Source organism: Varroa jacobsoni, unplaced genomic scaffold (assembly GCF_002532875.2).
Source record: "Varroa jacobsoni isolate VJ856 unplaced genomic scaffold, vjacob_1.0 scaffold_563, whole genome shotgun sequence".
Lineage (NCBI taxonomy): Eukaryota > Metazoa > Arthropoda > Arachnida > Mesostigmata > Varroidae > Varroa > Varroa jacobsoni.
In genome coordinates, this window is record NW_019213465.1 from 1 (window position 1) to 128,915 (window position 128,915).

General features: G+C 39.7%; 1 protein-coding gene, 5 long non-coding RNA genes and 1 pseudogene across 25 annotated transcripts in view; 5 read left to right on the forward strand and 2 right to left on the reverse strand.

Moving 5' to 3' along the window:
- Positions 1-9,555: 9,555 nt before the first annotated feature.
- LOC147753324 (uncharacterized) lies at positions 9,556-10,474 on the forward strand. Its single transcript, XR_015311535.1, has 2 exons — positions 9,556-9,730; positions 10,282-10,474. It is a non-coding gene; the product is annotated as an uncharacterized LOC147753324 (long non-coding RNA).
- Positions 10,475-36,144: 25,670 nt separating this feature from the next.
- LOC111261517 (uncharacterized) lies at positions 36,145-69,616 on the forward strand. 2 transcript variants are annotated; one of them, XR_002681035.2, is made up of 3 exons: positions 36,145-36,496; positions 57,539-57,680; positions 68,585-69,616. It is a non-coding gene; the product is annotated as an uncharacterized LOC111261517 (long non-coding RNA). The 2 variants fall into 2 exon arrangements; XR_015311537.1 differs by having other exon boundaries at positions 68,597-69,616.
- Positions 69,617-94,251: 24,635 nt separating this feature from the next.
- On the forward strand, positions 94,252-95,492 carry LOC111261502 (glutathione S-transferase Mu 4 pseudogene; annotated as a pseudogene).
- Positions 95,493-97,736: 2,244 nt separating this feature from the next.
- Positions 97,737-101,627, forward strand: LOC111261506 (uncharacterized). Of its 4 annotated transcripts, XR_015311536.1 has the most exons (3): positions 97,762-99,519; positions 99,720-100,553; positions 101,471-101,627. It is a non-coding gene; the product is annotated as an uncharacterized LOC111261506 (long non-coding RNA). The 4 variants fall into 4 exon arrangements; XR_002681022.2 differs by having other exon boundaries at positions 97,737-101,018; XR_002681024.2 differs by having other exon boundaries at positions 97,737-100,864.
- A 4,731-nt stretch (positions 101,628-106,358) lies between these two features.
- LOC111261505 (uncharacterized) lies at positions 106,359-118,870 on the reverse strand. 16 transcript variants are annotated; one of them, XR_015311523.1, is made up of 6 exons: positions 118,465-118,870; positions 118,271-118,308; positions 116,386-116,488; positions 112,335-112,820; positions 106,898-107,061; positions 106,359-106,561 (listed from the first exon to the last, which is right to left on the reverse strand). It is a non-coding gene; the product is annotated as an uncharacterized LOC111261505 (long non-coding RNA). The 16 variants fall into 16 exon arrangements; XR_002681013.2 differs by lacking the exon at positions 118,271-118,308; XR_015311525.1 differs by lacking the exons at positions 116,386-116,488; positions 118,271-118,308 and having other exon boundaries at positions 112,335-112,468; positions 112,629-112,820; positions 118,465-118,772.
- Positions 118,871-118,969: 99 nt separating this feature from the next.
- Positions 118,970-121,471, forward strand: LOC111261503 (glutathione S-transferase 2). Its single transcript, XM_022835056.2, has 2 exons — positions 118,970-119,570; positions 121,316-121,471. The coding sequence occupies exons 1-2, from the start codon at positions 119,089-119,091 to the stop codon at positions 121,377-121,379; spliced, it is 546 nt and encodes a 181-aa protein (XP_022690791.1). The 5' UTR covers positions 118,970-119,088; the 3' UTR covers positions 121,380-121,471.
- Positions 121,472-123,393: 1,922 nt separating this feature from the next.
- The window catches only part of LOC111261510 (uncharacterized), a 37,287-nt gene continuing 31,765 nt past the window's right edge, over positions 123,394-128,915 (reverse strand). Inside the window, exon 3 of the long non-coding RNA XR_002681029.2 lies at positions 123,394-123,527. This is a non-coding gene — a long non-coding RNA (uncharacterized LOC111261510). The remainder of the gene's footprint in view (positions 123,528-128,915) is intronic.

The window sequence follows — 128,915 nt, forward strand, 5'->3', positions numbered from 1 at the left end:
ACTTTCAGTGTATTCATACAATTTATCTAACATGTAATAAAAAAAGTCAACGCAAAAGAGAAAAAAAAAAAAAAAAAAAAAAAAAAAAAAAAAAAAAACTATGGTTTCTGTACGATGATGAATCAGTAATATATAATTTAGTCCAGTCACATAACTAAAACAAAAAAAAAAAAAATGTTACCATTGTTCGTCACTCAGCATAATGTTTTATGCTTTAAATTTAGACCTTTTTTTTTTTTTTTTTTGTCATTCATCTTTAAAACCCGAAATGTACATGAACTATAATACAATAGCAGCCGATATAAATCTAATTACAGTCACCGTCGGCAGAAATAAATCGGGTAAGGTAAGCTTCGTGTTACTACTTTGCTTCGCTACCTAACCAGCTCCTCTGTTTGCGCCCTGACAGAGGAACTGGCTAGACCGATGCAGGTTAAGGACTATAGCAGTATTTAGGCACATACGCGTAGATGATGAGCCGCAGCTCCTAGTTTCAGCAAATATCTTCCTTACTGTGGATGAGACAATGTTTAGTGAGCTTATTCTGTTTCGACTGTATGAAATGACGAAGGCAGAATGCGTTTTCTCTCTTATTGTGCATTTTAGGGAGCTAGGCCTGCCTGCCTCCCTCCACCTATTGATCCCTCACCTAGGATTTCAATGGGTTCTGATTTTTGCATGCTTATGTTTTAGGGTAAACTTAACGAACTCACCCCAGCAATCAAATGTACCTGGTTTATGTAAATTGCGTTAATTATATTTATGACGAACGCCCTACATCCAAATAGACTGAAGATCTGATTGCTTGGATGGCGTTGGTCTTCAGGCGTAACGTGCGAGTTAAAGACAGTGTACTCTTTCGAAACGCAGAAGTACCTGAAAGGTAAAATGATACGCAACAAAATGACCTGATACCGCAATAGTCATATGATCTTTTTGTTAATATGGCCATGAGCCGCTGAAATTTTATGAATTTATCGTGAGATAATGGTGACCTTAATTTTTCCAACCCTATACGTGGTTTAATGATCGCGCAGAAAATCCTACGTATCTATCAAGATAGATGAGACTAAGTGAACGGTTTCAAACCAAATATCTATCGTTCCTCTCTGTCTACTGTGCAATCTTTTCGTCTGTAACTTCTCGCTGGTCAGAAAGTATAATGAAATTAGTCTCTCTTTTTTTTTTTTTTTTTCGCCGGCCGTTCACAGAGCTCGTTAAAAGCTAAGCCCAAGCGACTGGCGCCGCTTAACATCGAATTTAGCGATACTATTCGCGCACTTATTTCTACGAACCTAATCCAAATCGATAGATCCTTTCCTTTCCTTTTCATAATTGAACGTTCGATAGCGACACGATAACGTCTAAGTACGTAAACTTGTAAACACGTTTTGCGGTTGGTCAAATTAATCCGTAGTGGTAGATTTTGCATATCCTACACTTTTGGATGCATTTTATCAACACTTAGAGCGCATGTGACTCCTTACGCAGCTCCTTCAGCCACTGAAGGACAAGCACCTTTTTGGTGGAATACGAACAGAGATATTTCCACTGGCACAGCGTTGATGTGTGTTTTATCATTCTGTATATTTTAGGCCTATTTCTCCACGTTATATATCTCTGCAAAGTTTATGGCGGAAAGTACTATATATACCCTCACATCAGCCGAACTGATTCCAAGTAACTTGTGTACGGAAAATTTTTTCCCTCAAATATTTATTCATTGGCAATAAGCGTTAACTTGATAGCAGTTCTCCAGTTTTGAGCCGTGTCGTCTAATTTTTGTCTGATTTCTCGATCTTCCCTTGCCAACGGGCTTCACTAGCCCAGTCCATGAGCAACAGTAACGTATAAACACTACATTGTTAAATAGCTTTGTTTTGTAGAATCAAGCGGCTTTCATCGCCGCTGTTAAGTTTATTATAACAACTTATTTATTATTAAAAAGGCTTAATATCTTACTTAATTTATTGATATTTTATTAGCAATAGATAAAATAAAATTTTTATATTGTTTTAAATGATTGCTGCAACTCGAATGGCTAACAGTAATTTCATGAAGTTTTCACACGTGTTTCTAAAGCTTGATGTACTAATTCTTTTCCTGCATAAGGTACCTTTTTTGAGTATTATGTATACAACTATACTTCCAAATTGAAGATCGCGTTAACGTTTGCTTCTACTGGTTCTAAGTCACAAAAGCATCCAAATTCTTAGATGCAGATCAATTTATAATAGCATACAATTACTGCCAATTCGAGGAGTATAGTACATTGATGCATGATCAACAACCCTTTCAGAGAACGTTGTTAACAGGGAAGGTGTCGCGTACTGCAAACCGGCCAAAGGCTGAACAGAATGACCACTGTCTGCTTAGTCGCAGGCATCCATATTCGTCCCCTTACTTAACACTATACGAATTTTTTTCTTTGCACATCCCACACCTTGCATGTTCCATTTTGGGTCCAGCTGACATGAAACCATTAACAGCAACAGCGATGGTGGGCCGACGGAAGATGCGGCGAGCCGCAATGGTAGTGGCGGCCGCATAACGAACGAAGCAAAAAGAGGTCCGTTATTGCGCGGTTCCATGATTAAGCGCGTAACAAGGATACGCACTAGTTCGACGTCAACTTCGATCCGAAAAGCTTCACCTCGATCGCGCTGCCCCGTCGCCGGTTGCTTCTGCCGTGCAGTGAGGATACCGTTAGTAACTGAACTTTTTTTATGAGGTACGTGATGGAAGTTATGGCTGAAGGAGACCAAGACCAAGTTTTCCTTTCACCTACAACTTCCTCCTCATTCGAGGGAAAAGGAGTCTCTAATGCTCATGGCAAAGTCAGTCCCTTTTCTTCTTAGCTTTCCCTAGCACCATAGTGTTGAATCACTATCCTTTCTGCACAGTTATGCTGCGTAGATACTATTTCGTCCCTGCTTCTTCCTGATAGGAAAAGAGTAGCCCCGGGCTCGCCGTTGCTGTCGATTAGTAAGCTCAGCCTGTTACTTACGCAGAAAAACCATCTTCTTCAAAAAAAAAAGTCTTCTTTTACGAAGAGAAGCAGCAGCAGAGGCAACAGTAGCCTTTTAAATTGAGTGTTTGCACTTGATGACACCGCATCTTATCAGGATTCAGGCAAAAAAAGGAGACAAAATTATATCTGGCTGAGTACCAAGTGAAACCCAATTTTGGAGTGGAGCTTTGAGCAGCACGTACGAGCCCTGTTTGCCGGAAGCTGCATGCACTGACTACTCAAGAGCCACACACACCAATTCAGCTGGCTATCGCCAAATTTGTCTGTACTTTGCGCACGGAACAGGTCTGTAGGGAGATAGAGATAGTCTGAAAAGCTGTGTTCTCTTCGAAGAAATCAGCCTGTCGAGGCAAGCAACAGGATTCGAGAACCAGCTTAGCGTTTAAGTTAAGTGACTTAATTTCATTAATACCCTAGCGGATGGATGACGGCTACCACGTAGAGAACATAGCTCTAGCTCCACGTTTGCCGTTACGGGTGTTATACTAAATTGCAATTTTCTTGATATCACCAGCCAAAACAGTAGTTTGCTACAAGTTGTTGGAAAAAAACGTGATAGCTTAGTGGGTAGTGAATTTACCTGCTAACCTTTGGGACACGCTGTGAGTCAGGTTTGAGCCGGGGCATAGGCAGATTTCGTTTCGATGTGAAAGCCAGCCTTCTGATGAAACTATGCCTAACAGCGATATCGGACGTAAAACTCAAAACATAGAGGTGTCGGAAAGAAAATGGCCTTGGCTAGGACTGATTGATAAGGCATAATTGTAGGCGGTTTAAAGTATTAGAGCGAACGACTAAATTGTTTTTTTTTTTCGAGAACCTGCTAATGACGCTTTAAAACTGAACAGTCCTCTTTTTTGAAAGAGTTCGTGCGATTGTCGGAGTCAACTTTGGAACAAAAATTACGTTGTTTCTTACTTATCGGCTCAAGTCAATATAGTTCCTCGTAGATATTTACTCGTTACATCCCTTTCGGAGATTCATAACCTTCGTTCACACGAAGAGTAAGTTTCAGCTCACCCCTGAAATATTAATAGAACTTACTTTGAGCTACCAAGTTAAATTTATGTTGCCTTGATTTCTAGTTCGTAGTTAGTAATCAAAGGAATTACAGCGATAATACTTTTTTAAAGATCGGCTAGGAATAGTTTTTGTTCACTAACGTAAACGCTCTACGATTACGGGACTATACTGATTGTTAACACGCACAAACACAGCATAAACAACTGCGCTGATTCCTTTTACTTTCTTGAATTTTTACATTTTCTCAGTTGTTTTATGACCCCGGTTGGGCTTCACACTACTTAGTTGTCCGAGGAACTTCTACGTGTTTAATTAACATCGCTTATGGAACTTTTACTCAGCTTTAATAAAGAAAATATGAAACAATACGCGTATTTTTTGTCTCGAAGCCTAAAAAAAAGGTTCAAAAATACTAAATCGCATTATGCATGTCACAGTATGCCAGTTGAGGCATAAATATTTACGAAGAACACCACCATGGAGAAATTATAGGTTCATGCTTTCCTCTCTTGAAAAAAACCTTCAAAAGACCGGAGATATCCAGAGGGGGCAGCACCGACACGGATTTTTACAAGAAAGACCATTAAAGAATACACAAATATGAGACGTATTTTAATAGCAGCTCATCACCCTGGCTAAGACATCGACCATGTAGATTAATAGGCCGCTTACTCATGCGCATGTCTGTGGATCTAAGTGGTGGTGGTGCTAATGGTAGTTCTCAAAAAATTTTACGGCGCGTTAATACGGAAAAAACAAAAAAGCCATAATAGCAGTGAATCGTCTTCAAGGTTGAATTAATGAAGTTTCATTTGATGGTGCATATTGTTGCTAGGAACGTGTTCATTTTCAAGCAGAAGATCACATCATCGTCTGGCTTACTACTGGCGACATGCTCCGTGTGAAGGAAGTCCATGCTTATCTAGATTGAAGTTTCGAGTAGGTTTTAGATTTTTTGGTTTACATAGGTAATAGCTAAGCCTAATATTAGATTTGCATTGAAAGGAAAGCCTTACATCTTATCGTTTTGTCGAACGCCTTACAAGGATTTACAGCGAAGCACGATCGTGGCAGCATTGTAGAAAGACCATCACTGGCCGGTGTTTGCTAGTTTCTTTTTGGTTAAACTATGTTGCTCTTCGTGCAACAATCGTTATTTTTTATAGGATTTCCGATTAATTAATCATAGCCTATGAAATTACCCCGTAAATTATCAAACACAACTGCATTCCAAGAACGTGCATCAGAAGGACTAGTACAAGCCGACCAAAATTTGTGTCTGCCTAAATAGAACTATATTTATGTAGATGTAAAATTAGATGAGCAACAAATACTTTTTATTTACTTGTATAATATATCGTTGAATTCGATAGAATTAGAAGAAAGTAAAGTTAAATTTTTGTTTCCTTAGTTAATAAATATTCTCCATTAAGTGCCATTTTGTCACGATATACTATTGTGAATAGTGCTGCACGATCTATGGTCGTACAAATACAAGCGCACGTAAATGCAGATAGATACATGCATCATATTCACACTTGCACGCAACGACAGCGGTAGTCAATGTTGAGGCTGTTCACCTACGCCCACCATGGCAAGTGAATAATAGGGGATAAAAATCATTATGCTCTCCCCCGACTTCGGATCCAGTCTGGGTTGTCCCTGCCCCTGCCTTTGCGCGGTTGCTTCTGCCCCTGCTATAGTGGAGAATAACGCAGTAGTAAAGCACATTGAATTCTGCTCTTTCAAACCCCTGAGGCGTCTGTGTCTGCCACCTATCCTTTCAACCTTTTCCTACCACATTCTCATGTCTACCTTTATGTTCGCTGTAACAACATAAACCGCAAAAATCATCGGTTCCTTGATGGCTGACTACTAACTAACAAAGGGAAAATATGGAAGAAGAACGAGGTGAGTGCCGTAGCGTTATCATAGCTAGGAAGGGGCCCCGGAGAAGTCGGGTCCGTTCTAACAATTGCCTTAAACCCTGCCCCCCACCCTCTTCCAAACTAAGCGCCACTAACGTCCCTCAAGGACATTAGAGTACGATGGGCTTGTCGGGGAGTGTTGTGGATCAGCTCGTAGCACTGCGCAGGGCTCTAACACTGCGGTTTGAGGGGCCGTGGTGGCAATAGAGGGCAGTGTTGTATCTAGCAAAGTCTAGCTGAGCGACTATCGCCGCTACAAAAGAAGAAACCATTGACGACTCAGCACCTCGCATTCATTAAATACGAATAACCCACACGGCTTTTCGCGTGTGGTAGTAGTGATGACGACCCGAGCGAGACTTTGTTCCTGTGACTCCGCAAGGCCTTCCTGGCCCACATTCATTCCCATTAGTCCATATTGTCGGCCACAGAACAAATAGAACAAAAGCCTCAGACATGAACGAGCCTACGTCGCTCCGTTGTCCCTCAGTTCGACTCAAGACCATCCTCTCTCCGACCTAAAAACCCAGAGTCCTTGATCAAACCAAGAAGCCCTACTGCTGCCTACGCCGTTGCCACCGTTGAGCCTCGCTACTTTCGCTAAAACAAAAGAGGAAAAGCCCACTCGGCTTCTCGACCAGAATGTGCATGAAAGCCCGGTCGGTTTTCGTAACAGCAACCAAAAATCTCTCAGCTATTCTTAGCTGTTTGCCAGATGCCGACCTTGGTAGTCGGTAACGCTCTAGCGTGTATAGGTAATAACGGCCGGTGTAATGAAAGGAGCAAAAGGCAAAAAATGACCGAGTTGGTTAGATAAAAATACGTGAGAAAGCGAGAAAAAGACCGACGAAGAAACAAGCACTGCTTACGATCGCACGCACGCACAGGCGGGCATACACAGTGGGGAAAAACGGGCGGGGAAGCTCACTACAAGCGGGCAACCCATTTACTATGACCTTAAGGTTCACCTGACTATTCCGACCTCTTAAGGAAAGAAAGCGACAGCAACCTGTCCGCGATGGCAACGAACTCATAGACAACTGAAAGAAGTGTCGAGAATGGTACTCAGGAAATGGAGAAAGTAAGCAGAACCAGGGGGCATTACTGACAGATCTAGGAATAGTGCATAATATTAAAACTACATTACTGGTAGGTATTTTTGTTGCAGGTATGTGACAGTAAGCGGGTTTAGACTGTCGAAAGATAAGGAATGTATTTTTCCTCATTAACACGTCAATTCAGCTGCACTTAATGAAAACATTGCTGTTACTTTTAAGATCTTTCTATCATTGCTGTAGTGAAAAAAAAACATGGAAAGTATTTATACATGTATACATATAAATGTACTGTAACAAGCCAAAGTGCTGGCGATAGGATATATCATGAACTTGCGAGCGTCATATGGGACTGGAGTTTGAGGCCTTATGGTTCTGAGTTCTTGGCATATGGACTTCATATCTAACTTTGTTAAGCAGCAGCAAAGTAAAATTGTATTTAATATTTTTTGGCCTTGACTTTTAAAGGCAATAGGTTTGACTGAATTCAGTATAGAGGGACGAACCTCGTATCGTTAGGCAGCTCCGAACAGTCAGTGAATGAGAACAATAACCAATAAATAACCAATAAATTTGAGTATAATATTAAAAATATCATTATACACTTAAATCATAGTTTAGCAGATATTTGGCTCAGCCATGAGCCTCGTAAACATATTCACTGGTTTTTAGCGATATAAATCGCGTCCTTAAGAGCGATTGCTAAACTGTACATTTACACTGCTTAGAACTACTCGAGAAGACCGATGGTAGACGCCGTACATAACTATCGTGCGATCTCAAGACGCTTTGAGAAGACTTTGAGGGTTCTTTTCAGCGAATGCTCACATTTACGGTGGCGGTCGTGCTGAAAGCAGCTTACGCCATTGGTGTGTTCCATATTACCAAGCCAAATATTACCTAACCTGGGAACGGTGAGTATTACGTGGCGTCGGACAATGCAGATATGATGAAACTATTCTAACGATTGCAAGCCTCACCAATTCCCGTAGTATTCAGAACGCAGGCGAAAGTCAGCAAAAAATCATTGGTTTTTTTTTTTTAGTGTTTTATGAATGTTTATAGCATATTAAAACGCTGTATTATAGGTCATAATGAGCTTAGCTTCTGTTATTTGTCGTATAGCGATACCGTTATCCAATAGAGAAGCCACATCGGTCTTTCGCCCACGTAATCCTAACTCTAGTGTCACCCAATGAACGCGTTAGTCCGTCTCCAAGGCCTGTTAGGAAATCCGGAATTAGGTTCCAAGGCTACCTAGTGTCTCATATGTCAGTAGGCAGAAAATGGTTCATTTCTTTTAATACGGGTTCTGAAACGAACATTTTATTTAAGTTTGAACTATTGTAGTAATACACAGCGACATACTGCTGGATTGCTGCATAGATATATAAGGCCAGAATCCTCAGAGCTAAAGAACTTTTAACGAAACCGCGTGTATACACACCTCGTTGCTTAACGGCATAAAAACGTTACACGTGAAACTTAAAACATTTGTTTGTTAGATATTTGCTACCCTAGGAAGTTGAACTGTTCCTCCTATATGAGATTGTATAGACATAGGAACTTGCTTTGGCTTCCATGGCCATACAAAGATTTCCCAAAAAATGAAAATGACTAAAATAGTAAAAATGGGGTAGTTGGTCATTAGAGAAAAGCAATGCCTCAAGGGCGTTTCGCCTACCCAATGGAAGTTCTAGTCATTAAGGATGGGTACGCAACTTGATAGTGGATGGGTCTAGAGGAAAAGCAATAGCTAGCTCTCAGCAGACTTTCGCGCTTGAATCCTAGTTGTTTACATTCCTCTTGTGTTCTCTAACTTTCTTAGATATACATAACTTATTACGCTTACATAACTCGTAGGACCAGATGAGAAATTTTGTTTAGAAATCATATAGATAGACAGGGTCGCAAACAAGAGTCGATTTTTGCCGTTATGACAAAGTTGAATCATTTCCCTCATCGTTTAAATTCATCCCATTGTAAATTTTATAATAACTTGTTGAATGTTTGCACAATGAGTAGTTTGCTTGGAGAGAAAAGAAGCACTAGATAGCTTGCTGTAGAGATAGACGAGACTCGTACAGAGTCACAGAAAATGCACAAAACGTATGTGTCTATTATGAAAATTCAGTGAGAAAAAAAAAAAGAATAAGAACTCGTACGTTACGCTAATCCTATGTTGCATATGGTGTATTATAGTAAGTAATTAATATGGACACACTTATTTATTTCTACTCTGTCCGTAAAAAGCCACACCACAAATAGAAGGTTTTATTCGCAATTGATTACTTTAAATAAAAATCGTCTTCATTTACATATTTGGAACTAATAAAGCTTTCAAGGTACATAAGAAGGCATAAACGTTTGCCAGATTCGAAGCTCACCAACATTTCCCCTATCGACCGATGAGGCCCAAACTCACAGAAGTCAAATATCGGGTGAGACTATATGGACGATTGTGGCGAGAGATGATTGGAAGACTGATCACTCAATCGTACCGACCACCGTGGTTTTCTTCCAGTCGGGACATTTATACTATATCATGTTGCAAAAGAATATATTAGATCTTTATCCGAGAATCCTGCTGAAGAACTTTTCGAGCTACCTGATTGTTCAATGTCAGCTTACCGTAAAAATGAGTTTCGATTTAATCCGTACAACCCTTGTCGTTGGCTTCCACGATGGAGCAGGTAATATTACTTAATAATGGTATCTAGATATTATAGTCTATTTAAAAAAGAAAAGCAATACAATGACGTTATTGTTTTTGAAACATATTAAAACAGAATACCTATTGCATGTGTATGAAATCCGCCACGTGAAATCTTAGCCTTTCGTTGATTTCTACATCTTGTTTTTACAGTGTTGACTTGACATTTAAAATCCTGTTTAGATTGATTCCATATGGCTATTACTTTAGAGCAGCTTATGAGATCAATATGTTCTGTATGGAAAGGGCCACACCCTAGTCGGTTAGACGGCAAGATTTTACCGGATCGGCTTTCGAAAGGGTCGCAGAAACAGCTTGTCGTAGTTCCATCGATTAAGCACAAACGTGTCGTGGAGGCCAATGTATTAAGAATTCTAAAGTAGGGTGGCAATCTTTTACCGTAAGGCTTTCGCTGCCATTTATTCTGGCACAACAGCAACAACGCATGATGGTCTTCAACCACGAGACATTCTATTATGAGGGTTACGTTTGTTTTTGAATGAAATGGCTCATGCATTTTCCTTCTTTCAGGCCAAAGGCGAATTGAGCGGCAGAGTGATTCGCTCTTAGGATCCATTACGCGTAACGGCACTGCATACAGAAAAGAGTCGTGCTCCTTCAAAAAACTGACGTGAGCAGTTTAGACACCGAAGTAAGAATGGCACCTTAGCATACGCCGACTCGTTTCGTGTTCATTAATAAAATATTGTTTATTTAGAACGAAGCGGACGCACGTTTTCGCTCGTGCATGTATTGTCTAGCGCTTTGTTTCACGTCCGGTTACCATTACGGAAGGCGGAAGATAGCTCGCAATGGTTATTTTGTATCTAGCTAAATTAGCTCACTTTTTGAGTCCTGCACAATTGTTTAGACAGCACATAGGCACATTGTAATGGCAGTTGTCTTGACTTGCTGTTCGCTGACTCTCCAACACCCGCAAGCAACATTTGTTTACTCATCACTCACTTCGTGGCCTGTTAACAACAGATCGGATACTAAAATCTATAGTTAGCAACTTCTAAGGAGGTAAGTCTAAGGAAGGTATAGTACTAGCTAACACTGACAAAAACAATAATAAATATAGTCCCTTTGCAAGTATTCGAATGACGCAAATATGGCTCTATCGGCATTGAAGGTGACCCTGAGTTCTTAGTTGGTTTTAAAAGCGTTCAACTAGCTAAGACATTGCTTAGTACTAAAACAACGAACACCGTCGAAATATAGTTACTAAGCTGTGCCCATCTTTCGGTGTCTCGTTAATGGGAAATCATCGAAATTTTGCCGAAATTTTGAAATCTAAAGTACCGAATCGACATAGTTCGGTTCGTTTATGGATCGTTAAGATAGGTGAAGAATTGCTCGCTGCAAAGATTCGTTTTCGTAGAGATTTAAAGCCTCTAAGCCACTCTGGTTTTTCGAACAGATGTATAAGCGCCGAGACAAATAAGGCTCTTTTTTTCTAGACTCTGCCAGATCATCATTACGCGGCATAGCTATTCCCATAGGGAAAAAATTAGCTGATAGCATGGCTATACTTCGTCTATAACTGGCAAGCCACTGCTTGCATGATGATTCTGTTTCGGACAGAACAAAAGCGTCTGTTGAAACGGAAACGGAGAAAAGCGCACGATTTGTGGCATCCATATTAAGATGATGACGATGTCCACTAGAGGACGTTTGAGAAACGTTTTCGCCACCCATCGCCGTTGTCTTTTGCGTGACAACTCAAAAACAGAATGTAGGACGCGACTGAACCCAATTTGACCTTTTCTCTCTTCTTGAACGTCGTAATGTCGCGGCAACGAGCAATAACTCTGTAGACTGAACGGCGGTAACAAAAGCAGCAGTAACTGTAACCCAACGGCTATAGAGGGCAAATATCAAGCCACACACAATAGAAACGACGGCGACCACACTTCTGCCATTAGGTCAATAGAAGGGTCCGTCCGACAGGCGTCGCAGCAGAGCTAGGTTGAGGTTCAAAGGATCTAAGGAAGGAAAGACCTGAAAGAAAGGGCATCTGACTCTTACTTTCCACTTCGTATGTTGCCAACAGCTCTGAAATATTGCAAGCGTTACGGCGGTGGTCAGCCATACATCGTATAGCATATACCCAAGTTCCCGCGCTGGGTTACGGTAAGTGTTACAGGACAATAACGACGATGCAGTGCTTCATTTGAAAAGAGAGAATAGTAATAAGGAAGTCGTTACAATAACACTGCAACACAAACGGCATGTTGCCTTTAAAGCTGGTACTGATAGCCATACTAAGCAATTCACTTGCCTTATCAGGCGGGGGTCGGGAACGCGGGGGGAGGGGGAGGGAAGAGCCGGTGTCTTTCATGACCATCGATAGTAGTAGTAAGCTGTGTAAGTACATTTGCGGCATATCTGAGACAATTTACCGAAAATAACCTCCTGAAATATTGTGGAGTTATATTGGGTGCAGATTGTCGGGAACTGTCTTGCAACCTGGGGACATTTGGAACCTTGCAACAATGAGGGGATCCGAAGAATTCTCTAGTGATGTTTTCATTTGCCACCGGTTTTGGGATCCGAAGAATTCTCTAGTGATGTTTTCATTTGCCACCGGTTTTCGGCACCATCGCCGAAGTCTCATGTTGCTCTGCATAAGACTGTACAATTCTTAAAAAGTCTACTATATTTTCGTAGATTTAGATGTGATCACATGCCTTTGCACGTTCTCTTAATGTGAACAGAAATGTTAAGTTTTAAGAAACTATTTTGTATTGTAGAAAGCACAGCAGATATTGCATTTACACTGTTGTTCTGATCTTTGTGGGTTGATTGTCAAACCGGCAGTCGCTTTCCCCATACTCTGGTCATCGTATTAATTATACTGATAAAACACGGTTTTCCGGTGGGAGTACCTTTAAGCCAGTAGTCGTCTTCTAAAAGTCGACCAATATGTATACGCATATATGATTTGTACTCCTAAACTTTGTTCTTTCTCTAGCTAACTTGCAGAAAAAGGCATGCAGCAGTACATCGCCTTACCGCGTCAAGCTCTGAACCCGAATAATCATTTAAAGGAACGCGCCTAAATTCAAATTCCTGACATATTTTTTCCTCTGCTTATATTCGCCCACATGTTCAATAACAGTAATACCGCATGAATTTTCATTGCTATCTTTAAGAGAGGAGCAAGTTACTACACTGGTGTTGAAACATGTAGGCATTGTGATGTTTGCGAAAAACTTCTTAATTGTAAAATGATTGAGCTGTCCTTAAACCTAATGGCACGAGCAAAGTGAAGCACAACCTATAGGAATAACAAGACTAATCAACAAAGCGAAATATATTTAAGAAATAATCTTATGCCAATAAAGGCTGATAATGTGGTCTAAAGGGCCGACGCGTTTTGTGTTTGTCAGGTGTGTGTCCTGTCTCGAAGCCAGTGTTAGGTTTGCCTTTAGTAGGCGTCAGCTATAGAGAATTTTCTTTGGTAGAATTCATTATCTATGCACGATATGTGGTTGCTGATCCGTGAGGTTATTCTACGTCCGCACCCCTGCAAATATTTTCCTGCTGTTCAAACGACAGGAAGCTATAAAATATACGTGTTCCTAACGAAGTCCTAATTAGGGCTGTGCAAGCGCCAGCGCGCTGTACGGGTAAAGAGTAAACGCAAGTGTACGTGGGCAACTTTTGAAGTTGCCTTTAAGACAATTTTTATACTGCCCTAAGGCATTTCCTCGAGAATCTTTTATGCTAGTTTTCACCCTCTAGGGCGCAAATGTTACGAATATTCATGCGATTATCTGCTAAATGACATAAAATTAAAATTAACATTCTTTGAGGCTTCTATTCTTTTCAGAATCACCTTGAGGGCCTGTCAGGCAAACCATCGGGGGGCAATTTCGCCCCTTGTCTGAGTCATATAACTAATTCCTCGTTCTGTCATATTGACAATCCCAAGCTAAGTAACGTTACCAGAAGAACTAAATCAACTTATGAGCACGGGTTTAGTGTAAATATACGGCTACGCAAATGAGGGTCGTTTACATCGCTGAATTAAGATTATTCGTCAACAGAATGAGATTAACGAAGTAATTTACGCTTACTAGATATTTAAAATTGACTTCATTGGGAACCCGGGCCGCATGTATTAATCTTCAATGATCATATCAGGCATTTTAAAGGCAGCATAAAATGGCCGTATCAGCTATATGTTTTAATTATCTACAATATTTTACTGCCTATCCTACTTTCCCAAGCAAGAAAGCATTCAAACATATTTCACACGTTTGCCACGCCGTATATTCAGTAGCATCAAAGACTGAACTCGGAAGGGTCACGATTTAATCAGCATCGAGAAATGCTTACATCTTCTTCTATTCATTAATCTTCTCCCTTAAAATGATCCCCCACTATAGGCTTACGTTGTTTGAAATGATTTAGTAGCAAAGTTTAATGTTTTCTAATTGATTGATTTTTCTATGCTACAGTCCGAGCAGCAGCTCTCAATCAAGGGCCAACCGTTGCTATCGTACAGCCGAAGGTTGCATATGAAGGGTCTGTACACATTTTACCCGATTCATAACCTTCAACTTTAGGCTAAGGTTTTGAGGAGGAGCGCCAACTCAATTTCTATCCCACCAGGTGACGAGTCCGCAAAAGTCGCACTAGCGAACTGCAGACTTTGCTCTCATCATGGAAGTAATCTTTCTGTAACCGCCTCGAGACTTATTTTGTCATTCGAAACTAGCTCCTTCTCAACACAAAGGCTATTTCTTGTTTTCTAAAGACTGCCGGTCACAGTTGAAGCTTATGGCAGAAGCTTATGGCCTCAAGGATACGCGATGCCGGTGTGATCGTACGTGAAATATATGCTTTATGCTGTGTTGTAATTCTGTGGACAAAGTTAATATACATGCCTTTAAAAAAAAATTCTAGGAAAAAATACGGGAAGACTTACAAAAAACACTTAGGAACATGTAAGCTATGTTAGTAGCACATATCATTGTTGTATACTGACCAAAATATTGGTAAGCTTCGTTCAATCGGTGTTTTTACAATCAGCAATATACGCACATGTGTTGTCTTAGATAATTAGGGAATCACTTCATTAAACTTGGTGTATAACCTAAGCATCGATTTTCATGTTTTCGGTGTTTTAAATAGTGCTGCTAAACGACTGCAGTTAGGGTTACCTTGGTCCCCAAGCAAAGTTTTCTCGTTCCGTTGGGCGTCATGGCTGAAAACTATAGTGCTCCTTAAGGTAAAAACTATAGATTCTTACAGAGTTATATAAGAATCCTATATGTAGTGCTATAGGAGCCTACGTGTATACATGTAGTGGGTTATAGAGAAAACTCATCTTACCTATCCAAAAAGCTCAGGTGGAACCTGCGACTTCTATCCTTGCTTCTGAGTCATTCCAAAAAAATGGGCGGGTCAAGGACGGCGAGACTAAGATCGCTTGAAAAATTTACATCTGTTTTAGATTCCCTTTGCACACTGTTGCGTATTCAAGTCGGTATGAGAAAGAGACGGATCTAGACTCAGAGAGCTGTACTACCAACAACAGTAAACGTCTTGAAGCTTACAACGTTTCAAGCTGCATCCCCGTCCAAGCATGGCCACTTAACGGTATTATGGATGGTAAGCTCAATACAATATTCATTAAACATCAATTATTACATCATTATATGCCTACACTGGCAGCTGAATGTTTATAGTACCACTCAAATCATTTGTGATGTTTTGCCTAACTTGTACAGCTTTTTTTTAATTTAAAATGCAGTGTACCATACCATCCAGTCTCTACACAGATAAATAGGAAAGTATGAAGAATGTATATACATTTTTATTAAATAGATATCACACCCATACCGTGCTGTGAGGTCTGTTTGTTTCGGACATACATATATGGTTTCAGGATTGCATCGAAAGTGTCACACATTAAATTTCATGGTGGGTATGTTCTTTGGCTTTTCTCTAGATTTGTTGCCGCATTTTATGAAGGTCTACTGTAAATGGCCTCCAATTCATCTGACTACAGTATCTGTAGGGGGCGCCAGGGGAAGGTTTTCATGCATTCATTTATGCTTCCTGATAGACGAGTTTGCACTACTATACGTCTTCAAGGTTTTTCTAAGAAATGTCAAAAATGCTTGTGAGAGTGATGATGTCATCAAGTATCGCACCGGGGTTGTTGCGGCGAATTTCGAAGATTTTCCCGTAAGTATTGAAGCTTAAAAACGTCGAGTAAAAACGAGTCTGAATCCGTGAGTCGTAGTGAGCGTGGTACGGCCGGGAGGCCCAATGAACGTTCAACAACACGCTAGAGAAGGCTTGACCCGAGCTTACAACGTGCGTCTGGGAGTTGCTGATCTGGTTCGAGGTCTGCCAGCGGCGTAACCGAGACCCAGAGTGGCACGATACTCTCCATCTAATTCCGGCTCAATGACGCTCCTTTGAAAAAATGAAGGAGCGATCTTATAAGGCCTTTTAAAGTTCTCAAGCGTTAAGGCTTTTCCAGTTTTGGTGTGGTCGATTATCGTATCTCGTGTCAGTCCGGAGGGCGACATCGGGTATCGTGATCCAAGCGCTAGAAGCTACGCAGTGTTTCTTCAGGAGCTTTGGCGCTATCTTGACCAACAAAGCGATATGCTTCCCATCATGGCCGATTGCAGACTACCTACAGCAGAAATACAGCGGGCCTGAGCAGGACGCTGTTCGAACTGTCTTTCCGCTCTTGGGCCGTACTGCTCGGAAAGCTTTGTGGCTGTGGAAATGCCAGAAGACAGAGTGTCGCGAAACAGCGCGCATAAACTACTGCGGAACCGGCGACAGCACATAAAAGCGTGCTTTGAATATCGCTTCGAATTCTCTGCCCCGCGGAAATCTCCAAGAAGTTGCAGCCACTTTACCATATGCCACTTACTCTTGGGGGTCCATGTCATAAAGCTATCGGGTTTAGGTACCCCCGCTGGCTAGGGAACATACTCCGACATCGACATAAGAAAATTAGTTATATCATAATTTATCGATGAATTTTAGGTGAGTACGATCCGAATCGGTATACAAAGGGCTGTCTGAGGCCAAAGAAATCATAGTTTGCCGGTAGCAATTTGCAGCAATATATGTACTTATTCTTTTTGACCTTTTTTTGGGGCGCACTTACATAAATATAATAAGCGGATAGAGGTTAACATTGCCCAAGAAAGATTTATTTTTGAATGTTATTGAAAGTATGGGCATATAGCAGAAATACGAAGATAGTATCGGATGAAAGGTTGGTATAAAACTGACGGAACGGTTAAGGATGTCCATTAACTTTTTCTTAATTATTAATGAAGTTCCCAATCCATAGAGTTCAACCGAAGAATAATCAATTCATGAGCGTAGCATGGGGTAAATCAAGCGTCTATCGTATTGTACGGCGTTCTTTATGAAAATATGACCTTCAAACAATAACACATGCCATCAGTGAAGATGATCCGGACTAAAAAATTCTGCTTGTGGTAATAGAAAAAAATATGAACAAGGTGCGCTGTTTCCAGACAGCATTGTTTTAAATTATAAAATTGCATTTTAATTAATTAAACAGCATAATTATTCCACACAATTTTAATTACTAGATAATATAGCAACGTTGTGAAAATTTACCAGAAGAACAAAGAGTTAATCCAATCATTCGCCTTTGAGGGTATAGTCACTGGTGTCAATTCCTTGAGTTTACAGCAAGAATCTCTTTTAGCACGAATTTTTGGGAGAATTGTGGTAAAAATGGCAAACTTTACTTCCAACAATAATCGTGATATATCTTGGCGAGTCGTTGCACGTTTTCCAGACCCGACACCGATGGATTTTTCTGATGGATGTATCTCAAAGATGAGGTCTACGCTGACAGACCGAAGACACTGGAAAATTTCAAAGCCACAATTGATCAATACTGCGGCCAAACACCAAATTAAAAAAATGTCTGTTTGTAAATTTATGGCTTACCATTATCAGCCCTAAACTAATTAGAAGGACAATAATTTAGAACACCTGTAAGAGCCTGTTGATACTGTTTGGACAAACAAAAACGGGCCTCCTTCAAGTAAGCTTCTTACATAAGCCCTTATATATATATATATATATAAGGGCTTAAAGTAGGCCCGTTCTTGTTTAATTCAATAGCTTCAGTTTACCGGAATAATAAAAAAAAAAAAAAGAAAAAAAGGTATCTCAATTTCAGGCGAAGCCGCTGCGGTTAGATTGTACTAACTGTTTTTTGTGTTCGAACAGTGCGGTACTAAGTGGCCAACACGAAAAGAAACACTAACTTATTTGAAAACCTATTTTCGCTACTGCGTGGAAAAAAACTTGTGATTTTGGCCGATAGCGCCGTAGCATTCGCCATTTGAGAAACTTGTTCAATAACTGCCAGCGACACCACGAAAGGTCCTGTGATGACCAACTATGAAAAAGCAGGACGCTGATCTCTTTAACGCGCGGGAAGGCCAGGCTGTAGTAATAAGACGTCTCATTATCTTAGTGCTTCTATGTCTATGTGTTATAATAAACTCAATGTGAATGAACTTCTAAACAATATATGTTTACAAGAAGTTTTTTACATTTTTCAATAGTCGACCAAAAAGAGCAACACATCCTTGTTTAAAACCGATGTACAACGGCTTGGCACCAGCTCAACCATCGCTCAGGGGCAGCGTATAGAGAATCATTGATCCGGCAAACAACTATGGTATTATACGGTTAGCGCTATAGTTAAAGGTGTTCATTGGTAGGTCTTCGTCTGTCCGAATACGTTCGTATGACGTAATCTCTATATGAACGGCAACGATGATGCCAATCAAACGATAGGTGACGACAGATAAGCTTTTAGAATTGGCATCATCTTGAATCCTTACTCTGATTATTTTCAATAGGGGGTCCTAGCACGAGCTGTGCATAATCAGACCCAATGGGACGACAATTTATTTACATTTTACCAATGCTTCAGTAGGGCTTCCACCCTCTAGGAATGGTACTTTTACACTTCATGCACTTTAGTTTCTTATCAATGAACATTAATTGTCTTTCTTATTGAGATTCAATTCGCCATTTTGGAGAAATTATAAAAAATAAATTTCCTTTTCTGTCAACCTTACGGTGAAGTAGTTGAGAATGCGATACAGCTTTATTAAGATTCAAATAAATAGAGGTTATAGCAACAAAATCATATCAATCATTGCAGTAGACGGAAAAGGTTTAGCTTACTAGTGGTGCACCTGTTTCGGACCACGAAGTTACAGGTGCTGGAAGTGGTTTTCTAGTGCAATTCTACCAGAGACCATCAGGGGACTCAGTTATTATCCCAAGTACAGAGCTGGGTTCGTCTGCATTAGCTTCAGGCTACTTCGAGATGAATAGAGCCATCGTAAACATTTTATAGCGTGCCAACCCGTCATTCTGTCCTGTCTTGCTGCTCGGACCCTACCTTTACGGTTCGTCGCTGTCGAAGCGCTTTTAGTTTTGGCCTGCTACCATCAACAGTAGCAAGAGAACATTATCGTCACGGAAGCAAGCGCATCTAGAGCTTAGCGGACGATCCCCAGTAACGCCGCCAGCGGCTTCCGTGAAGCGAAGGTCCCGTTTTGTTACACAATCTATCTAATTAATATTAGTCTATAACTATCATGTATACGTACACATAGACACGTCTCTACTGTTGCGGCACACCTCTTTTAGAGGCAGCTATCAAGGGGGCAAACCATCTTTTTCTGTCTACGGACAAACGACCCCTTATTCAATATCAAATATCAGAATGTACATTCAACTCCCCCTCCATGGTTTTTTGGCGATCTACAAATATCATAGACTATTAATAATGTATGTATTTGCCAGCAAAGTTTTACATGTCCTTATGGCTCCTACTCTACAGGATAAAATTATGGAGAAACTGCATCAAATGCATTGAGCATCAATTGAGTGAATGAAACTTTAATGAACTTCCAATTGAGTTTGCTGTTTGCATTGGCCATTTGTCAATTGTTATAAAGTGAGATATAACAGCCATGTTATAAAGCAGTGCGTCGGGCCGTTTCGTCTCAAATGAAGGAGTCACATACATACTAAAAGAAATTAACTGTTATAGGGCCAGCCCAGACCCAATGACGCGGCAGACAGGGAGGGAGAGAAGGTACGCGGAAGCTGAATGATTATGCGCGCTGCTTCATGGGTCACAATAGATGTAAGTATTAATTGAAATTGCTACACAATAAATGATATACTGTATTCTATGAAATAGGTTCGCACTTATGTACAACGACCCTGTGAACAGTCTGCGTTGTGACGCTCTCGTCGTAGAGTAACAAGTAAAAAGATAGTAATCACCGTTCACAGATCTCGGCCATGATTGTAACTTAAACTAAATGTATGGTTTACTAATACGTATCGTGATAAACATCCTGGTGTTAGTTGACGTTTTTGAAGATGAATTTTACATCATATTGGGCTAATTCGGAGTGTTGTTTTACCACGATACCACGCATCCGTTAGAAATCGCTTTTAAGCGCAGTGGACCTGGCCGGGATTTGCAGGTACGAAAAGAGTCACTAAGCAGACGTGGGCCGTTGTGGAAGAGGTCAGCACTCCGTATTCTGGACGGCACTGATGAGAAGACTGAGCTTCTTGTCCCGTAGTCAGGACTGAGGATAATATCTGTTCAGCAAAAGTAGCTATTCTAGAAGGGGCAAACGGGACTTAAACGGTGGACATACATAGAAACACTTTGGACAAGATGGCAGTCACAAGAGATATCTTGACGGCTGTCGCTATGAGTTCGGGGACTTGATTAGCAGTCAATAGAATTATGTATATATACACTATAGTTACATACATATATATATATATATATATACTCTAGTTGCTCGCAGTTAGCTTCATTAACAATCTTACGTATTGGAACAACTTGTACGTTTAATAAGAGATGATATTGCTTATGCCGCTGTGATTTCTACTGGTGGCAATGTATATCAAGTATATGTAATTTCGAGTATGCACGGGCACCGTCTTACTATATTTACTCCTATAATGCGCTCAACGGTGGCCGCATTTTGTTTGATGCACCTTGACGCACCGTCAAGGGATATTCTTATATATACTCGGAAATGAAACCATTGACGTAATCGCTTCTATGAGTAGAGTTTGCATCAAAAAGCGCACCAGGTTTTACTCTACCAAGATTGGACATTTTAAGTCCTTCAAGAGACGCTGCACATTGAACATGGGTTTTAGTTGCGGCGAAATAAAATTCAAGCTCATTCTAATACATAAAAAATTATGCCCCTTTATTTACACTTGTTCATCATAGTGGGGCAGTAACAACGTGCGATTGTAATTTTGATAGTGGCAAATGTCTACGTACGAATCTAGGATAGCTAATTGTGTATGTATCCACGAATATCGACGGGCTATAGTTCCTACTGTTTAACTACTGTCTTATTATAATAAACGTATCAGTAGTTTCTTCACACCGTAACGCTAAGGAATTGTACCGTATTACATAATATTTTTCCGCTTTGCTGGGCTACATAGTATACGTTTCCGTCAGTTCGATAGTGGCGATTGAATCGTTATGAGTAAACCGCTTAGCGGGCAATGGCGAAAAAGTATCAACTTCCAAAACCGGCTGTAACCTCTAACTTGCTATTAAGTATAACTCCTCTGATCTATTAATACATTTCAGTGATGGCTGACGCGGCAGAAACTATCATACGCCAGCTTTGTGTAAATTACGCGTTTGACTGAACGTCCTCAAAATATTCTTTTAATAGGATTTTTATCGCAAGGAAGCGTTTCTGCAGTAAGAATAACCTGCGGCATCAGATCGTCAGAGGGACGGATGTTTCCTACGAAACGCAAAGTCCTATTAGGAGACCAGGCATGCCGAAAGGACACGTATAGGCGCCACGAGGACATCTTGCCTTGTAGTGACGTCTCAAAAAACTTCCGAGTTGTAATTCCGAACTGAGAGTTAGAAATTTTAAGTTAATAATATATTTCCTTTTTGTTGCATTGGAAACAGTACATAATATAGCCTATATTTATTATTGATGAGACATTTTCTAAAGATCCAAATGCTGCTCATCAGGCTCAAAAGTTGCTACTCAGTAAACTACCCGATATAAAGCAGTCGATACGTGTTTTGTGTATAATGGAAAAATGATCGATTGATCGATCAATCTAAGTGTTAGTTGCACAACCGCTTCTTTGCCGCTTTGCTTATCAAAACGAAAAGTTTTTTTTTTTTTTTAAATACAGGACATCATTTTTGTCAGAGCTTCTGCATCTCGCATGGGGCCGCCGCTTCTATTGCATAACATATTTTTATCTAAATTTCGTAAGGTATAATAACAGGTAAAATAAAGTACGTTTAGTCTGATAGTGATTTGGGTAGTAACAGAGATTCAGAAGCTACATTTCTCTGCTCGCCATATATTCATTCAGACACAAAGTAGCTTAGAAGGTAAAAAAACGTAGACCACATATCTCGAACAAATCACTACCCGTATTTGTTTCACTCACGATATCGTGTTCACTCGTGATAAAATATGCACTGTCAATCAAGATCATCTAGGATGCTCTGGCGGTCTGAAAAACCTACAGCCACCTGCGGACGATCCTTGTAATACCGTGCCTTACCGCATAGTGCGAAACTAGCTAATGATTATTCTACTATTATTCGATTGTTCCTTTGTGTCAACAACGGATTCCGCCTCAATGTATGTCTGCGAATTCTAATGTGGCTTAGCGCAGTTTACGATTGGCTCTAAAAACCCAAAACCCTCCCAATGAGCACGTCCTAGCTTAGTCACTTGCGTCCTACAGTCGTGTCTCACGCCAGTAACAGGACCCGCCAGAATTCGATAGTTGGTGCTTGGCACGCCATGCACGTTTTAAGGCCTCATCCCAAAATCCAACCTACCGAATTCCTTCTCGTGCTGTATCAGGAGCACTAGAAGCTTTTTTGGTCCGCCGTGGCGCCGCGCGCCTCGAAAACCCGCATGGGATCCTTCTGTATTCGGTAGCAGTTGACCAGACAGGAGGTTGGCAAAAGCCCGAAGGATCCATCCGTGGTTCGGGTCTGCTCTGGTTCGCTTTTTCTCAGTCTCAAACACAGGAGGTAAGTCTGCTTGTCAGACTTTACTTGCCCACGAAGCTTTTAGCAGATTGCTTGCCTCTTCTCTGAAGATTTGTTTTGCCTGCCTTCGATTGGCAGACAAGCAAAGGAAGATCCATCAGCCTCTTTCTCCTACCCTAAGGCCACCACATGAACTCTTGGAGTTCGTCACAGGCGCTTCGAGAACGAGAGGGGGCTAGAAGACAAACCTATAGAAAAGGATTCGCCAGATCATAGTACGCTCTAGAGCTATAGCTTTTATGCCGTTCCAACTTTACACACCTGCTTACTGAGCTTACTGGCGAGTTCGAAAAGGCGCTACACTATTAATACTACTCCAATAAATATTTGCCGGTGTACGTTTATTTGGAGCTCTTTTGCCTAATTATGCCCTTGCGTGTATGGGCGAAGGGGCAGGCATGTCTTTAGCCGAACGTTTCCGTATACTTTTCTTTTATATATTCTGTTTTTTTATTTTGATGTAATCTTTTTCTTATAATTTCGTCGAATGTCCACTTGCTTTATTTAGTTTTTACCAGTTTACCAGTTTATTTACTGTTTCGTATAAGGCTGGAGCGATACATTTACGAGAACACTTAAGAGGATACGATAGCATGTCATAACGATACTAAATCTCAAAAGCGGGTTTTCATTTCAGGCTGATGTATTGTTTGTTTGATTCCTGGATTATAAAATGCATTTCAGATGAGTTTCGATCTGTGCTGTGCTATTTCAGCCAAACCATAGCTTTTTGTATAAAGAACATGCTTTGTTATACTCTTCAAATGGGCATACTTACTTAATATAACTACTTGATTATTTCTCTCCTCGCAATAATTAAATCACATCGATATACTTGAAGAATTTACTGAGAAATCCAGGGTCATCGTGGTTGAACACATTTTTTGAAATCCCACAATCCTATAAAAATACTCAACATTAAATAAATATGGCGATCTTATAGTTGAAAGGTAGATGACGCTGGTCATTGAGTTCAAAGAGGATTCATACAGTTGAATATTTACCAGTTCAGGCCACCCATATCCTTACATTTAAATAATTTTTCCAAGTGACTCCTCATATAAGATCTGATACTGAGACTGTTCTAGAGCGGGCTTCAGGGAGCGAATTGACTGCATTCCAAAAAACCTGGGAATATCTTTCCCATGGCAAAAAATAACGCTGTTAGCAATTATTCCTAAGCTATATACAAGGAGGGGCAAGATTTTATCGACATTTTGAAAATTTTACTTGGCAGACTTTTTTGTATATATATGAGTATGAGATTTACTTCTATTTATATACACCTCGAAGGCAATCATGCTGCTATTCGGTACACACAAATTAGCTTGCTTTCAATTAAAGTTGTTTATACTTTCAGTAGAAAACTTTAATTCCTTGAGTGTATACACTTGGATATCATTGTGGTTAATGCTGCATCACTACTGTATATCGGCCACGTCATTTGCCACAGTGGTAAGGGCCAGTAGAACTATGGACGACAAGTTAGGGATAAGCGAAAAACTCATTCACGGAGCTCTCTGCTGCCGATGACAACATTTATCAGCAGGAGTTCTAAGGGTGTTTAGAAATCTAGGCCTAGCGTTGTTCCCTCAAGGAACAGACATCGAAGCGATCGGTGCTATGGAATGAACAATCCTTGAACAGAACGGCCCAATCTACTCCAGTTTTGTGTCGGTTCATATTCGAGGCTTAGGCGTTACTCGTTAGTTTTTTTTAACCCTGCCAGCGTTTGACGGACGTAATTGTCAGCCGTCGCCAGAGCAGGCTGACGACAACGTATAAAAAAGGTTATTCGATAGATTTGATTCGCGGAAACTGCGAAAAGCAGAGGAATGGAACTGTGGATTGAAGATTTTGAGGTTAAGAGGATGTTGGCGTAATACTGCGTCTGCAGACGACGACAAAAGGCCGCAAATGAAGGACAACGCACAATTCATCCACGAATTAGGAAAACGTAGAGGATCAAACTATTGCCCTTATTTGTCGCAATATTAAAGGTGAGACTCCTTCTTTGCTTTAGGGTAGAACGACAAAAGCTTGATCGATTAAGGTCATAGATGACTGGCGAAAGTGTCACACAACAGGAAAAAATGAATGAACTCAATACAGGGAAAAATAAAAAGCTATGAAATCACTAATAATCGGACGCTATCAAATCGGAGGTGCAAACTGCAAAACTGTGAAGACGGGAAAGCGGTGATATTGAACGATGACATCGTACAGGCGCCTTTGTAATGTTCTGAGAAAATACAAAAAAAAAAAAGGCTGTACAGGTTTGTCGTACCAAGACCTCTCAACTCCTTTCCCTCTTCAGGGCCGGCAGAGGAAGAGGCAGGCAGATATCTTCATTCGCTTTGTGTTAGTACTGGCTAATATGTTACTTATGTTGTGGCTGTTATCTGCGCCGAATGTGGAGCCGTGCTTCAGAGCTCTTTCGGGTAACTAGTTATTTATATGCAACGAGTCTACTCCTCTGGCGATCTGCGCCAGCCCTCAACATCAGTACGTAACGTTGCAGTCGTTGTTTTATGGAAGAAAAGTGCAACTCATTCCACCTTTAGTGTTCAAGCTATATGCAAGCGCCTCGTTAGTGTGTGTGTAACAATGCACACTGGCGTCTGTAGGTAGCAAGTGAAGCCTGAACGGTCAGTCATTTGGTAGTCAGACAAAATACCGGTCTTTACGGCGGCTGGCCTCGAGGGCCTGTCCCGATTCACAGTCCTTCCTTTTTCTTGTGTCGTCCCTAAAGCCCACAGGCCACCACGGAGGCATTCCGTAACAAAGGGTCTAGACAGTCTCTTACATACTTTATATCCTCACTGAGTGACAGTGCCGTCTCTTTGCTTCATTGTAACAATGTCAAAACGAGAGGTCTCCCTTTTTCGCACCGCTATAGTTACAATTGCATGTAGAATCCACCACTTCACCTCCCAACGAAACGCATTTTCGCATAGACATATGCGACAGCCGCCTTCTTCTGCCAACTTTCTCTAACTTTGCACTAGCTCTCTGTCGCTCAGCCTTAAGCGGCAGCTTTCTAATAATACGAGCAAATCTCCCAATTACGCTCTTCGTATGAGCGCCATTTCCGCCTACGAGGTGTGCATACCACGTGCGCGTATATTATTACATTGGTTCTTCACACACCCTCTGTTGAATAGGGACTTCGTTTTCCCAGCACTGGTGTTTCGGGACCGCAGGCCGTCAACAGGCGCCCAGGTGAGCAAGTTATGTTCAGCGAAGGGACTAAACTTTACTAAGGAGACGAGCCGTGGGGAGGAGGATGCTACCTCGCGCTGAAGCAGCAGTGGGATGATGTAGCTGTACCCATGGTCGTATCCCTTCGTGGCGACCAGTCAGCAAATGATGCATGTCCGACTTGAGTTACAGTATGCAACGAGCCCAAAGTTTCATTCACAGTTATAGCTCGTCGGCGAAAGCTTCCCCGAAGCTTCGGACACGTAATGCAACTTCTAATCATGGAATTACCATTAAACGTTATTGTTGATGAATCGGCGTAACCTCTACACATATGGAGGCTACACTAAGCGTCGGTTCATAGTCGGATGCTGAGATACGATAAGGTAGTGGGTAAATTACGTCAAATCAACGGTGGAACGGGTGAATGACGATGACGGTGGAAGTATAATCGATTGCTACTGGAAACCATCGCTTCTCCGTGGGTTCGGTGTTGCGGTTTGTAGATTAATAAAGAAATTACACTGCATTTATTTATTATATTGTGTTGTGCTTGTTGATATTGGTCGCCCGTAGAACTTAAGATGGCATAAAGCGACCCAGTAGTATATATGCTCTGTTAACAACGATCATTGTCTTTGTCGACGTGAAAAAGTATCGCTGGTAATTTCGGCAATGCCAGACACTGTAATTTCCACCGATTTGATTTTAAAATAACTGCTTTTATGACGTCTGCATAGTTGTTTCTGACGTTCAGAATTTCTTGTACTATCCGGAAGATACGGCCTTCTCTATAGTTCAGGTTGGTACAATACAGTGTAGAAAGTAGAATTCAAGCAAGATGAACTTGACCCTTAGCACGTCATTGCATTCCCCCAGAGTCTCAAAAAAAATCCATAGTTTATGGCTCCGTAAATATCTAGCAGATCAAAAGCACAGGTGACTCGCCGTAACATTCGTAATAACAAAAGTCAATGTTAACTGAATTCAAAGAAATAACTAGAAAACACATATTTTCACACCCGCATGTTGCATATCTTCATAGAGAATTAATCAAGAAATGGCCACAGAGCATGATATACCCTATACCGAAAGTTCCCTCTTACCTCTGTATGATATATTAGAGATTCGTCGTAAATGAAAAGTAAAATATACAATGTCGCAATTGCCTCAAAAGGTTTTCTCGGTGTAAGGTGAAAAGGTTTAATCATTCTAAAAGTAACATCATCGTTAAGTTGGAACAATCGTCTGTGACACATTTAGGTAGAAATAACTTAAAAAGCTAAATAAGCTATTGTTAACGAATCATTTTCACGTAAAACATCCGTACTGTGCAATTGAACAACAAAAGTGTTTTCGGAAACCGGCATAACTATTACAAGGTGTTATTAGACGGAGTGGTGGCAATGAATGAGTTGATTGGCAGCCTATCAACCGACCATTTCCAGTGAACGTTAATGAGCGCTGTGTTGGCCTCATCACATCAACTACTTTCGGCGTCAACTACAACTCACGCATTTCAGGGATTTACCCACCACATCGAAACGAAAAAAGGCCCCCCAAAGGGTCGTCCCATTTTTGATGGCCTGTTCCCCGCAAATGACAGAAGCATGTCGTCAGTATGTATTGTTGCTTTCTTGGAAGTTCGGCGTTTCACTACGAGTTTCACTCGAGAGAATGAAATGAGAAAGAGGATGGAAAGAAAGAGACACTTTCCTTTTTTAAGAGAAGTTTTCTTTAAATAAGTTGCCTGATTATACGAAGCAAGTAACACCGCTTAGTATGCGGAATCAGCTTCGTAGTGTTTGCCCATGATCCGACTTTGGAAATGACCATTGTGGTCATGCACGGGCAGATGATGACCTCGTCAAAAAGTGGAAATAATTAAAATGTTGTTTTGAATGTAGTAGCTACGTTTTCATGGATGTTTTTTGCTTGATAAAATTCTGAGCATGGTCTGCACTTATTCTATGCCTGGCAAGATTAGGGCCGAAATAGCTGGCCAGATCTCTAATATCGATGAATAAGTATAAGGTTTCATTATCAACCTAAATGAAATTTAAAGGCGAGAACGTAGCTTAGGTTACCCCAATATACGCCCTGTAAGGCTCGCGATAACCTAAGATATGAAGTACGAGTGTATCTGCCGCCAATGTCTGTAATATTGTTAAATGATGAAAAATGACCTGGACGTAATGTCTGTGGTTGGAAAATAATATCGTCAGTATGTACCGCAATTGTACGAATACTTCGACTGAAAAGATGCTTGTAGAACCTAGTAATTCCTTACACGCTCTTTATAAGGGATTTTAGTTATTTTCAGTCTGCTGTCTTGCATGAGCGCTAACCTGAGGAAGAGGATGCTTATTCAGCGGAATTTCAGACGCTGATGATGCTAAACAATCAGCCATTTCATTTAGCTGATACATCACCAAGCCTCAAACCAGGACAATGTACAGGCCATTTAATGTTAAGTTCGTACATCACGCTCGAATCAAACAGGATAGAGCCAGAGTGTTGCTTTGTCTCCTTGAACTATAGAGGATAGACAGAATTAACATCTCATTCTGAAATTTTCTATTTCATCGTATAACAAGCATTAAGGAGGCATACAATTGAATGTTAATGGCAAACTGGCTCCATTGTTTTCTCCTCAAAATGATACATTGTATATTTAACTAAAGGCTGTACCAGAAACTCGGAATATAGTAGAATGTTTAAAAAATCATCGAGTTCCCTTCCCTTGTTTCCTTTAGCATGCCTGGACACGACACACAGAAAAAATTGCTTCGTATCGTGGAGTATTCTGTTTTAGAATTCCAGTGGTTAGGCCCATCAGCAAAGGGGTAACTTAAAAGTTAAAATTAATGACATACCTCTCACATACCTAATCTAATATACCCCCTTTGCCTTACATTGGCTGCTTGGTTACACTGAGTTGGTCGGAAATGTTATTAAAAAAACCTCACTATAACCGATTATGAGTAGTATGATTAAAGTAGAAGATCAAGTACGAGAAATTACACAATCAAAGATAGGCATCAATAACCTTTTAAAAAATACACATCTTTTAAATACGGCCTTATTTACCTACTCAGCAAAGGTGGACTCTTTCTATATGTTTTTCTACTGTTAAAATTCATCTTCAAAGGGATCATTTACCAACTCCCAGATAACAAATGACATCTTAAATGATGTGCCAAGCTCCGTACTCGCAGTTAATAATTCTAATATTAAACAAATGCAAATGTCGCATATAGTTTCATTATTCTAGAACAGATTTTACTTATATTTTAAGTTACCCAAAAAAATGAGTTTTCTGCACATATTTTACTTAGGTAGGTCTTTAAGAATGACAACGTCAATATTGTGACACCGCATCCAAGTTTCGACTCAACACTTAGAAAGGCCTTACTTTCCGCAATACACTCGGTCTGTCCTAGACAGTTGAGATCTAAATAACCTTGAAACGGTATCAAGGCTGGGACCTGTAACTATTTTCTCTTCCAATATAGTTATTTATATAGGTGCATATCTGTCGGAAATATATCGTAATATAATTTTGCGGTGTACGAACTATCCATTCTTGAAGAATGGACCTTTGTTTCGATTTGTGTTTAGGGCGCCAAAGTGATCTGCGCTATTCCGACATCATTTCTGATAATATAATGCTATTTACATGAACTCTAGCGAACTGCCTAGGTGTGCATGGGAAAGGACCACGTTTTTGCCCTGACTGTCTCGAGCCATACATGTTCTATTTACGTGATATACAGCTGGAACTAAATGTTATCATTTGTACACCACTGAACTTTCTCACACGGTGGCTAAAATGCACGATAAAGCCGAAGGACATCGTTAACGTTATCACCTATTAGCTCGACCTACAATCTGTACATCAAGCTTGATTCATTAGATTTCAAAAAAAGTTATATTTTGAATGAAATATTATTAGCAGTACTTTATTTGTTTATGCAGTGAGAGTATCCATGCCACACAATCCTTCCTTTATTTTCGATCTAATTCAAGACATTAATGTTTGACTTCATAGAAGTGGTATTTTACTTGTTCATCCTGTCTGTCGGTGCGTTTGTGGAACACGTGTTATTACTTAGGGTAGCTCTTCGGATCACCGCTTAGCTCTAGGATCCACAATAGCATGTGGAGTAGTCGTCACGACTTCGCCGTACTGCTTTGTATCAAAAGACATCTTTTATCTTGTCTGTCACCATACGAAACTTTTCTGTTTTCGTTAACAGTGCTCGTCGCGCATTATATTGGCTCGTTAGCGTGCATCGTATATGTTGTCTACTGGAGGATCATTTGGTGCCCTTTAGGGCAATCTTCTTTTTCAGTCTAGGGCCTCCCGTTGGAACCATTTATTTGCATCTAACATGAAATATTGCACAACCATTGCCAGCACATATTGTTTTTGAGCTACCATCTGCCTCGTTTATTCGTTAAGCTGTCAATACATGATTTTGTTTCCTTTAGAAGCGGCACATATTTCTTGGCTAGTCATCTATTTCTGCTTACGTTTCCGCCATATGATAGCTGCTCAGCCTCGTAAACAAGGTGGACTGGGTAATTCCGGAGTTACCAAACTACTTTACCGAGTCGGGGCAAAAAAAATTCTCTAAATAATGTTTAGAAACCTTGACTATATCTGTCGTCTATAGGCCACCTGAATATACTGGTAGCATATATTTGTCCAGCATCGTTTTATGGATATAATAAAGATAATATGTTATTTCTAAGGAAACGAACTGTTATTATAGCCGTGTACGCTCAGATATTGACCAAGTTGCTTTGAACACTATCACAAAACTCTGGCATGCCATGCAATGTAGAAGTACTGCTTGTGCTTTTTTGGACGCTGTTGCTATTACTATATAACGCTGTAGATTCTACACGCATCGTCTGATATAATAAAGCACGCGATAAATATAAGCGAGAGAATACACTAAGTATGTTCTAAGTGTACATAGTGGAGCTAGTAATAACGCTGGCCAAATAGTTTGCAGACGCCGAAACAGATTAGTCTAAACTAATTATCGCGCAAAGACATTTCATATTGAAAAAACATTTCAGAGAAAACAACATCTAAGAAGAAGAACTACAGTTGATCTTGGCCAAAGGCTATTATAGTTTAAAAAAAGAATAGAAGTTATGTTGAAGGAAAAGGAAAAAGAAAATTATGTTACCTGTTACGGTTAGCTAGACACCTTATCTCCTACTAGCACAGTAAGTCTGTCGTGAGCAACGTTTACTGTCATTTGAAATTGAGTTACTTTTTAAGTAAGCTTTATAAAGTTAAGCACTATAAAAAGTAAAATAAACAACTATAAAGTAAGCCACTATGTTGGAACCATGATATTGTGCGTAAGCAACATTAAATTGATGTACAAGCAATACACTATGTTTCGAATACACTTCGAAGAATCACAGACGCCCAGTTTACAATCTTCTATACCAGCATACGAATATCTGAAACCGCTGAGCCCAATAAAAATATGCATATCGTGCAGACGAGGTAAAACTTTTATAGGAGACTGTTGCAAAAATTTTTATATCATAGAGCCTGAAACTGAAGAAGCCAAATCATGGCGGGTTGAAACTCGATTTTTACAATGAGGGATTAGGCCTGTCGAGGACACTTTAATAAGACCTGTTCAAGACAGTGGCGTCTGAGCCTATTTGGAATGGATCAGTGCTGTTGTTCAATGCTCAATCAGATTAATGCTGGTGTTTTAAGCCCTTCGCAGTTTTTGCCTAATGCTCACGCTCCACTTCGAGCTTTTCTCGAACTTTGAGGTGAACGAAGGTTAACACGTTCCAGTAACGTGTGTTACTTGCGTTATTTTTAATATTGCGGGTCTATTTCAAAACTATACTCGTTCGGATGCTTTTTTGCAGTAAAAAAAAAAGCTCTTGTAAAATTTTCACACAGAGTGTATCTAAGAGGGTACGTGAGGCGTATGAAAATGTTCTACACTATTTTATTTGATAGAATCAGGAAACTTTGTGATTTACTGTTTGTCATATAAAGCGCCAGCATTATTCAGGTATGGACAAGACGTCGTAAAAGATTAATTATTATGCTGTTGTTTTTAAATTTTTTTTTGTTATTCATCTTTCAACAGCTCGTTCCTCCATATCCTTGCTGTCGATTGGGAGACGAGCTGGACACGGAGATTCTTAACATCTTCGCCGGGATCATGTGAGCTTGCTTTGATGCCTCTAGCTCGTTTGGATCGTTCCACAATGGCCATATTCGTACTCGTGTCTGTATATGAACTTTACTCATACATAGAGGCTAGTGAACTGTTAGCCATTCGGTCATTAGGGGTTCCAAATCGAAGATCATCTGCAGCGACTCGAGCTTTTCCTTGGACGTAAGGTTTCAACAGAGAAACAAAGCAGACCGTTCTTGCTGCAGCCATTACTGTTCCGAGGGCAACTGCTTCTTTGCATTATTAATTATTCCACTTCTGCGGCTGCTGACGGCAGAAGAGAGTGCCAGGATGTAATAACAATATGTGTTTAATTCGTAGCGCGGCGGCGGCGGCGGCGGCATAATCTGCCTGAGGTATCAAAGCACCCTCAATACCCGTGGTCCTTTCTATTGTCCTCGATTTCGTTCTCCTGATTTGTCTGCGTATACAACGTGAGTAGGGGAGGAACGGAAATGAGAAAAAAGAGCAAGGCGATTCATTTTTTCACCGCTTTGCCTATTCCCAATTCTCGGCCCACTTCTCTCGGCGTAAGCGACGCGCAAACTTTAGTTGTTCAATAGACTGAAAAGATTCGTCTGCTACTAAGCAAACTGACAGTGCGAAACATATGGCGGGGGTTAGAGGTTCCATACTGCGAGTTTCTATGACAGCTAGGAGAACTGTACAAGATATAGAATCGTATAATTAAATGGGGATGCATAACAATACGATGGCAGCAGCGGTGAGGGCACCGCTTTTGCCATTGCTTCACTTCGACGCTGTTATAGAAAACATTATCTATGTTTGTAAACTGATTCAACACTGAAAAGTAGAAGCACCTATTGGCAGTGTCACGCTTGCGTCAAACAAGCCAAGTTTACGAACAAGTGGCTCTTTGCCGAGAGAATAGGTTCATCCTTCGTGACCATATTGAAAATGTTAGTTGTAAAAACTAACCGGGTCAATTGCAAGATCGCGTATGTAATGCTCTAGGATCCATCGTGATCGTTAAGAGGATAGCGATATATGAATGTGCCAAAAGTAAAAAAAATTTTGGTTTAGCAAACCTGTCGCACATGTTGCATGTGTCACACATACACATGCATGTGCCGATAGGTGTACGTGTGACTACTTTTACACATGTTCTGGTTGATTTGAGAAATGTGACCTGTTTGCATGGGCGCAATAACATCGATAGGGTAAACGGCCTTTTCCATGAGCGAAATATCGTTTAGGTTCAATTTACAAACAGTTACAAGTGACCACTACACGTTTGCCCCTATCGGGCAAATCCGTTCCGAGTGTATCGGTTATGGTTACGGTTATTCGTGTCGTTTTTCGTTTCGCGCTGGCTTAAAGGTTTGGCAACGTGGCGTTCGGACTTAGAGATATCTGAATCCAATATGACCGAATTCAGGTAAATTACTTGAAACCGAAGATCCATCAGCGCTAGTTTGCGATAAAAACAGTTAATACTGGACACGCTATAACACACAAAGGAAACAATTGACGTCACAGGGTGTCGACTACTGAAGCTTTTTTTACTCCGTACTATGGGAAAACTAGATGCGATACACTGTTGATAGCATAAATACGTTTATTATTACGTACGACGATCTGAAGTTCTCTAGTAGTTTATTTATTTGATTACTGTGCACAATGGCACGTTTCCTTCCCAACATTACGCATACACAGCACGAGGTACAATGGTCAGATGCTATTTCCCAACTATGTAATTCGCTTGCCCGCCTGCACGGATCTTTTCACATCCATGCTTCAGAGAATTTTGGTTGAGTCGTTAGGGGTAAGGCTGAAGCCTTGCACTGCACATTAACTCGCACGGCGACAACGGCCGGCGCTTCATAGTTCTTCCGTCCCACCGTTCACTGAAGGTCAGTATGCCAGTGTCCGTATTCGTGTACCGTAGCTATGGTTACATAACAAATATATACTTGTTAGTACGTGGAGAAGGTAGCAGTACGGAGAGGAACGCAGTTTTCCACGAGCACAAGAAGATTGTTCGCACCAACATGCTGTCAAACACTTAATTATGATCGAATACTTCAGGTCATTGATTTGCATATTGATATGATAAGAAGAGCTTCTGAATTGAATTAACAGATATACTTTATAAAGCTATTGGTTACTAACCCTCGAACATGGCCCAACAGGGTACGTCGAAGGCGCAGGCGACACTAAGGTGCGGACCCATTGCGACAAATATAAGGAACAAAAAGGAGTCGTTAGAACAGCGCTGAGGTACCGTGGTGCCAGCTGGAAGCCTAGAGAACAAAAACAGTATGCTCTAAAATAACTGAATTTAGCTTATCGTATTTAATCTGTGGTCGATTTAATTTGAATGCCTGTTTAGGCCTGTCATTATTAATTTGGGCTCACATATGTCTGTTTATTTAGGCCCAATATCATACGCACCGTTCGATTATCACTATTGTTTTTTTACATAGACGTGGCTTTAATTTCTTCATGTTGGACAGGACTAGCAAGTTAAAAGATTCAAAACACCGACAGTGTGAAGGTTAAAATGGGGTCAAACGAATTTACACTGCAGTTTTCATTTGTTTTTCAACAATAATTACAAGCGGAATTCTTACATTTGTTTTTTTCCAGCTTTAAAACCCTACCTTATATTAGGTGTGAATGGCTGATTTTACGCCACACTCACGGAGCGTTCGATGCCATCGGATTTCATTCACCCACCGTTTGCCATCAATCTTATCAATTCGACGAGGCTAGAGAAAGAATGACTCATGTGCTCCATATACACATATCCGTACACAACAAAACTATAACTCTCGCACGATCTTATTTCTCTTTTCCAAACAAGACATATTGTCGTCTTTACTGTAAACGATAATTACGCAGCAAAACTGCATTGATCCCTTTTGTTATTACTAAACCATTCGAATATACTTCGCAAAGCGATCAGCCATGAACAAAACCTGCCTCAGAGATAGGGAGAGGAAATGCCGTCTCCGTAACGGATCCGTAAGAAAAAGCCTCTGGGGAACACACATGATAGTTGCTTATTGATGATTCATTCGGAAACTTCTCAGGAACGATTCGGGCGGGACGTTTTCTAAGGAGGGAGTGACTTTCGAAAACCTAAGGATTCCAGACCTGGTCAAATTCCAGCTAGGCTATCTGAGTGCAGATTTCACTGTTACTACTCAATGTTTTTATTTAAAAGACCGTTGTGTTCACACTTCGCGGCTTCCACTATATACGTTAGGACGTATCTGGTCAGCTTTTCACCGCGTGTATATTATATTACAAATTATACTGTTGTAATGGAAGAAGTCATCGACTATCTATATATTGCTTCAAAGAAAAATAGACAACAGCGTCGCTTGTCCACCTATGATAAACAACGTTCCGTATACATTAGACGTGATCATCTCTATCATATCGGACTATCATATCGGTAATTCATATTAGGGCGCCGATAAAGCTAAAAACAGTGGAACGTTTCCCTTTCACTTCTATCGAATCATTCGCTGCACGGTGATGAAATCATGCATTGAAAGATAGAGCAAAATTTGGAGTTTCAGTTACGACATTGTATGTAATTCGTTGCTTTTATCCCTCGTTCAAGTGGGGACGTTAATTTAAAATGAAACTGGGAGAAGAATCGTTTAGAATTGTTGTCGTGGAAGACGTTTGGCATTGCCTAAAAGTTCATTGGCTATCTAGGGTTTTTGCATTTCAATTTGGCGCCTTTTCAGACGATCGTTTTTGTTTCAATACACGCGTTACTATTCGAATTGACACAGTGAATAATATCTTACTCAGGGACCTCCCCGATCAAATAAAAGAGTTGAAAAAAGATCAGTCTTTGCTAGTTTCCAAAGGGTTTCAAGTGCAGCAGGCCTTAGCTCGGTTCCATCTGGAAGAACGAAATTTGTGACCTACCGTAAACCTGACCCGATGAGTTTGGGGCAAGACAGCGGCGACTGTCACTTGCGCCTCGCCAAGTCGCCTTCCACCTATGTAAACCACTGGGGTCGCTTTTCTTCGCAAGCAGCCGAAGCTTCACTGTGCACTTCACCGAAAGCTGCAAGAAAGCAGAGGGACGGTCAAATCGCCTCATCGCTTCTCCCTCGCAACCGCTTTTAGATTGTTCGTCCTCAAGGTATCTCCGATTGCACCGTATAAGGTATGCGTCATTTAGGGAGATCTTACAAACAAGCCTTACAATAGTAGAAAAGCTCGAAGAATCAAATGGTGTCGAAATTTTCTTCTTCAAGAGAACACATATAAATGCTTCGGGTGCGGAAGGCAGTTACTTAGGGCATTTGGCAAATCTCTTAAATGGTTTAAAATGTTTCTATATACTCTTTCTGATATTGGGACATTGTATCGTTGCCACGCATGTGACTACAATCAACGTAAGCGGCAAACCTATCTTGTAAAATCAGACAATTTAATTAGACATTACCTACTTGAGAATTGATATTAATTTGCGAGTTTGTACATTTTCCTGTATGGGCAGGTTCGATGAGTCAAACGCTTTTCCGAACTGCTTTCAGACTACTGCCTTTGGGTATCTTTGGGTCGCGATATTCATCGCCGGGGTCTGATTAACGAAATGAATAAGTCACAATTTTTCCTATCACTCATCTGAGCTCACTCATCTGAGTGATGTGCAGTTTGCAGATACTGCATTTTGTACACACTGCTCTTAATACTGTTTAAGATGATCTGCGTGTACAGCCCAAACTCTAGTTTTAAGGAATGGCTAATAAGATCAAAACGAATTTGGTTATTGCGGGTTGCTATTAATTCTAAATATTATGTATAACCGATACTCTTGAGGTGTTTGGGCCAAAAAGTCTCAACCGAGGAGTAAAGTGTGACTGCGAGTACTCCGCACGTCGAAATAGATACTGGTCGCTTAAAATCGATAACTCAGCGGAGTTGGAACTACAGTTTGTTTTAACTTAAATTTTATCGAGAACTTTGAATTATTTTCGAGATATGCTACTATTTTATTGCTGTTTTACAATAAAGCAAAAATTTCACTTTCATATATATTCGATAAACATCTTTCCAGAGATTTTCGTCATTTTATGTGTTTGACAGCTTTCGTCTGTGCCAGCTCATACGCACAAATCACCGCCCATATCGAACCGTTGATGAATTCTTATTAAATTTCTAAATTGCCAAGACTTATACAATATACGCATATCAAGGATTCAATTGCATCGATAACATTGGGGTAACTTCATAACGGGACTAGTTTCTCAATATAATACGTGCAGTACCGCTCTTCTGTTGTGAGCCGGTTTTATATCTTTACCAATAAGAAGATCTATTAAAATCATGAGCATGACTGTAAGTATATTCAGCACCTTCTAATACTACAACCTAAATAGGTATGGCAGTTGTTTTGCTTTAGAACATATGACACAGTTAGATTTGGAAGGAGCGGACATTGCAATAAAGGTCGTGCCATGGATCATTACCATTATACTGTTTATATTCTGCTATTACTTCTGATGTGTTCTGATCAACCGAAGCAGACGAAACACGAACGATTCAAGAGTTGTTCGTGTTTCGCCTCGGTAGTTCGTTCATTTCCAGGTCGCATCTGCCATTGTGACGACGGCATTTCTAGATTCGGCCAGTGGCTGAATTTGCAATGCATACGACCCTGTGCAAATCCTTGTCATTTTTCTTTGTTCCGGGTACAACGTTCTATCTTATGTCGATGCCAGGGACCTGCTTCGGCCTCGGGGGCACTGCTACGACTGTCACCAATATTTACGTCTCTTCACCTATATCCTGTGGATATAGGTGGGAGCAAGGCACTAAAAGGGGACACAGGTGTACCGGGTGTACATGCCCTCAAAACGCAAGGACAATAAACAGAAGCTGGATGATTCCTCTTTCGTGTACCTATTCTTATTTGTTTTTGTGTCTCTCATACATCCCCAATCAGCCGACTGGCTTTTTCTTCTCCTGCCATCTTTGTTCATATGCTCATGCTGCTTGCTCGTTCTGAACTCCGTTGGGTGGACCTAAACCTCCCGACAGCAGCCTTCGGTATCAGGTCGACTTGATTGGATGGGATATTGTTCGGTGAATTTGTAGCACTCCCTAAGCCTATTGTCTTTGTCGTTGCCTTTCTTAAACAACGTATTTCGAGAGTACAATGTTGCGTTGCACGGTAAAATATGGTGCGCAGTGTATACTATTTAAGCGGAAGAAGTATCAATGAAAAGAGGTCTTTGAAAAGTCTGTCAAGAAATGCCATAACTGGATGTATTGAAGGGTGTATGAGCTGTCAATCAGGAATATTTAAAGGAAAACTTCGCCATTCTGAAAAAAAATAACCGGAGTCGAAGGCAAAAGCAAGAAAGGAACTTACTTTTACGAGGAACACTAAGATATTTCGAATCCATAGTGACGAAAATAGTTTTGTCATAACTTGGTATACTAGTTTGCTAGCCAGTAAATTTTCTAAAGTTGCATTAGTATGCTCAAGTTCTTTCTTCGTGGTGAAAAAGATCAGCAAATGAAATCAGAGAGTCACGCAGGTCAAAACTATAACCTATCACGTTCTTCGCCATTATTATGGCAAACAAACCACAGAAGTAAGTATATAAACGTAGAAAATTGTTTATCTAGGACTTAGGGTACGCAATCTTGTCTGATGTACATTCTGATCGTCATGAAAATTGTTGTTCGAACCTGTTTCGCTGTCAAAGAGTGTGGGTACGTCGTCGGACGTGGCCGCTTCACAGTGTTGCGTTATAAGTACCGTTGATTGTATAGGAGTATATAGGTTATTCATATCATAACCAGTGCGTGGGTGCTACAATTTTTTCTATCTGCCAATCTCTACGATGACAATTTATGCGCGGTTGTTTTCTTCAAAGGGCCGATCGTTTATAATGCCATTACTATTTGTAATTGAGTAACAAACGATAAATTTCAGCGGCGCACTTAGATACCGGTACTACGGTCGCCTTAATCAATGCTATAAGGCTATACAGCACACCACGACAGCCGAAAATTTCCGAACAAGCTACCATATTTCTACAGCGTCTACGAACATCTATCATTTGAATGCATTCAAAGGAAGCCCCGAACTTCTGGCAAATATCATTTCACGTTTGCCGGCATGATTGAAAAGCTGAGCTAAATGTTCTGTGTTTACAGAGAAAAGTTAAAAAAAGAAAAAGTCGTGTCCTAAACAGTTGATACTTGTATAGATGATATAACACAGTGATGTAGGACCCTACAATGCAAATATTGCAATTGCATAATTTTACTGGAACGTTCTGTTAAGTGCAGTAGTTGTATTGTTTTAAAAGCGGCTCAAGCGAAGCGTGGCCGTCGCACGGGGCCACTGGGGTGGCAGTGTTAACAGCAGCTGCCAAAGTTAAGCGACACGATACGATGTCGTGAACGGGGCATCATGACTTTCCAAACGATGGACGAACAGCCAGTCTCCCGGACCTGTGTATTCCTATATTCACAGAAATTCAAGTCTTTGCCTCTTGCAGTTCTAGTGCTGATGACGCTGACTCAACAAGCCAAATGTCAATTAACCTGCTCGACGCACCTGATGTAAGGGCAACGAATTGCAATACAGCCTAACCATCAACGATTAACAAACGTATGCGTAAAGTCGATAAGAACTGAACAAGTTTAGGGGCTTTTAATGGTTGAGGCGGCCATCAGATTGTGGTCTCGATTAATTATGAACTCCGGATCGAAGATGTAAGTGCTAAGAGTAGCGGTACAGGCGAGGGCCAAGATGGACACGAAAGCCGCCGATGGTCGCTAAAATTGATCCACATACGGTTGAGCAGACGAACCAACCTTAGTAAGTTACTATACTCAATTGCTGGCAACGCGATAAGCCTCGGCAAGTTTTCCACGTGTGCCTACGGCCCCCACCGCAACGCTCAAAGAACCCATTTCAGAGCTTACTCTTCTCAGACCGCCCCGTAGGTTGCCTGGCATCGCTCAAGTGGAACGAAAGATGATCGAACCCTTAGGGGATATATGGGAATAGCAGATCGGATAGTATCGTGTATATATGTATATATACACTAGATATTTTGAACGTGAATGTAGTGAATGCTATGAGAAAACATCAAACTGAATGCCATTGAGTGGTTTTCTCATTACCTGACTGGTGATTTACCACTGGCCTAAATTGGCTTTCTGAAGTATAAAGCATTTTCCTTTAGCTTCCTTCATGCCGTCCACAGAGAGCTGAGACACGAACTATTTATTGCCACAGATATTGTGGTGATTAAGTATTTCAATAATTTTAAAATGTATAATTATGACCTAGTTTGTCCAAGGATGATCGATCGCACTGATGTTTCACTGCAAATCGATCATTCGCGATGGGCCATGGTAATATTTGGCCTGCCGAATCCCTTTCTTTAGCAGAGTCAGTTTGCGTACGCACATACTTCATTGATTGTCTCTTGACAACGGTATTATGTATGCGCAGAACTTAGCCGCGGTGAACGGCCTGGGTGAGAGGACTATTTTTACCATTGGCCCACTTCACGAGATCCGTCTCAGTCTCGGGCACACTTTTAATATGGCTATTTCAAATTCCATTAGGTCCAATGTTTAAGAATACCTTCTTGTGGCAAATACTTCCACTTAATACAACAGTGTATCTATCTCCTCATGTCTATTCCAACTGAGAAGACATTTAAGGACCGGATAAACTTTTACTCCAAAGTTTTCACTTTTGTTGATAAAAGTAAATTAAAAAATGAAAATATAAGTAGATGTTCTGTAATAGCGTTTATCTACTTGTGCGAAAATCATACTTGGCATGTGCAATCCTGTTTGTCATAGCGGGTTTGTGCCCATCCGCCATCTTTGATAACCCAATTCGTTATAGAATAATACAGCAAACCCATCATGGCGAAAAACAACGCATCGTGTTTAGAATTTGAACGAGAATTAACTACTGTTTAATATGCTAACATAAAATGAACTCCATCGAATTTCCTGTTACGGCTTCATGGTTAGTTTTCATATGGATTTAAAAAAAAGCCTTCTAAGAAAAATCTGCATGAGCCTAATTGGAACCCATCAATAGAGCGTAGGCCTAAAAACCTTGAAAATACACCAGAAGAACTTTCTTCTATCTCTTGAAATCCTTTTAATTTTTTTTTGTATTTTTTGTTATTTTAAGCTTTTTTTTTTACCTCTAGGATTTTTAGCCTACTATCAGGCCAGAATCAATTCCCGCCGGAACATTTTGCATGTAGCGTATTTGAATGGAAATTTAATAATTTTACGCCTACTAATATCGCTCGGCGCCGGACGGTTATCATTAAAAAAAAAAAACCTGTTTGCTGATTAACAAAGGAATAGTTCGACAACCTCTGCTAAATGGTTCCAATCTCGAATTGAAAAAATCAGCGCGGTAAGTGATGACTGTGTGTACTAAACATGACAACCAAAAATGCCCCTTGTAGTACCTGCAAAAAAATCATAAAAACATCCACGTAGGTCTAAATACAACTTACAAAAAGAAGGCCCGAATTTAGATGTTTTACTTTATACATTCTGTAAATGTGGAACAGTAGTTAAAAATCAAAATTTTAATTACTAACTAAAAGGTCATCTGGTGTCGTTCGGGTGAAGAAAAAGAAACAAAATAAGTAATAAAACCAGTACACTTTACGATATTAGCAGATGCATATAGAGGTCTGCGAAATACAAATCAATTAGTTAGCCAATCGAACGATTCTAAATACCTCACTCGAAGTATGAAGATGGATTCTTCTAGATATTCTCAATCTATTGAAACGCCTTAATATTAAAAGTATCGAGGCTTCTGTTATTCAAGTAGGACTAGATTGGCTTTTACCGAAATTAAGGGCACTATCGACTACTTTTGCCAGTATTCTTCTGGCCATAAGAAATATTTAACTTTTTTTTAACTAGCAGAAGAAAAATTTTAATAACCACCGAGCGGAATCGTAAGTTCGATATCATTCATTAATATATCGTTGTAGTTTTTTAGGTAAACGTGGCATAGAAGGAAGACAGTGCAGGTGAGCTCTAAACCTTCATTATGCCAATCCGGGAATTTGTTAACTTGTTCATCCAGTAAAACATTTTTTATCAAGGCTGTAATAAAATAGATTTGAAATTTGTTTATGTTCTTTTAGTCAGTGGGAGCTATCTAAAGCATTATTCATTGGAAATGAAACGTGTAAAAAATTGTGCAGAATACAATAGGTGGCTCCGAAAGCGTGTATGTTTCGGATATACATTCGGACCGTTTGCATATATTAGTGTAACATATGCGCTACTTGAGACAACTTTTGGAGATGGGAAGTCCTTTCTAATTGAGTGGTTTTTCTTCCCTAGCAAAAACATACAGCGGCGCACCAAGGGAAAAAAAAGTCTGGTGTGTACTACGTCATACGCGGACAAGATGTTCATATTTTGCAAATTTAACAAGCAGATGCATTGTAATTATTGTTAAACATATTAGCCGGGGGCATGGATGATGAACGTAACGTGAACAGATCCTTGTTGCTGAGCAAAAACTATCCGATGGGTCTACTTTCCGTTTCCGTACGTCTCTCTTCCGTCTTAATTACATATATAGTTATTAGAATTGAAAAGTTCTGATACACGGTGCATGACGTGGGTACTATAGCATGCAACATATAGTTAACCTAAATTTCATAACTCGAATATAAATTGTGCACCCTTCATAATAACCTCAATAAGTATGACAAGGTCACCTTTTAGATCGATAGAAAGGTCTCGAATTGGTTAGATAGGTCTGTAAGGTTCATTCTCCATGTGCCTACCATTGAGTTCATACTATTATTTACTTTAAATGGTTTAGCAGTTATGACGGCTTCGTCGGAAACATGTTAAACGTAGTAAATCGTTGAAAGAAATTTCCCCCTGTAGCTTGTGATGATTTCCGTTAAATTTCTTTCCGTTTTAAATCGCATATTGTCTACTTGCGATTAATATAAGTATGTTTATATTATTTCTAAGGTTTCCTTCAAATTCTTGAAGCGACCATCAAAGTTTGCAATGCCCAACCTTACATGGTGGCAAATGCCGCACTCAAACACAGAACGGAAAAAGCCTTACTATAGCACAGCTTTTATACTATCTCGATGTAACTAAATCGATTCTCTGTGCGCTAAATAGTCGGAGATGAAACGCTAACAAAAAAAAATAACATCCTTTTCGTCTTTCTGCTGTCAGATAGGCATGCGTTGTCTGCCGCAGGATGACTTGGTTTGATGGCGAAACGCATTTTCTGGATAAATTGTCATAAAATTTATTGTTGATAAACGAAGTCGGAACAAGAGTGCCATACAATACTTTCGCTAATTATTCGGCCAAGTTCTACTTAACAATGTGTTAACAAGTTACTTGAACTTAAAATCGTTGTGACAAATTTCCATGCAAAACTTTAAAGCGTTCAGATTTATTGCGCAACGCCGGAACAGGCAACTGCATGCCACCGCAGATCACCGAGCTATCCTATCTACTTATCCTTACCATACCTCTCATAATGGGGTCTGGTTCGAGCAGGTCAATTGGGAATTGCAATTGGTATTTTAACGGATAAAAAGCGTGTACTATTATTAAAGTTCTATTTTACGACCAATTAATAGATAAGCGTGTTTGATTAGCTGACTAATATATTATATGTCCAGCGGCCAACAGTACAGCCAGTACAAACACGCGAAATGCGGCGTACTCTATAGGCTTTACGTAAAAGTAGGTTGTTATTGTACCTGAACACCTGAAACAACTTTTCACTATACCCGCATTTAGAAAACGAACCGAGCCAAGTCCTAAATCACCCATAAAATATTCGAAAATTTATTACTTTTCAGAATTTTTAGGGCGAAGGGCAGCATGGCTTTGTCGAAAATGGAATCTGCAATTAGATGGTGGATACCATTCGAATGTACCCTGTATACCAATGTATAATCATAGGCGGAATTGATTTTATTTTTATCAAACCTACGCCATTTGTAAAATATATTAGGTACATTCAATCTGATCGTGCGCACGGTGTATTCATAATTAATCGATCAGAGTTTTCCAGATCACTGTTATCTTTGTATCGAATTATTGTTCAAAGCCCTGCGAAACCCTAACAAACGTTTGAGTCAAAATAAAAATATACATGACCTAGAAAAATTCATAACAACCTAGATCCAGATCGATTAAGGTATCCATTGGAGGTTCCGTTGTGTTTTCATGCAATTCACAAACGTTAGGCGTGCACATAAACAATGCGGCTCCAAAACATAAGCCGACACATATTTGGCTCCATTCGGACTACTATCGTCAATGTTGGGATCGCAACAAGGACCAGCAAAACTTTACCGTTACATTATTTACTATGACTTAGATTCACTATGGCTACTTAGGTTATTTTTTAATGTCAAAGCCAGCTTATTGTATTCCGCTATACTTAAGCGCGCATCCTCGCGTTGACCTACTTTCAGAGAAATTCTGTTATCGAAGCCTTTATCCTACCGTTGCCTAATTCCAAGTGCAGTGAAATCGCCAAACGATTAGCTATACAAACAAAAAAGCGTACTACAAAAATTAGGTATATGACTGACCGATAAATTGCTACACGATTGGACACCGCGACGCTTGAACCTTGTTGTGAGCCTTTTATTTTTTTTTTTCTTTTACAAAGGAACAACGGAGTTCTCTGATAGTTCACCATTGCCTAAAGGATACAGTAGCAGTTGTAACAATACCGCTTACTTCTGGGTCCGTCCCATCAGTACCGCTGCAAGCGAATTCCACTAGCAAACTGCAGAACCTCCGCAGAGAATACGATGAGAACCTAATGGCAACATGGGTCCCGAGTGCCCATTTAATACACCTAACATGGCCAGGTCAGCGTGGTGAGTAGGACCAAAATAGGCTCGCACAGAGTCTTACTGTTACAGCGGTTCCGTGCTTTCCAGTTCAGCCACCTGAAGTTAGTGCAGGCTAGATTTACATTACAGTGGATTACAATGGTTGCTCTAGAACGTCCTATTCTGACCCAGGATCATCGTCAAAACCTAGCAGGACAGCTTCTAAGGATTTTTTAATGCTCTATCGATACCGAGTGCCAGTCGAATCGGCTCTAGGGGGTACTATATACATATAAATGAGAAGATGATGGCATAGGTAATAATCGTAAAAAGCACTAAAATTGTATGCTCTTTTAATTTACGATATAGTATTTACAGTATGTATTCGTACAAGTTGTATAACATATGAGTGGACGTTACCGTTTTATAGGAGGTTCTATCTGTCATTAATAACTTATGCTCGTGTCACCTAAGTGTTATTGAGTTGACAACTGATTAATGGAAGGAGGATTAGACATATCACTTCCTATTTTTTTTTTTTTTGGGTTTTGAAGGGTCTACATTAAAGTATATTTGGAGATGCGGGTCCCTCGTGAAGAACGCTTGCTGAAAAAGCTTATATTTTGCTAGTGGACACTTGACAGCTTTTTAGGAGGAAACCTTGCATTACAATAAAGCTCCTCGGCTACATTGCACGAAACGGAATGAAAGCTACAATAGTCAGAAAGCTGAGTAGAGTCATCTTATAAAGCAGCTTTGTTGTAATCATGGGCAGGTATGGACTGGTCAACAACACTTTTGATATCAACTTAGGAAAAACTATCACTGAATGAATAAGTAAAACCCATGCGTTTGCTGAGTTAATTGATTTTTTGGTATTTTTTGCAAGCTCCAAAGTTTAATGTTTTAAAACGTTAACGGAAACCGTATATTAAAACTTTAACCTTAAACCGTAAAACCACCCAAAAATATCGATCTAAGAACAAAAATGAAAATATTGTTTTTTAACGAAAGTTTTAGCTGGTAGATAGAAAAAAAAATTCAGTAAGTTACAGAAAAAATTATCAAGAAAACTTGTTTTGCGTTGCAGATTACGGCATTTCCAACAAGCATGCCCACTAATCTGCTGAATTGATTAAAAAAATGTTAAATTTAACACCCAGGCAATATATCGGCTATTTCAGAAGTAGGCCATATTAAGATATACACAGATATCTGCCTGTTATTGAGTACCGGTTTTATCTATTGATTTTTATCCTGCAGTGCTACATATGTACTCATGTACGTTATGTGGGTGAGGAAGGTAACATTTTATTCGTCCATTTCTAAACAGCTCCTTAATGGTCATTACATTACTGCACGGGCCGCGGGGTGTTCTGTCGGCAAAGGTCGCTTTCCTCGCGCCATTGCAGCGCTGCTTTTTCTTACAGTTTTCTCTCTGACGATTGGCGTCCGTCTGATAGAACCTTCTAACAACAACATTCCGACAAATGACACCCCTTTGATGACCACCTGCAATTTACAGTATGGCTTCCAGTTCAGTGAGCACGACCATCTCTGCGTACTCCAAGATATAGTTGTACGTGCTAGCTATAATTTTACCACTGTAATTTCTCTTGGATGCGCTATGTTGCAGAGTCTCAAGCCAACTGCAAAGAGATCCTTCAAATGCACTAAGTCATGGGCTAAATAAATTTCGATGGTGTTTTTCTGCTTTTCCCGTATGATCGCAGAACGTAATAAATGCTATAATCACATTCACGTTTTAAAAAGTGGACCAATTTCATACACACGTTAGAGACTTCGTCTGCCTGACTGACAAGTCTACCGCACCCGTAAAGATCCATCTTTTCATAATCTTTAAAGAAGAAAACTAGCAGGGTTTGTAATAATAGAGGTAAATACGCGGGAGCAATACTTGCATTCAGCTGTCTAGGAGAATGACATTACTTAATATATATATATATATATAAGTATATATACAAGTTATATATAACTTGTGTGCGCATCCCAGGCGTCTCATAAAAGTGTTTCCAACTCTCAAAAGTCGCCAACGTAAAGCAACGCGCTGTGTCGTTGTCAACGTACCGCGAGTACTTCGATGCTTTTGATTATTGCGGTGTTGACACGGTATTTTGTCACGCGCAACATGACGGCATAACTTGCACGAACCTCTCACTCTTATACTTTAATCTGCCCAGACAGAGGGAAAATTATCCGAGATCGATGTAACCTGCATGCCGTGATAACTACTACGGTTTGCCAATGTCTTGCAAACTACCCAAAAGAATATTGACTTCATTGGTGTTCTGCAAAAAACTTCATGTTACTGTTCACTCGTAGCACTTTTCCGTGTATCGGTCAGTATAGCTATGTCGAAATCAATTAATTTCCCGACTCGTAAAGCCATCGATACACGCACTGGGCCTGACGGCAAGCAATGCAACAAATCGCTGAATCATCGAAACTCGTTTTCCAGCACCGCTTCTATCCAAAGCATCACCCCTACGCGTAAGCATCCGGCTTCGGTCGGTTGCACAGGCTTCTCGATCTACACTTTGGTCTTCCCGCCTGCCATGATGACGACGATCGCTCAGTGCCTTCGACGTTTCGTTCTCTTAGACTGTCCTCGTCGTTGCTCCACTATCGAAACAGTAAGCAATACGATGTAGCATTAAGGTATGAAGCGGGTCAGAACCTCTGGCTTGCTCTTCACAAACTCTGTCGGCCGCTTACAGATCCCTGCAATGTCAGTGATCTCTAGTTTGGTTCGCTTGGCGCTAAAGAGAGCGGCCCAATCGAGCCGAAAGCGGAGTAGAGTAACTAGCGAGGTCGGGAAAAACCTTTAAGAATATCTTAAAAAAGGGAAAGAACCGTAGTGGTTTGGAAAGTAGTCGACTACTGTAGTAGATAGTAGATGGTGGATGAAGTCGGGCAACCGAACACAGCGGGAAACAGAGACGGAAAGCGAACAGGGGAGCTCGAGAAGGAAAGAAAGACAGACAGACAGACAGACCGGCCAGTGCAACCAATAGCGGATGACCGGTTGAGTCCAGGCAACGCTGGTTCCGTTTTTGTAGTTTTTTTAGCCTTTAGTTCGGTGATTTCCAGGCTTTAAGGATTTCGGTATTATGGTCCGGGCTATGGTGGAGAGGAGAAAAATCACTGTCAATCGATCTGGCAGAAAAGAGGCGGTTAAAACACAAGACGAGCAATAAGGGAAAGCCTACTATTTCTGAAAAGGGAAAAGACTCAAGTTTTTTTCTATCCTGACCTCACTTCGTAAGCGTCGTCGGTAGTATCAACGCGAATGAGGCCAAAGTTGGTTATTTCTGGCTGGCGGTGTTAAACATATACTTTACGTATAAAAAGGAAAGACTTTTCCACAAGCTAAAATCTACTAATAATGACCATAGCGGAAGGTCATAATTGGCTTGTAACGCTGATGACGTCAGTGGCCAAGTATCACAAAATAGCTCATACCCCTGTTTGCACTAAATAAGCATATGTACTATGTACAAAGGCGTAAATCGTAAAATCAATATCGTTACGAAATAATAACATAACATTATCCCTGCGATTAGTAGAAAACAGCGAGGACTCGAAGCAATATATTAACGTATCTTCTTTAAATAGACCTTGGTGTTATTTTCATCATCTATGAGTGGCCTTATTTTAATGACACCTCTAGTATTTCACAAAGCTCATTTTCACCAGTGCGGAGCGCCTATATTAACTGATCCATTATCAAGTAGGCACCCCTTAAGGTCACTTATTTTAAGGCAAAAATTCCTTGTCTTCCTTAATTCCCTCAGAAATGTTTCGTCAGAAAACACCCATGCAGAGCATACGAAAATTCTTAGACGAATTCCCTATGCCACGCGACGATCGTATTTAGTGACCTTGTGCTTGGTCTAATGTTTGTACTTCAAAAGCTGAAATTAGTAATACCCCGCTTATCGGTAACTTTGTCACGAGCAATCTAACGAACATCATTTGAGTTCGCAAGCCTGCCTACAGCAAGGCAAAGTAGCAGGAAACTCTCATTATGAAGCTATGAGATGACCTCTAAATTCAAAACGCAGTGGTTAACTTCTGTTCATTTCGACGTTTTATATTTAACTTACCTAAAACCCCAACAATCTTTATTATCGGTCTGGATATAGGGTAGTGAACAGTCGAACCCTTCAAATCGGACTCACCAATTTTAACGGCGGAAGGCATCGACTAACAAAAACTTGGAGAAAAACAATTTAATATAATATTATTAAATAAAATCTTTCCTTGGAGCCACTCCTATTACATTTTAAATTTCTTGTTTATACCATGATATGCAAAATTTACATAGAATCGCAAATATATCTTTCTAAACGAAGAGACCGTAAGCTTACAACCGTGCTCTAAAAAGTTTCAGTCGTACCAATATGTATTTATTACCTATTTATTTATCAATACAACGTTAGACCACTGTTTAGCAAGGCTTACGACCGTGTTTTTATATATTACACGAACCACTTCCAAGACGATATTTATCAATGTATTCACGAAATACCGTATCAATGGTACTGGCCAATATAGGTAGATATGAAATAAAAGAGACTAGACGCTAGAAAGAAAGCTAGATGATGGTTAAGTGTTATCAGTTGACCATCTTAATATTTCAAAAAACATTTCGTCATCTTCCAGTGGTAACTGCAGGTGCACCTTCTCTTTGAGAGCTAATATTTAATAAGATATGATATATTACGAAGAGACGTTTATATAAAACTATGCTATGCACGGGAGCTGCAAAACGGTACGATATGAAGCTTCAAGTCTCGAGGGAGGTGTCCCATACAAACGCACTCAGCTACAGATTTTAGGGTCAGGCAAACGGCCTACTCCTAGCTATACGTTCCTCGACACCTCATCTCGAGGAAGGCTTAGACTCTGGCATGGACACGCCTGTAGTGACAAGCCCTACAATTTACATGCAGCCTTAATGGATATACAAATAATCCATGTCAATTTTTCAAATAGGTATAATGCCTAATTAGACGTTTCTTACATCCTAGGTTGACGTCTAAGCATGATTTCGAATTATGCAGCTATATATACTAGAAGGGTATACTTATGGGCACAAGGTCCTTTGTGCAAGACTAAGCGAATGCATGATCTAGTTACAGTCAAATGATATCTCTAGAATTCACTTCAATGAGCAAAACTAAACGTTAATCTATCCTATCCAGCTACATAAATTTTGGCAAAGGGTAAACACTGCTTCAGGCAGGCAAATTGTTTTAACGGATAACAGAAAACAAGAGACTTTACTGTATAATTCTAACCTTGAATAAGAAAAGCCGCCGTTACCATTATGTAAACAACAAGCTTCGTAGCTTCTGAAGGCCTTTATTCTTTTAGGCACGTAACCTCCTCGTCCGGAAATACCTGCATATTCTAATAAAACAACTCCTAAAGAATTAACCGTTGCTATGGACAATATCTTCGTTTTCTGTTTTTATCTCTAGAACTTACGATAAGCCGCGAGCTCATCTATGTGGGTATCTGAAATGAATGTATTAGAGTATTGTCTATTCGGGAATGGAGCGAGGATCTAGCTTAAATCCCACATGTGAAGCCAGCGGCTAAAACGGCAACCTTGACTTTTCTTCGGCAGACTGCTGCCGAAGTCAGGACACAGGGCGAAACTATGCGTCCTAGTGGCGAACTCTATTGTTCTCTACGCGGCTTCCGCCGTTGCAAAAGTTAGGAAATCTAAGAGAAGGATGTGTTCTCTGGAAAGTGCAGCTGGTGCTCTCCTCTTTATAAGTGGGGTATTTCGAACAACCTCACCCCATGCCGCCCTAGTCTTGAATAGTACGGTTTCATGGGCATCATGGTCGAGGAACGGGAAGAAACATATTAGGACCAGACGTTTACCCGAGTGAAGGGTAGGGATACCAGTCTCGAAAAGTTGCAATATGGAAGGAAAGGGTACTACTAGACTAGAGTAAACTAAAAGATTGATACCGTTCATGCTGTAGGCCTTTCGGGCTACCATTTGACACACGTAACCATTAGAAACGCGTGTTTCTAGGAGTATTCTCACAAAAGGGACATGTGTCAAGTGACATGCGCATCACATAAAAGACTAGAACATAGAATTCTATGCTTTATACGCTGAAACACACTGGAGTAGAGAAGCCGCACATCTCGCAAGAGAAACGGTAGGAGCTGAAAAACTCGGTGCCTATTTAGGACTGACGTGTGGTGAACTCGATGTTTCAAGGTGTAGAGGGGTAAGAGGCAACCTACGTGTATAAACGAAACTCAATGTAAAAAAGAACGAAAAGAGCGTTTTAATAGGGTCTAAATGGAATCAAAGCAAGTTCAGAAATAAAACAAGGTATGAATTCTATGGATGCGACAGGCAAAAGGCGCTTGCTGGAGCACCACACTAGCGTACCAGACATGTAGAAGTGTGGTCCTGTATGCGATCGACGGAAGCCACACATTAACCTCTTGTTAAAGAATTTCAACGCTGACACATAAGCGGTTTTGTTGATGTATGACAGTTAACCATAACTTACTCAAAAATTTTACGCTTCCGAATGCAAGTTCATAGACCATGTTTTCAACTTATGCTCTTATACAAGTTTCGAATGAAGCAAGTGTTTATCATACTGTGCTTAGAGTGTTATCAGTAATTAAGGAATTACGTTAAACATTATATTTTAGCATTTAACTTGGAATAGAATATATTTACAAAATAAAAACTAAAGGATCGCTAACTATTAAAGGTTATCGATTACAAATAAGCCATTTCAATGCAAATCACGCGCAAGAACATTGTCAATTGTTGTTAGCCACCCTACGCATTTCTATAAATGCTCATGTCAATCATAATGAAGATTCTTTTAGAGCTACCGATTTTCTCATTTCCAGTATATTCAGATTATTCATTCGTTCAGGATTTCAAAGATATAGGATCTGGAAAAAAATCGTCAGTGGATTATCACCTAAGCTTAGGCATTCTTTAATAAAGACATTTATCCTATTACCAGGAAGTGGGGGAAAGCCCTTCTCGGCTTTAGTGAAATCGTCACGCTATTCTCAGATCAAAAGCTCAAAGAATAGAAAAATAAACCGAAGTTCATAGAATCTACTCATAGGGTCCAATAGTTTCGCATGGCCCTAACTTGGAGCCGTCATTAATTTAAATTGATGGCCTCAAATATAATTGTCTACATAAGGGCTATGGCTTCAATGTGGCAGATATGACAGAAGATTTAGTACATTAATGGGATTTGTACTTTTGGGTCACTTTATTAAAGCATAAAAGCACACATTAACGTCGCCTTCTAACCTAAGCCTAAGCTCAACAGTACTACATTGTTACAAATTGAAAAGAGAGACTGTGATACTTCATAACAAAGATATTAACGGCTTCAAAAATGTATTTCATACTATTAACACATCATCAGAGGGCAAAATCCTTTAATAGAGAAATACCAAACGCGTCGACTTGTCTCAGCTATTCTTTCTATGACCAGCCTTAGTGCGCTATTTACGCGCTGTCTGGAGGACCAGTCAGGATACGGTAACTTTGTAGTACTGTCTAGTTCATCTTGTCGGCATGCAGCGCGAGTAGCTGCGTTATCAACTGTTTTATACTGTGTTGGAGTCAGTCCACAGAATGTGATATTTTAAAAGCAGATAGTCGTCTTACATGAGCAGACTTCCTTTTTGTTCAATACATATGTACATTTCAACTAATAGTTTATTTGTAGATGCATCGTTATTGCTAATTCTATAATTTAGGCGTTGAAAGTTTCTTTGCTTAGATTTCCGGAGGGCTCAGCTATATGTGTTCTTCATAGACTACTAAGGGGCTACTTCTAAGAGGTCTAACATGAACACCAACTTTGAAATAACGACATTGTTATGACTGCTTTGACGATTTGTACGCCTTCATAATCCAGGCAGCTCGTCCTGTCGACGTAGTTGCCTTTGCTCATAAGTCAATAAACAATAGCTTCATGAATAATCAATGAAAAAAGATAGCTACGCAACTGTCTATACGTACATGATTCTACATACGGCATACGCGGTGCACGATGTATTTATGAATGGTCACTAAAAGCTAGAGGGCCCCCGGTTGACGTGTCTATGTTCGTGTATGTATCGTCGTCGCCAAGGAAGAGGTTAATAAAGGAGTTCAACATTCACCCTAAGGCGGAGTTGAATAGAATAAGTCGAAGCTCTTTTCTGTCGTGGTGGGCTAAATTCAGGGTGTCGAGGATCGTTCCGAGAACGTCGAGTGCACGGAGGCGAAACGCTTGCTAAGACTCGCTGATTTGGCAAGCCAGGCCGACCAGCCGCTAACGTATACATCGATGCAGGCAGCGGCCACAACGGCTACAGCGACAAGCGAAGACTACTCCAGAGGGACAGCACTTCCGTTCCTTGATAGGACGCCCTTCCTTCCGGATTAATGTCGAGCCAACGAGGACTCAACCGGAAGTCGGGAGACGGGCCAGTTGCCGCGACAATCCTTTGTATTACACGAAATCGGCACTAGCTGGGCTTTGTGAAGTCAGCCTGTTAGTTCGGCTTTGTACGGGTTACAGTGGTCGCCATAATAGTTATAGTGATCGTCATGCTAATGATAACGTCCGACGAGTGCAGGCTAACACAAAACCACTGAGTAACCCCTTTGCCAGTCGAGCAAGTCTTGTTCAATCCCGTCTGAATAAATCCCGTATTATGCCGTCTTACGTTCTCCTCTGAGACAAACCCTCGTAGCCAGTAGTTGCCTGCATGGAATGCCGTTTGCAGAAACGTTCCCACGGCCTTGTCTCTGCCATCGTTGCTGTCATAGTATCTGCCTGAAAAGTTTGAGTGCTCACTTTCAAAGAAGTGCTGCCAGCTCGCCGGCGAAAACGCAAGGTAAAGGTGAAAAAAGGCTGAGAGTTTCGTCTGTGTGCTGTTCAATACAGTGTGTACGTAAACAAGAACCAGGACCTAAAGGAAAAGTATTTTTCGTCAGTCCATGAATGGCGCATCAGAAAAGCGAGGACGCGTGTAAAGCAGAGATAGTAGGAAGACGAACGAGAGGACGCGATGCTGCGGCCACGTCAGCATCAACCACAGCAGCTGCAGCACCAGCGGCGACATAGTCCGAGTAGCTCGATCGGAAGCGTGACCTGCTATACAAGAAGATACTTCCATAGATATACTATCTGCGTGCTACAAGCTGCCTCTTTATAAAAGTCGTTATTCATTGTGGCAGCCAATTGGTTCGCTAGCTAGCTGTGTCGTGGTCGCCTCTACCTCTCACATCCCATCCTATCGAAGTTCATATCAATCCCGGGTCCATACATACATATGTCCGCTGGGCTTTGCATCGCTTGCCACGAATATCCGCAGCCGACGCTCTTCACCACGACACACTGACGTACAGAATAAACAGAGGCCCAGAGCAGTGGCCTGTTCCCCGATCAGAATTATTCTTAGCTTTAGTGCTCCTTAGGCTGAGCTACTATTAGTGGCCATGGTTTCTTTTCCCGTTTTTGGTCGCCTATATCCTTTGACTTTTCACTTGAGCAACCATGAATCGCGTCTACCGGCGTCAGCGACTGCCAGGCATCCCGCTGTGTACCGCATATGAACTGATATTCTGGCATGAAGGCCACTCGATGTACTTTTTATTATATTACGTTTATCAAGTAGCTAGTATAGTTGGCTTGAAGGCAAAGGACAAGGACAGGCAAAAGAGGCCCGCCAGAGAAAAAAAAAACTAGAGCAGGAGTAGGCCGATTCATGCAGCACAGCCAGCAGTATGCAGTGCTTGAGTGACGCACAGGACCATAACGCCAAATCGCTTTTACTCGATTCCTCTTAGGCCCCCTTTTTCTTCGCTATTCTCTTGCCTTGATTTTTCTTATTTTTCCATTTTTTCTATTCCTTTTTCCATTTAGTCTTCTACGTAGATAGTTAAAGCTCGATAATGAAACCGGTACAGAAAACCTGCGAATACGACTGCACTCGGTTGCACTGCTGGTATGCCCTGTCTGTGGACTGCCATCCGGCTGTCCAGGACGCCCCGGTCATGATTTAGTAAATGGAGTTACGAGCCGCGTTCAATCACTTTTTGTCGTATAACTTTCACGCTCCTATATCGGTGTATACGACTGTTGCCATCGGCTGCATGACGGCCATCCAGATCGCGATAAATATCGTTATGGCTACTCGCTCTGCCGCAAACGGCTGAGTGTTGTGACCGAAGTTCGTGTTAGTCACCGCCGTTGTCCTAGTAAAGGTATGGAAGAGCATGTTTTCATTCTTCATCCATTACACGAAATAGGAACGCATGTTAGAACTGCTTTGCCGTCCCGATAGTTTTGCGGTAGCAGTGTGGAAACATCGCTGACTGATATTGCTATTGTTTTTGACATATTTTTCATTGTAATTGGTTCCGTTATGCTACTAGCGAATTAAATTCATATTGATTGTTCTATTCGTATTTTTATCAACTTCTCTGAACAACAACTTACTCAAGATTCTCGTGCAATTAATCTTCTTTTTGCGAGACGATTGCATAAATGTTTTACCTACTGTTTGTACTGTTAAAACGTTTTACGTTGTTTTAAACACCGTGGTTGTATGTTTAGGATAATGAAAACCGCCTTTTCAGATAAAACAGGTTTGCTGGACCGGTTTAAAGGCTCTAGATAAACGCCAGCTGCCTTTTCCTCCAAATCGTAGTTGCGCAACGGAAAAAAATAAAAAAACAATCGCTTATATTGACTTAAGTTAAAAACATACTTTACTAAAAGGCGTGGGGTAAAGGATAGAGACTACTACATCTATACTTAAAATACCTAATATTCTGTGGTTGAGAACAATTCGTAATGTTAGAGGAGCTCAAAAGAAGACCGTCAAGTTGATCTTCTCAGGAAGGGGAAGCCGGAAATAAGAGTTTACATTGAGGTACTATGTAGTGGGTATTCGATAGTCAAAAACTGGAGTACTTGTGATTTGCTGCGTATACCAAAATTCTCAGACAATTAATTTTGTATATAAGTTAATTACTGAAATTATGATTAATTGTTGTCGCCAATCGACTCTAGGCGACGTATTACTGGTGCTCATTATTGCGTTAGCTTTATTGAATTAGGCTTTTGGGAAACCCGAACTCAATATGTCCCGGCGGCTGATCACTGTTAGGTGATAAACTTTCTTATAATAACCTTTGTTCTCCTTATAACTGTGGTTGTAACCAACCATCTGATCACAAGTGAGAGCCCTTTATATAGAAAAAAGAATACCCCTCCCTATATATATATATATATATATAGGGAAACATGTAGAGTACTGTTAGTAAGAGTAATACTGAAAAAAAAAAAGCCCAAGTATAACATTCGCATAACTCTAACATTGAAGAACGAAGCCCAAAAACTCATCTTAGATGAATATCAAGACACTGTGTCATTTCATTGTCAGCAGTCGAGAAACAGCGTTACTTCCTATAGGAGTGAAGGCCATTATCGAGAGGCCATCTTGCTCCCGATAAGGACTAATAATAATAGTGATTCAAATTGTTAATGTTTTGTCGAAGGCCTAAGAATATGGCTCATTTAAAGTGTTGTTTCTCATTTCGCTTTTGTCCTTTAGTGCGTATTGGCTATTTCGAACTGGAAAAAAATATGTTTGAAATGTACTACAATGTGTGGGGTAATACATGGTATGGTAGCAGGTTTCGTTGTGCTATTCAAAGTAAATGTACAAATACTTGTTAACGAACTATTCATATATAACCATGACACACGGTCTCAAAGCCCTCATATGCTCGTAGTTTAAAACTGCCGTACACCGTTCACGTTATGTAATAGCAGGTAGGCGTTCTGAATAAACTTGAAATAGATATTTTGTCTTATAATCCAGGATTATATCTAAAATTATTTCTTTGTTAATACACAATAGTAACTTGTAGGGCAATGCATTTTTAAGAATAAAAAATAATAGGGAATTTTCGTTCGATGACGTAGCCACACAGAAATGACTAAGTGTTTGTAAAGAACTTTTCCCAGGTGTTGTGAACGACTACAATATTACATGCTTACCTATACGGGGTTTAAAACGCTGGCATAGTGTGAATTTGCATCATGTCCTGCAACAAAACAGGTCATAGGGACATGCAGCTCTGACAACGGCAGTAAAACGGTTCTTTCTTGTTTTGCGTTTAATATTAACAAACAGTAATAGATAACTCCAAAAAGTCTGCCTAAGCTTTTAGATTTGATCTTTAGAAAATGCCGATTAATTTGCTGTTTTTTTTTTGTTTTAATTTCCGGCAGGTGTTTGATAATCGACGTACGTTGGGATCGACCTTTAAGTATGACCGTCACCAAAACTTTGTTTAAGAACCCTGGCCGTATTTCCACTTACGTTCTCTGGAGATGTTTTTGTTTCAATAATCGGATGTCGCGTTTAGTAACGGTGAGTATGGCTCCCTCGTCTAGCCCTGGACCGTTTGAGAAGCGTTGGTTACGTTCCAACATGTCTTCTACGAATGGTCTAAGCACTAAGATTAATGATAACTCATGGTGTATATTGATTGTTGACAAATCATTGATCGTTTTTAGTGCTAGAAAAGCTTTTTTAATATTTTAAAATGAAATTACTGAATAGGTTATATGCCATTTTGATTCATGACTTTCTGCCGTTTTCTGGTATCGCCGCAATCCTATTACTGTGTAACTCCTTGACTTCTGGATGATTCTGGGTAAGAAACTGAAGAACTCCACTGAAACTAAATTAGCATGATTAAGGGAATTCTGCAGGGATCAAAATGAATGATGGTCTGATGGTGCAAGATTCGGACAATATAACGGATGCGTTACAACTTTCCACCTAAGTCCTTTCGATGTTTGCCGGGTAGCTAAATATATATTCAGCCTGGCATTGTGGTCATGGAAGACAACGCCTTTTATTCATTACTTCCGGTAGATTCTTTCAATAGTTTATTACAATCATGTTAGCTGCCAGTAAGAGGTCCGGGTCAATCGGTTTGCTAGATGGCAGCAAGCCATTACGGATAATTCCTTTACAAATCCACCAAACACATTCCGTTACTTCCTTTGCCGTTACAGGTTATGGAGCGTATTTTTTGTTTTTATCTGCGCATTATTGTGTTAGCTCATCTATTTTTCATGAGCCGTGCTGAAGCGCTTTAAAGTGGGATTGATTTCACTGTGTTTACACAGAATTTTTTTTTTTTTATAACCATTCTTTTTCTAACGATGATTGTAGTGTATGTTTAGCATCTTCTCATCTCAGAGCTACTCATGCGCCGGTTTTGCTTAAGTTTCGCAATAATTTTAGTAGTTTTTTCTACAATTACAAAAAGTACCTTTGAGAAACTCAACTATCTTTAAGCCGTTCCATCCGTTAACGCATCCTAACCATAAGACAAACTTGTTTAATGATCCTGGGCAGCGTTTGTGATTTTATCAACATGAAATTGTAAGGTATCCATTCGTGTGCAGGACAGTTTACCTCAGTCCCCAACAAGCGCACCCAGATAACGTTAGAAAATCTACTAACATCTTTTAAGTAACACCAACGCTGACGGCGAGTCATTACCTCTTACTTAGTTAGCCCAATGTAGAAGGATTTGACTACTTAGAGCTTCGCACTTTCTAAATAACTAAGTAGATTTTTCTTTTATCTAGATTTCATATCTAGATAGAAGGCCAGCCTTGGGTTGTATTTGTTTAAGGTCACTTGACATCCAACAACTTGATGGAAATTTATTGGACCGGTAGAGTCTGGCCAAAAAAAAATACTTATCCCAGCACAACAGTCGGACGCCGACGCAGTATTTTACCGCTGAAATATGAAATTGATACAAATATCGATATGACAGATATCGTCTGAGAAAATAAAAGATTATGTTTCAGTTCAGGAAGTGAGGAGACATATTGTTCTCACCAATCGCATCATAGATAAATAAATTAAAAATAACATATAACCTATTGGTATGATAAGTTAAGTATAATAAACACTGAATTAGTTACTTTGGACTTCTTCGCCGTGGTTCAAAGTTACTCAGACGTTTCCCATTATATCGGAAGGGCTTATAGCAGCATCTTGGCCAAGCTAAGGCTCCGATCATTCAGTTGATATATGCCAAAGAACAAACATGAGCTACAACACATCGATACTATAGGTTACCTGTACTTATATGAAATCAAGTATCTTGCCAGAATTTAAACTTGATTTGCCGTTCTTTCAGTGCAATTAACCCTATGAGATTGCATTGGACGGCGCTCATCTGACGACCCGTCATGCTTGAGATCTTGAACGAAGAGCGGCAAGTAAAAGTTTTCTACCCTGAATTTACATCCGTTGAAAATAGCTAATGCAATTTTCTGAAATACATATTCTGACATATACACCCGCCTTTGATCAACGGCCTTTCTTTATCGTTTCCTCGAAATCAGATGCATCAAAAAACATAACAACTTCTCAACATACAGATTATAGATATAGTTTAGTACACGTTTTGCCAGGGAACAATGCGATCCTATTGAAAGTTGCAGCATTTACATTTTAACGTGTGTCCACTGGCACGCGCGCGTGCACAACGGCAAATAGTCAAAACTGTTAGGTCAGCTAAGAAGAAGATGTTGCCAAGAGGACCGCAACTAGTGTGACATGGAGAACATAATCGTTTTTAGAAGTCAAAACCCTAAAGGTAAGGAGAAACGCAAATCCTGAAGTTAGAGGCGTTCTATTGAGACACGCCTTCGAGCGTTTATCGACTCGGAGCGAGATTGCCCCCAGAACCACAAGCCGCGACACCTCCGAGTAAATTTTACGAAATTACCGTCTGACCGTCGTCAATGCCCATTCTAATGTTAGAAAGTCATCGCAGAAAATAGGACCACTTCGAGAAAACGCTTTAAAGGCAAGAGGACGTCTCCGGCGCTTCCAAATCTAGCAGCCTTCTTCGTGCAGCTACTAGCGGGTTTATGAACTTAAACGGCGTCTTGTTGCAAAGAACAGCGATTCAAAAAAATTCTAGTCGTTCTTAAAGCCGGTCATAGTCCAGAAACCGAGGAAAACAATGAAAAATCGCGCATTCGGATCGCAATGGGTGCGGAAAGAGATATTTACGCCATGTCATGTAAACTCCATAGGACTAATAAAGCATTCCGAAGGCGTGTACGTGGCAGCAAATGCCGCCTCACAAATAGTGCTTTTGTATGCTGGTCCGAATGATAAGCAAACATCTATGATGCGTAACAAGCTTGGAACTAAGCTCCTCGTGTTTGAGGTACTGCTCTTCTTGCAACAGCTTTAATCAAATAAGATAGTTGAAGCGTGTTTGATCCGCAATGGGCGTTTGGAAAGTGTATCTTACATGCTCCCTTATTTAACGCTTATTTACGATATGGACAGTTACCGACAAGCCAGAGTGAAACTTCCCCGAGCGTCAAAGGAAAAGACAACCAAGAGACCTCATATTCATGGTAAGCCATCATGAGGAAGAGTTGCTGCAACAAGCTCCTGGCTCATCCTATCACAGGTTTCGGGAAACTTATTTATATATCTCGGTTGAACGGCATGGATTTCATACAAGCCGTTCCACCACGTACTGCTGCAGGGAGTATACCGTGTCTGTCATAGACCAAAACAGGCACTTTTTGCTATGTTCGCGGATTTAGGTCGGCGTTTGATATGGTTCGGAGAGATTTTTCCATAAAGATTCATTCAACATTTTCATAAAGCATATAGGACATAGTGTCCTACAGAATATGCTGTCCTTAATCAAGACGATATAGAAAGAAAACTCGGTGAGCGTAGATTATGGAGTAGCCCGGCTGCAACCCTACATCTAATCAACTGGCATTGTCCAAGATAACAACATGACTTTTCTATTCCTTACTGCTAAATGGCTTGCCATGTCGCGTTCTAGATCAGATGCCGACGATTTGCCATCTTAGGAAGAAGCCTTAGAAGTATCATGCTTAGCAAATGAAGTTACGGTGTTAGGTGGATCACGATAAGCCGTTGGTGAACATGGACTAGGCAGGGTCCATGAAGCCTCGGCGTTGAGGCCGGACACGGTTCACATAGACAGAACGATCTTAAAGCACGTGAGTAACTTCAAACACCTGGAGTGATCTTGCCTATGAACAAGCGAATCTTTGTCGAGTACACCTCAGACAGACAACGGCGAGCGATGGCTACGAGTGTGACAATGCGTAAGCCTTAGACACTCTTCACTAACTCTGCTACAAATACCAGTACTTCTTATTACCTGGGAACACCTCTTATTAAATCAGCTTAAAATACTTAACCGAGTCAATACTCCGCTTTCAAAGTGCGCCATGAGCCAGCATCCTTTATCGTTAAAGCTTGCGCTTTCTAAACCATATACTGGAACTTGTAGAAGAATTGGGATGCAAATTCAAGCTCCTCATCACCTCTACTTATTCGAAATTAATTCACCCATGAGAAAGAAAGGTGATGGAAACTGATCTTAATTTTCACAATACGGGAGCGATAACTAACGAAGCCTGGACGAACCAGCACGTAGTTACACGTTTTGCAACACATAAGCCTCACGACATTATATGTAAGGCAATGGCTTTTCAGGAGCTACGCATATCCGCGCGGGATGCGGCGCAATATGTCTCAGGTACCATGCGGCGTTATACGCCGCCGTATTTCGTAGAGCATTCGTTCTAATCGGGCACCCCGAACTTTGAAATTCTGTAGCCTATATCGTTTTGCTGAAACTGCTTTCATCTGTAGCTTTTTTGTTGGTTTTAGCTTAAACTCATTCAGTGGACGTTGCTGGCAAATCACAATACAACAACAGACAGAACAATTGGGTATGTATGCTAATGTAAAAATAAGCGGTATGCCTGAATTCATATTTATATGCCGTAAGTTTTATCTGCAAAAAGATTGTGATATAGCACTTCAGTTGAGGATTTCAGGCATTTGTCATTCGCAATCAAGATACTTAGCCCGACCGTCCTTACTTCTGCGTTGCCCCTAAATCTTTGCCCAGCTGATTTTTATCATAAAATTTTACCAGCACGGTAAGTTACCGTATCGTATTATATATGCTATGCACGTATAATAAGAGGTGAGAATAGGGGATCACGCTTGCCGCTCATTACCAAGTTCCTAGCAGGCTAGAAGGGAAGGAGCCTTCGAGTTTATCATTCATTTTCACGTCGAACAAGTGAGATGCCTTTGAACAAGAACTAGGCGAATGCTTTCTTTCGGATGACGTTAGCCCGCTCACGAAAACCTTCGAATGTGTGAGAACGAAAAAAGAGCCTTTCGAGGACTTTATCAAGATTAACCGGGTCCTCATGGACTATTTGAATTTCGATAACGATTACACTATTTTTTTGTCTGATATCTAGAAAACAGTAAAATCAGATATCTTCGCAAACTTTATCGCAGCGGTACATCCGATGTCGAACGGTACCTTAATTAAGGCGGTTCGACGCTACACATCAGAAGATAACGACGTGAATAAAAAACGTTTTCCATCTTTTACGTCCAATATTTAAGCTCTCAGGACTTGTTTCAGTTTCTGGTATACCTACTTGCTTGTGTACTACCCTAGTTTTTCCTTGAAGAAAGGTAACGTGGCCCTTACTTAAGCTGTTTGGTGTAACTTCTGAGTAGCAAATTCTTGCATCTCGTCACCCATGCGCTGCCGGCCCAGCCCCCACTTTATACACATTCTTGTCAGATCACGAGGTAGCAGGGTTGCGTTGCGAAAGAAGTACAGAAAATGCTGGACGACGACGTACGACAAATACTGAGCCCTTTTCTAGCCCCTAAGTTTCATTTTTCTCTTCGGAAACAAGCCGAAAACTTGATTCGATTTTGTACGAATTATCGCAGGTTTATAGGTTAAATACGCTTTTAATGAGCAGGCTTCAGAATAAGTTGTAACACCGAATGGCTCCGGTTCCTTTAAATGATGTTATAGTGTCCTTGCAAAGAGTTAAAGAACATTTGTATCACCTTCGTTAAGTATTTTCTCCTTTCGACACTATGGGTCTACGCCCCAAGACGTTGAATCTTTGTCATAGGGTTTCTGCATAGGGCATCTCCTTTGATTTAATAATCGCTATAGACGCCCTGAAGTCTCATGCCGTCAGCTGCAAGGTTTCCTAAGGCTTGCGTTATATTATTGTCTATTTGTACGGATTTCGCCAGTATAACTAAGCTGCTGTACGTTTTGGTTAGAAGCGAACCGTCAGGTCTTCGAGGCCACTTTGCACCATAAAGCGTCTCTTGCTGTGAAAAAGGCTCTTACAGACAGGAGAGATTTGCAGCACTTCAAAGAGAGTTTAACGATCAAAATGCACGCCGATTTAAGTGGCGCCGGGCTAGGCGCGTTTCTCGCCAATGCAAAGGAAATGAAGAACTTATGGTACTGTACGCTAATAAACGAGTTTCGGCTCAGGGTACATAAGGGGTTCTGAGGACGAATGCTTGGTTATCATCAAGGCGATAAAGAAATTTTATTTCTGTAAACGTAGCCATGTGCGCAGGCCACTGTGTGTAGTTGGCTGAAGTATCTGCAAAGTGAAAGAAACGCCGGTTAGCTCGTGAGATCTTGGTGTTGCTTAAATACACTTTCGTGTTCGAGACCGGAGCGATACAGCGAAACGTAGCGCCGACGCCCTACAATATTTGCACGCTCTAATACACTGTAGCAAGACCATGAACCGGAGCGGTCTTCGGATCTATTACAATGCGGCAAGTGGCAAGCCCGCCTTGGGCTCCGGTGCCGAGCACGCAGGCAGCAAGGTTGCTCTGGCATAAAAGGATGGCAAGCTCATCGAACCTGATATTGCGTGAAACTATGCTTCACCATTTCGGGTTTCGAGGTCCTTAATCAGATATTCGCCGACCCAGCAGTGTTCGTTTTCTGATGCTCAAGTCATCGGGACCTGAAAGAAACCGTTCACCAATTTTTGCTACCTTCCGGAGCGCGGAGTATGTTCACAGCTACAGAGTTTCCCGAAAGAAAATGCCGAGCCGTAAGCGTTAGCTGTCTTCGACGCCGATCTGCGATACGGCCTTTCATCAAAGTCGGTCTGGATTTAATGAAGTCGCTACGTGTCACGGGACGTGATTTCTCGTCCGTTTTAAGGATAGACTACTGTACTTGCTTCGTTTACTTTTTTCCAGCTCGTCAAGTAACAGCCTGAGTCCTGCAAAAGGTACTGGCTGCCCCTCAAGATCGTTACAAGACCATAGACGAAGTCACGATGGACTACACAAGCTGCCTCTGGGGTGGGTAAAATGAGTAGTATTTAATAAGTTTCGACATTTTCCATGTGAGGCTACAGGTCGTTTACAAGCATAAAGGCTGCTGGAGCTGACAATCCGCATAACTACGGAGATGCTATATGTGCGATTGATAGAGCTGCCCGGCTTCTCCATTTCCCAACGTCTGCACGAATCGCCTTCATGATGAGCACTACCAGCAAGGCCATAGGTACAATCAGTTTGAATTGCTTCATGCGGCCGAAGAAGTATTGCGCGATGAGTTTCATAATCATGGTTAGTCCAACTGCCTGGTCTGTCTTTATCCGAGCTTTATGAGGCGGTCCACATTACGCCTTGCCAGCAAAGACTAGTCCCTAAAATAATATTCCTTTGGTAGCGGCCGCTTTGGCCTGGAAGGCCCTTCCTCCTACGCTGCCTTCGCCAACGCATCCTTAAACCTTGCTCATATGGAGTGGCGAGAAGCGGGTCGCGCGGTGCACTCACTTATCAATGAAGCGGGTTAGGGCAGCGACATGTTTTCTACTTACATAGAATATATAAAAAAAAATTCGGCCCACTATGGCAGTCGTCTGCTATGGCAGGCTATCGTCTGATATCGTAGTTAAGTGAAACGGAGCCGTTATTATTATTACGATTCCGACCAGCTATGGATATATAATGCTCTCCAGCCGGTCGGGTTATCGCTAATCATTACCACGGTAACTAGCAATTATATATACCTATATATAACATAGTCCAGTTTTAGCGTTTGTCTTTCGAAACATAGTCTGATATTTTAGAACGGTTATCTCTAGTGTTATTTGCTGGCGATTATAAATTATGCGAAGCAATCCATTGGGTTGACGCATCCCATAGCGTAGGAAATTAAAAAGTTCAGTGCTCCTAGTAAATATTTAACAACAAGCAGTACCACTAAATCAACGATGCAATCACGATTAGGATTTACCCAGTACCCAGACTAATTCGCGCTATTATATATCTAATACTATTATTAGACAACTCTGCAGTTTATCCAACCCCTACATAATGACTGCGTATAGGCCCATAAGTGTTGGGGGCAGCATTTCTGCTAAAATTTAGGGAGATACGGTCCAGATCTCAGAATTGATCAGGCGCCATGGTACCTTGTTTTCTGGGGGAACACATACGCATTCGTACGATAGATTACTACTCACTTCTAGTGAGTACCTTCCACTTTGTCTTTTATACGTTTAGCCTATACAGCATCTTTCGTCAGAATTGCTTATTGTGCGTCTTTCGGCTATAGACATTAACTTTACATACAGCCTTAGATATCAGATCACAAGAAATCTTTCGCTTCGTCAGCGTCAAAGGACCTCAAATAATCTCGCTATACTTTTACACATTTATCTTCTTTCTTTTTTTTTTCTTCGAAACGGGTTCGTTCACGGCCATCACTACCAAGGCCAGATATTAGGAGCCTGCTGTTCCTACATTAGGGAAGCATGCGTAAGGAATATCTGAAACTATAGAAAGAAGAGAATTAGGCCGCTCCTTCCGCTTAGTTTCCACGTAGTCGTTTCTACTTCACGTCGACATCGACAGACGCGAATAGTCGAACCATTTTCGATGTGTGCAAGACATGGACCTTGGTGTGCAGCGTACTTTTCCATCTTCCTTTTAGTGTCTCTACCGCTACAATAGCCGCCGGCGCTGCTGACGCAACTACGTTCTTTGCTAATAGTGTTTATGCGCGAATGGTAACTCCCTTCAATCCTACTGTCTTGTCACTCTTTCTCATTTTTGTTATTTTCTGCCTCCTCGTTGTACGCCATCGTACCGCACCGAATGTCTAAGCTTTCTGTTTTAGTCGTCTCAGTTGCAACGAGCTTCGTCGCGGTTCGCTGTTCTGCGACTGCTGTTTCTAATTGGTGGCATGATGGTTTTTCCGCTACCTGGGCCTCTAACGCCAATTGTTGGTCCATTGTGCCACAACGATTAGGTGTTGCAACGAACCTTGATCGCTCCAAGAAGAAGCGATGGACATGGAAAACTGTTGCGCTGCTGCTCGCGTACTGCTGTCAATATCAACCACGGCGGTCACAATGGAAAAGAACCGACAGCAATAATGGAGACCATTTTCTGGATTGGACCGATTGAAACGAAGCGGCTACGGGCTTGTTACTGTTGGTGACGCGGCTAAGTTCAAATTTTTCTGTCCTATTCCTTCTTCTAACCACACACTGCGTTATTACTCTTTTCTCTGTAGTTCTCTGCCAAATAACTAGAAAAATCAACATTATAATCATTGTCATGAACGCTCGTACTGCCTCTGACCACGATGCCACAATGTACATAGATGGTAAAGTTCGCTTATTTATTTAAGTAAACTCATCGTAATGTATCTGTCGCAGGCGAGGCTTGAAGTAGCGATTTTTGTCGTTTCCAGCTAACGGTTTAAGCGTCGCCTTGTGACGCGCGCAGCGAGGAAAGCCGCAGATGTACGCAAGTACACATAAAAAAAAGTCGCAAACCTGAACCGAAAAAAATACTAATAATATACTATATAATTGTGCACGTGTTCATGTGTGCAGTGCGCATCTACGCTTATCGCGTGTAGAACATTTTCGTCTACAGCCATAAATTGTACCATACTGCCACAGTTGCGGTAGAACAGCACGTACTTACGCTGCTATAAGCCAAACCATCAAATCTCCTGCGAAAAAGCATTGCACATCGTCAAGTGACCTATAAACAAATTAACTTATATAGTGACTTCATGATGATTTCAAGCAACGATCAATGTTTTTCCATGCACCTCATCTGATTTTAGTTTTCTAATATCGTCACTAGTATATCTTAGGACGTACGAGGAACTGAGCGACAAATGGTTCGTTTGATCATAATCAAGCACAGGAACGCAAATATACGTTTATTAAAATGAAGCTTCGTAATTTTATTGTTCATTTTTTTTGTATCTACACGTCGTTTGTGGCTAGTCATCATATATTCTCAAAGTTTAGAATACCTCCATAATTTGTATGCTCATAGATATAGACCTGTGTATTATATAATCATACAAGCAGTCATCATTTTTTTCTTTTCCAATATCAACTATTACACATATATTTTGAACAGGTTATATATTCTGATGCTCTTCTGTGTTAGTCACTAGTGCGGGATGTTACAATATCATTAACACCTAGCTAGAAAAAAAAAAAATCTCATTTATCGACGATTCACGTCCATCTTCTCTCTGATGGTAAGTACCACTTTGTAGGTTTTTCATCGAAACATAGTACACAAATAGATTTTATTTCTGTTGTTATTACTATTGCTTCGTGAAAATCTATCGGAAAGTGAGATTTTCCCATCCGAGCAATCCAAGACTTGTCAAAAAGATTCCATGTCACCTTGCGTTTGATCGACAGATCATCATTGATGAAACGAGTAGTAGGTACCTAGATTTCTTTACGGTGCTTTAAGATCTGTGCCATTGTAAACAGCGAAGAAAAACTATATTTATATTCGCTCAACTTTCTGCACATACACTGAAGTGTTTAAGGAGTAAACTCGATCAACAAGTTCTTAATGCCCTAAACGAACTGTTTAGACCGTGTCGTAAACGGGCAAAATTATTATTTTTTGCTTAAGTTTAATAGCTATTTTTGATGTTTTTTTTTTTTTAGATCTGTACAACAAGCTAAATCTATTTTGGTATTGTCAGTTAAAGAAAATTGGTCGAACATTATCTAACTAACAGTGTTATTTCAACCATAAATGCGATGGTATCATTTAAAATAATTACGTTTATTGAGCCGTTCGCGTCATTGTTAGTGTTAGTCTGATAGCCAGGCGAATGAAGCAACCTAAATACACTTGATGAAATATTTACATTTATTATATTAAAGAAAAAGACAAATGGCACTTGCCAGTGTTGGTACGTTCAAATTATGTGTAGTAAATGTGAAAAGTCTGACAAACCGTAGAAGTTATGGAATTAGATCTGGATTATGGAACAGGTTACCATTGCTTTTCTTGCAGTTCAATGAAGCACTACTATAAAACCTTACTATATATAAAGGGTAATATACATATAGTGAAAGTTTCAGGTAAAGAAGAAAAAACGCGAAGATTGGCATGGTGGATAACAACTCAGATGATACTAGCATAGTTGGGGAACATTGTTTTGTACACGTTCATAATTCCAACGATTCGGATCGAGCAATTTCGAAACCGCGAGGCTAACCGGTAATACACTGGTTGAATTTTCTGAATTAAGCTTAATTGAAGATCAACAAGAAAGGATCAGGCCACGTAGGTAAGGAGTGATGAGAAAAAAAAATGCCCAAAGACTAAAAAAAAAATGGTAACTAAAACTAAAGCGAATTCTATGGAGCTAATCAATTGGATGCAGAATCCAGAGAACATCAGATGATTTCTCTGGTACGTGGGCCACAAGGGAAAACAACTCATGCAGAAGATATCTTTCTTAGGTTGCATAGAACATCGTAATAACAAACAAAATGATCAAAGGTGCATATAATTTTCACGATCAATACTCGAATATCAAAAATACATCCACTGTTTCAGGAAGCAATATAATGATTTTGAGACAAAGATCAAATCTGTTAATGTCAAAGTACAGACATGAATGACGCAAAGCTGCCCACGAAATGCTCGAGACCAAACGTCATTTCAAAGTTCATTTGACTGAATCTATTAATAGGATCAATGATTCTTCAATAGAAAGCTACGATAGAGTAATGAACCTAATCATAATCAGAATACTCTTTGACGATATCTGTAAAAAAAACCCCAATATTGAACAGAACAATTTTCCCGAGGCGTTTTACGGTCTGACCTTTGACAACCTTCGCTTGTCTTGATTTCTAAAGAATTGCAAGACTGTTAACAAAAACTAGTAGAGATTTAGAATGGGTAAACACAATGCTAGGCTTTAACTCTTTTAGATTTGAGAACGTCGTTCGACAGCATCAACGGAAAACGCTCAGTCATTGCGCTATCCAACATCGGCCAATATGATAACACAATTATAAAACTCGTCGACTCAGATTTGGTTAATAGAGACTGAATAATAACCGAATAAACACCGAAACTTGATTATGAAATTTGTTCTTTGTTTTTTTTTTTAACATATCTATGCAATTAATTTGCATGGGTTGTGTACGAGCATTAAAATGCCAGTTACTCAGCAAAAGAAATTAACTTAGAGACAATATCATTCCACAGATAACAGAATTGACTGAGTGTAAACAATTTCAGTATAGGTAAAACTAAAATACTGGACGCTGAAATTAGGCAGAGCAATCAAACGAACTACTGAAAGCATTTTCGTAATTGTTTTACTGCTCAATTGCACCAGTCACCTTTGCAACAATAAGTGACTGTGATTGCCCACACGTACAACAAATGACTCAGCAAACCGATCTCAAATGAAACATACAAAAGTACGAATTAAAAAATATATCAACCAACCTTTTTTCTCGTTAATGCAATTTAATTTGTCATCTGAAATAGTCCTATGCGGTCTTAACTTAGGTCTTAGGACGAATACACAACTTGGAAAAGGGCTTTGAAAATATCATTAGGATGGATGCACCATTTACAAAGCGCTGACACAGTCTGAAAAGTGTTAATTTTTATAGTTTTTACGTGTATACGATGGCCAGAAGCTTCTCTAAATACCCATAAAACTCGCTATGAGCTTTATACATAAGTTAAGAAGTTTAGCCATCACCTAGCCCAACTATCATCGGAATCTGTACAGCTTCGAGGCGGCTTGTAAACATAAAACGAGTTGATGCCTATTTAACCTTCCAACCTCCCAAAATTACTTCAATAACCATTAGATGTACATATAGACGGCACTTAATATTCAGTTAAAAATGAGCTTTGTCAGAGTAGATCATGTAAAGACAGGGTAGGCCTTCTTACTTCAATGGTAAACTTTTACGGAAAACTAACGGCATCTCAAGCTGTAGCATTTCATCAGCACAAACCGTCCACGATGCTATATCTATTTGCTGCAATCTATTTACACCGTGAACTCGGCCATAATAACAACAACTCGGAGATAAGCCAGCGATATAACGCGTCATGTATTGAGCATATAGCTAAAGGATGACATGATTCAAAAACATATGTTTGTAAGACGCGATTAAGTTCACGTAACAAGTTAACACACAAAAGCGTGTCGTGTAATAGTCTTTGTCGTCGTTGTTCATTGAGACGCTTAAGTTTCGCTAAATTCACGAAAAAAAAAAAAGAGATTCTAATAACATACATTCATACATGATAATCATGGTGTACCGTCGAGACGCCTTATATAGGCCTTTTATTCTACTTCTAGCGTCTAGCAGCAGCTGTAAGCGAAGTCCTTTCGCTTCATCCGAATCATGAATTAAAGGTGTAGCTCTTGTACGTCTATTTGAGAGACCATACTATTGAAAATACGAAATCATCAAATTTAATAATTGTTTCAACCATAAATAGGAGGCTTATTCGAATTTCTTATTTGTAGAACTGGCAGAAAACTTCACGACCTCATCAAAAGGGAGCTCTGTTAGTATGCAATATGAAATAGGTCCATCTGTATACATAATAACTATATTTTAGAATAAATAGCTTTGTACAAACGTTTCATCGAGTCTGGTAATTTGGGCCAGATTATAGCGCTGCCTTAGGCTAGGCTCAAGGTGACAAAAAAAAAAAAACAAATTATTGTTAAACGATCTTTAAACTTAATAAGCCCACATTCGAGCGAGTACATAGAGCCTTGCCGGCAGTGAAAATTGGTTTGAAAAATAGCCTGAAGCACAACTTCTATGGCCGTTAAATGACCCATCTGAAATCTTCTAGGAAGCCCATCTACGATTTCCTCCCCACTTCCAACAGTGCTTTTCCAGGACAAAATGTCGAATAGCATATCGAAACCTTACGCACAAGACTGTCATGGAACAGGCAAACAATGCAGTTTAAAGTGACTTAAGTTGAGCATCCCAAATCTAAGTTTTAGAGAACATGAAAACGGACTCGGAAATCGCGAATTATCATTAAGTTGAATGATACTGGTAAAATGGTGGAGTTATCTATAGTGCTGCAAAACAATCCACGACGGTATTTATGTACATTATGCTTCTGTATTCTTAAACTGAAATGCTACGTTTTTCTTAATAATAACAGGCCATTTTTTCAAGCAAGATACATTTCTGTGAACGGTGGCCCAGTATATTCTGCGCAGTGGAGTCCTTAATATTATAGATTACCCCGTGTGTTGGCCCGTTGTTGACATAAACAAGAAGCTTAAAAAATTGAAGAACACACGTTCATAATCAGGTCGTGCTGCGCAAGCAAGTACTTTATTATCTATGGTTTTAAAAAGGTTCAAGTGATTTTCGATCTGATGGTTTTGAATAAAGCGTAGAAAATTCTTAATTGATAAGGGAAAGCATTACATTGGTAGGTTACGCTACGCACAACATGCTCGTAATGTATATAAAAACAGTGGGCAACATTTTTTGGCCAGATAATTAAAGCCCAACTTAACGATTTTAGAGAGTTCCCAACTTTGTCATTTAACCGTTAGCATTTCTAAAATATCCTCCGTCCTATATTACAATAACAGCATACGAAATATGTATGATATATTTAGTCTTTGGAAGAAAAGCTCACCGTTTCACACTGAGTTGCAATTTAAGTTTGCAAAGATTTTCGCGGCTAACCACTTAACGTGTCAACATGTTTTTGAATGACCCCACATTTTTACATAGAAAGCTGTGTTTATGGAGTATCGTTGTAGAATGCTTATATTTCAGTATAACATAAGCATAAATATGTAATATTATATCCGCAATGTCATTTGGAGACCAAAAAACAGCGTTAATAAACATACATACATACATACATAATAATTTTATCAAATTGTAACTTTTTGTAAGTTATATATACCCTATCCTCTCTAAACTAATAGAACAATCAAAATCTAACGTTAAATTATAAGATTTACTGTTAAATTTAATGTTGTGATCGAATAACGTAGTTTTGCAGTAACAGGATCGTTTGCTAAATTAGATTACTCTTAAATCTTAAAATGATACAGTCAAGTGGAGCCTATATTTTGTATGACATATTAGCTTTCAGGATTTTCTAAATGGGTTAAGGCCTGTCAAAATGGGCCTTCTCTATTTTGGGCCAGGAGATGCCATTGGGCTTTTTGGCTGAGCTACTCTTCGTATTCCTTTCACAGCCTGTGTGAAAGTGACGCAAACTAGTAATAGATCAAGTGAGTTTTCGAATGAGCAGATAAATAAGGCTTAATCATAGCAACTGATCCTTGTCTTCCGGCTGGATTACGTATAAATTTTCTGGACAATATCTCATAACGGGTCCATGGAACTAGCCTTCGAGTTGCTCACTTATACACCTAAATATTAGGTCGGTAAAAAGGTTACTTTGTTTATTCAGTTTTAAACACTGCTGATTTTTGCAGAAGCTTAATATCTAAGAAGCTCTATTTGTCTTTCTCGTTACCCTTCTTCTATACATAGCTTACTCAAGCGACAGTTCACCGAGCGTACACCTACCATTATCACTTTATGCATGATTATTCGTTGGGCATTAAATATAGAAGAAGTGTTTTAAAAATGACTAGTAAATGGTTTAAATCCCGAACTGACGATGCAATTCAATGACGATGAAAATGAATGGTGGTTATACTGAATAAACGTGACAGTGAGGAGTGACGCTTTCGGCGCATGCGGAATAAAGGCAGAAGCGATTTATGAGAAAAATTCCCAGCGTAAATGCTTTACCTTGTAATTCGGATGCAAACGATTCTCGATATCACCAAAAACAGATGAAATTAAATCCCAAATGTCAAATAACAGCAGTAGCTTAAAACGCTCTTTTACGTATATATGAGCGTTTTATATTGTAAATTTTCGACTAACTTCATTGTATTTAGTACATTGGAAGTATGAGTTCATAATATGAATCTTTATACGGACTTTATAATCATTTAAATCACACAGAATTGTCGGAGATGTACAAAGTCGTTCGTGACTAGGCAGACTTTTTCCTGAAGCTGATAGTAAAATTTCATGCTTGTTCCGATTTCGATGAGGTCCAGAAGCAACATACATTTCTGCCTTCCAAGCAATGCCAATCTTTCTCATTTTAGGCAATTCAGGGCAGTACGGTCGTTTTTTAGTTGTACAAAAAGCTCTTGAGGTCAGTGGTCATACGAATATGCTCGGAATAAAGGTTACAGTTCATAGTGATTTGTAGTTTGAATCCATGTGATCAAAGGCTAAAATCACTTCTGCAAAAAGTGATCAAATGGCGCTTGCTTCTTTCCGAGTTCACACGTAATCCTTGCGCTCTCAGCTGCGTTAGGTACTAATCAGGGTGGTACCGAGTATTCAGCTTATCGGCACTAATATAAGCAGAATGTAAGCGCGCTTTTTTTCAAATTAGGCAGTAGCGTTAACTAATTGCCTAAACCAGTTCTTCATTGACTTAATATGTATTGAGGGGTTATAGATGCATATATAGGGTGTTTACGGATAGCTGTTTGCCGTCACTGAGTAGAGTCTTTCACACCATTCCAATAGTCAGATCGAGCAGACTAAATGTTGATAAAAACACGAAAATGTAACTTCTTAACAGTGTTTTACCTTGAAAAACATCGAAAATAATTTTCGGCGAAATTATGTTGATAATAACAGTTTTAGAAAGGAGTTTTTAGACTGCAGTCCGAAATAGCATATGTCCAATGGCGGTCTAGCAGACGAATTTTTTCTCTATATTCAACAAGATATTCACTCCTTCTCCATAAACTGTTTGCAGCATTGTCTGCCATGTGGGATAACATGATGTAATATAGAATTCCTGCACAGAAAGCAATTTAATGAAGCTAGTAGATGCACTCATCTAGTGACTCTGATTTCTCAATGTCAAAGAAGTTTATTAATCTATCCTGTTTATAAGGCTTGCAACTTACAATCCGTCATTTACATGAAATTTCGGAAGCAGCATTTAGAAATTGGATGAAGAAATTAGTGTCAAGCAAAGCAAAGGGCGTGTATTTTCCAACCATCATATGTTTCTCTAGGTTTAATAAATAGCCACTAACAGGTTTCGAATCACGATCTGCCCTTGAAATAGATTCTAAATTAGGACGGCCTATTAAATCTTAACCCAAATAGCAGAAAGGTCTAGCGAGCTCAGCAGAAAATCCAGTTTACGTATATGGCTGCCAAACACTGGGAGATTGGTTAGCCTTTTGAGACTTTATATTGTATTAGATGATACTTTTCGAGTACACACGGCTGCTTACATTGAAAGCTCCAAACCGCGTATCGTAGGCTGTTTTTATGAAGATTTTGCCGGTGTTGCGCGTATTTCGGATCCAATACAAGCTGAATGGATGAGAAAATTTAAAATATCGTATTGCGACACTGCGTTAAATTTGTGGTCTACCGTATTTATTACCTTCATGTAGCGATCGCTTGGCATTCAACTACCCCATATTCGGCGGTACATGATCCTAAGCCTCGCTAGCTATATTATCTAGTGCTTAGTTCACACTAATTCTACGATCTTTGATCTGATTGAAGCTTGACTAGTTAACCCAATCCTTACTTAACGACACCCGATTGAATACAACTGCCCATTAATTAGCTGCCCATTACGAGAGCTCTTTACATTTATCCTTTTCATAGATATATGGCACAAGTGCGTTGGGCAGAACATAAGTGCTGAGTCTATATGGTTTTGTGAGTTAGGTACGTTTGTAGATTATGCACCAGGGAGCGATTACGTTAGTGAGAAAAAACAAGATTGTGATCTTTTGTACGGTGAATACTTTAGGAAGATTTATTATTACGGCACGTACAAAAGTCCTTTCTCGATATTCATTCGAGTCAATTCATAAAAGATATAATAGAGATTAAATGCTATAATAATTATTATTTCATCCAGTTCGTATCTAACTAGTAAAGCACTCTAAGCATACCTCCTGAAGACAAGGACACACCTTAAATCATGCACGGTCATTTTATAGAGCTGCTGTCTCTTTAGAAGCTACAACGGATATAGTAGAAGTTGTGGGCCTAAAAGCCATACTAGGTTTATTTAAATCGCAATCAGAATTAAAGAGGAAGGAAGTCGTTGAAGAAGCGTATGAATAACCTGTGTCAATAAAAGCCACTCATTTCTTAAAGATGATTAACTAATAAATCGGTTATATCTAAAATAATCAAAATCAAGTAAGTAATTGTGACTCGAAGACTTTTCATTTAAAGGAATCAAGCTTCTCTCACTTTGTACGCGCGATGTATAATGCGCATTGCGGGTTCGAACCAGCGCCTCATAACCTTAACTCTAGAGGCATGCACTTAACTAGGACCCAATTTCTATATAAACATCGCTCAAGAAAGACTGAGCATCCAAATGAGCTACACGTTGGCTAAGCCTCTTTATAAAAGCAGAATTTCTACATTGTCAGCCTATAGGATAAAGTGTAATGCTCACATAAGACACGCGTTTTATTGATAGAGCCGATAACAGTCACTTATCTGCCTACTGTGAATATACTTGTCCGCTGTGCGTGCCGCACACAATAATACCTCTTCACCTAATATTCGACTGGAAGGCGAGACAGTTAGCTTGAAAACATATGTATAATAGAATTCACTGATGCTTCAAGTAGGACATGACCTATCGACTTCTAATTAGTTATGGGTCTGCAGGAAAAAACTGATTTTATCGACACTTGACAAAATGGAATATCGTTATTTCTCTATTAGCTTTAATATACGCTGATTTAGTCTTCTTTTCCTTGCTGTGTCCAATTCGTAGCCCTTTTCCGGCGTTGCGGCTGCCTGTGTACGTTGTTCGCTCCGTTGAACCCACTTGATTCATGAGTTGGTTATTTGACCTTCTTTTCCAGCTTCCCCCTGCGTTTGTTGCCTTCTTGTTTTCCCCGCAACTCTACTGTGTGGTGCAGACGACGTCGACCCTAGTCATTTATGTTGAGCGTGACTCGGCAGCGACTTCCGTCTTCTAAGACCATGCTTTAATCTCGTTCTATGTCATCGTTGCTGCCTTCAACCTAGACCCTCACTGTTTCTTTTTCATGGCTATCCAACTTATTAGTCCAACTACGTTTTTTCCTCTTGTTCTACTGTCGCATCTACTCTGCCACTGTGAAAGGTTGTTTAGACCACAAACTGCCTCTCCAGCACTTCCGACATGATCATCTTGATAAATATTCAAGCCTTAAAAAGTAATTTTTCCTGCAGTCAATGCAGGCTGTGAGTGAAACCTACGACAATCGGGCAGAACTAGCCGCCACTCAACTTACAGCCTGAACGGTTAGAAGTTTTGAAGTTGATTTTCCCTGAATAATCGTTTTGGTAAAAAAAATCTTTCCCTACAGCTAATATGAACTTTTTTTTCGCACTGACCACTTTCTGCCTTTAGCTAAGAATTTCTTGATTTTGGATCAGTTGACTTTCCATTGACCCCGGTTACACTGCCATATGAAATGGCTACCTAACCCTCTGTTTAACTCAAACTAGTCGTTTCAGACAGCACACAAACCGATCGCAAGTATATTTTATACGTAATCAAATAGTCAAGCTAATCTACTTGAATAGAACAGCTTCTTTAGTCAATAAAATGATTATCTTCCTAACTAAACTATCTCCTTTTTTTCTGTCTTTCTACTATATGAATCTTAACAGAATGACTAAAAAGAAAAGGAAAGAAAAGAGTCAAGAGCCATTTTCTCAACACCAAATATCAGCATTTAAACATCTACTATTTTGACTGAAGGAATAGATCAAGAACATCGAAGCGTATAAGACAATAGGCCGGCTCGATTTACCACCAAACCATGTTAATGTTTGCTAGCTTTCAAATGGCATGTTATCTAGACGTATGAGCCTATTAAGTTATGCTTTGTTGTTATTATTATTTATTTAGATAAAGGCAAATTGGTATTTACTTCATCTGCCTCTTAACAATTGCCCGCATTGTTCCCTGAAATCAACACAGATTGTCTAACGAATTTTAATTGTTAAAAACAAGTCTTGCTTTTTGCGGTGTTGTTAAATGCTGAAAGACATCATCATTTTCAATGTTCAGATATATTAGGACGCCATCTCCGCTTGCCACATGAAAAATATAGGGAAGGGTGGCTTATGGAAACCGAGCTGCGCTAAGGTACCAGGTGTCCTGGAATATCAACACTCGTGCTAAAACCGTTCGGTTGTTTAGAAGACGGGCCAGTAGCGAAATTTGATGTATAAATGAGAAAATGCCGTCCCAAGCAAGATGGCTTAGCACCTAAATTAGATCTTTTGCAGAGCTGTGGATTGGCTTTGTTTTTAAATGGCTGTAGTATTACGGTATTGAATGAATATTAAATGTACTTTTAATCAGAATTTCACTGAGATTATTTACGTAAGCTCTAGATCTGCTCCATATCAGCTAAAGCGTATTACATTTAAAATTGTTTTGATGCAAACAATGATTTGAACACTGTTCCATCTAATGTTATGTAGAACAGCCAATTATACTACATATTTTGGATGTGAGGACACTTTAAATGAAATTTTAGGCTCATCAGAGAACGGGTTTAGTAACTTAATCCGGGTCCTTCTTATTTTGTTCGCTCCAAAATAAATCTAGTTAATTTCCTTTTATGTAAGTACAGCACTATTCTAATTACAACAAAATTTCAGTGAAGTTAACGTTCAAATAAAGTAATCCGGGTTGTATCGTTCCTGGAGACCTTTGAACTGCTGCTGATTGTCGGGCCTTATTTATAAGCCGATTCTCGATTAAACTCTATGCGAGTAAGAACCTTAAGGCATAAACTGCGCGTACATCCGGCAAAGTGAACGAGGTATTGCTTCAACTTTAAGACGATTACGAAAACGAGAGCCTAGTATTACCTAAATCATGCAAATGTTCCGTAGTCCATTCAACTCCAATTGGCTACATTCCTTTTTTCGCTTCTCTGAAAGGTCGAGTATAGGACGAAGTAACAGTAGGCGCGTTCAGAACTATCTTCTTTGTACGTTTCTGAAAGGTCTAAAACTAGGTTGAACTATAGCATACAATAGTTATGTGTATGCACCTTAAACATAAGTCATTTGACCTTCATGTACACCCCATAATCATGTACAAAATCTATACGAAGCTAGATATCGAATCAATCATCCAAGCCTCTGCTTGAATGAATCCAGAGGTCGCTTCGTCAAAATCTACAAACAGCTTAGAATTATGTATGACGTACGTAGAGAACGAGTTATCATCTATTTTAAATCAATACTACTTATGACTATTGTAACACAGAGGAGATAGCACGCCCTTCTGTGGACGTCTTGTCCAGTCAAACTATGCAGCATATTTATTTTCATTGTATTCCAAGAATCGTTGCCACGGAGTGAATCCTTACATACACAGGTCAAGCATCGTACGAACATTTTATACTAGAGAGTTTATTACACCTATTTGAAGATTTTTATAAAAAGTAACCAATCCTCCTTAATGGACGTTTTTAGTAGCACTGATATTATATTCGTGTACGTAGAGCTTTCTTCAATGATGTTTCGGATCATGGAACTCCAAAGAAAATTGCCAATTTGTATGGGCAACCGTGTTTGTTCCAACCGTTAATGCCATAAAATAGGTACGAGTTTACTACTGAGCTTACGCGTGAAGTCATCTTTATGACCAACAACTTTTCCATTGGAATTCGATAATAGTGGCTACCATTTAGCTGCTCGATTCGCTGGCAGACCTGCGTGGATACGCACACAGCTCAGCCTAATATGACTGGGAAACAAAGCTGTTTGTTCATGCTTTTTCATTGTCCTAGGACGAACCTGTACAAACTGTGATTGTGTCCTGGTCAACTTTATCGCAAGAAATAATTTAGCTATACACTGGAGTACATGATTGCCAGGGTAAAAAAGATTCAAGCGTGTACCGCGCGTCCTTTGACTCACTTGCTCGAGGACGAGTCTATTGTTGTGTCCTGAATTAGTCCCAGGTTTATTCACGCACTCAGTATGCGTGAACACAAACGTCCGGAGGCTGCTGTGACGCAATAACCAATAAACAAACGAAGGAAGAAGGAGAGAACGAGCTAGCGGAAGGCACATGAAACGACACTATTGTTGTTGTTAATGGTGCAACGGCCCTCAACAGCGTAGAAGTCCCTTGCGTTCATCATTGCTGTTGTACTGCAAGGTAAATTGTCACGAGGGCAACTGCTTAATAAAGCTTCGAAAGCTGCGATAAATCTTAAGGCGAAATTAATATTAATGCGGAAAAAAGGGTCCTCGTTGGATGGGCATTGGACGGGTGCTATAACTCTAATAATACATTTTGGTATAGGGTTCTTCTAACGGGCCTTAAGAACTTAAACAAAATGTGCATCGCTGCGGAAAAACTATTAAATTTAAGCTCTGTTTTGATGTGAGGTATTGTTATTTCTATAGGATCTGTCATAAAAAGTGGTTAGTTTATTTCAACACAGCCTAAACTCTGCGCGAAAAAGCGAAGCTTCGTGATATTTTTTAAAACTGAGAAGTTTTTTTTTTAAATATTAATCGAGCATAAAAGAAAGTTGATACTTTGAAGTTTCTGCTATCTCTACTTTGAACAGAAGTTGTAGCCAGCACATCGCCTTAACAAGCTGTCTACTATTTCTGCTGCCACTTATTATGGCACTATAGCAATAATCTCTCACTTATCAGTATAAAGTAGAACAACAATTACTAGTCACTGGATTGAAGACATACGCCTGGCTATATGATAACGCTACATGTACTTATTACATAGGTGGCTTACTTTGCTTGATAGTGCTATTACGATTGATGGTGGATTATATCCGTACGGGTCGTATGTTAACCCCTCCTATTATTCAATTCATAATATAGTTACGTGATTTTTATATCAGTAATATAATTAATTCCATACATCGAAAATAGAACCGTCATAATTATTGGCGAACGAGAACTACAGCAGTCTGTGGCTAATAACTTCGTAACCCATCACCCTAAACGGTGAGACCCCAGAAAGATAACAAAAAATAATGTTGGGGTTCTGTATTTGTTCTTTATATTATACGCTCAACTGTACCGCTTTTCGCCACCCCTGTTCCACTTGATTTCCTCACGAGCAATGAATGCGTGATTCTTCTGGCGCCAGCACGACGACAAGATAAAAAGGGTGGTTTCATTTTTTCTATCGGGCACAGTGTACGTCTTAACAGCATATTCGTGGACGCGACAGCTTGGGAATGTTTATATTTAGCAAAAGGCTGCGATCAGGATCCCTTTGTGCACATCTACCTACATAGGCAGACAGTCTGGATCCGGCTTATCAATTGTAACACACGAACTTGGGTAATTTCGCTAAATTATTAGCAAACAAAATTCTAAATCTGAACAGGTTTTATCGTGAAGAGGTTCTATAGTCGCAGACTCATCTTTTGACATTTACCGTTTTGATATTAGAGGCACATGTATAATGCAGGGTGATCAGAATCCTCTAGGGGTGACAGGGCTGAGTAAAAAAGGCATTTCCTTGACGATACTGGGGGATGCTGATATATTATTTTACTATTATAAGTCGGGGTGTGCAAAAAAGAGATTTGACGTGCACGATAAGATGCGTCATCAAAAAGAAATTCTCCCCGTTAAAGACCCATGCCAGTGAGTGGATTAAAAGTAAATACAGGTAACTAATAAGTAAGTAAGTAAGTAATAAGTCAAACAACAAAGACTTTCAATCGGCCCCACTCGATTCTCCATGCTTGAAGCGAAATTACTCGGTAAGATAATACTTAATAGCGCACAATAAATATTACATTCGGACACTCTGCTTTTTCATCGGATACCCGCTAAACGCCGATGGGCTTAGCAACGCGTCGATGAAGTTTCAGTCGTAGAAGCTGTAGGGTACTAATACTATCAGGTCATTTCTTAGAGTTCGAGAAGTAGCCTTTTAGTTACAGTTATCAGATATTACATCAATGCTAGAAATCCTGACACCGGATGCACTTATGACAGACAATTGCCAATTGTAACACAAGTTTGATAAAGGCAAACAAAATTATAAAAATGTCTTCAAAGATATCGAATGTGAAAATATTTTCAGCGAAAATAAAGCCTATCCTTAAAAAAATACCCGCTCATTTTTGTGAGGCGGCGATTGTGGTGTTGAGCACCGTTCTGTCCCTTAATGAACCTGAAATATTATGTTACAACAGGTGAAAACATAGCAACATTCAATCAGGTGGCCGCATCAGCTAACGCTTATTTGGTAGACGCAATCACGAGAATAACTTCAAAAAGTAATAAATATTTTCGTAAATATGCGTCAAGCTTTTTCCGTTTCTTTTTTCGTTGATATATTCGTGCTATAAGTTCGCGGTCAGTCTCTTGAGCAGTGGTTGTGTTGTAGACACCACAGTCGATTCTATTGGATACATAATAAATGATCGCCTTCTACAAATGAGAAGGCAAGTTGCCAGCTTTACGCAAATACTGCTACGTCTCTAGCCATAATGAGAAGTTTTTAAGTACATTAGTTTTAAAGTTAAAAGTAAGCATGGTAAATTGGTAAAATGGTAAAAACATGATAATTTCGCTCAATAGTACTAGTTACTAATGGCAATTAACTGGCTTGAAATTGATGTCAGACGAGACACTGAACTCCTCTCTACGCACATATGGGCTCCCACGACCATGTACTTCGCTAGAAAAAATATCTGCCCATTTTTATTATGACTTTCAGTTCTGGGTTATAAAATCATGAATCGACGCTCCGTAGCACCGTTGGGGGAAGTGCTCTGCCTGGACAGCTCTGTCGTCATCTGAAAAGCTTATCTATCTCGAATTGTGAGGTGCGCGGGATACATGCACATTTTACTATTGGTAACCAACAAGATTTTAATGACAATAAACAAATAACTAGTTGGAAGAACGTTTTAAACTTCCCGTTAGTAACGATTCCTTGTTATATTAGCTTATCTCCAAGTTTTTGAGATTATCAAACTACGCGCAGTTGCATGAAATACCACTCCCATGAGACTTATTAGGACGCTTCTCAATAGATTCAATAATGGACAAAACATTTAATTTGTCTTTGATTGCAGTGGTGCAACGTCATCAGTTGTTTTTCGTATGTCGACCAAACTGGCAAACGGCTCGCTCGAACGTAGCTAATTATGAGATACTGCAACGGAGAAGCATGTCACCGAAATTAGGAAAGATCAGCTCGTTCTGCCCTTACGGCAGCGATAAGAGTGGGGCCATTTCAAAGAAGCACAAGATTTAGTTTTTATTATAACTTGGAGCATTATGGATGGAGCCCAGCTTAGCTCGGCAACGAAGGCGTCAATACGTTTGTAGGTGCGGACACAAATGTGTACTTCAGGGGCTCGATCGGCGTGTTTATCGGACCTCACAGCGAGACACTAATCAGCAGAATGTACGCGAATCAAACGAAGTGTTTCGTTCGTCCTCGAACGCGCCACACATGCATCAGCATCAGCCTGTTGTCCCCATTTCGACTTATGCGCTATTTTCTACTGCCGCCTATCGCTGTCTTGTTTTCGCATTTGTTGCTGGCAGAATAGAAATACATTTATTTGAAAACGTATTCTCATATATTGGCAAGCGTCTTTCATCGGAGGGCACATTCAAATTTGTTTACTTTGACTCCCTGCTCGGACCCGAACCATTTCGTCTGCTAATCTGAACAGGTGTCGTATGTAACTAGCGGAATCCTCGAATAACACAGGGTATGATGTAACGGGTTTGAAATACTGATTTGGCGTTTTCGAATTCCGTCTTCAGCTGTCCATAGTGTCGGCAACAATACTGCCTACTTATTGTCTTCTATAATGGACATTTCACATGTTCTAGAAAACTTTTACAATTCATATCTAACCTGGGATACGATGTGGTACAAACAACTATCTACTTAAGTTTTCGTACTAAAGCAGAAGGAGAAACTCGGCCTTCTTCTATTGATCCAGCTTGGCCTGTGGCGGCACATATAACGACGCTGGCTGTCTTTACATTTAAGCCCATGCTTTCGAACAACCACCAAGAAGTTTTGCTGTTTTATCTCCAAAAAGAAATTGAACGCTACCGCAACCGAAGCAAGGGCAAAGTTTAGGACGAAAAAAGATTATACTGTATGGGACGCTAAACAGCGTAAATTAAAATCCGAGCTGTGAAATATAATATGTTGCAAAAACGGGCTAATCGAATGAAGGGAGTAATGTGACAGAGAGGTAACTAGTTTCTATGCTTTTGAAACATATATAGATCTATAATGACTAATTTATCTTATTGTAAAAATAAATAATAAGAATAAATTATTTATGACTAATTATTATTAATCAGACAGTTACTACGTAACGGCAACGAATCAGTTCATAGATCCTCAAAACATGAATGTGACTTTTTCCAACTTAGCAATATGTCTATTATGTCGTCAGACCAGGCTAGTGCATGCAACTTGTAGAAATTCTGTATTTCAATAGGCAATCTCTTAAGTCAGACTAGTTTAAAAACAATTATTTGCTTTTGATTAGATCTCATTTATGAGCACTGGAGAGTACTGAAGTAATTAGCGGTGTGGCTCCCGTAATAAATAAAGTAATTATTATGTATGTTTGTATGTGGCATTTTTTTCGCAGATTTTAACAAAATATGAACATTGACTATAAAATTTTTCTATTATTAAAAATGCTTACATTCTGTTTTTATGCTTGTTTAATCAGTCCCGCTTGAGTATCTTTTTTTTTTTTTTTCGAAAAAAAACTATCGATGGAGGCTATTCATGTGAAAAAATTAGGGATGGCAACAATAACGCTAGATGTATGCTTCGATTTCTTTTTCTTGCGTTAGTAGTCAGGTTTCTGGTTGAGGGACTGAGATCACCATGCTAGCTGAATTATACCGTTCGGTGTACAGAACGGCGGACTGGAAATCGCCTCAGTCAGGCCACGTGCTTCTTAACCTATTGTTTATTATAAATATATATTATATTTTTTATTAGTTATTTAATAATATTATATATAGATATTATAAATTATTAGACAGACAACCCACTTATGCCAACTACGCTTAAGGAAATATGATTTTAAAATACGAAAAAGATTCGGATTCTGAAATTATCCATCCACTGAAATTTCAGGATGCCTAATACAATACCAGATCAAAATGACTGATAGCTTACAGACAAATCAAATTTGCGTACCTGCACAAAAAGATCATCCCTATTCATTCGAGTTAACCTTTTAAGCTGCACTCTTTATATTGCATACATACTTTTCCCAATATTTGTAACGTCTGCAAAGCAGGACACAGCCGTTATTACAGAAGTGTTTCATGCTTCCTTCTGTGACGACCACGACGCTATGATCTCCTAAATTTCTGGCTGTCATGATTTATTGTGAAGTTTTTATCTAGTATCATACAAATACTGATAGCGATGCTATTGGCCCATAGAACAGCAGAGACACGATGACTAGCATATGTCACAATCAGACCAGATAAGCGTTAAGCGCTATATCATTGTTTGCATATTTAAAACTGTATAATTTGTGTTTGCCATTCAATAGAAACTGCTGCACTATCCTAAATCTCTACTTTATATCACTCTATATCTCATTTTATTATTGGTGTAATCATTATTGTTACTTTTAGAAAACGATAAAAAGCTAGTATACACGTTCCCATTAATTGCTTATGGACTACGAAATAGTACATTTGCTTATTAAATTTGTAAATATATAATATATAAATAAAATTATTAAATTTTATCAAAATTATTAAGATATCGAGCACACAAAAGTAGCTGACAACACTGAGGCCTCTTTCACACTCCACAATTGACATGAAAAGCTAAGAAAGGTGACCAGTAAGACGTTTGTAAGCGATGGGCTTAAATTGCCATTTGTCCGTACTATCACTATATCAGTGTTAGTCTGCTAATTTCAGCCTCGACAACTATAATCACTTGGTACTGCTACCCCGCCATAAATTCGGTCTCTTTGAAAGGGATGTTAATGTCCTCGTAATTTCCGTGCTTCTGAATGCCTCTCCGGGGACACATCAGTCTAAACAGTCTTTGTCTAAATACCCGGACACTCGCTCACTGCCACGCTTCAGAATCGATCCCAGCACTCTTGACAAATCTGAAACTCTAGGCCAGTTCTACGCGGCGTTTCCTAAAGAACCGATGTTGAAAATCTCTTGTTAGACCTAGGTTAGTCTCTTGTTAGACCTAAATTATAGTAATCGAATCATCTTTACGAAAAACCGCGCGCTACATTGCAGTGGAGCTCAGACGTCTAATGATAGGTGAAGTCCGCTTCTATCTGTTTTAGTTTACTTTGATGATCACTGTTTGTTAGGGATGATGAGCAGCTTTTGGTAAAATTCATTTTCTTCGACAGTTAAATATTGTATAAAATACAGTAGTTAAGTTCGTCTAGTTGCGGGCCCATTACATCGCGGCGCGCTGTTGTAGGTACCCGTAGTCAAAGCAGCCATACTACTACACCGTATAATATTATAATATAATCAAAATTAGGTCCTTTTACCCGAGATCTAAATCATGACAGGACCGCAAATATCTTAGGATTAACTTCTTTATAGCTTTTATGTTGGTACGCCCTCTGGATATAATAGCGATTCGCGATATATGGAAAGATCATCGTTCCTAATGAGCTTGATCTAAGCTTTACTGCGGCTGACTGAACATGGTGTTAGTAAGCGTATCCTTGAATGTGGCTCATGGGCTAGAATTAGATCTATACGCCACGACGAGGCTTCCGTGATAGAGGCCTCGTCTGTATTGGCATTATATTAGACGTCAGGGGTATACCGTAGTAGCCCATAACGACCCCAACCGTTTCCTGTCGCTCGTTCGCAATTCCTCCAATCATCAAATCGGGCCAAATCAATCAAAACCGATCAAAAGATCGGGATAAACATTTTTTTGTTAAGGAAACTAAAATTGGCAACTTCGTTCATCCGTTGACGACAGGACAAAGCTTATTGACTACGAGTTGACTTCCGTAAAGATAAATTCTGTGATAACTTCATCGAAAATTTTCAGTTGCAAAGACACCGATTAAATTACAGAATCAAATAGATAACTAGATTCGGTTTTAAAAGGCGCAATGTCTACATATGCCTACTCTTTGGCTGCTATTCTGAAATAATCAAAACAGTAGACGGACTTCATGTTGAAATGTTTGCCAGCAGATTGCTGTTTACCAAAACCCCTACTTATTGTTTTTTTTTTATTACCGGTATGCTACATGATGCATCCCGTTACGTACACAGAGAAGCCACTATCCTTACGGAGCTCCTTTTATTAAATTGACGATGTTCGAACTATTGTTATGTTTTCTACCACGTCATATTGTTGTAAATGTTTAGTCAGCTTGATCGAAAAGTCTGTATTGTCTTTTTTTTTTTTCGTTGACAGCCTGCTTAACAGCTAAGTTTATTGCTGGATTTTTATCAGCGGTGTTTAACTGCTCAGAAGGTTGTAATTAATAATATAAGTGTCGTTCAAATCGAACTTGTTCAAAAAATGCCTGCCAGGGATTGCCATCATTCTAAATTATTTGGTTTAGAAATTTACATAGTAACCTTATTAGGATAAACAAAACTGGTGACCCAAAAATAAATCCTTGATGATCGAGTTTTGCCCTATTTTGGAGGCTGAACATGCTTGTAACAAAATGGCATCGCGCTAGCCATTTCTAGATGACAGAGTACAAGCGCAAGGAAGAGCTCTGAGAAACTGGAATTAGCATACGTCAATGTACGTCTAGATATGGATGCAACGTTGCGTGACATGAAGTCGGTACGTCAGTTATTGCCCTCAATTTTCCGATATCAGCGCTTAAATGTAACTTTCGATGTTTATCCAAGATACAAGAAATTTACATACTTGTTAAGTGAGCAGCAGCTGGCAATTATCGAAGAAGCTTGCCAAAACCTGCATGTTTCCTCTGCTTTAATGTAATGTCGACGGTTAACCTTTTTGTTAACTGACCTGTATCGGAAAGCCAGAAACGGACGGACTAATTTTGAAAGTCGGTGTTCGTGTTTTAGCAAGCAGCCCGTTCTGCCTCGCTCAATCGAACGACTAACCCCTTGCTAGCATAACTGTAAGACTTTTTCTAAATAGTTTGGAACAAACAAAGAGTAAGATCTCTGATAACTATTGCTTGTGGGTGGGCAAACGGGCCCCAGGGAGACATTTACAATGCGCACTCTTCGTTCTATTTTGTAATTCAATTCGCGCAGATCCAGGTGCATAGGCCCACATTGAAGAACACAGTCTTTTGTGCATGATGCCTACCTTCTCAACGAGTCGAACTAAGAGACCTTACCAGTTAATTTGGGAGGAATTCAAACAGAGGTAACCTACAAAGCAAGAAAGACTCACCCAGCTTCCGCTTCACAAAACCGTCGTTTGAATTTAAAGTATAGTGCACCAAGGGATTTGTTTAATAAATATCGAAATAGACAAACATAGACAAAACAAATATTAGCATCATACACTTTCAAAACATACATATTTGTGTACTTTGTGATTTGTCTGAGTAGAGTGATAGAATTATTTCCTAAATCATTTTTAGTATGAGATTTTTCCAAAATCAAACTCGTTAGAATCCTTGCATGACTGTCCAGATATTTGGCGTTACGAATGGCCATATAAAACTGAGACCGCTCACGTTACTTCTGAATGTTGGTCGGCGTCTAATTTATCAAGCCTTGGTGGCTATTATAAGCATTTTCAAAATGGCTACATTAAAAACAGCTATCTTACAGCTCAGTCTAGGCGAAAAAATCACCAAAATCGCCGTTGCATACTGTTTACGTTCCTTCGCGTATCGGAATGAATACCATTACTAACCAATAAAGTACACCGAACAAGCATGGGGATCACGCCTACAAAACGAAGCTAATTGTGAACAGCTTGAAATGAAGCAGCGACAGGCAAACGATTATGACCCACCTAAGACAACATGTATAGATAGCGACCCACTTGACGGCATGGCCCGAAAAAGGATTGCTTGCTCGCCCACTATCTTTCTGTTGGGGTTGTTATTATTTTTCTTGTCACCGTTGTTGTAATCAGTCTTCTTTCTCGGGTTTGCCCAGATCTTACAACGCTTTTCCGTCCCTATACAGTGTGCATCTTTCTGTTCTTCGGTGTTTGCCGCTGCAGTGAACGGTGTTGCTTTTTCTAGTATCTCCTGAAGCTTAGTTTGAAGGCTGTGCCAGCTCCCCCGACTTGCAGGTCCTCGTGTTCCCGGTAGATAAACAGCGGCAACGACGAACACTGAGCGCGAGCAAGAGCAGCAGGATACCCATGAAGCCGAATATGACCACGACTACGACCGTCATCTACGTAGGTATATGCCGACGTCCGATTAGCGACATGCCGAAGGTAACACAGATGAGGAGAACGCTACTGAAAAAAGAAGTGAGGCGGAAAGCGACTGAAAAAGAGGGCATGAGTTGGCCGGTCGATCGGTCGGTTAAGTGTGTGCGCGTGCGTGCCTGTTGTTTGGAAGAGGGAAGCTACTTCTAATGAATGGTTATCACCTTGTGGCAGAACGCAGACGCTTTGTTAGAGCTACAAGCATGCGACGCTAACACTGTGTACAGTCGGAAAGCCAAAGAGCGCAGAGAGGTACTCCAATCATCCGACGTGCTTTGACTGAAACAGCCTTTGCCAACGCACAGCGTAGTCAAGTGAACAAGCAGGCGTGCGTCTGTCTCGCGCGCAATAGTCCTCTATAACAGCAAGGTAACCAGAGCGAAAAGCATATCGAAGGATTCGGACCGACCAGGTTAAATTCACCTCTCTAAATTCCTACCAATCTACTTTTGCTTGCTTCAACTTCATCCTCTTGCCTTTATCGCAGTACCACCTAACATAAATATCTATGCGCAGGGATATCCGTTCGGGTTGCTCTCGCTGCACTGTTCGCGTACTTACTTGGTTGCCGCCAGCTGTACGCTTTTCTAAGATCAGAGAATAAAACATTGACTAGTACCTCGGGGGTAGGTGGGGGTGCTTTGCCAGTGGTTAGGAGAGTTTCTGAACTTGCTGGAGGAACTTACAGTAAAAGAAAGAGCAGCCAGAAGGGTTACCATACATAGAAGTGAAATAGGCTTCGCGGCCGTGCCGTTGCACCGCGAAAACACAAAATGAAGGGGGGACATATGTTCGAAAAAGACTACTTACTAACACAAACGAACTAATTGTACCTCACAAAACGCATCCGTAACCTGTTTGTTCGAAACGTTAAAAGTTGTCCATCTTTAGCGAGATCTTCTAGTAGCCGGAATCCACAAGTTAGTCTTTGAGCATTGAAGCTGCATGACTTAATAAAACGCAGCTATGAATTAGTATGAAACATCTGTCAGATCCAATGGCTTTTCAAATGTAAAAAAATAAATAGTATACATATGTAGAGAGCAGAAAGCAAAAACACTTCGTGTCGTGTTGATGTCCGAACTCATATGCTGAATTAGATCAAGAACTATAACAGTCGATTCTTCTTAAGCAAACAACAAACTTTAAAACCTGTTTTCCTTTTCTATAATACATACGTGCTTTCGCCTTTTCTCTTAAATTGCTAAATTAATCCTTCAGTGGGATCAACAACAGTACTAGGTTATATAAGGTGGGCTAATCCATAAACAGTAAACAATAAAACAACTAGGCAGACCAAAAATTTTAACTGGAAAAGAAGGTTTTACATATGTGAGAATGAGGACAGTTTTCTACGCAATACGGATAACATGGCACATGCTTTTTTCTTCTATTCATCTATTTCTCCCAAACATAAATAATTCAATAATAAGTACATATAAAACATAAACAATGCTTGTCTTATATTAATATTGTAACAGATCCAGACGGTGTCTATTCGAACTTGTGTTTTATACCGTGTCCGCAGATCATTTACTCATAATGCGTTTGTGTGTACATAAAAATTACTGATTGAGAGCTAACAAACCATAGGCTATTGCCTAGCGGTTCTAAGATAAAGGAGACGCTTGATCTGCCATGGAATCATGCATGTCCCAAGTTTCGGAGGATACCACCACAGTTACAGCACACTAAAGCAAGATGGACCAGAAAAAGTATAGCTACATAGGAACTACATGATTAGTTTGCTTGTTACTATGCTATCAGCAAAAGTAATTCCAATAAACAGTAACATAATAGGCTTACTGCCAAAATCAACTTCATCATCCATGGACAGATAATAACAGCTGCATCCGGCTGGTACGGCTCTTTATATTGCATGGCTGAACCTTATCATTGGTTTGAATCTAGCAAGAACAGACAGTTTGTCGTCTATTTGAGTTTATGAAGGAATCATGCATGCTGAATTATTAATGCTATTCTAATCTGGCACTTACATGAAACTCTATGTATGAAAGTGTCTCAAGCAAACGCTTGATACACTGCAAGGGAACTGTAGGAATCCACAATCCATTATTTGCTGACTGTTAAAATCCTTTTCTCCTCTTTGTAAAAGCTACTCATCACTCTATCGTCAAAATTCATTGCCAATCGAACCTAACCTCATCCATGCAATCTCGAACGCTCCACACGCTTGCGAAACATGTTATAGGACTGTCATCTTTGTGGGAAAAAGCGACTGAATAGTAAATAGTAATCAAGATGGTCTGCCTCGAATGTTTCACTCACTGATTAATGCCAGCTTGGATACATGTCATAGCGACTGATGTCATCTAAGTCAATTTGTATTTATATCCGTTTCATTAGTAGCTCTTGTTCCGCAGGCAGAACCATGGTAGGTCTTACGGGCGTGTACGCAGCAGATGTCTAGTGCGTGACTATGATAGGCAGGCTCAATTGGATATAACTAAAAGCACAATTCTGTTATCCTAGACTTGGCGTTGACTCGATCTCGCTGCGTCTGGCCACCCGCATCTTTTTAAGTTCCCTTTAGTTTATAGTACGTCTATGTGATTATTTTATATCCAGAAAATCTGTTATAGAGCGCTACAGTACTTTAAAGGTTAGAACCGCAGAAAATTAGAAATATACGGCGTGAAACATATTCTAGGCTGGTCCGTGCTGGTATTTGCCAAAGACAGGTTTGCAAGGATACCACTACTTGGAGGGCCGACAATCTAAATCTTTCCAGACACCCTAGTGAGAATAAGGCCCATTTAGGTCGTAGATTAGTCCTACAGAGTGTGCCTCATCCGTTATTTACATTTTGTGTACGTCACCGCTGTAAACACAATGACGCGCTCGTTGTTAATGACGCCTGACAACAGGAACCACTTGAACGTTGTCAATGTAAAAATGAAGGATATAGAAAGTTGCTCAAAGAGCAATTTGATAGGAATGACTAACCATTTATCGGTTTCCCGTTTTGCAACAAGATAGAGGAATCCTTGGCAAAGCACTTATCTTATCCTTTCGTAGTGTTTAATAAATTTTGGCTCACGTAATCGCGTCTCCCCCCTCCCCCCTATATGACTGTCTCCGTTAAAGGACTGTTCGAGGCGTACGAGCCACTGTTATGTACAATGTCCTGTTTATGCAATAAACCATTAGGTTTATAGCGCTTTAGGCTATAATGAGAGAAGCTTTACTGTACATTTTGAATTGACATCCGCTACCTTGCTTTGGAAAAAGGCATATAAGTATGACGAATGGGTGAAGCGATAGTGCCATCAAAGCCATTTACTATAATTATGCCATTATATCAACATAAAGCATTTTAGGATAATTTGAAAACTCAACGAGAATTCTATGTATAGCGAATAACAGTTTCACGGCAGGCTAGCATCGTTAAATTTAAAAGCTAAACATTAGTTTAGGCCTGCGATACCTAGACTGAATTGTATGAGGGCAAAGTGCCTATTTATATGAAGCATCCCTTTAGTGGACCATTCGTATAAGGGCATGTGCGACAGGATTGAGAACACCAATACAAGTGGCAAATAATAAGCGACGTCCACAAAAACAGCTTGCCCTTATCGGATTCCCAGAGAACCATTAGCCGTTTATAAATAAAATTTGAAGCAAATACTTCTATATTTTCAAACAATATCGGTAAACTAATACGCGCTATTTTGATGAATGACCTTCTGCCAATTTTATAGTGTTACGTGAATTTCATCACTGGATACCTTTTGAGGTTTTCGGACAAAAAATCATTTCGCATACTTCTATTGAAAATGAACACCACTACGGGATGTTTGCAGATATCGAAGCAGAGAATAGTTTAACAGCAAATGTTAAAGTTCTCGATCCAAGCTGACTAGCTAACTGTTTCTGTGGTCTGGCACTTTTATAGTGGAAGGTGGCTTGTAGCAATCTTGCCAGTGGTTTGACAATAGAGGCATGAATGAATCATTTTTCCAGACGGCAGCAGTCTATAATGCACGATGCCTTTCAATTCCCACCGAACCCCAGTGTCAGTATGAGCTTCGCCACAGATTTTACGACACATGTGTATGTGATCTATTTTTCATCGGCTGTAATCGAAGGCTGGATTTCGTTGCATTTTTGTAGAGTTTCGCAGATACGATACAGTAAATTACTTTAATTAACATCATCAAACTTCTTGTTGCAACATTTTTTCCTGATGATTTGAAACTGTTTCATCTAGTTCCTATACTTAGCTTCTGCAATAATTTCCTATACATTAATTAATTGTTCTAATTAATTAATTAATTAAGTAATTGTTCGATCGTTGCGGGGAGCATCTTTCATAACGATTGTTCCAGATCGTTCCATTGACGATGAAGCCATTTTTGAGCCATCTCTCCGATAACGTATCTTGACCATAAACAGAACATATTTTGTATGAGCCTGGGCAACATATGCACCTTGATCGTAGTAAAATTGTAAAGTATAATAAAATTCCATTCATTTTCAAGTCATTTTATCCTAAGTCTGAACAAATGTCCTCGAACAGTTCTACTGCTGAATTTCTATTTGTAAATGAAGCGATGACACGACTCATTATTCAAGGTATGTGACTTGCACGCCATCTAGCTGGAAAAACGGCCAGTGCCCTTTCTACAGCCCAATATATCGATATTGGTCGTTTACTTATTTACGGTTTAATGCTACATATAAGGCAAGCCAATCACGTCTGTGAGCTTTATCTAAATATACACAACATGCCCGCTCCGCATTAACCCGGTTTCACTACGTTACGTTAAAGGCCGGCTATATGGGGTTCAAGCATCGGGGAAAAGCATTTTACGTAACTTTTCATGTCATTTTGTAGAATGCAGCGACTAAACGTGGCAATAACGGGTTGGCTAACTTTCTTAAAAATTCAATTATTGTATAAATATTTAGTGCAATATATGAAATGGCGATGCTGGAGGGCATAATAATGATAAGGTGACGGAGAACAATATATATTTTTAAATATACGGACGATCCCGGTAAATTTGGTAACATCACTCTTTAGATTTAGATTTGTCGCTACCTTTATAGATACTTCGTATGTTCCGCATCGTTCCTTCGCTCGTAATCAGATCGTAACGTTCGGTAAAATTTGTTCCGTGACGCATGCGCGGAGGCCCCTCTTTTTTGGCGCTTGTTCGGCCGCTGTGTCTTCTGCTGACGATCATCATCGTTGTTTTGCATCTGTTGTTTATACAGTCACATTTAAAAAAAAACAAAGAAAAATCTATTTTTGTGAGCGGAATAATTTTGGTGTTAGATCAAGCTGTTATTCGTTCGGAGAACAAGTTAGAAGCCATATCGCGAAATAAAATTTCGCATTATGTCGTCATCGAAATCTAAGATTCTGCTGGGCTATTGGGACATTCGAGGTCTGGCCCAGCCAATCCGTTTGTTGCTAGCTTACGCTGGCGCTGATTTTGAAGAACGGCGTTACACTACTATTGCCGCTTCTGATTTCGATAAATCAGAATGGGCCCTAGAGAAGGCAAATAACAAGTTAAATCTTGCGTTTCCCAACTTACCGTATCTAGTCGATGGCAGTGTCAAACTAAGTCAGAGTCATGCTATTATGAGATACTTGGGACGTAAGTTCAATCTAATTGGCACAACCGAGATTGAGCTAGCTCACTGTGAGCTCGTTGAACAACAGATTGCTGACTTACGCACAGCCTTCATGAAATTGTGTTACAGTCCAAGTTTCGAGCGACTTCAGGAGGGTACATGCTCAAAGGCGGACTGCCTTGGAGTTCTCAATGGCGGATTTATCGATCGCTTTGCACATATGCTTCAAGAGATTTCGGCATTTCTCGGCGAAAGGAAATGGTTCCTAAATGAAAAGTTAACTTACGTTGACTTTCTTGCTTACGAACTTCTTTTTCAAATGTATGTCTGGAATTCATCAGTATTCAAAAATGTGACGAATCTAACAGATTTTATCACCCGGTTCGAGGCACTTCCGCAAATATCAGCATACATGAAGACGGACAGCTATATTAAGTGGCCGTTCAACAATATTATGGCATCATATGGTTCCCGAAATCAAGTGTGCCCCTTCTAATCTACTACGTTCTAAGACATAATAGGCTGCATATCAAGCCTATGATGAACTAAGGCTGTTGGGCGGGTCAGAGTTGCTCTTGCATCAAATTAGTATGTCAATCATTATACACGAAGCCTATATATATATATATATATATATATATATATATATAGAGAGATAAAAAGTCATGATCATGTATACAAGATATAGTACATCTTGAACAAGCCAAATTTGTTAAGACTGCATATGAATACCGCTAATTCTATTCTTAATTAAAAACTCATGTCATTCTTACTCTTGTCGCTTAATTAGTAATTATTGAAATCGAATTTTCACAGTAGGATAGGTATAGGCTACCTATAATAAAGATAAGATATAGCATGAAACAATGTTATGATGTTATTATTTTTATAGTCATTGTCTGCTTAAGTATGTTCTATACAAATTTTTCTCTCGACTGCATCAATTTTAGACCTAATTCACTTACAGGTCGATAGATAATCCGCTCAGAAGTTAAAAAGGCATGCACTATATCCTGATAAATATGTGTAGAAGTACATCCTTCTCATATAATCTGACTTATGTTACTGCGTTTTGTAAAGGATACTACAATGGACTAAGCCACCCTATATCGTATTGGCGGCTTACGGAGCCTCGAATTCTATAAATCTGTTTATCTACCTATCAATCAGTTGGTTATTTGCTTTAGCGTAATGGTTTTCGATATCGTACCTACGGCCCTTTTTACGCCTTAACTACCCCTGAAGGGTTCCTCTTTCCTGACAGACAATCATAGAATATCTAACGCCAGATCCAATATACGTGTACAATATATGAATAAAGAAAGCTGTGATTTGTCGCCCAAAGTGACCAATCGATTACAATATTCAATCGGCGCTGTGTATAACTTTCCGTTCCAGAAAACGGTAGGACGTCCACAGCAGCATCCCTTTAACCTATTCTAGATAAAAAAAACAAAATATTTAGAATATAAAAATGGCGTAATGAGTAGTTGTTTAGTATCATGACTCTGTTTAATTTACGGAGCATTGATTCTAAATTCGAACCCGGAATAATTTATCACTGAACTACCAATAGAGCACACTCTATGCCATTGCTTTAAAGAAACTTCTATTATATTACGTAGGAATGGAACAAGGTTCTAGTGCATACCTTTTCACAGAGAGTGTTAACGACTGGCCTTTGTGTGTTTTCGGTATACTGATACTAGTACTAGATCTAAAATTATTGTAGTCCCTGGTGGTGCCGGCAAACAATGTCTGCAGATCATAGATGAGTCCAGATGATCCTACTTCATGCGCGAAGACCCTCTAGTACCATCTTGGCTGACAAACCTGATCTCTGATAAAGGTACGCTGCATAATACAGAATGATGTAATTGCCTGTTTGTGCCCATTCACTTATTAAAGTTCATATACGCGTGCGTTCTATGTTCAAGTCGATTTGTCTCGTGATAATTATTGGTCTTCTTGTTATTATTACATGTTTATTGCAATAGCAAACTTAGTTAGACAAGTTGTTCGAAAATCCGATTTCCGTCGTAATAAAGTTTATTTGTTGCCAGTTATTATAATCTCACCGCCAGAAACCTGACGAATTAAATCGTAAACGGCAGGTCGGGCGGAGAAGAACGACAGTCACCAGAGCTCACAGCTTGGATCTCTGTTTTTATATCTGTCCAAGTTTCAGTATGATATCACTCTGCTAAATATAAAAAAACGTCCTAAGCGGCCCTTAGGCCTCCCATGGCTATTGCTCCTCTATTCGGATTCGGCCTTACAGTACGACCTGTTTTTAATCTTCGCAGACAAATGCATTACCCACCACGACGCAACTACGTCAGCTAATTCAAGAAGTTATCCATCTCGCCAACCGAGTCGGAAATCCGCGGAGTAACTCTCAGGTTTCTTTACTTACTTTACAAATACTTTAAGTCAAAATGCATAATTTCATCTGCTATGCATGTTCACCCACATTTTCCTTTTTATGATGAAATAGCACCAACGGTACACACTCACAACCCAATCATAGTTAGTTGATATGGTCGTCCCATCTTTCGGTATTTTTTCTTGTTCGACTTCATGTACACATTTCGATACCTATAAAGAGACTAACATATGTCTTTATGGCATAAGTTCTTTTTGTTCCTCAAAACATGTTCAACGACATCAACTTCTAAGCTCCTTAATTTACATGCACATATTGTATCTGTCTTGGCAAGACAATACCTAATTAATTGTAATGTAGAATATCTATTTAAGTATAGAAATCTAATAATCCTATCTCCAATACGTGGTACAACCTGGTAGTAAACACTTATGAGGTAAACAGCCAGCTTCATGCTTTGGTGCACAAACTGTTCAATTCAAAACATCGATTCGTGTCTATCATTTGTAAAGTATTAACTGTGCTTCCCTAATTACCATGTTGTCTTGTTTAAATAGTTTGAGTCTTGTCAAGGCACATCTATAAGGGCACCGTCTGAATTGGCACATATGTATTATCTTGGAGTTCTGCATGCAGAAGCTTTCAAAATATAAAGTTACAGAGGACGTCAAGAAAACAACGCGCCTCAGCGAGAGGACTCCACTCCTTGGTAAAAATCGTTTATCCTATAATGATGTGCTACCGCATGGACATAATTGCCATTACATGGAAGCTATTAATCGGTAACTGACTGAAGAGACTTATCATTCATCAGGAAGCCCACAGTTTACCTTCGGAACGGAGAAAAATTTTTCAAGAAAGTAATCCATTTTTATTATTTAACACTCAATTACTTTAGTCTATCAGCGTATCCACGTATTAAAAATTTTGACAAAATTTATTTTTTTGCGCTACATATGCTGCCTCTCAAGTTCTAATTTCTGTGAACTTTCGAACATAAATTTCAACTCAATTCGAATGTACTCAAATTCTACATTTGTAAAGCTTCTCTGACTGAAACAGTCATTTACTTCAATTATGTTCAACAGCACAATTTACAAATGGTAACTTTTTTCTTAGTTTCGCCTTCAGTTATAGAACTAAGTGACTGTATAGCTGTAGGGTCTTACATCCAAGCAAAATTGAGAGTTATGGTAAAACAAGTTCTGTAAGGCTACAGAACGCCTCGTCGATTGAAAATAATTATATATTCTATTTCATTTATAGCGTTCTTATCTGATCATAAGAATCATAAAGTGTCACGCCGTAGTAAAGGGTATGTATGTAGCCTGCTCCAACGACGCTTTTTGTAACCTGTACACATAGTAAAAATGTCACCAGAATATAGATATCGACAGCAATCATATTCGACTCGAATTCAACGATCTTTTAGTATGGTCAGCCTACACTGCTTTTAGTAAATTTAGGTACTTTTTTTTTTGCTTACTGTACCGCTCAAAAGCTTCTGTATTTGTTACCCCTGTGTGACCGATGGCTTGATTAACCGTTAGTAAAGATATTGCACTTATACAATAGGTATTAAAGATACGTGTGTTTCGCCGCGTTCGTATTACAAAGTAGTATAGGAAACATTATGACACGTTGAAGATATTTACATATATATGTCCATGGTGTTTACATGGTAAAGTTTGTAAGCTAGCCGTGGTCCACAAGAATTGATCCTCCCAGATCCTGCTACTTATTGCGGTTTAGTTGCGTGATAAAGTGGACCGGTTTTAAATTAAAACCAGAGATAAAGTCAAGAGACACAGCTATCACCGCTGAGATTTCCATTTCGATGGTTGTCCTTTCATTATCGCAAAGATAAAATGGGCAATTTTCCAAGAAAAATACACTTTCATTCAGAGTTTCCCATGCCGTATCTTCGCAGTGCAGCCACGCATTGAGTATTGCAGTTTTCTGTATGATTGGGTTCATAAAGGGATCTCAACGGTATTATCTATGATATTCGCTAGCCAGAAAAGTAGAAGTCAAACTGGTCATAACAGGCCCGAATGAAATTTCCGGAAGCTGAGTAATGTTGGCAGATAATGAGCTGATCAACTTTTGAAATCTGAGATTTTGAGTTAGAAGGCTTTTGGCTTCTCGACCCAACTATTCTACGGTGTACTCGCTTTCGCAATGAGGATCTGAGTAAATATTCATACACGTGCGTGCGCAAAGCTCCCAGGCATCGACTGGACAATCTACTACAACAACTCTTAGACGGTAGACGATGGTTGAGGGTATCTTTATAGTATTATCATTAGTTCGTTTAACGAGCATTATTCATCAGATAGCGTCATGTAGAGACTACGCGATAGATCATAGCTAGCTAAGACCAAAAAGCTTAAGTATATATACATATATATAAACTCTCAAAGACTTTATATATTTTTGAAGTAGCTTTCTGGTTAAAACCGTTGACTCAGTCTGCCAGGATATTATTTGACGCCGACTTTACAAAAGGTAAGTAAAATAGGGAAAATAGGTTCCATCTTTATTTTCCTTACTTTACTTACCCCTTGCCCTCATCCTATTACTCTCTTCTTTATAATTTATTAGCCTTTGTTACGCTCCATTGCTTACAATATACATTCAATTAAGCACATTCTCTGCCAAGTGTAATGCGTAGTGGCTCCTACGTAATTCGTTTGATGTGTTTTCAGACTTCGGGGCTGGAAGCGACCAGGTCAAACGGAACGAAAGGCATAGTTCAATGCAGAAACGAACATCGGAAAAATCTAGCTCGTGCTACTGTTAGCTGGCTACTCTGGCGCTGATCGATTTCGTTCGCGCTCAGTCGTACCACTCAACCGCTTCTAGTTGCTCTGCTGCTCTCGTCTATGTTGGCTGCCTCCCATCTTTGAGGAAAAGTTTTTTCCAAGCATCCCTTTTTCTCCTTCTTTTCCTACTACTCCCTTCCACCACCGCCTATGCCTTTCTATCCGCCGCGTTGCGTGCCTCTGCATCCACCACATGTCGTGACGTGAAGATTGGTGTCTGTGTGTGCGAGTGTGAAAGGACGGCTGGGCGTAATCCGCGCCGGTTTGGTTTACCCAGTTGTGCTCACGAATGCACTATTAATGCCGTTCCCGCCTAGACTGTGCTGTACGTTTGTCTCCTTTGCAGCTCTGCAACTTCCCTCTTTCGCGCTCGCTATATCGCTTGTCGTCGTCGTCGTCATCGGTTAAAACGATGGGACTCTCATACGAAGCGGTGTTTACGCATCTGCATTACGCTCATGCCGTTGGTGTTGGGTTCCGCGGCTGTGACATTATCAACATTATGCAATTCTTTTCGGTTCTGTCGCAACGTTCTTCTGGTCCATTTCATTCGGTTCACTGCGCCGCCATTTAGTGGTTATGGATGTGTTGAGGTTATATTGGTCGTGTTCGTTAGTCCAACTAGTGCTCGCCAAGCTGGAATCCCCCAATCAGTTCTGCTGCTGACGACGCTCCCTTGCATTAGCAACCGGATAGTACAGTGCAAAGGGACACGGGGTAATGAGTCGCTCTCACTCTCTTTTTTTTTTAATTCATTCATTTTTTCAGCCCTCAGGGATCACCTGGATCGCCCTTTCAGGAACGCTCGGTCGCCAACCATTTCGCCAGTCGTTTCATTTTTTGATTTTTGTACGCAACAAAGCTGACGTCTTTCGCCTATGTTTTTATGGGCTGCATGGCTTGATGAAGCTTGGCGTATAGTAAACGCCTGCTGCATGTGTGAAGTTCAAATTAATCGGCGGCTATGCAAATCAAGCTTCTATGCGTCGAAAATGTCAAAATGTACTGTAAACAGGAATTGTTGCCATGTAAGCGTAATGCAGAATATATATCCTGTCATAAATCCAATATTATAGGTGAAATAAATATAAGTCTACGGCTATATAGGCACAGAGCGAGTAACTGTGAAGTGGTTACCCTTGCCAGCCAACGACAAAGCTAATCCAGGCCATTACTTATATAGTATAACATTCAATATTTATTCAAACATATCAAAATTTTGTCAAGCGTTTCTTAGAATGAAGAAGAAACATACCTTTGCCAGTTCAGATCCCTGTTTATATAGAACATGTAATTTTCCTTTTAAAAAGAATATGAAGCCAGGTAAATTGCCGCGCTTGTCAGTTCAGGACCCAAGATTGAACGCTTATTTCGGCGTCCGAGGTCTAAGAGTTGTACAATATAGTCTAAAAAACAGGGTAGCGATTAGTTCGAAATAGCTGACCCAGAAATGTGTATAGACCACGCGCTTCGATTGAACAGAAAATGAAGTGCCATAACGATCTTTTCATATGCTCAAGTTTTCGTCATAATTACTAATAAACTTGCACCTTGTAAACTATTATAAATTGCTGCAGGTACTTCCGAGCTATATATTTTGAGTATGGTAACATGCGAAACTTTATTGTTTACAGCGTATATTCATCGAACGAGGCTTCCAACAACGACATATATATATATATATATATTTTGTTTGTTGTGACATGTGCTAAAATACTGTGAGCAAATATACGAGTGTAGGAAGAGTCTTCGGGACGACTGTAATAAAGGAATGATTAGAAATCAACTCAATTTATAGCCCGTAGAATTATTGTGAAGAATTGAGACTTCATAGTTAGGCTTACAATCTTGACTGTAATACTCATTGTATGCTTACCATAGAAGTATGCAAACATTGGATCTCGCTTTTTGTTTAAATAACGTGTAAACGCTAAATAAATTTATTTAACTTGTCATAGCCAAGGTACATTTACCAATGACTTCGATATTTCGTATGTATATATGTATATATATATATATATATATATATATATATATATATATATATACGTAAAATTCCGTGCCCTTTGCAATAAGGATCGTGCTATTTTTCATCGAAGGATCTTTTGTGGCGGCCTATTCTAAAGCTTGTTTTGCTCTTACGTAAGTTTTGACTTGAAAGCTGACTTGAACTGGTCCCTAATAACATATAGTCCAACATCGTGACCCCGTGTGTATATTTGAAGTCTTTAAAGTACCTTTCTCCAGATAAGGTTCTTCAAGTGTTATTTTCCGAGCTAAAAACAACTATAGACCTCGTCACGAAAGCGTTTGCTTTTGAGCCGGATGATAGAAGGGCTACTGCGATGAGAACACGAAGTCCCGCTGCTGCAGAACGATCTGTCTGTTTGGACAATGTAGGCTCTTTTAACTACTTTCTGCTGAAGCTTACGTCACTCATGAGGGGAACAACGCGGAAGACAATTTTTTGTAAAAGCAAAGAATCCTACGAGTTGCCGTTGTTGCTTATACCGCGACGCCATCGCAGCAGTTACTTGAAGGTGCAAGCTCCTGCCCATAAAGCGGCGTGGACTGGTCTGCGTATGGGCTTGTGTGCGTGTGTGTGTGTGTGTGTGTGTGTGTGTGAATGGACAGGTGTGTCCTATCGTATGGTTACCACCTCATTTCGCTTTCTCGGTCCCGCAGGACATCATCAGGCATCAGCGTTAACCTGATCACACGAGGAGTTGCACTACCTTTCCCGGTTGCCACGTCGGTCATTCACAACCATCGCATACATAAGCAATTCCTTTCCGTCCCCCATAGGCCCCATGTGCATTACTCCTGCCTCATTCCTAGGAGCTTGGCAGTTTTTCCCCTTTCTTCAACGCTTTCTTTTCGCTTCTATGGGACGTGCTAGCTGACGACTCTTCCATTGTCTTAGGCGAATACACACACATACGCATGGGCAGACGCTCGAACAAATGGATGAACTCGCAAGCTCACAAGTATTTGGGCGCTCCAGACAAAAAACGAAGCGAGAAAAGAATGACCGAAAAGATTCAAGCTGTCACAGCTTAGAGGCCAAGGTATTTGAGTTTCTTGTGGCAAAGAAGGCCTTTAGACAGAAAAAAACGGATAACGCTCGCGTAATATCTTTCTGCACATTGAGCCTTTTTTTCCGTTTCTCTAAAACCGGGCACCAGTTTCTTCCGTTTCGTTGGGCATCGAGGTCCGAAGGTCACGCGCGCCATGGGGCAGACAGCAGCAGCATCAGTAACAGCAGCAGGGATGAGCGAAAGCGGTCTTATGTGCGTATCCTCAACTTTCTTGCGTGTCGTCGTTGTCCTTCTCCACCACCGCAGCTTTATCTTTTCTAGCGCTGCCGGAAAGAGACCACCACCGGTCTCTTTGAAGTTTGCCGACAAATACCCTCCTAAGACTCTTATTCTCGAAGTCTTTTAATGATGGTGGCTGTTCCATATGCTTCGAGGCAGCTGAATCAGCCGCGGCAGAGTTCGAGAACTGGCCAGGGCGCCTTCCGATGTAAGGCGTTAAACTGAGGTAGATTGACACGAGTGGATACTGTTAAACAAGTACGATCACTAAACTGCTTCTGTGTGTGCTGTAGTAAAGATTACTATATTTGAGTTATATCCTTAAGGACCAGAGCGGAGTGAAACTATGGAATTTCGAGCATATATGAAATAGAAGGCCGTCGATGGCAACTGTACAGAAAGATCAACCAGAAAAAATCAAGCAGCCTCAGAATACAATTGAGCTTAAAAGAAATCCGTGTATGAGTGTATTTGTCAAGTAAAACTGAAGTATCGTACTTTTATGCTGATGATACCTTTTGTCGTTGTGGTCAACAACATGCCATATGTAATCTCTTTTTGATTCTATTAGCATGACATATCATTCCGACAAAGCCTGACCACACTGCCGATAGTCAGGATCATAGACAAGAATTTAGCATGGGTGGTTACTTATTATATACGATCGCGATAGTGATACAGACGTCAGAGGGCAACCTTGAGCGTGGAGGTCGCTGTACTTATTGTTATCGTTCCTTTTCCTTTCTCGTATAAAATACAACTCGTGTACATGTCGGTGTTTGGCCCATTTGAAACTGCGCAATGACAGAACTATAAATATGGTCTTTTTCAGCTAGAGTCACAGTCCCTTTGAAATAAAGCACTTTTCCCTTAATGTTGTTGAATGAGTGACTTCTTCACGCGTAATCAAATAGCCCTTGGCCTATATAACCCTGTACTATGTATATATACGTGTAACTAGTGTAAGTTTACAATACTGCAATAGTGACAGTATTCTGCTAGATTGTGGTACGACGCCCAAGCGCATTATGACGCGTGCCTGATGCTGGAAATTTCCTTCGCCTTCTATGCATATATTCCATGTCCATAGATGAACGTGTGAATGGATAACACTGTGTGTTGATGCAGTCTACGGTAGCATCATTCCATCGAATCAAGGCCACATTTCCGTAGAGGGTTGATGAGGTGATATGCGCTACCAACACGCCTGTATCAATTAATAGAAATTGATGAAGGCAGCCAGCCTGCAGGATGACAGTTCGATACTTTTAATGCACAGGACCGAGCTGCATATTGACAAGAAGAAGAAGAGACGCTCATTAAAAAACACACTTTATATCTATAGTGTAAGAGATAGATAAAAGAAGAATTGCTGTTTCTGTAGTTGTGTGGGCAAATTTGACAGTGACAGCTTGCTTGAATATCCTGGGCATGTTAGTAAATATAACTTCGTTTCATCTTCCTCATATCTAGTTATGAAAGACTAGTCGGCATAGAATTTTATCTGTGAGACTATAGAATTTGTTTAAAATTTCCGAATTTGCTTATAGCAACTCCTAAAGTGTGACGTATTATCTTTTTCGTGGTTGTGACCTAATGGACATTGGATATATCAACAAAGCTCTTTCATAGATTATTCAACAACGTAAAAAATGAACACAAGATATAACCATTATTGCAATGGTATTCCACTAGTTTTTGGGCTCGATCCCAGTTCCCATAGTGCGTTTCTGCTTTGTGCTTTCAACAGCATCGTTAAAATGTTCCTCAGTCGCTCTTTCTCCCCTCGCCATTGAGATGATTGCGCATTATGCTCTGTTAAGAGCTGTTTCTGCCAGTCATTGTTTCAGTACAAACGTAAGCGTCAACCCTTTATGAATCATTCCGTTTTAAAACATCTCATACGAACCAGTAAGCCAATGACGATAATAACCTGATAATGCGCTGGGTACGTAACTATCATTGATGAAATACATGCGTGGACTGAATGATTAAGTAATTTTACACTAGACACGAGATTCCCTGTTTGCATACTGATGACCGTTGTACGCTTAACGGAAATTAGGCTCCATTGTACGATGTATTCACATAATATACACATCAATATGCCTATGTGGCTAAACGTATACATCCAAAATCGGAGTCTTGAGGAAGCAACGGAGAGCGCGCGAAAAACAGAAAAAAAATCGTAAACCTGATTTTATTTACCCTTTGGCTCTAATATTTTAGCCGGATGACTGGAGTATGGAAAGTAAAAGTACTTCTCATGCAAATCCTCCCGCGCCTCTCTAACCTTTGATACCTTGCGGAAGTTCCAGCTACCTCTAACTCATTCCCTTTCAAGCGGTACCCCCGAAAAACGCAAGTGTCACCCTTACACGAAATTTGTATATCATCTATGGGTGAATGGCGGGCCAGCTGGTTCTGCATAAACGAGCTTGCTTGCCTGATGCTCGAAATACTCGAAAGCGGCTATGTAAATAGGAAAACGACAGAGATGTGAAGTACGATTCACGACTAGAACTGCTATGCGATGTGATGAGATATTCAAATTTATGGATGTAAACTAATCCATCCCAAGTTTCCCTGAAGCGCACTCATAAGAAATCCAGAGCCCTAATTATCAGCTGTCCCAGAACACACTGCAACATGGCCTTAGGGCAAGCGGCTTCATTTTTGTAGATGGAGGCAGGGGTGACTAACTTTTCCGATAGTTTCAACATCTTCAGAAAAGTGTAACATGCTTTATTGTTGCAAGGAGCACCCTGCAACTTTGTTCTATAATTACACGCCCTATAATTGACGAAGTTACAACATCATGTCTTATTCACAATTCTTCAACAGCTGTGTCAGTAAAGAAACGATGTTTGAACCTCTAATAACTCATGCTATGTAAGCTGAGCTAATCCACTGCACGTAAGCCATAATAGCTCACATACGATGTGTACTTTTTAACACTTATGTTCTTCCCTTGTAGCCTGTCATAATGTATTGGCACTCTTCAGACTCCAATAACTTTACGAAATCTGTAAAAGTTGACGGAATGAATAGTAATCAATAAAATGTTATGAAATTATTTTCTTCACTCCGGGAGACCCTGAACAGTTTGTCATAAATGATTGTAGGGTATCTTACCTCATTAGTTGTTATATTAACCAGTCAAAGTTGATTACTCAAACTGCGTCTAGAGGAAGAAGAGCACTCATATGATTGGCATATTTATTTGTTTTTTTTGCATACTTTTTGTGCTTTCATTGAATCTGCATTGGTTTCAAAAACTAGTTGGTCCTATCATCGATGGAACCTTTCACATTATAAAAGCCTTAGACGTAATAGAACGTGGGATCTAGTTCGAACCTGACGTGGTTCAGCAGAAGTAGCTGCAATAACTGCTTCCGTAGTAAATCTCTGAAATATATTAACAATTCAAACAATTGTTCGATTATTCTCGTTAGATTTACAATGAAGAATAATATTTAAGCTTAGATACTTAGATAGACAAATAAAGTACATGTTTCGAACAAACTTATTCTGGGTTAATCAAGATGGGTCGTGAGTATATGCCGGAGAAGTCTGGCAAAAGCTTCACGAAGCGTATTCTAAAGTACTGGTTATTGCTGGACTAGGGTTCACAATTTAAGAACATTGAGACTTAACAAATCGTGCTATTTCAGTCTTATATACCATATATAGTACTCTACTGCTCGACAACGTAATTGCGACTAAGAGTAGTGATTGACTAACCTGTCCGTGCTGTACAGCAGTGTTGCCCTAGGAACAATGCATGGAGTGAAACCAACAAATACTTTGCTCTGCCCTTTGGTGAAATCGTCTTGTACCTCGTGTGCATATATGTTTACTCAGAGGTCAGCATCCGTGGCTCCCTATTTATGCAAATCTTTCACGCTCTAGATACAACAAGAGACAGATCAATGTTACAAACCACGCATAAATAGGTAAACATGCTTCAAAACCGCAACAAACTTTGTGCTCTGACAGATTTGTACCACACAAAGATTTCACCTTGCTTTATCTACTCAATTTTAAATTTAGAAGTTAACAGCAGAAGCAAAATTTTAGTAATTATTTTTTCTCAATGATTATAGGTTATTAGTAAATCTGCGTTAGGCAATTAGAGAATCCTAATATCTTTAACCGCATTCGGGTTGAGGCTGAAGTTGTGCCTATGATTGGTCAGAAATAGAGTTTCACATTTAGTCTAAGACCGTTCGGGCAATTCAGTCGGACCTCTGAATACTATGCTCGAACTGTCAATAGACTATAACAAATGGTCGACTTTTATGTTTCCGCAAGGAACAAGCCTAAAGCTGCAATAATTGTAGCTCCTTAGAATACAGTGCAAACATGCGGTGCGCAACCGTTCTTAATTTCATATGAGCTTTCACATGTATGTAGCTAAATGCTCGAAAGGGTACTTTTTTGCCCTCTGTGGACTTGACCCTGCGAACACATAGTTCTAAACTTGGTTTATCAATAAAATACAGCATCGGCCATATCTAAATATAACATATATGAGATTTCCTTGGCACGAGAAGAGCTAAGTAGAAACCTTTTATACAAAAGACTAAAGCGTTTCGCCATTAGTGAACTAAATCATTGCCTCAATATTGGTTGCTCGTACCTAGATAATTGTTCGTGCCTCATTTGTTAGCATACACTATGCTGATCACATAGCCACAAGAGAAGCGATTGAGGAAAATGAGGCCACACATCAACTGCCAGGAATTCCCATCCAAGCTCTGTGGTCTGTTGGACCTGTTGGAGTCTGTTGGATAATTGCTTCGTGCGCTGCGCTTCGTATTACTTTACGAGGATAACAGCCGAAATCTAAATGCAAGATTTGCCACCTACTTGTCTGAGAATGCGACAGTTCTTACGCTCGGCGCAGAGTCGAGCTGGTCGCTTCTTCATTCGCATTTTTGTCAGACAGGTTCTGCGCTGCTGTATTTAGCCTGTTTTGGCATAATGAGCTGTCCTAGGCCCACTTCAGGAAGAACACTTTTCAACCCAAACTACCTACTAAGGCCCTGTAACGTTTGGGCAGAGGATCGATTTTTATTGTCGAGTACTTCTACAGATGTTGCTGACATGGCTTCCTCCATCAACTAAGGAGGTTAAGACTCCTTGCTCAAGAAGCTCATTGTCACAAGCATGTTTCCGTTTTTGCTTCTCAAGTCTGTTTCAGCTCCGGAACTTGAAAGGCATAATAGAGATACATGGACACTAACCATGATGCTTACTGCATTGTGGGGCTAAACATAATGCACTCCATGAAAGTCTAGCTCGAACGAACGAACGAACGTCATTCAATCATGTCAACTTAAAATTAACCCAACACCATGTCCTGTGACGCATGACTCTATGCTACCAATACACACAACGAATGTAGATTAAAGGTAGTTAACAAAATGGTATTGTCAGTACTCTGCAGTACGCGGTCCTACTGTGAAGACGCAGCGTTGAGAAAATTTTGATGGCTCTACGAGGATGCAATGGAGCAGAACATTCGGCCAATAGCGGTAGGGTCACTGAGAGGCCTGTCGGGAAGCAGAAAGCTAAAGGACGAAAAGCGGGCCAGGAAAATGAAAAATGTGCCGCCTTGAAGGCCGCACAAACTCCCAGGCAAAACTGGTTCGTTTGCCATTTTGGTGCTCTTTTCTAGAGCTATAGCTTCATTCAAAATAATACGAACATATCGAGCGGAATTATGAAAAATGTAATCGAAAGATGAATAGAATCTCCAATGTTAAATTGAAATGCCCAAGCATCCATCTTCTCCAGTCTTTTGAATGCCTCTTGCCCCGCCCATGGAACTAGCCGATAATAACGACAGTGTGCCCTATTTCGTGGTGTGGAGTGTTTTTGAAACGGAACGGAACAGGGGACTAGCAACGGTTGAAAAACCTGTAGACGAGAATTCTGTGGTTGTCTATGAGAAAAATGTCTCTATGAATAAGTTTCCATTCCAGTCAGGACTACCGTTTTTGCGATTCTTGTCATCAGATTTATTTCCAACTCTAGTGGCGCATAAAGACAACTTTTCCACATCCTCACCGCTTCGTATGTTTCCACAACATTACTTCTTCTCCCAAATTATGTGGACGTTTCGTAAATGTCGGCTTGGGATTAGCTTCTTCTCATCTTATGTTTTAATGAAGCTTCAATATGGAAAGCGAACAGTGAACAAGAGCAAATGAGGCTGGATGGAAGACAACAACTACAGTTTCGCAGTCGGTGAAACTAAAAGGGTACCATGTCATTGTTCCCCGTTTAATGCCAAATACACACGATGAAAGGATAAAAACGGCAGTTGATTTCTGATATGTCAAATATAGCCAGTGTCATTTGTTTTTGCCAGATTTTGCTATCAACACTGGGAGTAGAAATACACTGATCAAAAGCCATGCTTTAAATGCCAGCTGTATAATCATAGCTTGGGCGTGCATCAGTTACGTTGCGTTTGACCGTTGAACTGAGTGAGAAGACTTCGGCATAAGGACATAACACTACTAGCCATGTATCAGGACTGAGGAGAAGAAGCGTGAGGCAGGCGAGAAGGTACCAAAAAAGGGGGCATTAACGAATGCACGTACGCTGTAACTGAAATTAAACAGAGGCAAAATCGTGTTCTGGATCAAATTTATGTAAAAAAAACTACAATACAGGTGATTTACTTAGGGACTTTTTTCTTTTTGAAGAAAGCCGGCTGAACAGGAAGTAGATCGAGTCAACGGCAGTAACTGTCGCTGGTTGTTGTATAATAAGAATTTTTAAATCTAAAAAAAACAGCCCTTTTTAGCATTTAAACAAATGTACATTGCTGAATAAATCACGCCAGACCGAGACGTGTTAGTTATTCAAAAAACGGTAACTTCGTGTAGATAGTTTGCAAGCAAGAACCAAGTTGTTCTAAAACGTTCTTTTATGATAATACTGAAAAATAGCACGCAGAAAACTCTCAGAAAAAGAGAAAGCTGCAGAGCATTTTGCAAATTCTAGCTACTAGTTAAATATGGTTTGGGCCAGAGAATATTGGATATTCGCCTAGGAGTCCCGGCACCGGCGACGATCATTGGCAAAAGGAATGGAACTGGACTGATGAAAAACGAAGGACGTATTTACTTTTTGCCTTAAATTTTCAAAATCCATGTGTAGCGTGTTATCTTTGTCAGGTTTGTGCTTATTTGCGTAAGAAGGCCTTTGGATTAAACAAGACAAACTTTGGCTTATGTTTACAGCACGCGTGTATTCATATAACATTGAACATTTTTGGCCTGTTGAGCATTTTAACTTTAGACCTGCTGCAGATTCTTTTCGTAGATCTAAATGAGAAACGTTGCGTTATAATATTGACTGATATATAATGCATTATAATGGACTCGAATACGCCCCGAATTTTCGCAGCAAATCTGTGGTCATCGGTTCTGTTTAAAGATAAAGAATGTACCATGGTAAATCTCGACAAATAGACAGCAATCTCGACTTCTCCAGCATAATGCCTTTCAGGGAGCTTGAAATGCTGCTTAGCAACCCACGACTTTTGTGCTGTGTATGGAGAAGACGCGGTCTTTATTCAAATTGCTCGAGAACCGCTTGTGAAATGTTGAATTAGTAATTTCTGTCTGCTTTCAGTACACCACTTAACTTCAACGAGAAACATTCGGAGGCACATTTAAAAGAAGGACGGTCATCAATCAAGCCAACAATTGAGATAGACTTAATGACAACATTATATCATTTTCACTTGATGAGGCTTTCTCAAAAAGTTAGCTTTCGACTTTCCCAGGCCCTGAGAAAAGTCATCAGTGCAAACTGGCTTACCGTTTCCGCTCAAGATGAAGAGCTGCATTTCACGAAGAGCAATGTGTTTCCACAACAACAGATTTTTCATACACAATCATCACCGAAGAGTAGAAGTGGTGTCTCTGTATCAATGGAAATCCCCAGGTTGCTAACAAAGCTATTTTTGAAAAAGATGCTAGGTTCTATAATGTAAAAATCATAAGAGTCCTTCTCGAAACGTTTTAAAAGGGTTTGTTCAGCTGCTTCTCTATTCTAGCGCCGACGAACTCATGCTGGCTTTCGATATTACACCTTTGCGAATAGAAAGAATTTACAAACTTGCCTAAGCATCTTCACTGAAACGAAGCCTGTCGAGGTAAAACCAATAGAAACGACTACATCAATGACTATTAATACGGTACGATTGTTCTTACAGAAAGCAAGTCTGCCCCGTTACTGAAAGGCGGCTAAAAAAACTTGTATATCCTCAGTGTTTATGTAAGCGCACTTTGAATTGCCTGTGTGTCTTCTATGTGATGTGTCTGTATTTAATTGACTATTCTTTTGATAACGCAAAAGCAAAATGATGACTAAAAAACAGTCAGTTTCAAAATCCACAGCCATAGGCAATACTGCTAACAAAAACTACACCATGTAGAAGGTATAAGAAATCTCCTCGCTGCCGTTTCAGATATACACTACGTAGTATCCTATGCTGGTGAAAATAATAAAGGTTGAACGCTAAAATGTTGCGGCAACCAGCTCCTGATCTTTGAAGGCGTAGTTAGAGATGGTGGCTGAACAAGGTAGAAAATGGAGGAATGAATGTTTTCAAGTAAGGAACAACTTGCACGGTACGTGTGTGGCTTCTCCTTGCACGCATTGTGTGATGGATACATATTTTTGAAAATGGTTATATGTCAAATCTGTAGAGCTTAACCGAGTGACGAACTTACCCAGGATCAGCAAGAGCATCTTGAAACTCTAAGCATAAATAATCTATGGACCTAATAATTCATTGGCACACATTTCTTATACATTCACAGAAATAACGGTAAGACTACAAGACGTGCCACTTTTCTCGTTGTCGTTGTTTCCCATATATATGTTCCGATTTGCTTTTTCTTTTTTCAATTGTACATATTAACTGACTGAATATAATTATATATAAGTAGATATTTCGAGACATATTAGTAACGCCGCGTTTTTTGTTTCGGCTATTTTGTTTTTCTAGCTGAATACTGGTAAATACAGATGCCAAAAACAGCCTACCAAAGGCAAGATACCAACGTCGTTTCTATAATAAATGCAAATGCGCCGTAGTCCTTCCTTGATACTTCAACAATCCGTATAGCAACTCTGACTCGAACTTACAGACCTTAATCGTTACATATTAGTTGTCCTTTTATGTTTCCTTCTATGTAGATTCAGTCGTGTGTGGCAGTTGTATACTCAGGTAGCTCGGCTCTGTTACTCTGCAGTAATTTGCTGTACAGTTCAGCTCGAGGTGTCCTACAAATAGAGATGTTACACTAGACAAGTTAATTTCCATATATGTCTCAAGTGAAAGTACCAGGCCTTGCTCCAATGCCCATGTTATAGATTATTTTTGTTAAGCTTCTTTATCTGGCGCAGGCGTAGCTCACTTGCCAGGCTATTGGATGGCACTAACAATAATAATCCTAAGACGGCTCAATTTAGGACGACTCAATCGTAGGTTCCTAAGAAACTTCATTTCTCTAACGAGATTACAGGCCTTGAGAGATCCTATTCGGTACTTGCAAGTCCTAGACCCGTTTGGCGTGCCACAATTTTTCAGTTGTTCGCAATGAAGTATCGTAGGTTTAAACAAAACGAAGCGACCCTGAAAGGTTAGCCAGGTGTATTAGAAGCAAAACAAGGCTAATTATCCTGCAATTTAAAATTTTAGCACTTACCAAACGCTTCGGCCTTAACAATTCAATGCGTGGCCGCATCAAGTTCTTTCGACTAAAATTTAATATTCATGGAATACCGAAACTTCAACTGTGAGGCAGCTTCTATAAAAAGTTATTAGTAGCAATTCTATATTCTAATTTACGTTCCAATTTTAACGCGAACGAATTAAGTTGTTAAGGATAAAAGACGATGCTTGTGTGCGACGTATAGTGAGATATATCATTAGCGTTTTCCTAAAGTGTACACAAATATTAGATAGAACGCTACTTAATACCAAGCGCATAGGTACAGCTCAGGAACGAAGCGTTGTTTTTCAGCTTCGATAGCTTCTGAAATCTTTCTAGACCATTTTGGGTGTGTCCCATAGAATAATATGTATGTACATATGTATTTTTATACGCAAAAGCCAATAACTCTATTAACATGGATATTTTTTCGCGCTACTTTGAGGCTGATTGTTCATCAACTTTGGTCATCAAACCTCCAATTAAGTACAGTTATCATTAAATTACTAAACTTGCTTAAAACCGCAAAGATTTTCGGATTTTTCAAACTTACTGAGACAAAGAACAACTTATCATCGTTGGTTTGGCCACCCATAATATTTATACGAATTCAAGTTATTAAGACAAACTAATAGCGGTCGTCGTTTTGTAAGTATTGTACATAACTACCATAACGCAACACAACGTTTTCACATCCCTCCGTACCATGCGGCTTAACGCACCGACAAATGTCGTAAAAAGACAGATTTTTTTAGTTTACTACGTTCGACCAATTTCAATGGGATTATTTTTTCAAGCTATAAAAAGCCTGGGCGTTACTGCGCTGAAATCGAAATGTAGAAGCGGCTTTAATGATAGAACTGAGCACGCGGCGTGCACTGTTAGGTTCATGCAACTGTTGTAGAGTTTTTCGCCCACAGATTTCCTGCTCGCGCTATTCACTGAGACAATTATAATGGTCAAATATTTGCTAACAACCTTCTATAGTTAGAACCTCAGCGCGGCGCGCAGTGACTAATTACGTGCAGTACGACCCCGCTAAGGCATAGGGGTTAACTATAGTTGAAGTCGTCGACGGTAGCAGTGAGCATATCACTCACAGTCTAAAGTTCACCTTGACTGTTACAGCAGAAGGCACACAGACTTCATTCGGAATTAACTAAATAAGCGTGGCACTCGTCCTCAGATTCCGTAGAATTACGTTGCGCCGTAATCTCCGCCCCCAGAATACAATTGAATTCTAAAAAGAGGTCAATGAAACAGTTTTCTACCGTACAATTTGGAACTATAGCAATGACTAAAATTTGCAACAAACATTGCTTACGTTATATAGGCTGTTGGTTATAAAGCAAGCGCAAGTAGATTTATAACTCTTACGTTAGAAGACTTTACCAGCTTCATTAACCGAACAGGACAACATAAATTCAATGTTGTACGTGCAAGCGTCAGTCGGATTCTGTATGATCGTGCACTACAAAGTCGATAGCCTGCGCCACCGTATGGACAACAACGGTATTCGTGTGACACGCTAACAGGCATGCTAACAAATAAAGACATCCTGAAGGTATGCCATTATTTGTAAAGCTTAACTAACAAACAGAAACTTTAAACCTAATTGAAATAAGTCTAGTGAATATGATGAAAGACATGACAAAAGTTTAAGGCTAATCAAATGCGTCAACAATATTTCTTATGTCATAAAATAAAACAATGCAAAACGCGTTTTATTAATTGTTTTCTAAATATAGCATATATGAACTTGAACGATTATTTTTTGCATAGAAGAAAAAAAGATACTTCAACGCTGTTTCAGTATTGTTTCGCCGGTCAGGCCAGCTGACCTCAACACTGTCTAGCATACATATGATTTCATTATTTTTTTTTTTTAATATTGATTGAACGAAATGAGCAATCATCAAAGATACCGACCTTAGGGCAACCTAGCGGACGTTGGTGATCACCAGAGGTTTTCATGGTGGCCTCAGAGACACATCGACATATACCGATATCATATTTATTGTCTTCCAGGACTCTCGGGAATTAATACGTTGTCGCTTTCGGTCTATATAACCCTCGTGGAGAATGTTACAGATGATCATTTGCTCACCATTTTGACTAACGCTTATTATTTTAAATTTCATATACGAAACGACTATAAAATATCCGTCTAATACATACAAAGGCTAAATATTTTCCCTATCATTGAAGAAATTTTTGATGATAAAAATCTAACTAATAATATCCTTATTTTTTTTTTTTTTGATTTACACAGCACACACTCATACATTGATTTGATTACTAACAGCGAGAGTTACTCTCCTATTTCCTGAGAGATTCAAATTGAAGGGCCGTATTTGATGTAATTATTAACATAAGTTTTTGTCAAACAAATAGTGTGATAGTCCTTCGGGGACGTTCTCTGTGAGTAGCAGCTGACATGTCGTCCAACAGCGAAAGTGAGGCACAATTCAGCAAGGATGCATACGAAAAGTAGCCTACGCAGATGTCTCCACAACCAACAACATATGCCACATTCATTTTAAGCTAATACCATCATTGGTAAAAAATGAATACCCGACCTTTTCCTAGTTGAACATTGAGACATTTGTATTGAGCGTCTACCAGTTATTAGGAAATGGCGTTAGTCGAGCTTAATTATAGGACCTTAAATAGCTGGTGCTGAGCAAGCAGCTTTCTAAGTTTTTTTTTTTTTGAAACAGCCGCATTACTCCGGCGTTATGTTTAAGAAATTCATAGTGTCAGTTTTAAGAAATACTGAATATTAAAAAACTTTGTAAAGCTAGGAAAAGCTAATCGAATTTTGACTGTTCCTATGATAAGCCTCTAGGTGGTTTTTTTTTTTGTTTTTTTTTGTAACTGTAAACACAAATTCCAACGTATTCGTATAATAAAGCACAATAATCCACATAGAATACAATGGTCGGAAAGGAAGGGATGTTAAACTTTTTCAAGCTCTAAGATAACTTCCTACCTTTGTCCCTGGCTTTTGAAATACAAAACTCTATTATTAAAACGTGCATTCGCTTGAACATAGGACGAACAAGTATTAGGTATGATTATAAGATTCAGTGGTTGAATTAGTTACGTGCTAAGTTGAGTGACAAATTGACCCTTCGTAAAATCCCATAGTAGTATAAGAGCTAATGGAACCTAAAATCAAGGCTAAGATCTATGCGCTCATTGCCACAGAGAGTACCTACGATACAGTGATACGGTTACGGAGTAAGGTTTTATTTATAGAAACAATTTTCATCGGAGAATTAGATTCCTTCATTATATCTATGAGTTTTATAACAGTAACTAAGTTGTAAGAGTCACTCCAAGCTGCTGAGATTATCTTTAAATATATTATTATTAATATATATTATAATAGAAAGCGAATCTTCTAATGATTCTACCCAGTCAATTTGCTTTCTATTATAATTCGTCGCCGAAAGTGCTTCAGATAAACGGTACTAAACTGACCTTGTTTCCGATTGCGATTAAAAAAAGAACGGCTCTCCGAGAAAGCCAGTAATCCATCCGACATGTACTTCCTTGATCTGCTGTATCTTTTCGACACATGAACCTAATCCAAACGGCCACGATTACACGTTATCGGGGGCTAAGTAACTCGAGTTCGAAATTACAATCGAGCCGGGCAATAGTATTTTGATCTTCGTGATTTTTTCACTGACTCAATGTATACTCCCAAACCGGAGTGGGGCAAAATCAGGTTCGAAAGTATTTAGAACTTCACCGGAATGCCTAAAACGGTTTCGGGGATCTCAGACGACCACAGTTGGATAGCTTAGACTAAAATACACGGATAGTGATTTTCTTTTCTACAAGCCTCTTTTACATCTAAACGTATGCGGTCCGTCGTCCTCGATGGATAAGCCCCGTCGGCATCCTGGTTTTGTTTATAGATACTTTACAGTGGTAAATTTGGACAATATGAAAAACAAGTTTTTTTGCGTAAAAAAGTTCAACGTATAAAGAAAGTGTCGTTATTAGTACGTGTCGTCTGTAAAGACTGCTAAAAATTTCAAATGAGAAAACTATATTTATTGCATCTTTAGAATTGCCAGAAAATGTCGTGAATGGCAAAACCACAGGAGAAGCTTAGTTTTTATAGGTCCGACAGAGTAATCTAATCTGTAACGTAGACTCCAAAACCGTTATTCCAACTTTACAGATATTATCTACGAAACAACCCTGATTTCTTTCGTTAACGTTCCAGTTGCGATTTAGATATAAACGATTTGATAGCATTGGCTTATTATAGAGCTAGCCTATGTTGTACGTTTCAATATCGTGACGCTCGTAACGCCCGATTATCATAAACTGAGCTTTGGCGTTATTGTCGCCGATCTAAATTGCAGTAAATCGGAGCCAGAGAGAATTAGGGGCCTGAATTACTGCATTTAAAACAGAACACTTACTGTTGTCCCTATCTCTGACGTAATGTCTAACACCTTAATACTTAATAATAAAAAATCTTTGCAACTTTTTTGTCAGACAAAAACCTGGGGTGGTTAATTTCAAGGCGAAGCACCGTCTTTGGGAACTGGAGAAGATCATCAATGTTAGCTATAAGGGTCAGGATCCAAAAGGATAAACATATGATAATCGTTGCATAACTAGAAAAATGTAATTAGACATTTTTAAAGATAACCAAAGTAGGGGGCATGCAAGACAGCATCAAAACAGGTTCACCATAGGCTTGAAAAAGTAAATCGTTGGCGTAAAGTGAATACCTTAAAACTAAGTGATTTTTGGGATAAAAACTTCGTGCATACGGCGTTCTGGGCGATAAAAGCGTGCGATCATCAAGTGTGTTTATGTCTATGGTCGTAGGTTACTACGTAGTAAGTCTTTCCTGCAAATGCTCACCTTATGGTAGCCAATAATGCGAGAAATTAAGCAACGGCGAGAAGACGGAACTTCTCAACTCGTTCTTTTGTCGACCTTTGTCAGTTTTAAACGCGCTAAATATGAGTTTTACATTGTGTAAAACTTTCTCGTTCGGTGGACTCAGCCCAACAATTGCTATTCGTGCTCGTCGCTAAATCGCTTAATAATTTCATTGAAAAAAAAACGTCTTATGTATTGGCCATTGTGTGAACTTCTTCAGTGTGAAGCATTTCTAGGAAATATTCATATCGTATCAATATCATAGAACTGTAGACAGACGTAAGTGTCAGATTAAACACCAAATATCTATTATAACGCGTTCTATTATTTTATACTACTGAATTATTAAACTAGGATGGATTTTTTTTTCCCACTGTTTACAGTGTTACGAAGTATAGATCTTCCAGAATCTAGTTTTTTTTTTTTTAAATATATTTAAATCGAAAATACCGACCGTAACTTCGCCGCACAATTGTACAGCCAGTTTCCACACTGAAATAAATGCGCAATACAAACTAGTGGCTTCTAAAAGCTTTTCAGTCCATCGTTACCTACAATGCTACATGATCATTAGTGATTATTACTAACTTAACTAGCGCCTCAATTCCGCCATTTGACGCACGACGAGACAAACATAACAATCAATACCTTGGACACTCGCGCGGGCCGCTTTCACTCGTTGTTATTCACAGGCTACAACGCCATTCTAGCCATATACTCTAGCCTAACATCATCATTTATCGATAACAGCATTTTTCTTCGTTGTTGTCAGCTTCGAAGATCACAAAACTTTATAATCTAATAAGGTGTCATAGTTTCTGCAATTTGTAAAAAGGTTCCTCAGGGTGTTCTTAACATTTGAGAACATATTCTCAGTCTTGTTATTGGGGTAGAACGTATTTGGACTCTCATAAGTGGATGTTTTTTTTTTTTTTAATTTAAATTATTGATGGCCTCCAGTCTCTAGAAATTTATTATAAGATTTTACTTCTTTAGCAGACGGTATGCTTGACTCGATGTGCCAATTCGAATATAGTTGTAGTGATGTAACAAATAGCATTAGTTACTGGAAATTATAGAAAATCATAATAAATAGGTACTAGATTTGAGCTGGCGCCATTTTTGTTTTCGTCCGTTTACAATAGGTTTTAACGCGACTAGTATATAAACGCTCGTCAATTCATTATCGCGCACCAGTGTTTCCGTTTCAGTAAATCGATTCCGTCAGGCGTGTGCCGTGGAACTTTGGTCTGTAGCATCGTTGGCGAAAGAATGGGGTCTCCGAAGATTGTTCTTGGATACTGGGAGATTAGAGGCCTCGGCCAGCCTTGCCGGCTTCTGCTGAGTTATGTCGGTGCTGATTTCGAGGATAAACGATACTACACTGGTCCGGCGCCGGACTACGAGAAGAAAGAGTGGTTCGATGAGAAAGCAAAAAACCCTTATGGTTTAGCGTTCCCAAACTTGCCATACCTAATCGATGGTGACGTTAGGCTGACTCAGACACATGCTATTATGCGTTATCTTGGACGTAAGTACGACCTTATCGGTTCAAACGAAACGGAGATAACTCGTTGCGAGTTAGCGGAACAACAGCTTTGTGATCTTCGCAATGAGTTTGTTCGTTTCTCGTACACCCCCGAACCACAATGTAGCAAATTGAAGCCCGAGAGGACGGAGAAGTTTAGAAGTATGCTTAAGCAGTTCTCAGCGTTCCTAGGCGACAGGAAGTGGATGGCTGGCGAGAAACTCACGTACGTTGATTTTCTTTGTTATGAAATCTTCTTCCAGCTGAGTGTATTCGATCCAACGCTTTTTTATGGGGTGGATAATCTCAAAGCATATACCGCGAGATTCGAAGCGCTGCCACCCATCGTGGCATATATGACGTCAGACCGATATCTAAAATGGCCATTTAATAACAATATGGCTTCGTATGGATCTAGATCTATACCTTGCCCGTTCTGAAGAAATACTGAAAATGAACACATTTTTGATTTTTCAATTAGATTTTTCAACTATCCTTATCTGAAGAAATACTGAAAATGAACACATTTTTGATTTTTCAATTTGATTTTTCAACTATCCTTATCTGAAGAAATACTGAAAATGAACACATTTTTGATTTTTCAATTTGAAACCTCGGAATATATCCATACGTCCTTGTATCCATATGTATATAAGTCATATTCGGTGAATGAAGTATGTCTTTGTATCCAAATTCGTGAATAAAGTTTGTCCTTTGTATCCAAGCAGCTTGTGAATCGACAGAAATTCTTCGTTTTTTTTCTTTATATTTTCATTATATATATACGGTATTTTCGTTTGTACCAAAAGGTGTATATGGGTTTTCGTATCAACAAAAAGTAATACGTCGTAAAAATTAAACGTGAACGTGAAGCATTCGATGACTAATATTCGCTCGTCACCAGTTTCTTCGGAGCGAACCTAAGCAGGCCACTGAGTGCTATTACTTGTGCAGACTTAAAGATTAAAAATAAAAAATTAATCAGCGAGCCTGCTGGTAATAATCATCGGATGGTTGTAACATAACTGATAGCTCGTACTTAGGTTGCCTGTTGATCGAAGCCGCTTAGTAAACCAAGAATGAAGAGAAGAGTAAAACGTTATCTAGACTGTATTTTGATGAGCTTCATAAATACATGTCGAATATATTGCTAGAATATTAGTGTATGTTTTCCCTAGGGTCGTCCTAGAAAGAAAAGAAATAATATTTATCTAAACATACAGTTGTTAAAAATTAAACGTCTTTATCGAAAGCAAACATGAAATAAATTAAAAATATTTAAATAGAGGCAACCGACTGACATATACAATATACGTATGCTTCCAAATATAAATATTTTTCATGAGTATACACCAGTGTATTTGGGTAGTGGTTGTGTTCTATTCTGTTCTAGATTTGCGCATATCGGTAAGCTTATAGTTATTATAGATATTACATAAAATATATATAAATATAATAATATAAATATTATAGATGTACTATATGGAAAATAGTGATTATTAAATAGAGTCTTCTCGTGAAGGAGACATACATTCCGTGTTTTCACGAGCTCTAGGACAAGTGGTAATTCTTGTTGACATATATGAAGGCTTAATTCATGCTACGGAAAAAACGCGCATGATGTATGTCAAAAATCCGTTAATAAAAATTGGGCTGTTCTAAGCAGAGTCATATTGTTTCCCAAATACTACCTCTCCCTTTCCCAAATACAATCGAGCTAAATATTGGCCTTGTCAACATAGATATAACTGAAATTTTTAGACCATATGGCGATTATTAACTACACTCGAACCTCGTTCAATCTATTAAAATAAATTGTTTAAGTTTACCGTATAAGCATATTTAGTTATTCATTATCAACGTAGTTTTTAAATGCTTTCAGGCGCTTTCTGTGCCAATTAATATAAAGAAATTAAATACGGCTTAGTTACTTGCGGCAAGTAATTGGCCTTTATTTTTATCTCTTTTCAGGTTTTGCTTGTTCTTCTGCACACAATCAAACGCTGACGTCGATGCTGATTATGCCCACAAATAGGGTTTTATGAGCTTTAACTAATAAGACAATTGATTTACAGATGGGAGTTTGTAATGCCATGGGTCCGTAATAAACCAAGTCAGCAGGTTTAACACGGTCGTTGTTTCGAGTGGATAGGATACCTACCTAGCTGCCAGGCAAATGGGACATCAATTAGATTGGAGGTACCTTTATCTAATAATTTTTTTTGTCCAATGATTTCAGTTGTGAGACAAACGATCCTTGTTTTAAGTAGCTTTCAGGTTATTAAGTATATAAGCTAGGTTTCCTAAAGAAGGGGTTTTCCATTTTACATTGGTGGATTTCGTACCAAAGGTAAAGTCTTATTAAAGAAAGCGCGAAGATCTTTTGATTTTAATTTCCGAATAAAATCGATTCTTTACGGTGCGTACAGCAACATCTTTTTGCCATAGATTCGCTGTCTATGGCTTTAAAACCCATACTTGTGGTGTTATCTAAAATGGGCTTCATGACAAGCCAACGGTACTAGTATAATAATTGTCTAACAATGCCCTGCTTACGTTACCGTATGTCCGTGCTCTTGCGCAGGGTTACCAACCTAAACGGTATCGGTTGTATAATTCCCATCGACATATTCCAGATTATCGGTCGCCATTTGGCATCCACTAAAGGTTGTTCACTAGGAATTTCCAGGGAGGGTAATTCTTGAACAATTGTATCGTTCGCTCAGCAAACAGCTATTTTCGGGTTCGTTTTTATCGGGGTACGGGCTCGAAAATGTGCAGCTCTAGCGCTAGCAGGCGCCACCCAAGCCGTTGATCTTCTAACTCCATCAGCGACGGCCAAATGCGGCCTTTCTGGAATTCTCCTCTCTTCGCTTCTAGTTTGCCTCCTCTTCCCACTACCATTCTACTCTGGACCTCTAAGCGCACCTGCCTCTTAGGGGTAGGGGTAGCAGCAGCGTACGAGTGTGTGCACAAGGCCGTAAGAAACGCGCGCGTACTGCGCTTTCGCAGCTTTCGGCTTACCCTCAAATGCGTTTTCTGGTGGAATGGTCTTGCCTGCTGCTCACTTAGCCTCTCAGTCTCTCCGTTCGATTTTGGTAATAGGGGCGGTAGCGCCAGTGGTCACACGAGGTGACGGCAAGGGGGACTAAAGAGAGGAAAAGAAAACTAACAGGATTAAACGTATGTTGTCGAAAAAGCGTATAATACCAATGGAAAAGTGCACAAGCAGACGAATTATCAAGAAAGCTAACAAGCAAAGAATGCACACTTCACAGTAGTTGAGGCAAGATGAGTCGGTTCTGTGTGGACGATCAGCGGTACCGAAGGGTGCAGTATAGCACTAATTGTACGTGCTTAGTGAATGATAGCTTAACCCGAACCAACAATTGCAAAGACTGGGAACACCAACTGCCTCTCACGTTTTGTGCCTACACCACTTCCCACTAGGTCAGGTAGAATATTGTACATCTCAAACTAATTATGAGTATAATAAAAAAGTTTAATAGTTTTTTTAAAAGTTATTTTGCCGGTGTCCTTAACATTTTAGTGCTATTTCTAATGCTGCGCAAAATTTATTCATAGAAACGATTTTCTGTCATGTATAGCTTGTCATTTTCTAAGGGAACTAGCGCATCTCAGCTACCCGTTGCCATGTGTTTGCTATGAAAGCCTTTGCCTGCTAAGCGCATTACGCGTGCTATGTCTAATAATTCCGTGTCTAATGACTAAGAATAAACTTTACAAACATCGCCCATTGCAGTTCTAGCTCCTCTGCTAACTTCGATAAACAGGACCATTAGCTGATCATCTAGACACGTGCAATGAAAAGTCTTTCGCTAGCCCTATTTAGCCAGTAATCGTAGTTCAGGGCAACATGGGCAGGTGGCTATGGAATGGTTGTCAGTACAAGTAATACCTCCTTTGTTGAGCCTTGATTCAAATGAGCGCGTAACAGCTCTTTATTTACAATAAATTATCCTTGTTTCAATGTAGATGCATCATTGTCAAGGTATAAACATGAAGGCGAGTAAACTGAATGAAGCAGGCTTTGTAACAATCAGCATTCTTTTTCTGCCAGTTCCTTTCGTTCAAATAAGAGGGAACCCGTGTTGGAAAGGAGGTTGGGAGGGCGCGACATTTCTCCAACGCGCTACCGCGCATGTCCGTAAATTCCATGGAACTGTAAGATACAGCGGCATATGGTAAGGCTATCTTACGGAATACGAGTTTTAACATAACAAAACAAAAACATACTTTTATTTCAAACAACATGACTGTCTAAAAAATAAGAATGCGCCAGCTATCACACTTAGCATACTATATATATGGCATACTTTCTATCTAGTCATATAAAATTCTGTTTGAAGTGCAAGTAAAAAACATTCTGTAAAATCCGTTTCTGCGATCATTCACGCAAAATTATTTCGCTATGAACTGACAATAGATATTTCTATTATTTCCAGGATAACTGACTTTAGGCCGAGCAGATAATTTTCGATAGAAGGGAATGCACGATTTTCTGCATGCAAATTTCTGAGGTTCGGGGTATACTCTTTTTTTTTTTTTTTTTTTTACCTATCACATACATATGTAAAAGGCGCTCGATTTGAGTGGACATTTATTTTCTGTAAGCTCTTTTTTTATTTCCAAACTTACGTTTCATAGAGGCGTTGTCAGTGTTATAGGTAGTCCTATGTTGCTTCGTAAATAACTTGGTTATATAGAATCACTTGTAGCATGATTCCATATAATCAAGTTCTTTCTAAATACAATTGTGGTAGTATTAAATTAAAATGACGGGTGCCTTAAGTTCTACTTAAGTTGCATGTCTATATTTTGTGTATATATGCATACTTCAAAATTATTTAAGCAATATATTCTGAATTTTGAATATGTTTTACATTATAAATATTTCGACTATAATCCAAAGCAGAAGCACATACATCGTAGAATAAATTTACACAATGTACTATATATAAAAAGACGAAGAATGATCTTTTGGAACATTATTAATCCAGTATGCAGCAAGAGAACGGATTGCGAGAGTATTTGGAGCAGGTTGATGTATGTATGTATATATGTGTAATAGATTGAAACGCTAGTCTGATATCGCAATGTTCGTCTCCAACGTATCGGATCCGCGGCAGCCCAGCGAAGCTCCATGGAGAGTTTCATTCATCAGAATTCTTCTGGTGCTATCTACGTTATGAACGATGAAGGGTGCAGGAGCCCTTCACGCTGGGCTGGTAAGTACTTGCGGTCAAGCTGGAAAAGGTGATCATTGGATGGATCTATGATCTCAAATAAGTTTTCAATATTTGCGCTTTTTATTGCTCTTTTATTGGTTATATATTAAAAATGTACACCTGATGTTGTAGAAACTGAAGGATCTCTCACTACCTTAACTTTGCGAATACAATTGTAGATGGCTCTATACCAAGTTCCGAAATAAATGTAAATTATTAAAGAATATCCGTTGTTCATGAGCATTTTGCAGACGAGATCTAGAGGTTTTTTTTTTTATGTGGAAGTTGCCAGGCGTCACTGTCGCCAAATAAACATTTTTCAACTGCAGTGGAAGAAAAGGCACTTATTGAAATTAGTATTTGCCCCATCCCGAACCTTTCTTTCATCTCTTTCCCAGCTTTCATCTCTGAGCCAACATTTTTCCTCTGAATTACCTCATTGTGTTGCCGTTTTTCATAGTAGCGTTGTTGAAATATAGAACTTCTGCACCATGGTTGGAAATCACGGCCCACCACAGCATTATTTTGCTCGAATGTTCGACCTGCTGAATTACTTAGGACTTGTGAAACCTTCCGTCGGAATACCTGCAGAGATGCTGAGCCGTACTGCCCAAAAGCCTCCAAATGGAATTCATTTGAAGAACAAACCCTATCTTGGTCCTCAGCTGTTCCATTTCGGAATATTTTAGCCCATTTGAAACATGCATACCCCTGTGCACAGTTTAGGCGTATTTTTTGTCTGGTTTACGGCAGCTAAAACTACTCACTATTTTGGTACAACGTTGAAGAGTTCTTATAGGAGCAGTAGCTGTGAGCTCTGCTACTTTCTGACATAGTTCAGAAATCCTTGCAAATCGGTTTTTTGTAGCTCTGTCAAACCCGCTCCCAAGTTTTGTGTCCTATTTTTCTTAAGGACAAAGCCACTTCATCCTGTATCGTCTAAGCTACATTGGCAACTGCAAATTTCGATACTCCGCTCCATCGTTGTCGTTATTTCTTACCGTTTTCTTATATATGAGTATAGCTGTACAAGTCCGTTGCTCTTCTCTGAAATCTCTTTACAGTCTGGTTTAAAAACCATTGAAACTAAATGCAAAACGACCGATGGTCGCAAGGATAACGTTGATGCTCTTATCAACTAGCTAGAACATCTCGAATCATCTACGTCAACGAAAGAAAACGCAATCAGGTATTTGAATTCGTGCCTCCGTAGGTGCTACGGTGAATAACCGTTGCTCGATACGTCTCATTAGGTGCCTTGCCTTCCACAGCAGCTTTCAAATGTTTCCCTTGAGACAGTGCTATCAACATGTACCGTCAGTAGAGATCAAAGGTAGGAGACGTACACATGAGAAAACACATTGAAATGTTTTGTTCGATCAAACTCGACGGTGTGTGAAATTAGTCAGTTACTGTATAAATCCAAAAAGGAATTTCAACAAAAACAACGTGTTACAACTCGTTATATCTGTACCATACTCATTGTTCAATATGTATGCACCGGCGAAATTTCGAACAGCATTCATGTGGTGGTCTATAATATATAATAGTGCAAATGGCTATTGTCGATCAGTCCTGTACATGATACTAGATATAGGGGCATGAAGAATAATCATGCCCACAATTGATAAGCACCTTCTAATATTGCTACTCCTATGACGCATAACTAGTCAAGCACGGACCTTCGGTAATGCTTGAGTTATACGACCGTAAAGGTCACCTCAGTACGCAACATTGGTAGCTTAGAGTATCTGGGTTTATTGTTTATTATTTATTTATTGTATCGGTTTTTGACATTGCCGTTCAGCACAACTCTAAGACCCAGAAGGGTTTTCCTGTCAAGAAATGATCTACCAATATTGTGCCAACTTTTCCAAACAAAAACATAAAAAGGATTTCCAAATGTTATATTCCGCAAATGTTGTATCCTCTTAGTGGTAACTTGAAGCAGATCTCGCCGAGCAGGAACGCTTTGAAAGACTGGGAAAAAGTTCACGCTTATTTTCAACACTATCATAAATTATATAGTTGGTTAGGCGGTCAAGCTGATCTTGAGAACGTATCGAGAATCATATTATTTCTATCAGCCTATATATACAGCATGAAACGCTGCGCTGAGAGGAGTAAGTCAACTTTCTGTCCCGATCTGGATAAACTGTATAAAATCATAGGATGAATTAGCTGGACGCAACGAGATTCAGTAATAAGAAAAATGACAGCAGTGTTAAATGTATTTAGCGGAAAAATGTAGAAAGACTTAAGATGTCCCCAAATACTGCTGGAACCCAGAAATTGTAAGTAAATACGAGTTACGTATCGGATTGAGAAGACTAGTAATTAGGAAAATATCTTCATATCAGCACCATGACTGGACTAGGCTCTCGATGGGCTAAAGCAACCTATGAAAACCTATTAGTAGGCACCGGACTAAGCGCTAGATGGAACTTTCTAATGCATTCTATAACGATGTATGTATGGCGCCAAACTTATGGCGTAGCTAAGACAAGTGGACTAGCGTTAACTCTATTCCCAAACGAAATAGCGAATTTGCAGCGAAGGTAACATCAAAGCCCCTTCACTCCAGCGATAGAAGTGCCCAGATCGCTCTAACTGGCGATAATTCGTGGCATAGATTGTTGAAACGATAATTCGGGAAATAAACTAGGGCAATTAAATTTAAAGAAATTATTATTCAGGCGGAATATAAAGCTGTTTGCTTAAGTTATGAGATCTGGACGACAGGGTTATAACCAGTGGAAATTAATTTTACATTGATGAATAAATTTACTAAAGACAAAAACAACCCAACAATTTGTAATTTCGTATCTTATGTCTCGTACTTGAGCCGTGAAGCTCAAGTTCAAACTGTCTGTGGGCTGGTCTGTTTATTACATGTGGTCGATAAAATCACAGAAAAGATTGTTGCCAATAGATTGACCATAGGAAACAATACTAAATAACTTATTCCAAGTAACCAGTTTGGCCTATAAAGGAGCATCGACCAGCGATGCTGCCACGGCCGTACTCAAAGCGGCAAAGGGCGAGATAGAGAAAACAAGGTAAAAAAGGAGAGTGCGTGTTAATGGCATTGAACATCAGAAGTGCGTTCAACATAGTATTATGGAGGTCCATCACGGAAAACCTTGAAGGTAGGCAAGTCGAGCCTTGTCTGAGTAGGGTTGTCGCAAGTTGCTTAAATGACAGGTATATAGCGCATGGAAGAACCAGGTATCGTATGTTTAAGGGAGCGCTTCAGGACTCGGTGGTGAGCCACGTCCTCTGAAATGTGAGACACGATGACATCCTGCTACACGACTATCTAGACTTGGTTAAGCTTCTGGCGTTTGCTGACGACCTTGCAGTCGAGGTAATGGTAGGTGGAAACAAGAAGTGAACCTGAATCCAATATGAATGATATCTGGTACATACTCGATACTTGGATCAATGAGCACACGTTAATAAGGGCGGAGTTGGAAACTGTTAGTGGATAAAAAAAGGTGGGTAACATGGGCATTAACCTACATTGCCATAGGGTTGTACCAAATAGAACCATTGAGTAGCTGGGCACAATACTCGATAATATGCTATGTTGTGGAACATGTGTCGGATACGCTATGCCATTAATATAATTAACATGCTAGTTAAAGTTTTGCTAGCTAAAATGGACGTACTCTTCATATAGGCCCTACCCTAAGTATATTAGTGCCTATAGTGAACCAACCCAACAGCACTGTATGAAGCATTGACACGGAGAAAAGCATCACTGGTAGAGAGAATTGTTACAATATTGGTTACTGCTAGATGGGTCTCATACGATATTAAACAGAAGGTTAAAGAGAAACGAATTCAGCAAAGAAACGCTTCAAAATGGTAAGAGGGTTGGCAGCAGGTTTAAGGGACACCAAAGCATCACAAGGAAACCGACAAGGGCTATCAGTAAATGGGTAACGAGAAGGCACGGACGAAAGGCACGGATTTTTTGGGGACTGTCAATTTCGCATAGATAAGTCAGACCGTAACTTTGGAGGACAATAGGAGGTAAGTGAAGCAGATATTGGGGAGCGTTCCCACTGTGTACCAATGGGCTCTGTGACGTTCGACTTTAGACAAAATCGGGACAAGATGTGTCAAATCGTAGATGACGTTTTCAAAAGAAAGGAATAACTAGACGCCTACTAAAGCTGTCAGACGTAGTAAAATGTCTCTAATAGTCTTATATCTATCACTTCCCGCTCGCTATTACGATAGGAATGGACACATGTCTAGCCAACCTTGGCTTTTTCGGTGCCTATTTTTCTTACCAGAGAAAAGAAAGAAGTATA

What these genes read in the sequence shown, in the direction of transcription:
- LOC111261503 (XM_022835056.2), top strand. Translation starts at nt 119,089, where the DNA reads ATGGGGTCTCCGAAGATTGTTCTTGGATACTGGGAGATTAGAGGCCTC. An exon ending in ATGGCTGGCGAGAAACTCAC is followed by an intron (nt 119,571 to 121,315) that starts GTACGTTGATTT and finishes ATCTCTTTTCAG; the next exon opens with GTTTTGCTTGTTCTTCTGCA.